The following is a 112908-nucleotide window of genomic DNA, read 5'->3' as shown; positions in this document are numbered from 1 at the left end:
ATGATTGCATAATAAAATTTTACTGTTTTTCTTAAAAGGACTAGTGACTGTGTTAAAAACAGGAAACTTCGGCCGGGCACAGGTGGTTCAAACCTGTAATCCCAGCACTTTGGGAGGCCAAAGTGGGCAGATCACGAGGTCGGAAGTTCAAGACCAGCCGGACCAACACGGTGAAACCCCGTCTCTACTAAAAATACAAAAATTAGCCAGGCGTGGCGGGCGCCTGTAATCGCAGCTACTCGGGAGGCTGAGGCAGGAGAATCGCTTGAACCTGGGAGGCAGAACTTGCAGGGAGCCGAGATCACGCCACTGCACTCCAGCCTGGGCAACAGAGCGAGACATCATCTAAAAAGAAAAAAAAAGGAAACTTGTGCAGTGTGAGCAACGATGGTGCCACCAGAACCCTTTGCACAGGGTCCTGTCTCCCCATGGTTGACACCTCTGCCTGCGTCGCACCAGCTGCCTGCTCAGAGGACTTCCGCCAGCAGCCTGGGCCCTCTCCGAATCCCTGACCAGGACGGCAAGACTGACCAATGGCTGTGGAGACAACAGCCACAGCAACCAAACGCCATTGTCTAGGAACAGTTTGATAAGCCAGGGCTGCGCCAACTTCAAAAACAAATACCAGGCACGCTCACGCTTGACCTCAGACAGGAGCAAGGCTCTCGAGGAGGGAGTCCGGGATGCTCTTAAGTCAGCTGCACGGGGCGCCCACGCCACAGTCCCACGTGGGGCCTTTCGGGGCGGGGCGGCGCTGCAGGGCTGAGCCTTTGTTTTGCTTGGGGCCCCGGCTCCTCTGTAAAGTGGGAAAGCTTGGAGGTGGGAGCGGGGCCAGCACGCCTGGCACCAAGGCAGTGCTCAGAGCAGGCACAGGGTTGCTGGGCGGCAAAGCTCATCACAATGTGGAATGACCCCATATCAGCTGGCCCTGACCCCCACCCAGCCCACGGCTACTCCCGTCGCTCACGTCCTAGACCTGAGTCCCACTCACATGAAGATCTGGACAGACTGCCAGGTCTAAAGGGGGAAGGGGAAGGGAGACCGTGAGCAGTTCTCAATGCATCACAAGAAACCAGTGACCCAGAAGTCTTCAAATGCTTATGCAAAAAAAAAAAAAAAAAAACCAAAAAGAAAACCTGATGATGCTGCTTAAGTCAGATTTGAAGTCAAGGATTTTGAAAAGTTAAGCCACAAACTCAGTGTGTGACTCATTCTTTAAGAGCACACGGCAATGACAACCTGTATTCTTGTTTTTCAAGTCTACAGCCCTTGGTATTCCCAGGCAGCCTCCAATCCAAGTCCTACCCAGGCCCTGCTTGTCTGCCCAGATCAGAGACTCGGGATGTGTTCAGGGTAGTGTGGCCGTAGATGATTACCTAAGTTTCTTGAATATGAAACTTTAAATAACTTCTTTCTAGAGTAAATTCCCAGCAAACTTTTTTTTGAGACATAGTCTTGCTCTGTCACCCAGGCTGGAGTGCAGTGCCATGATCTCGGCTCACTACAACTTCCGCTTTCCAGGCTCAAGCCACTTGGGAGGCTGATTCTCATGTCTCAGCCTCCCAAGAGGCTCGTTCTACAGGCGTGCATCACTGCACCTGGCTCATTTGCGCATTTTTAGTAGAGATGGGTTTCACTATGCTGGCTAGACTGGTCTGGAGCTCCCTGTCCTCAGTGATCCGCCCACCTCGGCCTCCCAAAGTGCATGAGCCACTGTGCCTGGTAGACTTTTCCCTTCTAGAATACCTGCTGTTTAAGTGGTTCTTACTTGGCCTTTTCCAGTCTTCTGCATTTGGGACAGACGTAGATTAGCAAAGTGAGGATGGCTCCTGGTTTGGCTGGTTGCTGGTGGGGGTCTCATTTCTGAATGCTGGACTCAGGGCAGGCATGGCTGGGGAGAAGGCAGGGAGGGGCAGGCAGGAGATGGGAGTGGAGGGAGCTGGCCCATGCCAGGGCGAACCCCAGGGACCTTCAGCGCACGAGTGTGCGTGTTGTGAACGCCCGCACGGAGGGAGCCGTGTGAGGGGGGCATTTGGACTGGGCCAGTTACAGGGGCCCAGTGACGTCAATTATGGAAACCGTCCCCTGGTTTGGGACAGGCTGAAGACAGACTGAAGACTTCTCACATGTTAGTAACGATACCCTCACTCTGGCCAAAGTGAAAACTGCACACAAGAAGCTCAGTGAGACTGGTGGGAATGGCATGCCACCAACTGGCAGCCAGCTGCCAGGGGCCATCATGCCAACGTTGATCCCAAAGCCTTTTCTTGAGACAGCTGAGGAAGGAGCATTGGCAGGGCAGTCTGCAGCTGGAGCAGTCACAGGGTTTCCAACCACGACAAGCAGACGCCCGCGCCCTGCATGCACAGCCCGGCCCCAACAAGGGTTCCGCCGTCAGCCCTTCCTGGGAAAGCCCTGCAGGCTTCTGGAAACATCCAGACGACTCTAGAGGACCCAGCTGTGGTCCCTGCCATGGCACCGCTGGCACGCCCATGGCTGGTATGCAGCACCATGGCTGCTTTTACCCCAGAAATGAGCAGCAGACTCCCCGGGCGCCTTCCTCACAGCTGCCACCACACTGAAGCAGGGCACTTTCCAACCGAAGCCACCACAGCAACTGTTAATGTCACCAAGGTTCCCACTGCCAAGAGCAAAGAGAAAATGTTTTTTTTTTTTTTTTTTTTTTTTTTTTGAGACGGAGTCTCGCTCTGCCGCCCAGGCTGGAGTGCAGTGGCCAGATCTCAGCTCACTGCAAGCTCCGCCTCCCGGGTTTATGCCATTCTCCTGCCTCAGCCTCCCGAGTAGCCGAGACTACAGGCGCCCACCACCTCGCCCGGCTAGTTTTTTGTATTTTAAGTAGAGACAGGGGTTTCACCGTGTTAGCCAGGATGGTCTCGATCTCCTGACCTCGTGATCCGCCCGTCTCGGCCTCCCAACGTGCTGGGATTACAGGCGTGAGCCACTGCGCCCGGCAAATCTGTGCTCCTTTAATGGATGCCAGAAAGTCTTTCACAACTGAGTTAGTCCAGAAAGGGGCCTAAAACCAGCAAGTGAATCTGAGGGCGCCCAGGCTGACAGCCGTGCCACCAAAACAGTGCTGTGTGCCCGGGCACAGGTGAGGGATCTTTCCAGAAGCTTAGAATTATTACCACGTGGTTTTGAAGTAATGCATTTCATTAAGTGTTTTGTGAAGGACATAAAGCCCCCTGGGACACACGAGAATGCCTTCGTTGGGTCTGGAATCGCCTCCAACAAACAAATGGAGAAACAGTCAAAGGCGGCCTAAGACCTGGGAAATCAGGAGCAGTGGTCTACATACAAAATCAGGGCCAAAACCTTTTACTTTCTATTTGAATTTACAACCATATACAGACAATATGGTAAGATTTTAGAGAAAACAGATCATCACTATGAATATCCATATTCTGATTTCTTTTGAGAACCAAGATGCCTTTTAAAATGCTGCTGCTTAGAAGAGCATGTGTTGTCTGTCTGGTGTCTAGGTCTTGTCTGCTACAAAACAAATGAAGATACCCTGTGTAACAAAATCAAATTTTAACATTTAAATCTTGATGCCAATATTCCTGACCTATCTCTTGTCATGTGAAAGAAATAAGCCTTTTTTTTAAACAAAGTTTCAATTCAGAATTTTTACAAACAAAAACAATCTTGCATCTACTTAATATCACTATATTCTCAAAAAGCAAGTTCAGGAAATTTAAAAATGATTTATAAAAGGCACTGACGTTAGCAAAAGCATTGGTGGGTTTTCATTTTGGATGAAACACTGGAAATGTTCACAGAGTAACAATTGTGTGAGCAGGTGCCCGTAACACCCAGGAAGAAACCAACCTCCAGTTACTACCTCCTGAGCACCTAGGCAGCTCCTCACACATTCTGACCACAGACCTTCATTCAAGCCAAGGTGAACGCTACAATCAACAAGACAAGGAACCCAAATGGGACTCAAACCTCTGAACGCAACACTCTTTATAAAGGAGATCCCAACTGAAATGAGTTCCAGAATAAAGGATAACTTTATCGTATAATCATTTATGCTCAAAAAAGCCTCAGAATAAACTTCAAAACAGAACAATTTACAGATTGTATTACTGCTACACTGGCACCTGAACGAAGTAGGCAGTGAAGGCTCGCGTGCTGAGGAAACAGGGAACACCTTGGCTCCGGTGCTGAGCTCTGTGTGGCTCCTGGCGTCGCTCCTACGGGCTGCAAGACTTCCCAAAGAGAAAAGCTACTTTTATCTCCCAGTCAGTAATTTAAATATTCCCAACAACCCAAATTATAATGGTTGCTGCGAGTCTGAGGCGCACTCCGGGCTCCCTGATCCCAGCTGTCCACCTCACTCTGTCTGAACCATGAGACCCACGGGCGAACCAACAGGGACTCTGCCAGCATCAGATGCCACCCCCTGCCCCGGCCCAGGAAAAGACAAGGCGGCAAACAGTTCATCTTGGTGAGCGCAGGCAGCGCGGGGACATCAGTGCTCACGCCTCCGCCAAGCCCCTCCTTGTCCACAGCGTTTGCTGGATGCTGTGGTGCGTACGTGGCTGCCTGCCTGCAACTGCCTCAGCACCCTTTCCTCTGCTACATTTCAGACCTAGAAATTGCCACCTAAAAAGTCTACCATTACCACATGGACATCTTCCAGAAAATTGGTATCTGAGTTTGCTTTCATTAACCTCTAACTTCCAAAATATCAGAAATCTAAGTTTTATATAAAACATTTAAATCTTCTAAAATTCTCACACCCTCAAAGTGAGGATTAATAATAATTTAATCAGAATATATTCCTTTGTGACACTTTAGAAGCAAACATATGACCCTTCCGTCTTTGAAGAACCAACCGAGAGCCCAGTGCTGAGCCTACAGGGCGGCAAGCTCAGGCAGGCGCGCCATCCTGCGGAGCTGGTTCCCGTGCGCGGGGCTGTAGCGCCCAGGACTGCCTGGGCCCGGCTTTCCGGGGTTGCTCCCAGCTGCACTGTTTCTCCCCAGACTGTAGCTGTGAGGGCCACTGAGATCTGGCAGCCGAGACTTGAACTTTCCTTTCACCGCAGGACTGGGCCAACTGCGGAAAGCAAGAAAGAACTGTTAGCAGACGGGCAGGCCTGGAGATGAACAGCGAAAGAGTCGGAAAATAATGGCCCAGGACTCAGGCACACGTGCCCGGGCAGAGGAGGGGCACTGCTGAACCCTGGCACCGTGGGCACGTGCCCGGGCGGAGAGGCACTGCTGAACCCTGGCACGGCAGGCACACACGCTCAGGGATGGGAGAGGCACTGCTGAACCCTGGCACCGTGGGCACATGCACCCAGGCGGAGAAGAGACACTGCTAAACCCTGGCACCGACTGGGAGAGTCAAGCTCATGGGGGTTTCCAGGAGAATCCTGTGTGGTCTGAGTAGAAACCCTGCTGCTTCCACCCCTCTAGCCCTCAGCTTGTCAGCAGCTGACCCATTCGGCTTTTCCACCCAACTGGAGATCTGTCCTGTGTGCAGAGAGCCACAACACCCAAACCCACAGCCTGGCTGACGGGCCTGCCCGCGTTAGGAAGAGTCCTGATACTTCCGCACGAACTGGAACTGGACCCTGCAGAAGCCAGCTTCCAACAGCTGCCCTGCGGATGACAGGCTGTCCGGGCCCCATGTACCTCTGTCTGTCCGAGGGTGAGTAGCACAGGACGGCAGTCTTCCATCTGTGCACGGCCGGGAACTGATGGGGGTTGACATCTGCACACTCAAGAGCGGCCAAAACATCCTGATCGAGTTTTGACGGCTCCTCTCTAGAAACCACAATACAAGAAGCAAAAACATCTTTGGTAAAAACATGAAGACTTCTAAAATAGCACTACCTTTTTTTAAATTTTGAGACGGAATCTCGCTCTGTTGCCCAGGCTGGAGTGCAGTGGCACCATCTCGGCTCACTGCAAGCTCCACTTCCCGGGTTTACACCATTCTCTGCCTCAGCCTCCCAAGTAGTTGTGATTACAGGCGCCCACCACCACACCCGGCTAATTTTTTGTATTTTTAGTAGAGATGGAGTTTCGCCATCTTGGCCAGGCTGGTCTTGAACTCCTGACCTCGTGATCCACCCACTTCGGCCTCCTAAAGTGCTGGGATTACAGGCTTCAGCCACCGCGCCCAGCCTCCACCCACTGTTAAAATGCAATTTTGCATATTTGCACCCTCAGAGAGTGCTCAGTACTAGAAGGTTAGGGACATTTATCCCGTTAGACTGAGACTGACCCCAAGATGGCTTTTCTTCCTAAAAGAATTTAATTCTTAGAAGAGATCATTCACACCAGTGGCAGGCACATCCCTAGCAAATAACAGCAAACACTAGGATCACCCACAGTCTAACCAGAAGACCCAGAAAGAACGTCTAGAAGCTAGACTCAGAGACAGGAACTGAAAGCACACGGCGAGTCCACACGAAAGCTTGTGTGGGGGTCGGCGCGGTGGCTCCCGCCTGTAATCCCAGCACTTTGGGAAGCCGAGGCAGGTGGATCGCGGGGTCAGGAGTTCGAGACCAGCCTGGCCAACGTGGCGAAACCCCGTCTCTACTAAAAATGGAAAAATCAGCCAGGCGCGGTGGCAGGCACCTGTAGTCCCAGCTACTCGGGAGGCTGAGGCAGGAGAATCACTTGAACCCGGGAGGTGGAGGTTACAGTGAACCGAGATCACGCCACTGCATTCCAGCCTGGGCGACACAGCGAGACTCCATCTCAAAAAAAGCAAGCAAGCAAGCGTGAGCGGGAAAGGAGCAGGTTCGGAAACAGCACCGCAGGCGTGCACAGGGCAACACAGGCCTACCCAAAAAGGAAAAGCCGCCTGGCCGGTTCCCTCGTGACCTCCAGCTGACCCTCATGCCCGGGACTGCTGGGACTGAAGGACATTTTAGCAATCCTGGCTGACATTTCACTTTCCGTCCTCCTGCGGCCAGTCCCGAGTTGGTCTGCAGGAGAAGGAGGCTCTAACAAGTCTCTTTCTACTGCATCGATTCTTGAAGTCAGGCTCTTATCTTTAGTTTTCATATTTTCATCTGGTGTCTTAGAAACGCTACTTCCTACATTTTGCAAATTCAGTTTATCAAACTCAACAGTCAAATCGGAGACAGGTGGCAGATGGGCTTCCTCCCCACAGGGGGCCTTTGGTCTTTTGCCCACCAGGGTCCTGCTGTGACTCAGAGGATGGCAGAGCCCATTGCTGCTGCTGTGTGGACCGCCTGGCTCAGCGGCTTCTATGAGGTCTGCCTCCTGCTCCAAGGGGAAGATGCTGCACCTCGCGTATCCAAAAGCACCAGCTGTGGGCGGGCTGTGATTTCGAGCTACATTTTGCCGATTTTTTATTTCTTCCAAGCTCATGTCATCTTCATCTAGAAACGCCCTCACGGAAATGGAATTGCTGCCTGTGAGGAGGACAAGGAGCACTTCAGTGATAGGAATGACAGGAAGCCATGGAGCTGCTCCGCTCCGTCCGTGACCAACCGCCACGACCCCAGCAACAGCAACTCTTACGTTCAAAACCTACTCATCAGATTTCAGAATGGAAAACCACCCACACGACTCCCTGGCAAAGGGCAAACAGGGCCCTGCAGATGCATCAGGCTGCTGGGGCCAGGCGTGGAAGCTCACACCTGCAACCCCAGGACTCTGGGAGGCCACGGCAGGGGGGTCGCTGGACCCCAGGAGTTCAAGACTGCCTGGGCAACAGAGCAAAACCCCACTCTCTATAGAAAAGTTAGCTGCCACGGTGGCACTCACCTGTAGTCTCAGCTATTTGGGAGGCTCAAGTGGGAGGATCGCTTGAGCCCAGGAGGTGGAGGCTGCAGTGAGCTGTGATCCCCCAGCCTGTGCCACAGTGTGAGACCCTACTTCAGGGAAGGAGGAAAGCAAAAAAGCTGCCAGGCTGACTTTTCTTTCAAAGGAAGGGAAATGAAAGGCCAAGAGCAGCCCAGGTGATGGGTGAGATGGCCGCCCTGCACCCCCAGCTGCCCTCCAGCCCTCACTCCAGCTCTGATCTACGGCGACCCCAGGGGCTCCGAGTGTCACTGTGCCCCACGGGATCCCGGAAGATCGTCCAGAACAACTCCATGAAGTAGCACTGCTGCGCTTTAGCTGTGAAGATAACACAGAAGAGCTCCTGGGTGCAGCCCTGTCCGACAGGCAACAGAAATGTCCCATTTGGTGTTCATGATGACGACCCTGGCCACAAGGGGGTCCAGAACACTTGAGCTGTGGCTCGTGCTACTTTGGAAATGAGTCAACTTTATGTAATAGTTATTAATTAAAATGTACATAGTCACAAGACAACACAGGAAGTGAGGCCACTTTACAGAAGTGAGTTCTGTGCCACCGTCAACTATAGCACAGCAAGGTCACATTTCAGTGTTTCCCGTATAACCACTGCACTGACTTCTCTAGTTCTATGGTTGAGACTCACAGGTGACTTTCTAAGATTCATTGTTTCTTAGTTTAATGTATGTCAGTCATTTTCATTTTCTTTCTATCATTCCAGGGAGTTTGTTTTATAAGTGAAGTGTCTTGTGGGCTAATGGCTCTATTTTGACCTTACACTCACACAGTTTAAATTGTATATCTGCTTTAATTTTTATTTTAGTAGATTCAAATCTCTAGTTATTAGCAAATTTCTTTATTTTAAAAAAATAAATAAATAGAGACGGAGTCTCACTCTGTTGCTCAGGCTGCTTTCGAACTCCTGGGCTTCAGCAATCCACCCCCCTCGGCCTCCCAAAGTGCTGGGATTACAGGCGTGAGCCGCCGCACCTGGCCATCATTGATGTTTTTATGAATCACTTTTAGATTTTGTGTAGATTAACCTCTTCCATCATGATCTTTCCATTCACTGCATCTGTGCTTTGGAAGCACTTTGCATCCCGGTGTCTGAAATGCACCGTGTGAAGCGCTTAGCGTCCCGGTGTCTGATATGCACCAGTATTCTGGTGTGCACTCCTCTTTGTCTTTTTCCTGAAAATATACCAAATCTAAAATATCATAGTCTCAGCCAGTGGAGTTCAGCTATTATGAGTTTTGAGAAAATGGCACAGAATGAAACATATTAGATTTTGGGTAATGAAAACACAAGCAGAAATAGCAATACTGCTCAAAGCGATGTCATTATTTTTCAAATATCCTCCCCAACACACACCCCATTTAACATTAACCTTCCCAGCACTCTGGGAGGCTGAGGTGGGTGGATCATGAGGTCAGGAGTTCGAGACCAGCCTGGTCAATATGGTGAAAGCCCGTCTCTACTAAAACATAATATGAAAATTAGCCGGGTGTGGTGGCAGGGGCCTATAGTCCCAGCTACTCAGGAGGCTGAAGCAGAAGAATCGCTTGAACCCAGGAGGTGGAGCTTGCAGTAAGCCAAGATTGTGCCACTGCACTCCAGCCTCGGTGACAAAACAAGATTCTGTCTCAAAAAACATTAACCTAAGGGAAAGTACCAGACAGACCTCTACATTAAAAACACTAACAGAAATGAGAAACAGATGTGTGTATCCTGTCAGACCCCGGCCACGGGGGGCCCGTCCCAGCTGCCACGGCCATGCCTGCACGTGTTTAGACCCCGACCACGTGGGGCCCGTCCCAGCTGCCACGGCCATGCCTGCACATGTTTAGACCCTGACCACGTGGGGCCCGTCCCAGCTCCCACGGCCACGCCTGCACGTGCTTAGACCCCAGCCACAGGGGGACACATCCCAGCTGCCACAGCCGCGCCTGCAGGTGCTTAGACCCCAACCACGTGGGGCCCGTCCCAGCTGCCATGGCCATGCCTGCACATGTTTAGACCCCGACCACGTGGGGCCCGTCCCAGCTCCCACGGCCGCGCCTGCACGTGCTTAGACCCCAGCCACAGGGGGACACATCCCAGCTGCCACAGCCGCGCCTGCAGGTGCTTAGACCCCGACCACGTGGGGCCCGTCCCAGCTGCCATGGCCATGCCTGCACATGTTTAGACCCCGACCACGTGGGGCCCGTCCCAGCTCCCACGGCCGCGCCTGCACGTGCTTAGACCCCAGCCACAGGGGGACACATCCCAGCTGCCACAGCCGCGCCTGCAGGTGCTTACCAGACATGGTGGCTTTATCTCGGCAGGAGGCTTCCCTTTCTCCTGTTTCTTGTTGAGCCTTTTTGCCTATTTCCTGCTGTGTGAGATATTCTTCTAGTCTTTGCAGGCCTTCCTGGGAAGACAGATCAACAAAACAGCCCAGAAATTCCCAGTATTCAACCCAGGGATACCCCAGCTCATGAGCTAGCTCTCTGTAAGAAATAAAACACAATTAACCAGTTACGACACCAGAAAAAATACTCAGAACTACACAGAAAAAGCCACTAAAGCTTCAAGTACCAGAGCAATGTCTGCAATCATGGCTATAATTTTACTTTATCCTTAATTGGCGGCTAAAATCACACTTTGCATTTTCTGAAACTGCACTCCTCCTCACAGAGTAAGCAGGACCTGGCATAGCTCTCATGAGCTGTGAACCAGCCGCGAGAAGGAAGGAGGCCTCAGCCCGACAGACCCTCACGCCAGCAACCCAGGTCACGCAGTTCAACTCCCACAGACAGACATGTTCATGATCATGGAACAGCCCTGTGAACTTGCCCATGGTTCTAGTCATGGCCAGGCACACAAAAGCCTAGAGGTCCTTTCTGGGTTCCACTTGTACGCCTGACAACGGGCACGTATTTTGCAAAAATATTCTAAACAATACCACAAAGCTTTATTTGATTACAACATAATTTAGCTTTGTGGCTCTGGACTTCTTTTCCCCAAGGAATCCATACCATTATGCGGTACCTTCTATAAAATATTAAGGCTCCTTAGAAACATGTCCCAGAATCAATAAAGAATTCCAAATAGAAAAGGAAAGAAGGCACTGCAGACATCCCCCAGGTGTGGGATGGAACTGGCTTAAGCTAGAATTCTGCAACAAAAACTGCAGCGTGTCCAACATCCACAAGGAATTAGACCTTCATGAAAAGAACCAAGTCTCCCAGTAAAGGCTTCCTGGGAATTGGTACTTAGAAGCTGTGATTTGATTTTCTGGCATTAATGAAAACATGACCAACTGCGTGCCCCACGGTGCCGCGGCCCAGCCTTTCAGTACCTTCCCACTCTCTCAAAGCCTCTTTCCGGGTCCGACTTCTTGACGTGGTGAAGGAAGCCTGCTTTCTCTCGAGGTGGAGTTTTCCAGAGTTTGCGAAAATCTTCTGCCTATGAAGAAAAAAAAATGTATTGAGCCGTGCCAGGCACCACGCCCCTCAGCCGCGGAAACCTGAAGAACCATTTGAGCCGTGCCAGGCACCGTGCCCCTCAGCTGGGGAAATCGCAGCAGCTGCCTGTCTCCTGACGCCCCTCCTCCTCTCCCCTTCACTAGCAGATCCCTGGGCCACACGCCCACCTGTGGCATGGCTGAGTGGCCGCATGGCTGCACTCTGACCTGGGGGAGGGGAGGCGATCTCCTTTCTTGCAGCCCAGTCTGGGCTGTGAGGTTCAGAACCAGGAGGGCCCGAGCATGAGGCCTCACCGTGAGAAGACGGCTAGACGGCTTGGAGCTGCCACACCAACATACATCTAACACTGCTCCCATCGCAGGAGAAGAAACCAGCGTTGATCTTTCTTAGTCATTCTTCCTAGGGCTTTATGCTTTATGGATCTGACCTAATCCTACCTGATACCACCTAATTTTGGAGCCATTTTCTTTTTTTTTCTTTTGAGACAGAGTCTCGCTCTGTCGCCCAGGCTGGAGGGCAGTGGCATGATCTTGGCTCACTGCAAGCTCTGCCTCCCAGGTTCATGCCATTCTCATGCCTCAGCCTCCGAGTAGCTGGGACTACAGGCGCCGCCACCACGCCCGGCTAATGTTTTGTATTTTTAGTAGAAATGGGGTTTCACCGTGTTAGCCAGGATGGTCTCCATCTCCTGACCTCGTGATGTGCCCACCTCAGCCTCCCAAAGTGCTGGGATTATAGGTGTGAGCCACCGCGCCCGGCCTGGAGCCATTTTCATCATAACTTATTTAGAAAGTTTTCAGCACAGGATTATATGTACAAGTCAGTATGTGAAATATTTCAATAGCAGAAAGAATTGTCAATTATAAATAAAAAAACGTGTACAACTTTTGGCCCACCAACACCATCATCAAGGATTTCTCTGAACATCGGGGATGAGTAGAACCCAGGGGCTGAGGCTTCCAGGGTTCTGAAAGGGACTGGCCTGCATTCCGTCTGAGAGGAAGCCAGTGGGGGCTGCAGCCGTGGGGAAACGTGGTCAGGTGGACGTGCAGATGGAGCTTTCCTAGTCACAATGGGCAGCCTCGCTACACCATCAAGGTGCCCTGAGATGGGCTGTCGACACAGAAAGAACAGGGTGACGCGCGCACAGGACGCGGCTGGCCCAGGGAAGGTCTGCTTTGTCGAGACGTGTGGCTCCCAGCACATCAGCCCTGGTGAGCAAGCCACAGAGCCAAGAACACACATTTCTCTGGCAAATGTTCTCATCACCAACTCACTGGTGGATGGTTTGAGATGAGGACAACCCTGGGGCTCCACAGGACATGGCCCCTGAGACTACGCACAAGGCAACAGGCTGGAACACTCAGAACTGCAGTATAGGGACAGCCAGGCACCACTTCCAGAAGCTTCTACAGCAGCTCACCTTGGCCGGACTCAGGGGCCCCGTGAAGGCCCTCAGGGTCAGCACCGGGTCTCTGGGGCTGCCTCCATAGCGGCTGACGTGAGAGGCCTCAGCCGTCTGGTCTGGGGACCACAGCTCCCCAATGACTGGAGAAGAAGTGTCTTCTGCTCTCAGGAGAGGCACGTAGTAGTGACCTGAGGGAAGAGACAAGCACTGGCTGCAGGCTTCCGCCCCCTCCGCAGGTCAGGTCTGGGTGATCAGCATGGGGATCACACAAGCCCTTGCCAAGGCCTCTGCAAATGGATCCAACGGACAGGGCAGAGGCTGGTTTGCGCCAGAGCTCCCTTCACTTAATGCAAATGGATGCAATGGAAACAAAGTCACACGAGGTCTCAGAGCTCACTTCACTTAACCAGCCTCACTTTCCTCCACTGCTACAAGAAAGAAAGGAAAAGGAAGCCCCTGGTAGTTAAAGGACCGAGGGGTCAGACCTGAGTGAATAAGATTAGCACACAGTAGGCATTTAATACATTTTAAAAATAAGTTGTATTTCATTCCAGCCAGGTGCGGTGGTTCACACCTGTAATCCCACCACTTTGGGAGGCTGAGGTGCACGGATCACTCGAGGTCAGGAGTTCAAGACCAGCCTGGCCAACATGATGAAACCCCATCTCTACTAAAAATACAAAAATTAGCTGGGTGTGGTGACACACGCCTGTAATCCCAGCTACTCAGGAGGCTGAGACAGGAGAATCACTTGAACTCAGGAGGTGGAAGTTGCAGTGAGCCGAGATCATGCCACTGCACGCCAGCCTGAGCGACAGAGTGAGAATCTGTTTCAAGAAACAAAAAAAAGTTTTATTTTATTCCTTCTCTTTTTTCCCCTCTTAGTTTCAGACAGTCTCACTCTGTCACCTGGGCAGGAGTACTGTGGTGCGGTCATGGCTCATGCAGCCTCCAACTCCCAGGCTCAAGTGATCCTCCCACCTCAGACTCGAGTGGCTGGGACCGCAGGCGCCACCACACCTGGCTAATTCTTTACTTTTTGTAGAGATGGGGTCTTGCTCTGTTGCCCAGGCTGGTCTCGAATGCCTGGATGCAAGAAATCATCCCACCTCCACCTCCAAAAGTTCTGGGATTACAGGTGTGGGCCGCCGTGCCCGGCCTCCTCGCCTCTCAGTCCTGCCTCTGTTCTAGTTTACAGTTTGCATCACTGAATACGCATCTCTCAACAGATCTGGCATCACATGGCACTTGGATGTGAAGTATGGAAAGCACAAGGAAAAGTAGTGTCCTCAGGTCCCATGGGACAGTGCAGTAAAGTCACACAGGATAGTGTCATGAGGTTCTGTAGGTTGCATGGAGGCCACACACCACCTCGTCCTGCTTTCAAACACAGCCCCTGGAGACCCAGACTCAAGAGGCTTCCTTTACAGTCAGTCACGCTGCTAAGGAACGCCTAGGAATTTCTTATGTTAAAGGCTTATTATAGTTTTTTTTTTTTTTTTTTTTTTTTTGGGAGATGGAGTCTCGCTTTGTCACCCAGGCTGGGGTGCAGTGGCATGATCTCGGCTCACTGCAAGCTCCGCCTCGCTGGTTCACGCCATTCTCCTGCCTCAGCCTCCCGAGCAGCTGGGACTACAGGCTCCCGCCACCTCGCCCGGGTAATTTTTTTGTATTTTTAGTAGAGACGGGGTTTCACCGTGTTAGCCAGGATGGTCTCGATCTCCTGACCTCGTGATCCACCCGCCTCAGCCTCTCAAAGTGCTGGGATTACAGGCATGAGCCACTGCGCCCGGCGCTTATCATAGTTTTTATGCTTTTAACTTTTTTCTAATTGTAAAAGTGCTGTATGCCCATCAATGGTCGACTGGATAAAGAAAATGTGGTACATATCGACCATGGGATATTAAGAACAAGATCATGTCCTCTGCAGCCACATGGATGGAGCTGGAGCCGTGACCCTAAGGGAACTGATACAGGCAACAAAACCAAACACAGTTCTCGCTTATGAGAGGAAGCCAAACGCTGAGCACACATGGACGCAAAGAAGGAACAGTCAGCAGGGCCTGCTTGAGGGTGGAGGGAGGGAGGAGGAGGGATAGGATCGAACCTACACTGATCACCTGGTGAAATAATCCGCCCCCTACACCCCGGTGACGTGCAAGCTTACCGCTATAACAAACCTGCATGTGTACCCCGAACCTAAAATGGAAGTTAAGAAAAAATACGGTAATTTCTATTCAAGAGTACTGAAGGTACTGAAGAATTTCCACTCAAGAGTACTAATTTTCCATACCGAAAATCAGGGTAACTCAAATACTCTATCTTACATTTTAATATCTTATATTTGGATGCATCAGATGTACGCTGGCATTTTACAGGTAATGGCAGTTTTTTCCCCCTTTTAGTGGTACATGAAAAGAAAACACAGTATATACAGTATACGGTGCATGGTAAGTATACGGTAGAATTTACCTATAATTTACTCATAAAATACTAATATTTACTTTTTTGGCATATTGATTTGAGTCCCTTTTAACAATTTCTATCTACAGATGGAACTCACGGTCTCTGGATGGTTTTGTGCCTGGCTTTCTGATCCTATTTGTCCCCCATAACACTTTAGAGCCCCTCCTCATCTTCACACAAGCGTGGGTCTCTCTGAGTGGCGGGAAGGGTGGGATGCAGGACGCAGCCAGCCCTGCAGCAGGCTCTGTGGCATGTGAGGCTAGTGACCGAGGCCCCAGCGTGACCACAGATGCTGACCATGCCTGGGCTTCTCACGATTCTGAGAAGGACCAGGAAGGAGGTACAGGCACTCTGGAGGTGCTGTGGAGCTCAACCCACAGGAACATGGATCTCACAGTGCTGCCTTCTCCTCAGCAAACAGCTGCTGGGGCAGATCTTAGAGGCAACAGTGTTTTACTGTCACACATAGGCAAGGACCTCTCGGACAGAAGTGCTTCCTCAATACCATCGTGAAGCAATGCCTAATGTCAGGGTTGCAAAGCATTTCTGACAGTGTGGTCTGAAAATCCAGAGCAGACTCTCAGTTCTTCAGGATGTTCTGGCAACACAGCCGTGTGTTCCAAGGGCCTCCAAAGGTTCCAGCTGGGCCTCTGGAGCGAGGCCTCAATGGCCCTGAGGAGGAACTCTCACCGCTAGCAGCATGCAGGATTCATCTCCTGTGCACAGATACACACACTGAAGAAGTATAATTAACAAATTGTACTTAGGATGGGAAGAGATCAGGGGACAAGCAGAGGCTCTTGATACCTTAGAGTGGGATGGGTAAACTTCCATACAAGGTCAGACAGTAAATAATGAGGCTCAGTAAGCCACAAGTCACTGTGTGCTGGGAAAGAACCTGGACAGTGTACAAACAGTGGTCATAGCTTTGTGCCAATAAAAATTTTTTTTTTTTTTTTTTTTTTTTTTGAGACGGAGTCTCGCTCTGTCGCCCAGGCTGGAGTGCAGTGGCTGGATCTCAGCTCACTGCAAGCTCCGCCTCCCGGGTTCACGCCATTCTCCTGCCTCAGCCTCCCGAGTAGCTGGGACTACAGGTGCCCGCCACCTCGCCCAGCTAGTTTTTTGTACTTTTTAGTAGAAACGGGGTTTCACCGTGTTAGCCAGGATGGTCTCGATCTCCTGACCTTATGATCCGCCCGCCTCGGTCTCCCAAAGTGCTGGGATTACAGGCTTGAGCCACCGCGCCCAGCCACCAATAAAATTTTATTTTTAAAAGCAGTCATTTGCGGACCCTGCTTTAAATGGAGACAGAGTTTTAGATAGGAATGGAATCCGAGACAGAGAAAAGCAGGCAGGAGGGCAAAAGGACCTCAGCGTCTGCTTCAATCTCACCAGCAAGCAGAAGCTCCAGACTTCGAGCTAAGACAGCAAAGAAGAGGTGCTTCTAGATGTGTCATCTTCCAAAATTCACGAAAATAGAGGAAGATGGCAGGGAAAAGCCATCTCTGAAACCAGCCATTTTCACACGCCTGGTACCTACAAACTGTGAGGCACAAGGGCCAACAACTGGAAGCTGCTGACTACAGGAGGGCGGTCCAGAAAGTAAAGCCTCTCTCCCAGAGGCGAGTGGGGAGGGAACATCCCAGAGCCAAGGCAGGAGCCGTGCTGGATGTGCACCAGGAGGTGCAGGAGGAGGAAAGCCGCGGCTTCGCAATCAAAGGAGTGACAGGGCAACCCCAGGGACAACCCCCACCCGAACGCAGGCAGAGGGTGACGGGGCGACCCCAGGGACGACCCCCACCCCAACACAGGCAGAGTGTGATGGGGCGACCCCAGGGACGACCCCCACCCCAACACAGGCAGAGACACACAAAAGCGAGGCCAGCCACCCATCCAAGGAGCTCTGGGCCCTGCCTCTTCCTGAGCTGTTCTTTGTCAACTGCAGGCTCTACCTGAAGAGAAGCCATCACAATGAAGCTGCTGTGGGAGAGACCTATGGATCCAGGGGTGAGGCCACGGGCAACAGGCAGTGACACACAACCTCAAAAAAGTTCTCTCACAGAAAGTTCTCTCACAGAAAGTTCTCTCACAGAAAGTTCTCTCACAGAAAGCTCAAAGAACAGATACAAGACTTCAGAGAAGGGATAATAGGAAAAGAGGGGGCAAGTGAGCTGGGAGAGCTCAGAAGAAAGGATGATCCCGAGAAGAGGCTTCCGAGGGGAGCTGGCACACGCGCAGGGAGCTCAGAAAAGCAAAGCTCTGCTCTGTTCCCCCAACACTCCAAGGCCCTTCCCACCACGGACCCCATGATCCAGGCACCAACTCCCCATCTTACCCTTTAAATACTCTCTGATCCGCTCCTTCAGTTCCACAGATTTATTTTTGCTTCTTTCACAAATCACCTATTGAATAAAAAGTGTGTCTAAATCTTATTTGATTGCAATATTTCCTTATCATTACAATTTTAGAAAAGTGAGTTTTAAAGTCAGTAAAGTAGAATAGTATCTTAGTGCTAAAGATTTAATAAAGCTCACACTCAAAAAATGTGTGAAGAGTGTGGTCTTTCTAAAAGTCTAAGGGGACAGCTAAGAGAACACCCTCTGGGATTATGGGTAAATTTACTTTTTCTTCGTGCTATTCTACATTTTCTAACTGTCTGCAAGGAGAGGAAAACATACAAGCACACCGTCAAGTAAAAGCAGGAGCACCTGAACATGTTTCTAACTTTCTCGGGTGTCTGAGTTTCACTCACAAGAAGCCTCGTCATACATAAGCTTTTTGTTGTGAGGCTGGGTCAAGGTGGAGCTCCTAACTAACACGGAACATGAATGTTCTATTTTTGCCACTACAGAAATCAAATTTCTCAGCCTTGGAGAACTGCAGCAAAATACAAACTTGTGCTAGAAACTACAGAAAAACCAACAACCTTCAAATAAAAGGAAGGAAAGGAGCCAGCCTGTGAGAGAAACTGACTAAAACTAGGAAAACAACCACATTTTTGAGTCTGTACCTGATTGTAAGCTTTAAAAAGTCAAATGCTTTTTAAAATGCCAGGAGTTAGGCCAGGCGTGGGGCCTCACGCCTGTAATCCCAGCACTTTGGGAGGCAGAGGCGGACGGATCACGAGGTCAGGAGATCAAGACCATCCTGGTCAACATGGTGAAACCCCGTCTCTACTAAAAATACAAAAAATTAGTCAGGCGTGTTGGCAGGCGCCTGTAGTCCCAGCTACTCGGGAGGCTGAGGCAGGATGTGTGAACCTGGGAGGCAGAGCTTGCAGTGAACCGAGATTGTGCTACTGCACTCCAGCCTGGGCGACAGAGTGAGACTCCGTCTCAAAAAATAAATAAAAAAATAAAAATAAAAAAGTAAAATAAAATGCCAGGAGTTTTTAGTTACCAAATGCCATTCTTATGCTGAATAAGTACAGATATTCACACACACACACACACACACTCACACAAATTGAATCATATATATGCAAAATAATGGCAATTTCTCAGTTGTAGAATTTTCTGGTGAATTTTATTCTTTTTGGTCAAGCAGTATTTTAAATTTTCTATGGCAAGTGGATGTACTGCTTATGCAATAACAGCAGTTATAGAGGGGGTATGGGAGAGGCCACTGCCACCAGAAGATTCTTACAGCTTTTATTTCTAAAGGGCTGCTAGACCGTGGACAGCTCAAACTCATCTTTCAGTTCTCAGAAGGTCCAGATACATCTTGCACTTTGCGGGCACAGAACATACTTCTGCCCTCTGTAAGGTACACTTTGCTCAGCTGCTCAGGGTCGTGATGAGCCCTGACTGACGAGGCTTTTCTGGGTCAGATGAGTACGTATGTGTGAGAAGCTTAGCACAGCGCCTGGTGCACACTGAGCTGAATACAATTTAGCTGCTTTCAGCATCGTCATCCTCACCACCGTCACCATCACCACCACCACCACCACTGCCAACACCACCATCATCACTTGCGATCTTCATCCTCACCAACATCCTCACCACCACATCATCACTATCACTATCTTCATCACCATCCTCACCACCATCATCATCCTCATCACAACCATCACCATCACCTCATCACCACCATCATCATCCTCACTGTCACTATTCCCACAATCCTCACCACTACCACCATCACCACCTTCAGCACCATCATCAGCATCACCATCACCACCACCATTCTCACTACCACCATCACCATAATCACCATCACACCATAATCATCATCATCATCATCAAAACCATCATCATCCTCACTACCATCACCACCATCATCCTCACCATCACCATTACCACAATCCTCACCACTACCATCATCACCACCATTACCATCTTCACCATCACCACCATCATTCTCAATACCACCATCATATCACCATGACCATCACCACCACCATCATTCTCACCAGCACCATCACCACCATAATCATCACCATCACATCCTCACTGCCATCCCCATCACCACCACCATCACCATCATTCTCACTAGCACCGTCATCACCATCACCACCATCACCACCACCATAATCACCATCCCCACCATCATTCTCATAATCACCATCATCACTATCACCATCACCACCACCATCATTACCTCTGTTCTCTCTGACTCTGGTCAACTGACGCGTTCAGAAAGGGAACTTGATAAAAGACTGTGAGCTGTTCAAAGCAACTGACTGCCAGTTTTAGGAAAATAAAATTAGCACAGCGGGTCAGTTCCTTCCCTCCTGGTTCTACAGATACATCATGTTCACAAAGTGCATCTTACCCAACAGCCAGGGTTCTAACATGTCCCATAAGGCAAACACACTCATACAGAGCTCCTTGTGGCTTCCCTGTGCCTGTGATAATAGACTGTCAATTTATGTATTTTCATTTCTAACTCCAGATAGTAACTGCATTTTAATAAGTACTTACATCTTCAGGTGTTTTATCATATTTATTCCTTGGGTTTTTTACAATCAAATGGTGTGACGAAAGCACGTTGACTACATCTGCATTTCCAAACTTACAAGCAAAATGCAACGGTGTGTCATAGCCCTGAAAAAAGGTGCAGAGGAAGCACAATTATTCACACGTGTCTCATAAGGTTGCTCTAAGATGAAAATAGATATTTATACATTTATTTATTTTATTTTATTTTATTTTATTTTATTTATTTATTTTTTTTTTGAGATGGAGTCTCGCTCTGCCACCCAGGCTGGAGTGCAGTGGCTGGATCTCAGCTCACTGCAAGCTCCGCCTCCCTGGTTCACGCCATTCTCCTGCCTCAGCCTCCCGAGTAGCTGGGACTACAGGCGCCCGCCACCTCGCCCGGCTAGTTTTTTGTATTTTTTAGTAGAGACGGGGTTTCACCGTGTTAGCCAGGATGGTCTCGATCTCCTGACCTCGTGATCCACCCGTCTTGGCCTCCCAAAGTGCTGGGATTACAGGCTTGAGCCACCGCACCCGGCCTTATTTTATTTTTTGAGACAGAGTCTCACTCTGTTGCCCAGGCTGGAGTGCAGTGGCGTGATCTCGGCTCACTGCAATCTCTGCCTCCCGGGTTTAAGCGATTCTCCTGCCTCAGGCTCCCCAGTAGCTGGGACTACAGGCAACCGCCACCACATCAATTTTTTTTATTTTTTTATTTTTAGTAGAGACAGGGTTTCACCATGTTGGTCAGACTGATCTCAAACTCATGACCTCAGGTGATCCACCTGCCTTGGCCTCCCAAAGTGCTGGGATTACAGGCGTGAGTCACCCCGCCCGGCTTCTACTTTTTTTAAAAAAAGACTCACAAACAAAAAGGCCATATAAGACGCTACTTTTATAACGGAAAAATAACTGGCATTCTAGCACATACCCACTTCATGCCAAGGCTTGAGCTCAGCACACTGACCTGGGTGCCCAGGCCCTGGAGGAGCTTCAATTCTCCATAAACAGTGAACAGTAGCTTTAACCAGTATAGGGCCCAGTACAATGTCATGCAAAACATGCCCAGAAATGAAATACGCAGATGAGGGCCACAGTCAGAATAAAGCAAAGCCCACGAATTTGGCCTGTACTCAAAGGAAAGTCTCTGTGGCATGTGACACTACAGTAAACAAAATTCTCTTCACTGCTGACGATGCTGCATCATGCCCTGACTGGGAACCCAGGTCTCTGTCCATGACACTGCATGATGCCCTCCCTCCCCCATGGGGTCGCAGGTCTCCACGCCATCTGCCTGGAGCTTCCACGGCTGCACCTCTGATTCTTCCTGATGCTCTGGGCAGTCTCAATGTCACCTTCAGCTGTGGCCTATAGACCAGCAGGCCTCATGGTCAACAGTGCCCCTGAGCCCAAGACCTGAAGGGCCAATTCCCTCCCAGGCACCTCACTTGGACATCCCACAGGCAGCTCCACTGCACCGTGTAGAAAACAGAATTCATTTACACTTAGCACAGCCAGAAACACCTCCTCACGTCACCTCTGATGACCAAGATTCTGGCTGTAAAGTGTCCGGTGGCATCGTATGCCATGGCAGCCACCCCTAAGCTTCTGCACAGGGAACAAAAACTCATCATGGACCCTGCGGCCTGCACTGACACCCCCGCCTCCACTCCTTGGCAACACAGCCTAGGTCACCCGCAAATGTCCTTCTCCAGCTCCCTCCCGCCATCACCCACTAGAGGTGATAACCCTTACGACTCTCCCACACGACCCCAAAAAGGTCTGGATGTTTGAATATACCACCACGCTGCCTGCACCCCATCCTTCTGTCCAGGGGCTGGTAAGCTTTCTTGGACAAGGACCAGACAGTAAGCATTATAGACTTTTGAGGCCATCCTGTCTCTGCCACAGCTACCCAACTCCACTCATGTAGCAGGAAAGCAGCCACAGACAAATCCACAAATGAGTATGGCTGTGTTCCAATAAAGCCTTATTTACACACACAGATGGTGGCGGAGCTGGCTCCTGGGCTGCAGTTTGCTGGCCCCTCCTCGAGTGCAATGATTGCTCTGTGTTCTCCAACCCTCAGGCCCTTTTTTTTTTTTTTTTTTTTGGAGATAAAGAAATCTTACTTTGTCGCCCAGGTTGGAGTGCAGGGGCACAATCTCGGCTCATTGCAACCTTCACCTCCCTGGTTCAAGTGATTCTCCTGCCTCAGCCTCCCTAGTAGCTGGGATTACAGGTGAGGATAATTTTAGTATTTTTTTTTTTTTTATTTTGAGACGGAGTCTAGCTCTGTTACCCAGGCTGGAGTGTGGTGGCACGATCTTGGCTCACTGCAAGCTCCGCCTCCCAGGTTCATGCCATTCTCCTGCCTCAGCCTAACCGTGTAGCTGGGACTACAGGCGCCCGCCACCACACCCGGCTAATTTTTTGTATTTTTAGTAGAGACGGGGTTTCACTGTGTTAGCCAGGATGGTCTCGATCCCCTGACCTCGTGATCCGCCCGTCTCGGCCTTCCAAAGTGCTGGGATTACAGGTGTGAGCCACCGTGCCCAGCCCCAATTTTAGTATTTTTAATAGAGACAGGGTTCTGCCATGTTGGCCAGGCTCGTCTCAAACTCTTGACCTCAGGTGATCCACCCACCTCGGCCTCCCAAAGTGCTGTGATTACAGACGTGAGAACATGTATTTTCTGCAGGGCACAGAGTGCTGTATTATCGCTACAAACCCTCGCTTGCTGACTGTCCTAGTCAAACCTCATTTCCTTACTCAGTTTGCTCACACTCGGCATAACTGACGTACTGTGATGTTACTCCCCCTTTCCTAGTTCATGTACACTATTGCTTTTTTGGTAACCACTGTTTTCACTTTCACCCCTTTCTATAATTTTGCTGGCTTGACAAAATGTCAACACTCCCCCTTTTCTCTCTTGTTGATTTAAAAATTATTCTTGCTTTTCAATTTTGCAGCTCAGCCCGGCGCAGTGGCTTACGCCTGTAATCCCAACACTTTGGGAGGCCAACGCGGACGGATCACTTGAGGTCAGGAGCTCAAGACCAGCTGGGCAAATATGGTGAAACCCTGTCTCTACAAAAAGTACGAAAATCAGCCGGCTGTGGTACTGCGTGCCAGTAGTCCCACTACTCAGGAGGCTGAGACAGGAGCATCGCTTGAGCCTGGGAGGCAGACGCTGCAGTGAGCTGAGATTGTGCCACTGCACTCCAGCCTGGGGCACAGAGCAAGATGCCGTCTCAAAAAAAAAATTTTTTTTTTGCAGCTCAATATATCATATTCACTGTGTTATCCAATTAACAAAATTATGCCTCCCCACAATATCCTTCTTTGACACTCTCTTCTACCCACCACAACACAATGTTCCAAACTCCTGGGTTTTACTAAGAGTTTATAATTCCTGGCTCTAAGCTGTCACTGGGCTTTCCCTTACAAAAATACATCAATTCTTTAAGAATTCTTACTTATGCATTGTTCAACCACTGAAAACCATGCCTCTTTCGGTGGTGGGGACAGGGTCTTGCTCTGTCATCCAGACTGCAGTACAGTAGTGCCATCTCGGCTCATTGCAGCCTCTGCGTCCTGGGCTCAGGTGATCCTCTCACCTCAGCCTCCTGAGTAGCTGGGGCTACAGGCATGTGCCACCACCCCTGGCTAATTTGTCTTTTAAAAAACAGGGTTTTGCCATGTTGCCCAGGCTGTTCTCAAACTCCTGGGCTCAAGCGATCTGCCCACCTCAGCCTCCCTAAGTGCTGGGAGGCCATTCACATGAATTTAAACAGTCGTGTACACAGTTTTACATTCAAGTTTGTAGTTGAAACAGATAACTGTGCTGTCCTTCCTAAGGGTACAGGAAGTGGACAGGGCGGAGAATTTGAAACACTGAGCCAAAGCCCAGGCTCCCTTTAAGAATCATGTTAGTGGCCGGGCGCAGTGGCTCATGCCTGTAATCCCAGCACTTTGGGAGCCCGAGGCGGGCGGATCATGAGGTCAGGAGATCGAGACCATCCTGGCTAACATGGTGAAACCCCATCTCTACTAAAAATACAAAACAAATTTGCCAGGCATGGTGGTGGCGCCTGTAGTCCCAACTACTCAGGAGGCTGAGGCAGAAGAATCAGTTGAACCCGGGAGGAGGAGCTTGCAGTGAGCCGAGATTGCGCCACTGCACTCCAGCCTGGGAGACAGAGCAAGACTCCATCTCAAGAAAAAAGAAAAAAGAAAATCAGGTTAGCCCGTCAGAATGTTGAAGGATTGAAGAGCCGCACGCGTAAGTGGCGTTTCTGACCTCCTCCTTCCCTAACTCGCAGAGGGAGTGCAATCACCAGAAAGCCCCCAGAAACAGATAAGAAACTGTTCCACAAGTTTCTTATCTTGAAATGTTGAACAAGAAAACTGTCCATTTTCTGAGACCCCCCCAGAAAGTAAACTGATTATCAACAACTGCTGAATTGTTGCACTAATCTAGCTTTTTTTTTTTTTTTTTTGAGATGGAGTCTCGCTCTGTCGCCCAGGCTGGAGTGCAGTGGCCGGATCTCAGCTCACTGCAACCTCCGCCTCCCGGGTTCACGCCATTCTCCTGCCTCAGCCTCCCGAGTAGCTGGGACTACAGGCGCCCGCCACCTCGCCCGGCTAGTTTTTTGTATTTTTTTTAGTAGAGACGGGGTTTCACCATGTTAGCCAGGATGGTCTCGATCTCCTGACCTCATGATCCGCCCGTCTTGGCCTCCCAAAGTGCTGGGATTACAGGCTTGAGCCACCACGCCTGGCCGCACTAATCTAGCTTTAACAAAAAGCAAATTCGTTATTTTTTTTAAGCAATGAACTTTTCAAAAATTGAAATTAGGCAAAGCAGCTTAAGCCTCCTAATGAGAGAATATTGTTTGTTCAGACTCAAGCTGAAATTCAAGCCTCACATTGCCTTATGCTTTGTTTATGATAAATATATAAATGAGGGTTGCTTAACAGCTGTGAGCACTGTGTGGGATTTTACACCTGGCCTGCGTGACCGCCTGTTCCAGTTGGGGTGTCGATTTGACTAATACGCTCCATCCCAGTGTATAAAACTTGCTTCTCTTCTCAAGCAGAGCAGCTCCCCTGGCTCCCTACTCTGCCCTGAAGGACTCTTGGGCTCCCGGGGGTGGGAGGGGCCAAGAGAAGGAAAAGCCTGTCTTTAGCACCCTTTAGAACAGCTGTGCCCGCTTCACAGTACTGCCTTGCATGGGCCTAGCCCGGCGGGGCACTTATCAGTGACTCCAACTCGCCTGCTTGCTGCACTTGGGATGAAACGATCCCACAGGTCAGGTGGAGGGTGGGGCGTGGGCATCGGCCAGGACTGCTGTCGCCTTTTCTCAAGAGCGAGGAAGATCGTTCCTATTTCTAAGCAGTCACACCCCAGCAGTCTCTTTCTCACACAGTCCTGCATGTCAGGCGGTGTGGTCTGCAGGGGCAGCTCTGTGCCTCAGTGGCTCTTGGCAGGACACTGAGGGCCTGCCTGTGGTGTGCCCAGCTCTGCCACTCCCAGGAGGAGAAGGGCTGCTCAGCTCAAAGTGTCCTGTTCAGCAGAGCAAATGTCCTCTGACAACCATGTCCCCAGACAGTTCAGACACCCTTGGGGACAGCACTGCACACACGACAAAGATGCAGGGGCCAGGGAACCCCACACTCGGTGCCCTTTGTCCAGTGGGATGTGGTAGAAGGCAGGTTGCAGGGGTGTAACTGATGTGTCTTTTCCCCAAAGTTATTATACCAATGAGTAACTTGTCAATAAAGCATTCTTCTGGGGAAAAAATTTTAAACAATTAAAGAAAGCGTAAGTGGAGGGTGGGCACGCACCATCTTGTCGGGGGTGTTCAGATACAGGTCAACCACGTAGCGGATGCGCTTCTGCAGCATGGCCTCATCGTCATCGGGGTACATCAGCCTCATGAAGTCGGGGTTCTCCAGGACGTCCAGAGTCAGCTGGCAGATGGAAGCCTGGTTCTCTTTGGCAGCAACATGCATCACGTTATACCTGCACCCTTCCTGAAAGAGAACCGCATGCTCTGAGCTTCCTGTGACGTGCGGACACGCCTGTCGCGAGTGCTGCGATGGAAACCAGCCAGGCCGCACACCTACCCGATGGAACCGGCGAGGCCGTGCACCTACCTGATACAACCGGCCAGGCCGTGCACCTACCCGATGGAACCGCACCTACCCGACGGAACCAGCGAGGCTGCACACCTACCTGCACAATAGTTGGGTTGTCCCCTGAGCCAATCAGATACCGGGGGTTGCTCCAGATAAGGTCAGAAAAGGTGTCTTCCTCTCCCTTCTCCACAGCTTTCCGAAGCTTGGCGGTGAGGTCCTGCGTGCGGGGATTTTTATAGCTGTTCGCTCGCTCTTTGTTGACTGTTTCTGATTCAGACAAGCACAAACCATCTGTCACTAAGAGACAGAATTTAAGAAAGATTAGTTTCACCAAGTCACTCATGCACCCTATGATGAGGGATGAGGAGGAGCTTTCCACACAGGCTTCTGGGCCAACTGGGAGGCACAGGTGAGAAATGACGAGATGGGCCTGCGGCCACCAGCCCAGCATGGAACGGCAGCCAGCGCGCCTGTCAGCAGAGCAAGTGGGCGAAAGCAGCCAGACCCTGCCGCAAGCTTGCTGGGAAAGGCTCTGTGAATGCGGCAAAGTTTGGTGAACTTTGTGTTTTTTCAGAGACGGGGTCTGGCTCTGTCACTCAGGCTGGAGTGCAGTGGCACGATCACAGCTCATTGCAGCCTCGACCTCCTGGGCTCAAGTGATCTCAGCCCCCCAAGTAGCTGGGACTACAGTTGTGTGCCACCACGCCTGGCTTATATCCGTATATATAAATGTATTTTTAAAGATGGGGTCTCACTATGTTGCCCAGGCTGGTCTCCAACTCCTGGCTTGAAGGGTTCCTTCTGCCTCAGCCCCCAAAAATGTTGGAATTACAAGCGTGAGTCACCACACCCGGCCAGTAAACTTGGAAAGCTTGGTCAGTAGGTGGAGGAGGAACAACGGCAGCTGTGGGCAAGGGAACAGTCCCAGCAATCACACAAGACCTTCGGCGTGCAGTGTGGCTGCGAAGGACCACAGGGTTAAGAAGCCACGGCGCCCTGCTGACGTTTTGTGGGGACGGAGTTTTGCTCTGTCGCCCAGGCTGGAGCACAGTGGTGTGATCGTGGCTCACGGCAACCTCCGCCTTCCGGTTTCAAGCAATTCTCCTGCCTCAGCGGCCCAAGTAGCTGGGATTACAGGCACCTGCCACCACGGCCAGCTAATTTTTGTATTTTTAGTAGAGACAGAGTTTCACCACGTTGGCCAGGCTAGTCTAAAACTCCTGACCCGAGATTATCCACCCACCTCAGCCTCCCCAAATGCTGGAATTACAGGTGTGAGTGGCTTCTAACCAGAGTGGCTTCTAACAGGTACAGATTGGCCAATTTTTTACATTTTTGGTAGAAGCAGGGTTTCACCATGTAGGCTACGCTGGTCTCCAACTCCTGACCTCAAGTGATCCACCCACCTCAGCCTCCCAAAGTGCTGGAATTACAGGCATGAGCCACCGTGCCCGGCATGATTTTTGTCTTAAAGTGATTTCCTTCTAAGGAATTCTCATAAATTGCAAAGAAGGAAATCTGTACCTGTTAGAAGCCACTCTGGTTTCCATCCAGGAAGCACCTGTATAAGGCTGACTGAGGACAGGCGGATGACTGGAGGGAGAGGGCGCCATTCCTCTGGAGTACCAACCCGCCAGGGAAGCCCAGACAACTGTGAGCTGGGAGAGGGAGCAGGAGCTGAGGCCAGACGAAAGGTAAAGGCAGAGGCTCTACCCCACACTGCCTGTGAAGAGCCTCTTCACACAAAACCCTGGTTCTGAGCTAGAAGGTGGATAGGAGGCAGACTTCGGGCTGGACAGCTCCTACAGATGAGCCCGACTTCTGCAGATGCCCTAGTCCTAGAAGTAGGTATAGCTTCAGGTGGGGAAGGAGACTGCTCTCAGGATCCAAAAAGACACAGTGGCTCACCTCTGTCAGCCCAGCACTTTGGGAGGCTCAGACGGGAGGATCACTTGATGCCAGCAATTTGACCAGCCTCGGCAACATGGCAAGACCCCATCTCCATAAAAAAATTTAAATTCCAGCCTGGCCAACGTGGTGACTAAAAATACAAACATTAGCCAGGCACGGTGGTGGGCACCTGTAATCCCAGCTACTCGGGAGGCTGAGGCAGGAGAATCACTTGAACCCAGGAGGCAGAGGTTGCAGTGAGCCGAGATGGCGCCACTGCACGCCAGCCTCGGCAACAGAGCGAGACTCCGTCTCAAAAAAAAAAAAAAAAAAGTTTAAATTAGCTGGGTGTGGTGCCGCCGCACGCCTACTTCTCTCCCTATTTGGGAGGGTAAAGCAGGTGGATTGCTCGAGCCCAGGAGTTTGAGGCTGCAGTGGGCCATGATAGCACCATACCGTACTCCAGGCTGGCATAAAGAACAAGACCCTGTCTCTTTACAAAAAGAGAAGAAAAAATCCAACAGGCAGCAGGGAGAGACGTGGGGACAGATGGAGGCAGCCACAGCGTTCTTTTCAGCTTCTCCAGTCAAGATGCTGATTACTGCCATGTCAGCATCAGAGCTAGCGTGGCTTCTGGGTCCACTGAGACGCCATTGACTCTACCCCCATGGAGAAAACAAGTTACCACATATGAGGAAGGAAGGCACAAAACAGGGTGGGATCTATGGGACAGGAAGGAACATCAAGATGTGAACTGCCGCATGATTTACCTTTCAACCCGTCATTGCTAAAGAGCGGCGCTGTTTTCACAGGAGAAAGTGGTAAGGACGTTCTGCTTGGAGAAGGGAAATAATCACAAATTCCTCTAGCAAATTTCTCAGCATCTTCTCTGGTAGAAAAAGCTTTAAATCGGGACCCTTTGATCATCTTGACAGCTTGCAATGCTTCCTTTTTATTTTCATAAACATGGATCCTATCTGGGTAGGAAAAGTAAAAAACGAAAATCAGAGATGAGTGACTGGAGCAGCTGTTACCTGGTCACACCCTGGGCTTCATCATCAGCTTCCACGTCTGCTACCCAGTCGCCCAGCTTAGTTCAGATCTTTAATCTTCAAGAAAAAGGGCCTTAGCTAGCCAAAATAACACAGTTAACAAGCTCAATTGTGTGCGTATATGCATGGGAGTAACATGATACATATTATGTTCATATATGTAATTCTATATGGCAAGATTCTATCCTAAAAACTAAATTTCATATAAAGATCTAAATAAAAATGATTAAAAGGCAAATTAAAAAAAACTATAATGATGTCAGCCAAGAACAAAAGAGTAATTAAACACAATTTTGAACAGGAAACGCCTATTTACTTTTTTTCTTATTTTATTTTATTTTTTTTTGAGACGGAGTCTTGTTCTGTTGCCCGGGCTGGAGTGCAGTGGCCGGATCTCAGCTCACTGCAAGCTCTGCCTCCCAGGTTTTACGCCATTCTCCCGCCTCAGCCTCCCGAGTAGCTGGCGCCTGCCACCTCGCCCGGGTAGTTTTTTGTATTTTTAGTAGAGACGGGGTTTCACCGTGTTAGCCAGGATGGTCTTGATCTCCTGACCTCGTGATCCGCCCGTCTCGGCCTCCCAAAGTGCCGGGATTACAGGCTTGAGCCACCGCGCCCAGCTTTTTCTTATATTTTTTTTGGAGACGGAGTCTCGCTCTGTTGCCCAAGCTCAAATGCAGTGGTGCGATCTTGGCTCTCTGCAACCTCCGCCTCCCGGGTTCAAGCGATTCTCCTGCCTCAGCCTCCCAAGTAGCTGGGATTACAATGCACCCGCCACCACGCCCGGCTAACTTTGTATTTTTAGTAGAGACGGGGTTTCTCCATGTTGGTCAGGCTGGTGTTGAACTCCCAACCTCAGGTGATCCGCCCACCTCAGCCTCCCAAAGTGCTGGGACTACCTTTACAATAATAAAGATTAAAAATAAGGCCGAGGCCGGGCGCGGTGGCTCAAGCCTGTAATCCCAGCAATTTGGGAGGCCGAGACGGGCGGATCACGAGGTCAAGAGATCGAGATCATCCTGGCTAACACGGTGAAACCCCGTCTCTACTAAAAAATACAAAAAACTAGCTGGGCGAGGTGGCGGGCGCCTGTAGTCCCAGCTACTCGGGAGGCTGAGGCAGGAGAATGGCGTAAACCCGGGAGGCGGAGCTTGCAGTGAGCTGAGATCCGGCCACTGCACTCCAGCCTGGGTGACAGAGCGAGACTCCGTCTCAAAAAAAAAAAAAAAAATAAGGCCGGACACGGTGGCTCACACCTGTAATCCCAGAACTTTGGGAGGCCGAGGCAAGTGAATCACGAGGTCAACAGATACAGACCATCCTGGCCAACATGGTAAAACCCCGTCTCTATTTTAAAAATACAAGAATTAGCCGGGCATGGTGGCACACACCTGTAGTCCCAGCAACTTGGGAGTCTGAGGCAGGAAAATCACTAGAACCCAAAAGGCAGAGGCTGGAGTGAGCCAAGATTGCACCACTGCACTCCAGCCTGGTGACAGACCAAGACTCTGTGCCAAAAAATAAGTAAACAAATAAATAAATAATAAATGACAAAAATAAAACCTGCACTATGACCATTTCCCAGTGTTACTATTCTTTTTTTTTGAGACGGAATCTAGCTCTGTCGCCCAGACTGGAATGCAGTGGGACAATCTCAGCTCATTGAAACCTCAGCCTCCCGAGAAGCTGGGACTACAGGCGCCGCCACCACGCCAGGCTAATTTTTTGTATTTTTAGTAGAGACGGGGTTTCGCCATGTTAGTCACGCTGGTCTCGAACCCCTGACCTTGTAATCTGACTGCCTCGGCCTCCCAAAGTGCTGGGATTACAGGTGTGAGCCACTGGCCTGGCCACTAAGTATTCTTTAAAAAGATCTTTTTTTTTTTTTTTTTTTTTTTTTTGAGACGGAGTCTCACTCTGTCGCCCAGGCTGGAGTGCAGTGGCCAGATCTCAGCTCACTGCAAGCTCCGCCTCCCGGGTTCACGCCATTCTCCTGCCTCAGCCTCCCGAGTAGCTGGGACTACAGGCGCCCGCCAGGTCGCCCGGCTAGTTTTTTGTATTTTTAGTAGAGACGGGGTTTTGTTAGCCAGGATGGTCTTGATCTCCTGACCTCGTGATCCGCCCGTCTCGGCCTCCCAAAGTGCTGGGATTACAGGCTTGAGCCACCGCGCCCGGCCTAAAAAGATCTTATGGAAGAATAATCTTCCATTCTATTCACGGTGTTTAACCAATTATCTACTCACAGGCATCACCACAAATGATATCACAGTAACAATACTAATGACAGTGTGCAATTTCTGGCATTCCAGTCAATATTGAGTTCTCTTTTTTTTTTTCTTCCAATGCTAAACCTTGTTTAAAATTACAATTCTTGGGCTGGGCACAGTGGCTCACACCTGTAATCTCAGCACTTTGGGAGGCTAAGGTGGGAGGATTGCTTGAAGCCAGGAGTTCAAGACCAGCCTGGGCAATAAAGCGAGACCCACTCTCTTAAAAAAAAAATTTTAATTACCTAGGTGTGGCCAGGCGAGGTGGCTCACGCCTGTAATCCCAGCACTTCAGGAGGCCAAGCCTGGTGGATCACTTGAGCCCAGGAGTTGGAGACCAGCCTGGGCAAAGTGGGGAAATCTCATCTCTACCAAAAATACAAAAAAACTGACTGCACACTGGCACATGCCCGTGATGTCAGCAATCCCAAGCTACTCAGGAGGCTGAGGTGGGAGGAGTGCTTGAGCCTGGTAGGCAGACATTGCAGTGAGTTGTTGAGATCACATCACTACACCCCAACCTGGGTGAGAGACAGAACCCAGTCTCAAAAAAAAAAAACCAAACAAACAAACATCAAAAAAAACCCAATTAGCTGGCGTGCTGGTGTGTGCCTGTAACCTCAGCACGCTGGGAGACCAAGGTGGGTGGATCGCTTGAGGGCAATTCGAGAGCAGCCTGGGCAACATGGCAAAAACCTCTCTCTATAAAAAATACAAAAATCGGCCGGGCATGATGGCTCACACCTGTAATCCCAGAACTTTGAGAGGCTGAGGCGGGCGGATCCCGAGGTCAGGGGTTTGAGACCAGCTTGGCCAAAATGGTGAAACCCTGTCTCTACCAAAAATACAAAAATTAGCTGGGTGTGATGGCAGGTGCCTGTAGTTCCCAGCCACTCAGGAGGCTGAGGGAGGAGAATCACTTGAACCCGGGATGCAGAGGTTACAGTTAGCTGTGATCGTGCTATTGCACTCCAGCCCAGGCAACAGCGCGAGACTCTGTCTCAAAAAATATACAAAAATAGCTGGGTGTGGTGGCTCATGCCTGGGTCCCAGCTACTCAAGTGGCTGAGGTAGGAGGATCACCTGAGCTAGAAAGGTTGAGGCTGCAGCGAGCTGTCACTGCACCACTGCAATGCAGCCTAGGGGGTGGAGTAAGACCCTGTCTCAGATGAATAAATTAAAACAATAAAATGGCCGGGGGCAGAGGCTCACGCCTGTAATCTCAGCACTTTGGGAGGACGAGGCAGGTGGATCACGAAGTCAGGAGTTCAAGACCAGCCTGGCCAAGATGGTGAAACCCCATCCCTACTAAAAACACAAAAAATTAGCCAGGCGCGGTGGCAGGTGCCTGTAATTCCAGTTACTCAGGAGGCTGAGGCAGGAGAATCACTTGAACTCAGAGGGCGGAGGTTGCAGTGAGCCGAGATTGCGCCACTGCACTCCAGCCTGGGCAACAGAGTAAGACTCTGTCTCAAACAATAAATAACTAAACAAATAATAAAATAAAATTACAAAACTTTGATGCTGAAAATTTATGCATTCATTGGCCATTTGCATTCATTAACATAAAAGGTGTGCAGGTTACAATGCATTTTAAAAAGGGGGGAGGCGACTAATCAACGAAGCTCCTAACCAACAGCAGCAGCCAGCTAATATTAATATCTCAGTCCAGCATATCTCATAGAATCCAATTTACCTAACCAATTTTAACAGTTCTCACGCAGACTCACAAATATTTCAGGAAAGTTCTACATAAGAATATTAACAATGGTTAACTGGGGTGATGAGATGGTGGTGACTGGATGTTTTCTTTTTTTATCTGTACTTTTCCTTTTTCAAATGTCATCCCGCCCTCTGCATATATGTTATCTGTGTGAGGAAATCCTACACACGTCCCCATTACCATTTCTCGCCGGGACGTCCTCATATACTGGGCACACCCCATAGTACAAGGGCGGTTCCTTAGACGCAGTCACTCCAGTTCTGTAGGTGTCGACGGCACTGGGGGGCACCGAGCAGGTCTTAGATGTCACAGCTTCCTCTTCTGGAGGATTCAGGCCCACACTGTAACCAAAATCTCTGTCTTCTGAAAAACCAGCCTGATCAATTGGGTTCCCTTCAGTTGACTTCAAAATCCTTTGTGTGTCTTGGCTGAGAGCTGTGGCACCTGCCTCATGGTGGTCGAAAGAAGGCAGCCTTCCTCCTTGCTCCAGTAAAGCCTGAGCCAATTTTTTCTCAAAAATGAACCTTGTCGTTGACGTAATGGGTCCACATTTCAATCCAGCTTTGACGATTTCTTCTCTAAGGTCATCTGGATTCAGAAGTTTCAATCGAGCCAACACAGCATCCATTGTCATCTCACCTAGGCCCAAGACAAAAAAATCAAATAGAGTCACAAAACACTAACACCTGCTGAAGCTGGGTGGCAGGTACCAGGGTTCATTACATAATGGCATCAGCTTATTTCATTAAAAACTTTTTTCTTGGCTGGGCACAGTGGCTCATGCCTATAATCCCAGCACTTTGGGAGGCCGAGGTGGGCGGATCACCTGAGGTCAGGAGTTCGAAACCAGCCTGGCCAACATGGTGGAACCCCATTTCTACTAAAAATACAAAAAATTAGCCGGGTGCAGTGGCAGACACCTGTAATCCCAGCTACTTGGGAGGTTGAGGCAGGAGAATGGCATGAACCCAGGAGGCGGAGGCTGCAGTGAGCCGAGATTGCACTCCAGCTTAGACAAGAGCGAGACTCCAGACCAAAAAAAAAAAAAAAGTCTTTATTTTTTCCCAGGCAGCAGGATTCCACTTTTCATACAAACTCTCTCCTTACTATAATGCCACCATTTTTTTTTTTTTTTTTTTTTTTGGAGGCAGAGTCTTGCTCTGTCACCCAGCCTGGAGTGCAGTGGCACGATCTCAGCTCACTGCAACTTCCGCCTCTTGGGTTCAAGCAATTCTCCTGCCCCAGCCTCCCAAATAGCTGGGATTACAGGCTCCCGGCATCACGCCGAGCTAATTTTTGTATTTTTAGTAGAGATGGGGTTTCACCATGTTGGCCAGGTTGGTCTTGCACTCCTGACCTCAGGTGATCTGCCTGCCTTGGCCTCCCAAAGTGTTGAGACTACAGGTGTGAGCCTTTTTTTTTTTTTTTTTTTGAGACAGAGTCTCACTATGTCTCCAGGCAGGCTAGAGTGCAATGGCGCAATCTCGGCTCACTGCAACCTCCACCTCCTGGGTTCAAGCGATTCTCCTGCCTCAGCCTCCTGAGTAGCTAGGATTACAGGCATGTGCCACCATGCCCAGTTAATTTTGTATTTTTAGCAGAGACAGGGTTTCTCCATGTTGGTCAGGCTGGTCTCGAACTCCCAACCTCAGGTGATCCGCCTGCCTCGGCCTCCCAAAGTGCTGGGATTACAGGCATGAGCCACCGTGCCCAGCCCATTATATTCTTAAAAAAAAAAAAAAAAAAAAAAAAAGTCCAGGCACGGGGGCTCATGCCTGTAATCCCAGCATTTTGGGAGGCCAAGGCGGGCCGATCACCTCAGGAATTCAAGACCAGCCTGGCCAACATAGTGAAACCCTGTCTCTACTAAAAACAAAAATTAGCCGGGCATGGTGGCACATGCCTGTAATCCCAGCTACTTGGGAGGCTGAGGTAAGAGAATTACTTGAACTCGGGAGGTAGAGGTTGCAGTGAGCCAAGATCGCACCACTGTACTCCAGCATAGGGGACAAGAGCGAGACCTCATCTCAAAAAAAAATTACCCAAGCATAGTGGTGCATGACTACGGCCCCAGCTACTCAGGGGGCTGAGGCAGGAGGATCCCTTGAGCCTGGGAGGTGGGGGCCACCGTGAGCCAAGATGGCACCCCTGCACTCCAGCCTGGGCGACAGGATCAGACCCTGTCTCAACGACAAATAAAAGGATGGGGGGGAGTAATATTTCTAAATTTAAGTTTCTATAGGGTTCTGACTTTTAAAAACATGTTCGTGATTGACATACCCAAGAAATAAGTAAAGCCGGGCAAGGTGGCTCACACCTGTAATCGCAGCACTTTGGGAGACCGAGATGGGTGGATCACGAGGTCAGCAGTTCGAGACTAGCCTGGCCAAGATGGTGAAACCCTGTCTCTACTAAAAAAAATACAAAAATTAGCCAGGCGCGGTGGGAGGCGCCTGTAATCCCAGCTACTTGGGAGCCTGAGGCAGGAGAATCGCTGGAATCCAGGAGGCAGAGGTTGCAGTGAGCAGAGATCACCCCACTGCACCCCAGCCTGGGCGACAGAGCAAGACTCCGTCTCAAAAAAAAAAAAAAAAAAAGAAAGAAACAAATAAGTAAATAAACAAAAAGATGAGGGACACTCAAATGGAATACCAGCCAGAAGAAACGAACCTAACTGGTTTACAAGTGAGTAACACACGGGAAGCTAACCCATGTAACTTTGGAAAACAGTGAGTGACTAAAGTGCTCTAAGGAGAAAGACAAAAAGAACTGTGGCCATTACAGTGTGAACAGCCTCTAAGCAGTAGGTGTTTTCACAATGCTGTAAGTTAGCACACCTACAGCTATTTTCTGTGGACTCTAGGGCAAAGCAAATAATTTGAACACATGGTGGCTGATGAGAGCCAGGACTCTCAATGACAGAAAGGAAAGTGGGAGTGAGAACAGGGTTTCATCAAATGATTCCTGTAAAGGGCAAGAGAGTAACCATCTCAGACTCTGAGCCAAAGGCCGTGTAAGTGCTCAAGAACAGCCACAGGCAGGGCGTGACAGCTCACACCTGTCATCCCAGCGCTTGGGGAGGCCGAGGCGGGAAGATCACTTGAGTCCAGGCATTCAAGACCAGCCCGGGCAACGCGGCGAGACCCTCTCTACAAAAACTTTAAAAATTAGCTGAGTGTAGTGATGTGCAGCTGTGCTTCCAACTACTTGGGGGACTGAGGCAGGAGGATAAATTAAGCCCAAGAGTTTGAGGATGCAGTGAGCCCTGTTTGTGACACTGCACTCCAACCTGGGCAACAGAGCAAGACCCTGTCTCTAAAAAAAAAAAAAGAATAGCCACAGATATACATAAAGAGTATGGTTGTATTCCAATAAAACTTTACTATACTTAGGAAAAGAGATGGGGGCCAGTTTGGATCACAGTTTGCTGACTCTTGCATTAGAATAAACCCAGGGGCCCGGGCATGGTGGCTCATGCCGGTAATCCCAGCACTTTGGGAGGCCAAGGTGGGTGGATCATTTGAGGTCAGGAGTTTGAGACCAGCCTGGCCAACATGGTGAAACCCCGTCTCTACTAAAAATACAAAAATTAGCTAGGTGTGGTAGCGTGCACCTGTCATCCCAGCTACTCAGAAGGCCAAGCAGGAGAATCGCTTGAACTGGGCAGGCAGAGGTTGCAGTGAGCCTTGGCCTGGACAACAGAGTGAGACTCCATCTTAAAAAAAAAAAAAAAAGAATAAACCCACAGACGTTGCATTGAAATTGGAAGTATCCGTATGATCACATGGTCTCTGACCTATCGATGGGTAAAGATGTGAGAAACAGCTAGGTCTGAAGACTGGGTAATGTTACATTAACAATTTTTTTTTTTTTTTTTTTTTTTGAGGTAGAGTCTTGCTCCATCACCCAGGCTGGAGTGCAATGGCATGATCTCTGCTCACTGCAACGTCCACCTCCTGGGTTCAAGCAATTCTCCTGCCTCAGCCTTCCAAGTAGCTGCGACTACAGGCACCTGCCACCACGCCCAGCTAATTTTTTGTATTTTTAGTAGAGACTGCCTCACCACATTGGCCAGGCTGATCTTGAACTCCTGACCTCGTGATCCACCTGCCTTGGCCTCCCAAAGTGCTGGGATTACAGGCGTGAGACATGGCACCCGGCCGAGTATGCAACTTTTGAGATTGGCTTTTCCTAGTCAGCATAATGCCCTTGAGATCCACCTACGTGGCAGAGTGGACCGCTGCGGAGTGGCACCCCGGGGTATCAATGTTTAACCATTCACCTCTAGAGGGACATTTGAGTTATTTCAGTTTCTGGCAATTACAAATAAAGTTGCTATGAACATCAAATACGGGTTTTTGTGTGAAAATCGTTTTCATTTCTCTAATAAAAGCTCAGGAATGCAGAGCAGATTTAACTTCCTAAAAACCTGCCAGGCTGATTCCTAGAGTAGCTGCACCACTTACCATCCCCACTCGCAATGCACGAGACCCAGTTTCTCTAAATCTCTGCTGACTTGTGGTAATATCAGTATTTTTTTTATTTCAGCCCCTCTCAAAACACCCGCCTCCCCCCAGCCACCTTGTCCATAGCTCTGCTTGGATGATGCTGGTGGTGACGCTAACAGAGCACTCAGAGGTGCTTAACACATACCAAGTGCTGCACTTACCCAACTCCCAAAAAATCTTAACTAGGTACTACTATAATCCCTATTCCTAAATGAGCAGGCTGAAAACAGACAGGTTAAGCCCACAGCAATAAGTGGTAGGGCCGGGCGCGATGGCTCACACCTGTAATCCCAGCTACTCGGGAGGTTGAGGCAGGAGAATGGTCTGAACCCGGGAGACGGAGCTTGCAGTGAGCCCAGATCACGCCACTGCACTCCAGCCTGGGTGACAGAGCGAGACTCCGTCTCAAAAAACAAACAACAACAACAACAACAACAAAAATAGAAAAATTAGCCGGGCTTGTTGACATTCGCGTTTAATCCCAGGTACTCGGGAGGCTGAGGCAGGAGAATCGCTTGAATCCGAGAGGCGGAGCTTCCAGTGAGCCGCGATTCTGCCACTGCACTCCAGCCTGGGCGACAGAGCGAGACTTCATTTCCAAAAAAAAAGAAAGTGGTAGGGCCAGGACACAAACTCACACAATCCGACAGGAATCCCCACTCAATCATTAGAAAGCACCGCTTCTCAGTGACTAACAGTCTGACAATTTAGAGTAAAAACAAACTCAGTTTCTCCCACTAGACTCTGGCAACATGCTTCAGACGCCAGATATGTGGGGGTTTTCTCCCCACGAATCACGCAGGCCATCCGTTCTGCAGTGGACACAGGCTGGGTGTCCTCTGTGCAGTTCCATCCTAATTCAGTCATCTATTCTGACAGCCTCTTCCTGGACATACCAGCAGACCGCACAGGTTAAGGGCTTAGCCCCACAAGACTGCCTCCCCACTTCCAGGGCCCAGGTTGTTTGCCCTGCGCTTCGGACCTACTGGGTGTAACGGGGTAACCTCCTCAGGTTGTGTTAATTTGCTAGAGTGGCCCCCGAACTCAGAGACGTGTTTTACTTACATTTACCAGCATAGGATAAAGATTACAAAGAATATAGGTGAAGAGATGCGTGAGGTCAAACCGTGGGGAAAGGCTTGGAAATTCAAGGCCTCTCTGAGCACCGCCTCCAGGAACCCCCACGTACTATCTGGAAGCTCCCTCAACCCAGCCCCTTTGGGTTTTTACAGAAACTTCATTTCACAGGCACTGGTGATCAGCTCAACCTTCAGCCCCTCTCCCCTCCCCGGAGGCTGCGGGTGGGGCTCAAAGTCCCCAGAACCTCTAACTCAGCCTTGGTCTTTCCTGCGACCAGTCCCATCCAGAAGCTCCCTAAGGGCTGCCGGCCACCAGTCCACTCAGCCTACAAGACATGACGTTGGAGGTTCCCGGAATTTCAGGAGTTGTATGCCATGAAAAGCGGATGGAGGTGAAACACAGTTCACAGTATCAGTTACCTCAAACTTGAAATGACCAAAACCCACCTCTGATCTCCACATCACCCAGACCCGACAGTCTACCCCAAAGCAATAAATGGACACCTTCTCCCCTTTCCTCCAGCCCCAAACTCCTAAGTCACATTTGCCTTTTCCGTCTCTGCCTTATGTTCCATGACCAGTAACCGCAGGGGTTTCACATTCCAAACACATCCGGGACCCAGGGCTTCCTACCCGCGCCGCCCTCCTTTGGGCCATCCCTCCCCAAGTCTCCATCGACCGCAGCAAGGTTCTCCGCTAACGCCTCGCCAGGCTCCCGCCGCCTTCCCCGGAGGCCGCTCCCGAGCCCAGAAAGCTCTCATCCCCGAACCCGGCGTGGCCCCTGCCGCCCCCGCCCCGGGAAGCCAGGTTCCCCGCAACTGCCCTTTCCGCGGCCGGAATGGCCTTTCTCGAGCGGCCCTGGTTCTCCCGCCGGCCTCGCCCAACTGCTGCCGGCACCGGGAGCTCGAGGGGCGCGGCCCGGGGAGAGCGTCGGGGCGGGGAAGGGACCGGGGTGCGGGGGCCCAGCGACCGCCTGGGCCTTACCTGGGGCGGGGGGGGCGGCCGCGGGGGGCGGAGGGACTGGGGTCCCACTGCGGCCCAGACGCCCAGGCCGCGGGCCCAGCCGCCGCACCAGCCACCGCACAGCGATCAGCAGCACCGAGGCGCCCAGCAGCTCCCAGGCCAGCGCCGCCCACTCGGCCGCCGCCAGCCGCGGCCACGGCATCGCCGCAGCCCTGGCCGCAGCCGCCGAGGAGCCCGCACCGTGCGCCGCGCCCGTTCCAGGACCCCGCGCCGGGCTGCCCGCGCCCTGCCTGACGGCGCCACGCTCGAGGCGGCCGGGGTGGCGCGGGGGACACGGGCGGCGGCCACGCTCACGAAGGTTCGGCGAGGTCGCCGCGGTGGCCCCGGCCCTGGACCCTAAGCGGGCGGGGACGGGCGAGCGGACGGGCGGGCGCGGCAGGCGGGGCGCGGACAGCCCGGCGCGGGGTCCTGGAACCTGCGCGGCGCGGAGAGCGTAATGCGGGGGCGGGGGCGGGGGCGGGGGCGGGGCGGGGGCGGGGAGCGTAATGTGGGGCCGGGGGCCGGGGGCCGGGCTTGTTCACTGCCTCCCGGGCCCGGGCCTGGCCTCCGCTGGGCGCTGCACCTCTTCGAGAACGAAGCGGGCTCCGCTGGGTTCGTGTGCTCTGGGCCCCAGGACCGTTTGCGGCCGCCGCCCCGTCCTGGAGCTGGAGTGAGGAGGAGCCTCTCACTTTCCTGCGAACCCGCAGAACGGGCGGCCGGCGCTGGGGAGGCCCCCGGAGCTTCCCGCTTCTTCACCAAGCGACCCTGACGCGCAGTCGAAAGCTTGGATTTTGCCGGGCGCGGCGGCTGCGTCCGGAGTCCTAGCGCCTTGGGAGGCGAGGCGGGAGGATCCCCTCGGCCCAGGAGTTCGAGACCAGCCTGGGCAAATATTTTGAAAGTCATGGTAAAAGCCGCAGTTACTTTTGCACCAACCTAATTGGGAGACCCTGTCCCGAAAAAGGGAGGAGGATTTTCCTGTATACAATTTAGATTTTTTTTTTGATGCGGAGTCTTGCTCTGTCGCCCAGGCTGGAGTGTAATGGCGCGATTTCTGCTCACTGCAACCTCCGCCTCCTGTGGCTCACGCCTATCATCCCAGCACCTTGGGAGGCCAAGGCAGGAGGATCGCTTGAGCCCAGGAGGTGGAGACCAGCCTGGGCAATATGGCGATACACTGTCTGTACTAAAACTTTTTTAAAATTAGCTGGATGTCGTGGCACATGCCTTGAGGAGGCAGGATCACTTAGGCCTGGGAGGTCAAGGCTGCAGTGAGCCAAGATTGTGCCATTGCACTCCAGCCTGGGAGAGAGAGACCCTGTCTCAAAAATAAACACATACATACATGCATAAAAAGGTAATTACGTAAGTCCTTGCTACGGAGGCTCCATACATGAAGGACTTTAGTAACAAGTTGTTATACACTTTTATAAACTATAAATTTAAGTTTGACGTATATGCATGCTTTATAGGGGTGGTTTATAGGGGTTCTCGCCCGTCACAGGGATCTTGTCATCTGAATCATAAACCCAAGCAGCTCTGGGAGAACTGAGAGCTCATTTGTTAAATGGTCAGCTGTAGTCAACTGTTGCCACCCAGCACGCACTCTCCAGCCTTAACAACAGAAGCTCCCAGTGGGCAGTGGAGACGCTCCCGTCTCCTAAACACATCCAGCGGCCATGTGACTAAGCAAAGGCAGCGGAGAGTGAATGGACGGTGACGGACACAGCCACGCAGCCGGCCTTCTGCGAGTGCCCACAATGCACATCCCTGTGCTTTCTCTCCCTACTCACCTCAGAGGGGGAAGGAAGGTGGGACTGGGAGAGCTGTTCTCAGGCTGGTGGACTCTGTGATCAGCGGAGACGGAAGGCACTTTTGTTCTCGGCACCGTGAAGCTGTCCTGGTCAGTCCTGTTTCCATGCTTGAGTGTCTGTGGTGCAGCAGCTCCACCATCCTTGACACCAGGACTTCTGTGGAATCCAGGTAAGCAGCTAGGGTCCTGGTAGGGCCATTTCCTCACCCCCATCTAATACATCCACTCCCAGTTAAATGAGAACGGAATAATCACAGGAAAACATGGAGAACAACTCCACGGTTCCGAAGCCAACCCTATATTAGCCACTGTTTAACTTTAGGTAGAAATGGAAAAATTTGAGATGTAAACTCCTGCAGGTAGAAGTGGATTTCTCGTGAGTTAACAAAATGAAACTTACTAGAATCAACGGCCTTTTCTGAGGGCCATTCTGATTTTATTCCTAGTTGTAGTTTAACGTCTACTGCGTTTCTGATCCCAGATCACAAAGGGGCCGTGTGAGCCCCAGGGACTCAGTGGAAGCTGCAGTCTCATAGCTCGAGGATTCACTCCCAACAGGCTGGGATAAGCCCTAGATGAGCAGGGAGTCGCTAATTTTTTCCTTCCCTTCTTTTTCAGTATTAATTGGATTTCCTTAAAGGCCGTGTCCATTAAGTTTGTTATCAATGGCTATTTAGCACTTGTGGAAACCTAGCCATATGTTACATACAGTAGGGTTTAGTCAGGAAAACAGTCCAGGCCAGGTGGTTCAGCAGAGGAAATGCAGGGGCAGGGACGGCAACTGCAGGACGCCAGAGGTCTTCAGGTGGAGATAATGGCCTATAGTGGAAATGCACAGACTCCAGAACCTGGTGGAACCTGGGCTGATGCCGGGGAATGAGGGCGGCAGGGGAGCTGCGACCGTGACCATCAGACGTCCAGCCGCAGGGACTGCCCGATGCAGGCAGGCAGCAGCAGTGGGGGGAAGGGGGGGCGTCTGTTTTCTGGGTGAAGATGGGGCATTTTGAAAGCATTGGGAAGATAAACCTGACGTGTCCATCCAGTCTCCAGAAATGCACATTTAACGCTCAGAAGGAAATCTTGCAACAATTGAAGTGCTGTTGGGAGGCTCTGTGAGCAGAGATAAGACTGTCCTGTGGGTTTCAGGACATTTAGACGTGACACTCAAAAATATTTCACTGTGGGCCAGGCGCGGTGGTTCACGCCTGTAATCCCAGCACTTTGGGAGGCAGAGGCAGGTGAATCACCTGAGGTCAGGGGTTCGAGACCAGTCTGACCAAAATGGTGAAACCCCATCTCTACCAAAAACACAAAAATTAGCCAGGCGTGGTGGCGGGCGCCTGTAATCCCAGCTACCCGGGAGTCTGAGGCAGGAGAGTTGCTTGAACCCAGGAGGTAGAGGATGCAGTGAGCTGAGATCGAGACACTGCACTCCAGCCTGGGCAACGAGTGAAACTCCATCTCAAAAATATAAATATTTCATATGAAGGTGGAATCCAACCCCGACAATGTGTAGAAAAGCCCAAAAATCTCCTACACAAATTCCTGAGCCGAGGGCTATGGAGAGGAGCATCCTGGTAATGCCAAGGACACGCTGCCTTCGAGGCTGGAGGTTCCCACCTCATCAGTAACGGAGGCATCGCCAGCCCTCAGCTGCCTCGGGAGCCCCCGATCGGCCTTCACGCCTCCCAGAGGCTCCACCATCTTCAGCCCTCACTTCAACTGGAGTCCAGACCTTAGAGACGTGGACACTGCGAAGGTCGCTGGCAGCAAGTGGTGGAGCCAGGGGAACGGCTGTAGGACGCCCCCACACACAGGTGAACAGAGGGCACTGCCGGGGGTAGGGCTGTAGGACGCCCCCACACACAGGCGAACAGAGGGCACTGCCGGGGGAGGACTGTGGGACGCCCCCACACACAGGTGAACAGAGGGCACTGCCGGGGGGAGGGCTGTAGGACCCCACATACAGGTGAACAGAGGGCACTGCCGGGGGAGGACTGTAGGACGCCCCCACACACAGGTGAACAGAGGGCACTGCCGGGGGGGAGGGCTGTAGGACCCCACATACAGGCGAACAGAGGGCACTGCCGGGGGAGGACTGTAGGACGCCCCCACACACAGGTGAACAGAGGGCACTGCCGGGGGGAGGGCTGTAGGACCCCACATACAGGCGAACAGAGGGCACTGCCGGGGGGAGGGCTGTAGGACCCCACACCACAGGCGAGCAGAGGGCACTGCCGGGGGGAGGGCTGTAGGACCCCCCACACACAGTGAACAGAGGTCACTTGCCGGGGGAGGACTGTAGGACGCCCCCACACACCAGGTGAACAGAGGGCACTGCCGGGGGGGAGGGCTGTAGGACGCCCCCAACACACAGGCGAACAGAAGGGCACTTGCCGGGGGAGGACTGTGGGACGCCCCACACACAGGTGAACAGAGGGCACTGCCGGGGGGAGGGCTGTAGGACCCCACATACAGGCGAACAGAGGGCACTGCCGGGGGAGGACTGTGGGACGCCCCCACACACAGGTGAACAGAGGGCACTGCCAGGGGGAGGGCTGTAGGACCCCACATACAGGCGAACAGAGGGCACTGCCGGGGGAGGACTGTAGGACGCCCCCACACACAGGTGAACAGAGGGCACTGCCGGGGGGAGGGCTGTAGGACCCCACATACAGGCGAACAGAGGGCACTGCCGGGGGGAGGGCTGTAGGACCCCACACACACAGGCGAGCAGAGGGCACTGCCGGGGGGAGGGCTGTAGGACGCCCCCACATACAGGCGAACAGAGGGCACTACCGGGGGAGGACTGTAGGACGCCCCCACACACAGGTGAACAGAGGGCACTGCCGGGGGGAGGGCTGTAGGACCCCACATACAGGCGAAAGAGGGCACTGCCGGGGGAGGACTGTAGGACGCCCCCACACACAGGTGAACAGAGGGCATTGCCGGGGGGAGGGCTGTAGGACCCCACATACAGGCGAACAGAGGGCACTGCCGGGGGGGGCTGTAGTACCCCACACACACAGGCGAGCAGAGGGCACTGCCGGGGGGAGGGCTGTAGGACCCCACATACAGACGAACAGAGGGCACTGCCGGGGGGAGGGCTGTAGGACCCCACACACAGGCGAGCAGAGGGCACTGCCGGGGGGAGGGCTGTAGGACCCCACATACAGGCGAACAGAGGGCACTGCCGGGGGAGGACTGTAGGACCCCACACACACAGGCGAGCAGAGGGCACTGCCGGGGGAGGGCTGTAGGACCCCACATACAGGCGAACAGAGGGCACTGCCGGGGGAGGACTGTAGGACCCCACACACAGGCGAGCAGAGGGCACTGCCGGGGGGAGGGCTGTAGGACGCCCCCACATACAGGCGAACAGAGGGCACTGCCGGGGGGAGGGCTGTAGGACGCCCCCACACACAGGTGAACAGAGGGCACTGCCGGGGGAGGACTGTAGGACGCCCCCACACACAGGTGAACAGAGGGCACTGCCGGGGGAGGACTGTAGGACGCCCCCACACACAGGTGAACAGAGGGCACTGCCGGGGGAGGGCTGTAGGACCCCACATACAGGCGAACAGAGGGCACTGCCGGGGGGAGGGCTGTAGGACGCCCCCACATACAGGCGAACAGAGGGCACTGCCGGGGGGAGGGCTGTAGGACCCCACACACACAGGTGAGCAGAGGGCACTGCCGGGGGGAGGGCTGTAGGACCCCACAATACACAGGTGAACAGAGGGCACTGCCGGGGGGAGGGCTGTAGGACGCCCCCACATACAGGCGAACAGAGGGCACTGCCGGGGGAGGACTGTAGGACGCCCACATACAGGCGAACAGAGGGCACTGCCGGGGGAGGACTGTAGGACGCCCCCACATACAGGCGAACAGAGGGCACTGCCGGGGGAGGACTGTAGGACGCCCCCACACAGGTGAACAGAGGGCACTGCCGGGGGGAGGGCTGTAGGACCCCACATACAGGCGAACAGAGGGCACTGCCGGGGGGAGGGCTGTAGGACGCCCCCACACACAGGTGAACAGAGGGCACTGCCGGGGGGAGGGCTGTAGGACCCCACATACAGGCGAACAGAGGGCACTGCCGGGGGGAGGGCTGTAGGACCCCACATACAGGCGAACAGAGGGCACTGCCGGGGGAGGACTGTAGGACCCCACACACACAGGCGAGCAGAGGGCACTGCCGGGGGGAGGGCTGTAGGACGCCCCCACATACAGGCGAACAGAGGGCACTGCCGGGGGAGGACTGTAGGACGCCCCCACATACAGGCGAACAGAGGGCACTGCCGGGGGAGGACTGTAGGACGCCCCCACATACAGGCGAACAGAGGGCACTGCCGGGGGAGGACTGTAGGACGCCCCCACACACAGGTGAACAGAGGGCACTGCCGGGGGGAGGGCTGTAGGACCCCACATACAGGCGAACAGAGGGCACTGCCGGGGGGAGGGCTGTAGGACCCCACATACAGGCGAACAGAGGGCACTGCCGGGGGGAGGGCTGTAGGACCCCACATACAGGCGAACAGAGGGCACTGCCGGGGGAGGACTGTAGGACCCCACACACACAGGCGAGCAGAGGGCGTTGCAAACATCGGCAGAGGCGGCCCAGCAGCAGTTTAACATCGCCCTGTGTCCAGGAGAAAGGCCACTGCCCAAGTACACTTTTTATTGTAACCTGCAACATTCACCCTCAGACGGAAGCATGTGTAGAGGCCACCAAGTTCCAACAAATGCTTCTGACTGTAGACGCCACCGAGGCTGGGAATTCTTCTCATCATCTAGGAAAGGCTTGGGGATGCTGCCAGCAACTGTCACGTTTATCCATCGAGCTAGGCAGCAGGATCGAGCTAGGCGGCAGGAGTGTAAATCACCAGCTTAGCTTCCCCTATCATCTGCTTCCTGCTTCCTTTTTTTTTTTTTTTCTGGAGTCTCCGTCACCCAGGCTGGAGGGCAGCGGCACGAACTTCACTCACTGCAACCTCCGCCTCCCAGGTTCAAGCGATTCTCCTGCCTCAGCCTCCTGAGTAGCTGGGGTTACAGGAACCCGCCACCATACCCGGCTAATTTTTGTATTTTTAGTAGAGATGGGGTTTCGCCATGTTGGTCAGGCTGGTTTCAAACTCCTGACCTTGAGTGATCCACCCGCCTCGGCCTCCCAAAGCGCTGGGATTACAGGCATGAGCCACCGCGCCCGGCCTGCTTCCTAATACTACCTGAAGTCTCAGATCTCCAAGTGACCTGGTGATTTTTAAATCCTCAGCCTCCCATCAGCGATAACCTAAATTCCTGACAATACCTGATGCCACACTAAGCCAGGAAGAAGTGACCCATCCGTGTCTGCCAAAACCGCTCCTGACACCCACTGCCGAGCTCTGTAGCAGGATGCAGCATGGAGCTTCAAGCTGCTGAGACAGACACAGCTGAAGATACACCTGTCAGCCAGTCAGTGCAGTGCCTGCAAACACGTAGCAACTCCATGGAGAAAAGGAAAAAGTTCAGATATAAACATGTCCCCTTAAGGGTTACTATAGACAAAAAAAGTTATATCCTTAATATTTCAGAAAGTTAAGGCCACAGAAGGTGGTCAGGGAATTTTTACTCTGATCTGTGTAGTAACTCCCTGGGTACAGAAGCGGGTAAAGCAGTCACAGGAAAAAGTGCATTAATCCCACAGGGCCAAGCCCGGTGACTACCACTTCCTGTCCCTTTTCTGTACTTTTTAAACCATGGTGGCCTCTACTAACGTCTGACTGAAAACTCTATACCTGGTTAACTCATTCTTTTTTTTTTTTTTGAGATAAGAGTCGCACTCTGTCATCCAGGCTGGAGTGCAGTGGCGCGATCTCGGCTCACTGCAACCTCCGCCCCCCAAGTTCAAGCAATTCTTCTGCCTCAGCCTCCTGACTAGTGGGGATTACAGGCACACACCACCACACCAGGCTAATTTTTAGGTTTAGTAGAGGTGAGGTTTCACCATGTTGGCAGGGCTGGTCTTGAACTACTGATCTTAGGTGACCCACCCCCGCTCAGCCTCCCAAAGTGCTGGCATTACAGGCGTGAGCAACCGCACGCAGTTTACGCCTGGTTAACTCCTAATGATCAAAATCAAAGTATGGATGGAAAAGACAGAATCTGGGAAGTCACATTGCTGAGGTCTGAGAGTCATGACCGCACCGTCACCAGGGAGGCCCAGCAGAGGGCAGCACCTGCATGATGAGGCCCAGCTGAGGCGCCGCTGCACAGAGCGGCCACCATCCTTCCCCTGGTCCACCGGGAAGCTCGCTCCCCCTCCTGAATTCCTGGCAAATGGCAACGGGCGAAGTGTGGGCCAAGCGCGGAGGAGGCGATGCCATGCGTCTGCTGTTGTCACAAGCCACAGAAGTTAGCTTCACTCCTGCCTGAAACTGGCAGGGCACTAGAATTCTCTTTTAAAGCATGTGTTGAACAGTGTGTGTAATAACATGAGATTAAAAAGTTACTCTCCAAACAACAAAATATAAATATTAAAATGAAGCTTCCAATGAATATGAAAATCTTTACCAAAAAATAGTTTATTGCACAAAATTTAAGGAATTCCCAAGCACACTTACATTTGTAAAAAATCAACGTGCTTTTTAAAGTTACATTTTGTCGGACAAGGTGACCCCTTTCCCCAGAACAGCCACAACTTGAGGGCTCTCTTTTGTGAGGAAATTTTTAATAAAATGAGTAACTCAAAAGCACTGAATTTTCCAGACCCTCTAACGCATTTCCCTCAGGATCCTGTGAGAGCCTGAGATCACCAGTATGATGAGATTCGCCTGGACCTTCCGGTCAGTGAGCTCAGAACGCCTCACACCACAGCATCACTCAAGTCCTCACGTCAGAGGGCTCCTCGAAGGGAGGCTCCAGGACGGTTCTCTCTCAGATTTGCTGGTCCCCTCCCCTCCGAGAATCTTCACATACAACATTCTGTTTTTGTTTTTAAAGACCTCAGGGAACTAGAACTCTATGTTGTGGGAACCCTACACCAAGGAGAGTTGAGGGCAAACTCCCTAGCACAGCACAGCGCAGCACGGACTGTGTTCTGCGGGGGCAGGGCCCTGCTGGACCCACCTGAGGTGAGTCCGTTTCACATCCTATCAAAATCACTGCCTGATCCATATTGCAGAGGTTGGGAACAGGGGTGTGAGTCCGTAAGACCCGTAGCATCAATCTCACACACACCATGGAAAAACACATGAAAACCAAGTTACATTGTTTTGGGAGCGTCAGAAAAACAAGCAGTGACGTCGTGAAGTGCCCAAGCCTGTTGTGACACACAGCGTGGGGACGAACACGCCGCATAATGCTCTGGGGGACCCTGTTTTCTAAGCAATACTCCCGACTTCACTGCCTTTTCCATGAGGATATTCCATCATTCCCACTTCTGCCCACAAGAACAAAATAATTCAAACTTTACGCACTGAAGTAACTCTGGGAGGTAGAAGTGCCGGGAGAGTCCCTTGGAGATAAGAAAAAAACCTCAACAATAAAAAAAAAAGCTGGCAATTTAAAACTTCAGTCGGGGGTGGTGGTTCACGCCTGTAAACCCAGCACTTTGGGAGGCTGAAGCGGGCAGATCACCTGAGGTCAGGAGTTCGAGACCAGCCTGGCCAAAATGGTGAAACTCCACCCCTATAAAAATACAAAAATTAGCCCGGTGTGGTGGCGGGCACTGTAGTCCCAGCTACTCGGGAGAATGAGGCAGGAGAATGGCTTGAACCCGGAAGGCGGAGCTTGCAGTGAGCCGAGATCGCGCTACTGCACTCCAGCCTGGGCGACAGAGCGAGACTGTCTCAAAAAACAAAAAACCCAACTTCCTCTTCTAGGCATCTTCTTAAGAGAGGAAGCCTGAAGGCCGTGTCCGCATGAACACAAGAGGTCTCAGATCCAGAAGCACAAGCTGTGCATGAAAACACCAAGACTCACCGCGGACAGCGAGGGCAGCCAGGCCCTGCCAACCAGAGGGGGCCCTGGCACCGGCGGCCACAGAGCGCCGGGGAGGTATCACGCCCGAGGGCACACACAGGAAAAGCGGGGTGAGCAACGCAGAGCTGCCTTGAGTATTTTCAGAATTAGTTTGTCCTAAGAGAAAAAAAAACACACGGTGAACATCGCTCACTCGAGGACTTTCCATGAGAAGTCGCTCCCCACCGAATGTGTGTGATTTCTTGATTTTAATTTTTAAAAATTTTCTTACTGATTTATTAGTATTTTTTTGAGACGGGAGTCTCGCTATGTTGCCCAGGGTGGAGTGCAGTGGCGCAATCTTGGCTCACTGCAAGCTCTACCTCCCGGGTTCAAGCAATTCTGCTGCCTCAGCCTCCTGAGTAGCTGGAATTATAGGCGTGCACCACCACACCCAGCTAAGTTTTATATTTTTAGTAAAGACAGGGTTTTGCCATGTTGGCCAGACTGGTCTGGAACTCTTGACCTCAGGTGATCCACCTGCCTCAGCCTCCCAAAGTACTGGGATTACAGGCATGAGTCACCACGCCCGGCCCGATTTCTTGATTTTAATATTAAAACAAAGGGGTAGTGCAGCCCAAATAAATAAGAATGTAAATTACTGTATTTTTCTTTTCTAATGGTACAAGAACAATTTAGTAAATAACACCTTCAACTTAAGATAAAAAGGATATATTTATAATGAAATTTTCAAGTATTATTTCAAAATTAACCCTGTACAAATGATATATGTATTTTGGAAGTTCTAATACTTGCTAGAGAATTTTTTTTAAATACCAAACATCTTTGTGGTTAATGCTACCTTAACCTTACCAATTAACCTTCTAAAAGTATATTACAACAGAACACAAATAGCATAAACATACCATACTCTTTTCTCCACAAAACAGACACAAGATATGGACATGAGCACATCTGGCCTGGCCAGTGACACTCAGAACCTCGTTTCAGACCCATACCTCTGCAAAGGAGGCCACGCAGACCCATTCTCTCTCTCTCCTCATACAATAAATATTATTTTAGATTTTCTTAACAAACTAGGGGACAACTTACAGACCCCAACTCTCCCAGTCAGTGTCTGCAATGTTTCAGGAGTTGGGGTGGGAAACGGAAGATCTCACACACGTAGTGCTGATTTTAAATAAGGCATCTGTTTCTGAGACACCTGGGGAGAGCACAGCCACCTTCCTCACGGTGCTGGCCTGTCTCTCCCAGAAATCGCCTCTGCTCTCCACATGATGCTGGTGTAAGCACAAAGGACCCAGGACTTCTCTTGGTGACTGCACGAGTACAGGCGCTCCCTCAGACACTGGTAAAGATTTTCACTTGGGCATAGAAGTGTGAGGCTTGTTACCACCTGCTATCTACACCTGGCTGTGGCTCCAGGAGAAACGGCAAGAGTCGCTGCAGGGAGCCCCTGGCCTGCTCTCCTCCTCCTCCTCCTCCACCTTCCTTCCTCTCCCTCTGGCCTTTCCCTGTGCCCCACAAAGGTCAGATCAGATACGGGGCCTCAGTGTCCTTGTGCCTCCTGATGGCCTACAGGCCTGACCAAGGGTCCAAGCTGCCCCTTCCCGGTGGCCAGCCATGGTGGAATCACACAGGACCAGTGGCCTGAGAGGAAGAGACCGGCAGGAAGGAAAGACCCTTAGCAACAAAGTAAAACCAGAACAACAGAGGACCTTTCTGTGTAAGAATATTTGGCTTTAGAAGGTAAATAAAATAATTATATTTCTTAGAACAGAATTTTCTGACATCCCTAAACCCTACAGGTAAATTATTCCCAACTAATTTTCAAAAGGCAATCAATAATAAGACAAATCTGTTCTTCTTAAATAATACGAGCATACGCTTGTTAAAGATTGGGCTACAGGCTGGGCGCGGTGGCTCACGCCTGTAATCCCAGCACTTTGGGAGGCTGAGGTGGGCGGCTCACTTGAGGTCAGGAGTTCGTAACCAGCCTGACCAACACGGTGAAACCCCATCTCTACTAAAAATACAAACATTAGCCTGGCATAGTGGCGAGCGTCTGTAGTCCCAGCTACTCGAGAGGCTGAGGCAGGAGGATGGCGTGAACCCGGGAGGCAGAGCTTGCAGTGAGCCAAGATGGTGCCACCGCACTCCAGCCTGGGTGACAGAGCGAGACTCCATCTCAAAAAAAAAAAAAAAAAAAGGTTGGGTTATGATCTTCATTGTCTACGTCCACATCCTATGGTGGGATGGCTATCCAAAAAAACAAGCAAAAAGCCAAAGGTGCAAATAAAATTTCATTTCTGCAGAAAAGTAAAGCTCTTACTGAACGGAACAGGGAATTGAGACTGCAGCCCGCCTGGCCAGGCGCTGGTGCCGCACACCCCGTCATGCAGCCTCTCCCCGTCACCTGCAGAGAGCAGCATCGGTGACCGCTCAGAAGACATGTCCTACAAATAACCCTTCAGACACGTGCGAAGCTCCTCGCCGAGAGCCTATTAGGCTTTTAAGATTTGGTCATTCCATGGGAAAAGCTAATTGTAATCTTCGAATGTTTTTCTATTCCTTGGCTCTCATTCTGTTATATATTTTACTCCTTGTTAAAGGCAAAACAAAATTTAAATTTCATGTCTTAGAAAAACATCGGCCACACAATCGAATAAGTAACAGGGATAAGACAGCGTTCCGGACAGCGGGACACGGAGGCGAGTCCGCAGCAGTCACTGTCCCGGCCCTTCTTTGGAAGCCCTGCTCTGACTGTGTCTCTGGGCATTACCACGTGGGTTGGCATGACCCCCAGGGGGCGCAGGGCTGGCAGTGGCTGGTTCCACCGGAGTCCACGAGGACAGAGACTCGTGCACTGTGAGGGTGTGCTCCTCCATCTGGCGCTGCAGGCTGTCCATCTCCTGCCTGGGACAGAAGGAGGAAGGCGGCTCAGATCACACACGTGCCAGGCAGAACACGCCACCCGTGGGCAGCCTCGGTCGCTAGCACCTGAGTGGAGCTGGGCAGCTTCGGGGACCCGCAAACCAACCGAGACCACAGAAGCTCAGCTATTCTCGGCACCGTTCTCTACACTGTGCAGAGGACAGCAGAGGGCGTACGCAAGAGGACACAGGCTCAAGGACCAGTCCTGACCAGGCGGCAGGGTGGAAGCTGTCACTGAGGCCTGGCACACGCGACTTCCATTCCGTTACCTTCCCTCAGGGTGCCGCCTGGCCCCACCCTACACATTTCACTCAGCCTCAGGCTGCCAGGTGCACTGCGTGTGGCCTTCCAGCTTCTCAGGGCCTATCACGGCAGTTTCCGCCTATGAGTTCAGAGGCTGTGTGTGAGTTCCCCAACCTTTATATAAACCTCAGAGGTTCTGTGAGTCCCCCCACCTTTATATAAACCTGCTCAAACTCTGCCGGGCACTCACTGAGTGCTGGCACCAGGAGTGTCCTTCCAGCTAAAGAGGGCATAATCTTTAACACTAGCTGAAGTGCAGCACAGAAGATGGTCGTACTTGAGCTGCTGGAGGCAGCTGTTCAGGTTCTTGAGGGGCTCCTTGCTCACAGCAGGTGGTGGCTTCAGCAGCTCCTCCAGCAGCGAGGCAGGAACCGGACAGTCGGGGATCTTGATGGGCGTGGCGGGGTTGGAAGAGCTGGCCTCGCCTTTTGGCTCCTTTCTCTGTTTTGAAAAGCACATGATCAGCTTTCCCACCATCCCCTCCCTCGGGTCAGTCTCACTAGCACAGCATGTGGCAGACGGGCCTCCCCAGCGGATGGACATGGGGCCTCTGGGAAGGGGACCGTCCCGGCTGCCGTGACAGCACAGCAGTCCCCAGAGCTCCAGAATAGCTGGCTGAGGAAACACCTTTATTCCTAAGGCACAAAACCACAGCAAAACAGAGACAACCTAAGTCCTGGGTCTGCAGGAGGATGGGGCTGAGCCACAGAGACAACCTAAGTCCTGGGTCCGCAGGAGGACGGGGCCGAGCCACAGACTTACAGCTCTCCCAGAGGCTTTTCCCATCAGAGACTCAAGGCCTTTACGTGGAATTACCCTAAGAAATTAAGTACGTTTTCCAACTTAGGCTCCCTTTTCTAGGACTTCAGACTTTTTCCACAGATAGGCAGACGACGCAAAACGGCCTCTGAATCCGAGCACTGCCCTCCCAACTGCCTCCTGGAAAGCATGGATGTGGACTGAGCACAGAAAACCGCCGGGCGCCTGGGCGCAGCTCCCGGGCCCCAGCCCTTCGCACACAGCAGGGACTGCCAAGTCACAGACCAGCTGCTCATCTGCTTTACAAAGCACATTGTAACAAAGTAGTATTTGCCTTTTTTTTTTTTTTTTTTTTTTTTGAAAAGGAGTCTCACTCTGTCGCCCAGGCTGGAGTGCAGTGGCCGGATCTCAGCTCACTGCAAGCTCCGCCTCCCGGGTTTACGCCATTCTCCTGCCTCAGCCTCCCGAGTAGCTGGGACTACAGGCGCCTGCCACCTCGCCCGGCTAGTTTTTGTATTTTTTTTTTAGTAGAGACGGGGTTTCACCGGGTTAGCCAGGATGGTCTCGATCTCCTGACCTTGTGATCTGCCCGTCTCAGCCTCCCAAAGTGCTGGGATTACAGGCTTGAGCCACTGCACCTGGCCAACAAAGTGGTATTTGAATTCAGAAATGAGGCAAACGCTGCTGGATGAGTGAAACCAGAATGAAATGATTTCATCTGTCACCTGAGCAGGACATCTCATTATCACTGACTTTATACAGCCGCTGCTCAGTGTGGGCTAAACAACATAAACGGACATCCGTTTATGTCTGAATGACTAACACGCCTGCCAGCCTCCTGTCCAAGAGCATCTACAGCACAGCTTGGCTACCCCGGGAGGGATGCGGGCCTGAGTACCGTCTTGGCCGCACCGCGGCGCAGGTCCAGCTTCAGCTGCTGGTTCTGCTGGAGCAGGGTCTTCATGTTGTTCTTCAGCTCCGACACTTTTGCCTGGAGCATGAATTTATCTTTCTGGGTCATGGACAGATCTTCCTGGGCCATCTCCAACTCAGACTTGACATTCTGTGGAAAATGAAGTCAGATTTTTAAGTTAACAGATCTTAAACATCCTGCCAAGATACGAGTTTGTATTTTCATAGGTTAAGCACATGTGTGTCCTCCTCGGCGCCGTCTCGATGGTCCCAGTCCAGGTCCAAAACGCTCAGGACCAGAAGTGTGTCAACTTTTGGAATTTTGAATATTTGCATCACACCTACCAGCTGAGTATCCATAATCCAGACATTTGAAATGTTCCAATGAGCATCTCCTTTGTCATGCTGACGCTCACAAAGTTTCAAATTGTGGGTTTTTGTTTTGTTTTGTGTTTTCCAGACAGAGTCTGTCTCTGACATTCAGGCTGGAGTGCAGCAGCCCAACCACAGCTCACTGCCCAAAGCGCTGGGCCTACGGGCATGAGCCCCTGTGCCTGGCCAGATTCTGGGTTTTCGGCTGATGGATGCTCCTCTGCCTGTATCTGTAAGTTCTCACTGTGACTCAAGCCCCTCATTTACGAGGGGGACTCGGCAATTACACTCCTTTCCCGAGCAGTCAAGACCGAACCCTGAGCTCTTTGTCGAGAAGTTTATTGCAGATTGGCAAATTTTTCCCATGCACCCTCCCATTTGCTGGACTCCATGAAATCACATTCTTGGTCAGTGTCACACAGAGCAGCCAAGGGATATGAGCCGGCCCAGGCTTTAGCCCTGCCTCCGTCCTGCCGTGTGACATGGACCAGGTGACTTTGCGAGCGCCCCACTGGACGAGGGTGCCAGCTCCCCGGGAGCACTGCCTGGCCACAGGCCACACGGCACGGGAACCAGGGGCCGCCCCGGGAAGTGCTGCTCCCGCCTGTGCCCAGCGTCTCACACACAGATACCTGCAGCAGCTGCTGTAGCCCTTCCAGTTCCTTTCTGCCCTGCTGCTCCGTCAAGTCCAGCTGCTGCTTCAAGGACTGGATTTCTCTTTCTTTCTGATCCACCTCCCATTTGAGATTTTCCATCTAAAGAGGGGAAAGTCACATGGCCAACAGAATGTTGAAGCGGCTTTACTGCCGTGGAAAACAGCTCTAGCTGTGTGTCGGTTCATTTGATTTATTTATTATTTTTTTTGAGACGGAGTTTTGCTCTGTCGCCCAGGCTGGAGTGCAGTGGCGTGATCTCGGCTCACTGCAAGCTCTGCCTCCCGGGTTCACCCCATTCTCCTGCCTCAGCCTTCCGAGTAGCTGGGACTACAGGTGCCCGCCACCATGCCCGGCTAATTTTTTGTGTTTTTAGTAGGGACGGGGTTTCACTGTGTTAGCCAGGATGCTTTCGATCTCCTGACCTCATGATTCGCCTGCCTCGGCCTCCCAAAGTGCTGGGATTACAGGCATGAGCCACCGCACCTGGCCTGGTTTATCTTTTAATACCATATTCAGAAAACCATCACTATTCCTCCCCGAGTAGGACGGAGTGAAGTCACCCAGGGTACCCGTGAGTCCAGCCCTGCGAATCCAGCCCCCGCGAACCATCACCTCTTGGTTTCCCACAGGCTGTTTGCTGAGCTGCTCGTCCAGCTGCTTCTGCAGGAGCTGGAGCTGCACCCGGGCCTCGGCCAGCTCCGCTTGGAACTGTGCTATCTCCTGGGAATGTTTCCCCTCCCGAATCCTAGCGTAAAAAAACAAGAAAGCAGGGAACTGCTGTGCTCCTTCAGCATGCCGTGCCCTCCTGCTGGGAAACGCTGCCTGGGGAAGGCATCCATCCCGGCAGGCCCTCTACTGTGCGCTGCGAGCTGCAGCCATGCTTGGTGCCCCAATGTGCACTCGGGCAGTCCTCACAAAGTATCTGAGACTCACCCTTCGCCAGCTCCCCTCACGGATCCCAGAGACCACAGCGCCTGGGGCCCACAGAGCCACAGCATCAGCCCTGCGCCGGGCCACCCCTTCCCGCCTCGGACCTGAAGCTAAGTACTCGTGCTGGGCGCTCTCTCTCGGGGGAGGACACGGGGCAGTGAGCGAGGCTCAGGCTTCTGGAGACAGACACTGGGTGCCCTCTACTCTCCTATGATTCACACTCAAGTCCTCGGCAATTTGCAAAAATAGATGACCCTCGCTGCGCTGAAGGTGATGAATTAGACCCCGCCCATTGCCAGGACAGCCGCGAGGCCTGGCATGGCCCAGGCCCCACTGTGCAGGGCCCGGGCACTCACTGAATGTCGTCGGCCTCAGCCTGCAGCTTCTGCACCAGGTGTTCCTTGGCCTGCAGCTCCTTCTTCACCTCACTCAGCTCCAAGGAGGCCGCCTTGAAGTGGCGGCGGTTGTGCCCAGCTTCCACCTTGGCAGCGGCCACCTAGGAGGAAGGAAATCACATTGTCCATACCCCCTGCATGGCACCTGCAGCTTTACAACACGCCGGACGCAGTAGGTGAATCCACTCCCAGCCCCGTGCACGTCTTGGCTGCTGGCGTGTGCTTCTCCACAGGCCTGTCAAGTTCCACCTGACCTGGAGCTCAGCACACTCATGTGGCTGCTGCTGTCTGTTGAATGAACACAAACATTCATTCGAGAACATTCATTCACAAACATTCATTCAAGATTTTTCGGTCAAAATAGTTTATATAGTCTTCTTCCAGTGTATTCACAGCCTGGACAACATAGCAAGACCATGTCTCCACAAAATATAAAAAACTTAGCAGGGCATAGTGGTCCCAGGTATTCAGGAGGCTGAGGTGGAAGGATCGCTTGAGCTCAGGAGTTCCAGGCTGCAGGGAGTGTGATCGCGCCACTACACTCCAGCCGGGGTGACAGAGTGAGGCCTGGTCTCAAAAATAAAATAAATAGGCCGGGCGCGCTGGCTCACGCCTGTAATCCCAGCACTTTGGGAGGCCAAGACAGACAGATCACGAAGTAAGGAGATCGAGACCATCCTGGCTAATACGGTGAAACCCCGTCTCTACTAAAAATACAAAAAATTAGCTGGGCGTGGTGGCGGGCGCCTGCAGTCCCAGCTGCTCGGGAGGCTGAGGCAGGAGAATGGCCTGAACCCGGGAGGCGGAGCTTGCAGTGAGCCAAGATCGTGCCACTGCACTCCAGCCTGGCAACAGAGTGAGACTCTGTCTTAAAAAACAAACAAACAAACAAAACAAACAAACAAAAAAACAACGAAAAGCATTAAATGAAACCTAAGCACAGAGCGAAAGCTGGAGAGCTGGGGCACCGTGTGAGCCCAGCCTGAACCACGGCCCAGAAGCAGGCCCCAGGCAAGGGTTAAACGGCTGGGCGGATGAGGGCTGGGAGGCCAAAAGAAAGCTGTTAACTGCTCCTATTAAAATATTCCTGCCACAATTTTTTTTGTTTTTTGAGACAGTTTCACTCTTGTTGCCCAGGCTGGAGTGCAATGGCGTGATCTCGGCTCACTGCAACCTCCGCCTCCTGGGTTCAAGCGATTCTCCCGCCTCAGCCTCCCAAGTAGCTGAGATTACAGGCATGTGCCACCACGCCAGTCTCATTTTGTATTTATAGTAGAGACAGGGTTTCTCCATGTTGGTCAGCCTGGTCTTGAACTCCCGACCTCAGGTGATCTGCCCACCTCAGCCTCCCAGAGTGCTGGGATTACAGGCGTGAGTCACCGTGCCCAGCCACCTGCTACATCTTAAAATTAATTCTATTTATAAGGAAACTTTATTGTTTCATCCCTTTAAAAAAAAAAATCAAGAAGCTTTTAATTTTTATATCAATTACATTATCATAGAAAAGTTCTTAAAGGCTGTGGCAAAGCCAGGTTATAGGCACGAAAGAAGCTTTACTGTTAGGCCAAAAAGTTTGAATTGTGAAGCAATTATAACTTGTAATTTTTTACAAGTTCAATTCAAACAGGATTTAAAGGAAAAGTGATGTGTTCTTTCCTGCCTTTCTCTAGAGAAAACCAGTTATTTCTGGTGTTCCTCCTAGAAATTTTCTACTATACAAGAGCATCGAATGCACGCACACCCCCCACGTGCACACACAGGGCAAGCGTGCTAGGAGGAGCTGCTCTGTGCCAGGCATGGCAGAGGTAGCCAGCAAGCAGCATTCTAACAGAGGAGCAGGGCCCAGACAGGGCACCTGGGGGTCAGGATGGGCCTCTGCTGGCAACTTGACCAATGTGTCAGTGAACACAGGTGAAGCAGGGCAGGGGCCAGCCACGAAAAGACAGCTCTCTGCACAGAGAAGGGTCCACAGAACCACCCCTCTTGTCTGCCGAACACAAATGGGATCCTATGCTATTCTCAAGTTTGCTTCTGCAATGCAACAAGACACACAGGACACCGTTCCTAGCACAATATAAATACACATGCACGTGGAGCTCACTGGCCCCAGGTCCTCACGGCTGCATCTAACACCACAGTCTAAGGACCAGACCAGGTGCTCTGCAGCCTCCATCACCAACAACTGCAACGCACCTTTGCTCTCTGTAACTCCTGGAAGGAGACTGGTGTGTGAAGGATTCTGTATAGATTTCTAGGCACTGGAGCATCCTCTGGAATGCCCTGTGAGCCAGAAAGTGGCACGCACCTGCTCCTTAAGGCTGTTCACCTTCTCCTTCTCCTTCTCTAGTGAGGCCTGCAGGGCCTGGACAAGCTGCTTCATCTGGCGATCCTCCTCCTCTTTGCGCTGCAAAACCGCCTGCACCTAGATCAGATTGCAGGAGGACAGATAAGGACGTCAAATTGCAAACACACAAGGCTGCACATGTCACATCACAGGCGCAGGCACACGCCAAGGAGGCAGAGGAAACTCCACCTCTGAAGAATCTGTGACAAAAACAGAATACTAGGTGGCGGGACGCACGACCACAGAGCCGCACTCAAGAACGTGGCACGCCTGTGGCCCCACGGCTCCAGAGGCTGGGGCAAGAGGATTGCTGAAGTCCAGTAGGTCGAGGCTGCAGTGAGCTATGATGGTGCCACTGCACTCCCCTCCACTCTGGGCAAAAGCCAGACCCTGTCTCAAAAAAAAAAAAAAAAAAAAAGAATGGGCCGGGCATGGTGGCTCATGCCTGTAATCCCAGCACTTTGGGAGGCTGAGGCAGGTGAATCACCAGGTCAGGAAATCGAGACCATCCTGGCTAACATGGTGAAACCTCGTCTCTACTAAAAATATAAAAAATTAGCTGGGCGTGGTGGCGCACGCCTGTAGTCCCAGCTATACTGGAGGCTGAGGCAGGAGAATCGCTTCAACCGGGAGGCGGGAAGCCGAGATCCTGCCACTGCACTCCAGCCTGAGAGACAGAGTGGCCCTCTGTATTACTAACAACAATGAAAAAAAAAAAGGAATGTGGTGGCTGGGAACCCAAAAAATACATATAAATCAGGGGTTGCGGCCAGGTACAAACAGAACGGAAGTGGTGGGAACTAGGGCAAAATACGGAACTAAGACAGGAGAGTCAACACCAGCAGCTTGATGTGGCCCCCAGGATTTCCCTGAAATGCCCCGCCTGGTCCTCAATCCAGAGAGACTGTGGAGCCTGAGCAGCTGAGTGAGACCCAGGTCAGTGTTCGAGTCCCAGTTCTGAACTGTGTGAACCTCTCATTAAGTGCCCCCTACATACAATGTCACCACCTGGGACTGGAACTCAGCCACACCCGCATGGGAGGTCTGCCCCTCAACTGAGCAGGTCTGTCCCTGAATTAACTAAACAGGCCTGCCCCTCAATTAAACACGTCTGCCCCTCAACTAAACAGGTGAACTGAGCACACACAGGGGCTCCAGCCTCACCTCAGAGAGCCCAGTCCTGCACCAACAGCCGGGGACCCAGGCCTGTGGGTCACCCCGACCCGAGCCTGTTCTCTCGGCTGCAGGCCGGGTGGGCTAGGAGTCAGCACAGGTGACTGAATCTGAGTGAGATTCTCGGAGTGCACGCAGCCTCAGCAACTCTTTCACGCCACTACTGGCCTGAGTTTGACGAGTTTGAATACCTGAAGGTTCAACTGGACTAGGTCTGCCTCCCTCTTGGCCAAAGCTGTTTCTAGGATGCTGTTGTGTTCCCGCAGAGCTGCGTTGGACTGTCCAAGGCCCGTAAGCTTCCCTTTCTCGTGCTCTAATTCGAGAGCCAACTTCTTGTTCGACTCCTCCAGGCGTTTTATCTTCTTCCTAAAGCCTCTGGATTCTTGAAGCTGAAACATACCACCGTCACTGTGAAATTACCCGCACTGGTGAGTGGAGTTCACACACCCCAGAAACAGGTGTTTTCAATATGAAAAAGCAGACACTCAGGCCAGGCTTGGCGGCTCAGCCTGGAATCCCAGCACTTGGGGAGGTTGAGGTGGGGGGGTCACATAAGGTCAGGGGTTTGAGACCAGCCTGGCCAACATGATAAAACCCTATCTCTACCAAAAATACAGAAATTATCCAGGTGTGGTGGCAGGTGCCTGTAGTTCCAGCTACTCGGGAGAATGAAGCTGGAGAACCACTTGAACCTGGGAAGCGGAGGCTGAGGTGAGCCAAGATCGTGCACTCCAGCCTGGGTGACAGAGCGAGACTGTCTCAAAACAACAAAAACAAAAACAGCAACGGACACTACAGGACCATGCTTGCTTCATGATATGAAGGCTGCTGTGGTCATGGTCAGTTGCTTCCCCAGGCCCCTCTCCTTCCTCCCCATGGCCAAGAGCCCAGCCTTCTCCTGGGGCCATTGGCAGGGTGGGCATGAGCAAAACCATTTCAGGACAGGACATAGTGAGTGAAACAGGCCGCCCTAGAGTGACGGAGCTCCACAGAGAGGGGTTGGGGAGGGAGAGGGGGCCGGGACACTGAGCTGCCACCCGCACCGCTGAAGTGAGAACTGTCTCTGAACCTGAGACAGATCTGAGTTCTTTTTTTTTGAAACGGAGTCTCACTCTGTTGCCCAGCCTGGATTGCAGTGGCACCATCTCGGCTCACTGCAATCTCTGCTCCTGGTTCAAGCAGTTCACCTGCCTCAGCCTCCTGAGTAGCTGGGACTACAGGCACCCGCCACCACACCCAGCTAATTTTTGTATTTTTAATAGAGCTGGGGTTTCACCATGTTGGCCAGGCTGATCTCGAACTCCTAACCTTGTGATCCGCCCACCTCAGCCTCCCAAAGTCCTGGGATTACAGGCATGAGCCACTCGCCCGGCCAAGTTGGGTTTCTTATATGAAACCAAAGCATTTGAACTGAGAAGGGTTGCACTATGAATTCTGTAACCATTCCACCAAAGAGACTGTAACACAGTGATCCTCCCCAGAGGGCTAGAGTCAGGGCCTGCCCCACCACAGAGCCAGAGGCTGACGGTCAGAAGGTGGCAACACCAAAAGCAGCAACGCTAGGCGCATGGTGAAGTTTTGTTTTTCGGGCCACACGCGTGGCAGCATGCCCAGGGATCACGTGACCTGCCCCACACTGCCGCCACTGCAGACAGCCAAGCCTCACCTCGTCCTCCAGCTCCAGCACCTTCTCCCGGGACTCCTCCAGCTCCTGGCTGGTCAGCGCAATGACCTCCTGCAGTTCCTTTTCCAGCAGAGTCTTGCTGTGACTGACAGCCTGCAGCTCCGCCTCCAGGGCCTGGATCCTTTCCTAAGGGCCAAGACAGAACGGGCACTTGGTCATGGGACAGGCCCTGACCCCCCCTCACTTCCCGTGGCACCTGCAGGCAGGAGGCTGTGTGGCTGCACACACGAGACACCAGCTGTGTGACACAGTCTCACAACCTTCCTTTATGTTAAAGAAGTTGAATTAACTGACCACAGCAGGCACACGATGACACACGGGGACAGCTGGGACAAACAAAATCATCTCTTCAGTTCAATGCTTCAAAAATACAGAAGAAAATCTGACCTGCAGATAATGGCTATAAATCACCACCTGTGGCAAGCAAGCAGCACCAGGTGTAATCACCACCACATATGTGCTCACGCACCACACATCACATACACACACATGTACCACACACACACATGCTCATGTACCACACGTGTTCACATCCCACATGCATACGTGCTCAACCCACACGCCTTCACACCCCACATGTTCGCACCCCATACCACATATGCGCACATGTGCTCACACCCCACACACCATGCACACACTCCATACGCCACGCACACATATGCTCACACCTCACACGTGAACGGATACATGCAGGCACCTGTGTGCTCTCACACCCCGCCCACTTGTTGCCGCTGATGGTGCCAGGCCCTTGCCAAGCACGTCCAGTACCACCTAACAACCCTCACAGTAGAGGTTCTCATTCACCTCAGTCTGACCTCATTTCACTGAGGATCAAAAAGGTGAGAAATTTGCCAAAAGCCATCACTTGCGAGGGGTGAAGCCCGTACGGACACAAGACATCGGCTTGCGGCCGTGCTATTCCTCAGCTGCAACGATGCGGCGAGGGGCTGGCTCTGCCCGGCCTTTGCGCCCTCCCCACCCCAGCCCTTAGTGAGCCCAAGGAAAATGGCAACTGAATCAATCTCCCCAACAGTTTACAAAGCAATCAGGTGAGAAGGAGCACTTGATTTATTCATTTAATTTTAGACACAGAGTCTCTCTCTGTCGCCTGGGCTGGAGTGCAGCAGCAAAATCACGGCTCACTGCAGTTTCAGCCTCCCCTCCTGGGCTGAGGTGATCCTCCCACCTCAGCGTCTCAAGCATCTGGGACCACAGGCACGTGCACAATGCCCGGGTAATATTTTTGTATTATTTGTAGACATAGGGTCTCATGTTGTCCAGGCTGGTCTCAAACTCCTGAGCTCAAGCGATCCTCCCGCCTCGGCCTCCCAAAGTGCTGGGATTACAGGTGAGAGCCACCATGCCTGGCCGAGTTTATTTAATTTGACAAGAAAACCCCATGTTATGATACAGTATCCTCTTACCCATAAATTCTTAAGTGGACGGGAAATAGAAACAAACCACATGTAAGAAGAAATACTAAGTTGTCAGTGCAAGGACACGAACTGGAGAATAATAAATACAATGCAGATGAACTTACTCAGGTAGAATGGTATGCCCACCACGTAAGGTAAGAGAGCACAGAGGACTGCGGCCTCCACGGAAGGCCCTGCTCAGAGCCCTCCAGCAAGGGCACCGGCTTGTTCTGGGCCACTGCCGCGTGGCTACCTCTAAACGCTCCCCGAACCCTGCCAAACGCTGACCCCACACCCCTACTCCTGCTTCTCAGCAAGTGCGGAGGCTGCTTTTCCTCCCAGCGCAGAGGCTGCTGGAACGCAAGTGGACCAGGGCAGGCCCTCCCTCTGCCCCAAGGGAGCAGCTGAACTCTGAGCCAAGGAGATTTCTTGAGGAAAATCAGGGAAGGCCGCAGGCCGCGCAGGGTTCACGAGGGTTGCGAGGCGATGCTCCGTCACTGCGGGCTCCTGGCAACCTCGACGCTGAGCGGAGTTTAGAGAGCTGCCACCTCCCACGTGAGCTCGGCCCCGCGAGGCTTTAGGGGACAACTGCTGATGGAGAGCCCTTCCCTGCACTGAGGGGCTGGCAACCCTCGCCGGGGATGGCACGGCGTTACCTACATGTAGAGCCAGGCTGCTGTCACCGCTGCCGCCCTGGGCTCGGAGTTGGCCCAGCTCCGCGTCCGCAGCCTCCTTGGCCGCAAGGGCCTCCTGCAGGCGGCGGCTGAGGATGCCCACGGCATTCTCGTAGGCCTTGTGTTTGGTCTTCATCTCCTTCTGGGCGCTGGTCAAGTCTGAGCCCAGCCGCCTCATCTTCTGCTTCTGTTCCGTGATGGCCCTGGGGTGTCACGAGGGAGACACAAGAGGAAGCTGAATTATCCTCTGACGCGACCGTCTGGCATTCTGGTTCGCAACAGCAGGCAACAGGAAGTGCGTCTCAGAAGCCCCTCCTGAAGGACGGGCTCGGTGGCCGAGACCCTGGGCCACGGGGAGGCTGCCTCCGCTCACACCCCATCCTCGCCCTCCCCAGAACCCAGCTGCCCTAGGAAAGCGGGGTAAGTGTGTGTCTGTCCTGTGGGGGCTGCACACAGCGAAGGATCAGTCCCTATCGGGTATTCCCGCAGAGCCAGGCCAGCGGGAGCACTCAGTGAATTTTCACCATTTCCACCACCAGCATCAGACCTGCCCTCCTCTTAGGGCAGCTTATGAACGACCCTGTGAATGCAGAGAAAGAGTCTGCTCCTACCACACAGAAATGTTCTTGAATATCAGTAAAAATTTCAACCATCAGATTCACGAGCAAATCACCAGCTGATTAAAGCAAAGCAGCACAGACGCTCACGCCTGGAATCCTGGGGGGCCGAGGCGGGAGCATCGCCTGAGTCCAGGAGCTTGAGACCAGCCTGGGCAACATACTGAGACCCCATCTCTACAAAAAAATTTAAAAATTAGCCAGGCGGCCGGCGCGGTGGCTCAAGCCTGTAATCCCAGCACTTTGGGAGGCCGAGACGGGCGGATCACGAGGTCAGGAGATCGAGACCATCCTGGCGAACACGGTGAAACCCCGTCTCTACTAAAAAAAAAAAAATACAAAAAAACTAGCCGGGCGAGGTGGCGGGCGCCTGTAATCCCAGCTACTCGGGAGGCTGAGGCAGGAGAATGGCGTGAACCCGGGAGGCGGAGCTTGCAGTGAGCTGAGATCCGGCCACTGCACTCCAGCCTGGGCGACAGAGCGACACTCCGTCTCAAAAAAAAAAAAAAAAAAAAAAATTAGCCAGGCGTGGTGGTGCACACCTGGGGTCCCAGTTACTCCAGGGGCTGAGCTGGGAGGATCGCTTGAGCCCAGGAGATTGAGGCTGCAGTGAGCTATGATGGCACCACTGCATTCCAGCCTGGGCGACAGAAAGAGACCATTTCGAAAACAAACAAAATATCCCAAAACTATGCATTTAGCTGGGCATGGTAGTTCACGTCTGTCATCTCAGCACTTTGGGAGGCTGAGACAGGAGGACTGCTTGGCCCTGGGGTTCGAGACCAGCCTGGGTAACATGGTGAGACCCCCATCTCTACAAAAATAACAAAGCAAAGCAGCACAGGGCACAATGCCAGAGGAAGAAGGCCCGACAGCATCTGCGTGTGCACACACATATTGACGGGCATGTGCCGGCAAGGTCTGTGCACCACTGGGGTAAGGCAGCCCCTAACGGCATCTGATTGTGCACACACGTATGCACGGGCGTGTGCCAGCGAGGTGTGTTCATGTTTATGTGAGTGTGAGGTGTGAGGACGAACATCGAAGCGTCTCCCAGCGTAGGAGCTGGGAGAGGGGATGATGCTGCACAAAAAGTCAAACATAAAAACACCTGGGAGCTTCTGTTACAGGAGCTTCAGCAAGTCCACGATCAACTCGGATCATTTCGCAGATGAGCAGCCACCAAACCACACGGACTCCAAACCTGGACCTTAATGTTCCAGGCCACCACAGCACCTCCCAGGGAGGGTGTCCCCGCATAACAGCAGCAGCCCACGGGGCTCTCCTGCCTCCCCGGGGCACACACACGGACTTACTTTCGGGCTTCTTGCTGCAACTCTTCAATTTGTTTCTTCAGCACCTCGTTGGCCTCTGTGACCGCAACCATCTGCTCCTTATCGAACTGCAACGACTTCGGAAGGGAAGGAGGGCATGAGGAGCGGCACTGAAACCCCCAGCCTGTCTCCCCTCCCGGGCTCCAGCCCGTCGTCCCCACCAATGGCACTGTACAGGCTCGCCCTGGAGGACTTGCGCCTTGAGAAAAATCCTGAGACACATCTACCTTCTTACAAATCACTCTTTTTTTTTCTTGAGATGGAGTCCCATTCTGTCGCCTAGGTTGGAGTGCAGGGGCGTGATCTCAGCTCAATGCAACCTCTCCGCCTCCCAGGTTCAAGTGATTCTCCTGCCTCAGCCTCCCGAGTGGCTGGGACTACAGATGCCCACCACCACACCCAGCTAATTTTTGTATTTTTAGTAGAGACGGGGTTTCACCACATTGGCCAGGCTAGTCTTGAACTCCTGACCTCGTGATCCACCCGCCTCGGCCTCCCAAAGTGCTGGGATTACAGGCGTGACCCACTGTGCTCGGCCACAAACCACTCATTATTGAGACCAACAACCGTTTCCAAACACTGTCCAGAGCATCAGAGGCACAACAGGACATGACTAGTTCACAGGAAAGCCTGTGGACTCAGGACCTCTCCTCCTAACCCCTAGGACCCAGGACCCCTCCTCAAGGATCCAGACCCCTCCTCAGAAACCCCAGGACCTCTCCCTGGAGACCCCTGGACCCGTCCCCAGAGTCCCCGGGAACCCTCCCCTCAAGCCCCTGGGTTCCCTCCCCGCAGCCCCTGGACCCCTCCCTGAGCCCCCGGAACCCCTCCCCAGAGGCCCCTGGGACTCGTCCCTGGAGACTCCAGGACCCCTCCCCAGAGCCCCCTGGATGCCCTCCTCAGCCTCCACTGTGAACACTGACAGCCACGTCCCCCACCTGCTCCTACCCTCGCAGCCTTTCCCCAGCTCCTGTGTGCTAGGCGAGTCCCCACAACCAGCCCAGGCCTGCAGCTGTGGGGTCTGAACGTGCTCTGCCCCCACTGCTGTGTCCTCTAAGCCTCCTGCAGCCCAAGGAGCCGGCGCTCCCCTCGGCCCACCTCCCCACCCCGGCACCAGCGTTAATCCATCAGCCTCCACTTTCTGACACTGACCGGCGCTCCTCCATCGGCCCCTACTTTCCGACACTGACCGGCGCCGGCCACACCGCCTACTCCCGGCCTCAGCCTGGCTCCTGATGAGCCAGACATGCTCGCTTGCTGACCAGTCCGCCTGCTGGGACCTTGCCTCAGTCCTCTCCGGCAACTTCAGAAACATCATAAGCAAAACGACCCTCCCCAAATTTACTGTTGCTCTCCCGATTTCTCGTCTCACCTCCCGGTTCCTCGGCCTGGATGTCTGGACAGGATCCTGGACTGTGGCCTCTGTCCCGCACCCCTCATCCCTCACCTCCCACTCACCTGCTCTGCCACCTGCAGCCGAGAGACTGTCACCAGCATCCCGGACACCCACTGCGTGCAGAAGCCAGCCCAGGCTCAGCTTCCACAGGAATATGACTGGCTCTGGCCGGTCCCAGCTCCGCACCCAGCCACAAGGGACTCCCAGGGTCCCCGGGCCCCAGTGCCCTGCCCTGACGTGGGGTCTCCACAAGACACTCACCCTTGCTTTATGCATGACAGCCGCCGTCCTCACACACTGGATCCTGGGAGCCCATGGCAATGGGGAGAAGCTGGGTGCCTCACGGGGCCTTCTCACTCCCTCCCTTCATGCAACATCGTCACCTGGACTTACCAGGCCTCACCTGACTGCCCCTCTGGGAACTATGCTCCAGGTGGGCCATATTCCCAGCTGTTCTTCCAAAAGCCTCTCCCACCTTTCCACCGCCCTGCCTCAGACACGGCCCCGCCCCAGACTCAGCCCCTGCCCCAGACACACGCGCCCCTAAGCACTTTGGCCGAATCCTCCTCATCAAGTGAGTCAGTCCGACACGGACAGACCTGCAAGTGTGTTTCCATCTCGTCTCGCTCCTTCTGCGCTGACTGGAGATGCCCTTCAAGGTAGGCCATCTGCTGACGGACCTGGGCCGCCTCTCTCTGCAGGCGCGAGAGCTCCGCCTCCGCGGCCCGCTTCTCCCCGTGCACTTGCATCAGCTCCTGCCGCAGCTCCTTCAGCTCCGAGTCTAGCCTCTTCCTGGTGGCTTTCAGCTCACTGATGAGCTGGTCTTTGGAGGTGGCGTCGCGCCGGTAGGCCTCCACCATCACCTGCCAAAGACAGAAGCTGTGAGCCGACACCGGGCGGTGAGCACGGGGACTTCTGGGGGTCAAGCTGGCTTCAACAAAAATGTTTACCACTTATCAGAGACATAACTTTTTTGAGGAAAAAATACATTTCATCAAATCTAAGCCTTCATCGACTGAGACACACCATTATTTACCCACAGGTGACATCACGGCCTGTTGAAACAAGAGTCTGTGTGTGGTGCACGAGGCAGTCACACCGGCCTCCTAGACGTCTCTTCAATTCCAAGGAGTCTGGCTCTCTCCTGCCTTCAACTGCACTGCTTTGCTTCCAACAGGTTACTCCCCTTGCTTGTGGCTCAGTAACAAAACAAAGCAGGACTCACCACACTGCTTCAGGGGCTTCCCTTGCTCAGAAATAAAATACAGCAGGCCGGGCACGGTGGCTCACGCCTGTAATCCCAGCACTCTGGGAGCCCGAGCTGGCTGATCGCCTGAGGTCAGGAGTTCAAAACCAGCCTGGCCAACAAGGTGAAACCCCCATCTCTACTAAAAATACAAAAAACCAGCCAGGTATGGTGGCACATGCTTGTAGTCCCAGCTGCTCAGGAAGCTGAGGCATGAGAATCACTTGAACCTGGCAGTCAGAGGCTGCAGTGAGCTGAGACAGCACTACTACACTCCAGGCTGGGCGACAGAGCCAGACTCTGTCTCAAAAAAAATAAAACACGGCACTCACAACGCTGCTTCAGGAGTTGTCCTCGCTCAGAAATAAAACACAGCACCACGGACAATACAGCTTCTGGGTCACCCTTGCTCAGACCCCATAAAATCCAACAGGAGGTACTGGCTTCAGTGACACAAAATTCATACTCCATGTCTTTTTGGGTAATCATAATTTGTTTCAATGCTGGAACTCCATGTGCATTTTTCAGACATTTTAAATGGCAAACCCAACCTGTGTGGTAACAACACTGCACAACACACAGCTCCCCAGAGTGAGCACAACAGGGTATGCTGACAGGCGCTCCAGTGACAGCCGCCCCTGGAGATCTGAGGGGCCAAGACCCCCACCCCGCTGTGGAAGTGCGTCTTGACTTTGCAGATTAAGTACCTTTAAAAAAAGTTAAAGAGGCCGGGTGCGGTGGCTCAAGCCTGTAATCCCAGCACTTTGGGAGGCCGAGACGGGTGGATCACGAGGTCAGGAGATGGAGAGCATCCTGGCTAACACGGTGAAACACCGTCTCTACTAAAAAAAATACAAAAAAACTAGCCAGGCGTGGTGGCAGGCGCCCGCAGTCCCAGCTGCTTGGGAGGCTGAGGCAGGAGAATGGCTTGAACCCAGGAGGCGGAGCTTGCAGTGAGCTGAGATCGTGCCACTACACTCCAGTCTGGGCGACAGAGTGAGAGACTGTCTCAAAAAAAAAAAAAAGAGTTAAAGAGAACTCAAGATGTTACCTGTTACCTTCCTCTCAACTCCTATGACACTGGAATTGCTAAGCAATTAAACCACACAAAACTCTGTTCATACGCTTGTTTCAAGTGAAGAAATCAACAACACATTTTTACCTTTTGTTGAAGAAACTGCTCCTTTATTTTTTGCGTTTGCTTTTTCAGAGTGGCAGTCTCCTGCTGCAGGTGCTCCACCTGTGGGGAACATGTGCACAGACATTACACTGTGGGCTCCAGGAGGGGAATGTGTCTGCACAGATGTTACACTGAAGGCTCCAGGAGGGGAACACATCTGCACAAATGTTACAGAGAGCTCCAGGAGAGGACACATCCTCACAGATACTACACTGAGGGCTCCAGGAAAGAACACGTTTGCAGAGATGTTACACTGAGGACTCCAGGAAAGGACACATCTGCAGAGTTGTTACACTGAGGGCTGTAAGAGGTGAATGTGTCTGCACAGATGTTACACTGAGGGCTCCAGGAGGGGGATGCATCTACACAGACATTACACTGATGGCTCCAGGAGGGCACACATCTGCACAGATGTTATAGGAAGAAGCATTTGTGTCCTGACGGGATAAGGCCTGGGCTCTCCCTCCTCACCACTGAGAGCATGAAGGCACAGTGAGGGGCAGGGAGGTGGGAGAGGGGATGAGGCCAGGGCGCACTCCATCCCAGGACTTGGCAAGCTTTTCTTAGAGATGCCTGATAGGAAATGACTACAGCTCACAGGCTGCATGTCAGTCACAGCTGTTCAGCAATGCTCCTGCAGCACAGATGCAGCTCCAATCTCTGCACAGGTGGAGCAGGGCTGTTCCAGTGACAGTTTACAGAACCCAGTGCTGGGCTGCGCCCACAGGCTGAGGGTGCCGACCCCAGGCTCTGGTCCTTGTCCTGCAAAGTCTGTTGGAGCCCAGTCCATTTAGTCCAGGAGCGTTTGAGAAATGCAGAGCCTCAGGTCCCATGCAGACCCACCCCACAGGACAGCACTCAGAGGGCCCCATGCAGACCCACCCCACAGGACTGCACTCAGAGGGCCCCACGCAGAACCACCCCACAGGACTGCATTTGGATCAGAGAGCCCCACACAGACCCACCCCACAGGACTGCACTCAGAGGGTCCACGCAGACCCTCTCCACAGGATCTGCACTCGGAGGGCCCTGGGGGACTCAGGAATACGTGTGTTTGTGGAAACACTTCTCTACCTCAGCAAACAGCTCTCAGCACACACACATGGGGCAGCCGACTCCAGAAATAGGGAAGAGCGTGTTGAGGGCCTAGGTTTTCTGTCTGAATATAGAATACGCTGCACGCAAATCCTAGTTATCACTAGAGCACAACTGAAGAATGAACCTTTTTCTCTACAATATGGAGGGCGGTCCCTCAGGAGCCCCCCTGCGAAGGATCAAAGTACCCGGCCAAAACTGGTTTTAAATAACATTCTCTTCTTGATGAACTCTGAAAACATCATGCCAAGTGAAAGAGCCAGTCACGGCCGGGGGCGGTGGCTCACACCTGTAATCCCAGCACTTTGGGAGGCCGAGACGGGCGGATCACGAGGTCAGGAGATCGAGACCATCCTGGCTAACACGGTGAAACCCCGTCTCTAATAAAAATACAAAAAAATTAGCCAGGCATGGTGGCAGGCACCTGTAGTCCCAGCTACTCGGGAGGCTGAAGCAGGAGAATGGCGTGAACCCAGGAGACGGAGCTTGCAGTGAGCTGAGGTCGCGCCACTGCACTTCAGCCTGGGCGACACAGCAGGAAAGAAAAGAAACAAGGGAAAGAAGAGAAAGCGAGAAAGAGAGAAAGGAAAGAAAGGAAGAAAGAAAAGAAGAAAAAAGAAAAGAAAAGAAAAGAAGAGAAAAGAAAAGGAAAGGTAAAAGAAAGAAAGAAAGACAGGAAGGAAGGACCAAATAAGCAGCATCACTCCTGCATGGAGGGTTCTGATTCAAAACAAAACACAGCAGAATGCATTACCTGGCCGGACTTGATGGTCAGTTCTTCTCTCAACTTCTCTAAAGTTTCCGACGTTTCCTCGGTACCTTCTTCCAAGCGTCTCGCTCCTCTGTCAAACTCCTCCTTGCCACTCTTGGCCGCCTGCAGAGCCGCCTCCAAGATGATCTTCTCGTTCTGCAGGAGGCAGATCGTGTCCTCCCTGGTGGCGGCCTCGCCCTGCAGCTCCCCCAGCCTGGCCTGCAGCTCATCGTAGTGTGTCTGCAGGGCATCGAGGGACTGCTCCCTGCTCTGCAGAGCCTCCTGAGTCAAGGTGAGCTGTTTCATCAGGTCCAGGTGCTCCTGCTGCAAAGCCTCAAGCTGCTGGTCTCGCTGGAGCAAAGTCAACTTCACCTGGAGAAGGAATGAAGCCCACGTGGCTGCGCCGACCCTACTCCGAGAACGTATGCCCTTTTCCTGTTCAGGTTTCAAGTAATTTTGATGGACACCATGGAAGGTCTTTTTTTCATGCACAATCCTGGTGCAGAAGAACCAGCAGGGCAAACACAGTCAGGTCTGCAGCAGCAGCAGCATCTGACCAACAGCCCAACTCTCACCTGAGCAGACACGGCCCCACAGCAGAGGACCACCCAGGTTCCTTGTGTGCAGTCCTGGCTGCTCGGGATCTCCTGGGGCCTGGGTCCAGCCTGAAGGGCTCCAGGGACCTACCTGCTCCAGCTGCTGCTCCAGGGATGCCGCCGAGTCTGCCATCCTCTGCAGCCGCTCCCTCTCGCCTTCAAACTCTTCCAGCCTCCTCTGGAGGTCCTCCTCCACCATTGTCTTTGCCTCCTGAATCTGCAGGAAGGCTGCTTCCTGATCCAACATGTCAGCCTGGGCCCAGCAAACAACACGTTTTTAAAAAGGCAGGAAACCGTAATAGTGAACAGCAGCCAGCAAGTCCCGTGCTCTGCGGAGAAACTTACCACCCTGGCATGGGCCCCATCCACGTCCCCATCCTCATGTCTACCAACTGCAGACTGAGGGCCCTGGGTGGGCAGCTGGGCCAGCACCAACCAGGAGACCGAAGCCAGGTCCAGCCCAGGCCAACAACCCTGTGTGAAGGACTGGGATCCACTGGTGAGCAGAACCTCCCCGGCTTTTCTCGTGTGGCAACAGGTGGGCGACAGGTGCCTCCTTTCAGGAGTGAGACCCAGACATGCTCTCACAAGAGCAGTGCTTGGTACCACCAGGTAAGAGAGCAGAGGCCCCTGCAGTGAACACAGCCTGCATTCTGGCTGTGGATGAGCCCTCAAATCGGGGTACACTTCTTAGGGAAGACACAAATTCCTAACTTGAAATTCTTTTCAGTTCTTCTCTACTAAGCCCTTGAAGAACTATGGCTGACGCAACACGATTCTTATCCGTCATCCCAGCCGGGTGGCCCAGCTGATGCCACAGAGAGGTAGGAGCAGTCGCAGGAGACGAGAAACCATGTGAGGCTGCAGAGAGCTCCCTGAACAATGGGAAAGGTCAGCAACGAGACCGGCCCAGCATCATCCAGCACAGAACCTCCCTCCATACACCACCTTGGGGTTTTACACCATTTCTTCTTTAATTTTTCCACAAGGCTATCGAGTAGGTGACACTATCCCCATTTTATAAAGATGAGGCTCAAGCCTGTAATCCCAGCACTTTGGGAGGCCGAGGTGGGCGGATCACCTGAAGTCGGGAGTTTGAGACCAGCCTGGCCAATATGGCGAGACCCCGTCTCTACTAACAATACAAAAAATTCGCAGAGTGTGGTGGCGGGTGCCTATAATACCAGCTACTTGGGAGGCTGAGGCAGGAGAATCGCTTGAACTTGGGAGGCGGAGGTTGCAGTGAGCTGAGATCACACCACTGCACTCCAGCTGGGCGGCAAGAGCGAAATTCCACCTCAAAAAAAAAAAAGATGAGGCTCAGAGAGCTAAGAAATTGTCCAGGGCCCCACAGCTAAAGAGCAGCTATCAAGCCTGCTGCATTTCTGTCCTCTGGAGATGGCTGGGCAGGCAGCGGCCATGACCTCAACAGCGTGTGGTTGCTAGAGGGTCAAATGGTAATGCAGGTTGAGTGCTTAGAAAGCAAAGAAAATCCTCTCATTGCTAGGCTTCGACAGGCTGTCAGGCACAAACTCACCGGACCCTTCCTCCTTACCCACTCTACCCACCGCCATCCCTGACCGGCAATGACTGACGGCCGGGGGCCCAGGCCGAGGTGGGGCTTGCAGGAAAAGAGCCACACTGCGCTAAGCCCCCACAGGTGAGGGATGAGTAGCAGGGGTCCCAAAGCCTTAACGAGCGGTCACTGCAGGCCATCCATGAGAATATTTAAGAGATACACACAGAGAGATAGAACGTGTAAGAAAAAACACACGGTATCTATGTCTGTGTATGTGTATGTTCTCCCAACCTTACACGGCCCTGGCCGCAGCCTCACCTCAATACCCTGCAGCTGTGCCGCGATACGTCCCTTTTCCTTCATGGACCTGTGCTGAGTTTCCGTCAGCTGCTGGGACAGGGACACATTCTCGAGTTTCAGGTGCTCCAGGAGACCTGCCTGGGTCATCTGTCCAACCTTCAAAAAAAACCCCACAAAGTAAAAAGTTGCCCAATTTCAAGCAAGAAATGCAGACCAGCCTGTCCCTGGAGGCCCCAGGGTGAGGGTCACTGGCTGCCCCTCAGTGTCCCCCACATAAGCCCCACCACCCATCTTCCCACGTCAAAATATGCGCTGTCTGGGCTCTGTGTGCCTGAGTGGGAGGGCGGGCAGGCCATCAGCAAGCGCTCATCATGCTGTTTGCAGCTCATCAGACTGCAGTTTGTAGCAGGACCTACCCAAAAGTCCCCACTGACGAGGCATCTCTGAGCCCCTGTGGGTGAGGAACCTTATCTTAACTGACCAAATCCAGCCAGACACACACCAGGGCCTGCCCGACAGGTGCCATTCCCGGGACGCAGCCTTTACAGCCCAGCTACGGCCTGGCCCAGACCCCCAGGTGCTCAGGCCCACCCTGGCCAAGCGTCTCGTGAAAAAGCCCAGTCCCATGGCCCTGAGGAGGACGGCGTCAGCCAAGGGAAGTAGCAATGAAAGGAGATGTGAGGACAGCCTGGGGCCTGTGGCTGGACCTGCCCACGTCGCCTGTTCCATGCTGCCTCCTGGAGTACGAAGTGCGAGACGTGACAGAAGCCACAGGCCCCAGGACCTCAGGAGAAGGTACACGGAGCCAGGGAAGATAGCCTTTGCTGGGAGTGTGTTTTGGGACCATGAAAGCAGAGTGCCTGCCTGGAATCCTCCCTTCTGAATGTTAATGGGAATGGAGGGATACATTTGGGTACCAAAAAAATGTATTAAAAACTCTGATTAAGGAATGCTGAACCTGGATTCCAAAGATATTTGGAAAAAGCAGTGAGGGCCCAGCATTGGCTCATCCTGTAATCCCAGCACGCTGGGAGGCTGAGGCAGGAGGATCGCTTGAGCCTAGGAGCTCAAAACCTGCTTAGGCAACGTAGCAAGACCCTGTCCTTACAGAAAATGTTTAAACAATTAGCCAGGTGTGATGGTGTTCAACTATGTCTCAGCTACTTGGGGGGCTGAGGCAGGAGGACTGTGTGAGCCCAAGAGGTCAAGGCCGCAGGGAGCTATGATCGTAACATTGAATTCCAGCAGCCTGGGTGACAGGGCAAGACCCTGTCTCCGAAAATAAAGCAGATAGGGCTCTGGAGCCACCATCGCTTTGAGGCCTCCTCTCTTTTTGTTGTCCAGGCTACACCACCACACTTCCTTGTTGTTGGTTTTTTATTTAAGACAAAGCCCAGGCTGGAGTGTGGAGTGCAGTGGCTCAATCTCGGCTCACTACAACCTCTGCCTCTTGGATTCAAGCACATCTCATGCCTCAGCCTCCCAAGTAGCTGGGACTACAGGCACTCGCCACCACACCTGACTAACTTATGCATTTTTAGTAGAGATGGGGTTTTGCCATGTTAGCCAGGCTGGTCTTGAACTCCTGGCCTCAAGTGTTTGGCCCACCTCGGCCTCCCAAAGTGCTGGGACTATAGGCATGAGCTACTGCACCTGGTCCAAACTATACTTCTAAAATACACTGGCTTGGCTTACTTCTTTAAAACCTACCTCATATAAACGCACTGCAGTTTTTAAAAAGTGTATTAATTTGTACACTGATTTGTTTCCAAGTTATGTTGTAAGTAGAACAAATGCTTTTCCATATGGTTCTTTGGCTTAAAAAATACGTAATAGGTTGAGTGTGATGTAATCCCAGCACTTTGGGAGGCTGAGGTGGGCGGATCACAAGGTCAGGAGTTCGAGACCAGCTTGGCCAATATGGTGAAACTCCGTCTCTACTAAAAATACAAAAATTAGCTGGGCATGGTGGCGGGCACCTGTAATCCCAGCTACTCAGGAGGCTAAGGCAGGAAAATCACTTGAACCTAGGAGACAGAGGTTGCAGTGAGCCGAGATCATACCACTGCACTCCAACCTGGGAGACAGAGCAAGACTCCATTTCAGAAGAAAAAAAAAAGTAACAAAAATTGAAGAAAACCTCCATTGTATATATTTGTAAATCTAGATACAAAAGGAACATTTGGTGGAATTAGTATTTCACATTCCCCTCTTGAGAAATAAAGTTTTAATAAATATGTAATATTTTATCTGGAAAAAAAAATTCCACAGCTAATTAAAAAATAACAGGCCAGCTGCGGTGGCTTGCGTCTGTAATCCCAGCACTTGGGGAGGCTGAGGCGGGCATCACTTGAGCCCAGGAGTTCGAGGCCAGCCTGGGCAACATGGCAAAACCCTGTCTCTACAAAAAATACAAAACTTAGCTGGGCATGGTGGTGCATGCCTGTGATCCCAGTTAGTTAGGAGGCTGAGGTAGGAGGATCGCTTGAGTCTGAGAGGTTGAGGCTGCAGTGAGCTGAGATCGCACCACTGCTCCAGCCTGGGTGATGGAGTGAGACAGTCTCAAAAACAAAAACAAAAACAAAAAGACTAAGGCTGACCAAAGGTGCTCTTCAGCATCTCTGACATCATCCTAATTAGTCTAGGCGCTGAGACTCAGATCGAGGTGCACTTGAACCATTTGTCTGTCGGTCCGGGTGTCTCCAGCATGTGGGCCAAGGGGCAGGCCTGGACAGACACACGCTCCCACGTACACGGGACCAAACTGGACATGGGCTGTGCCCACTACCAAGTGGACGGGAGAGGAAGTGTTTCCGACAGCAGCAGGAAATGCTGGACATGGGCTGTGCCCACTACCGAGTGGACATGAGAGGAAGTGTTTCCAACAGTAGCAGGAAATGCGAGGCACGCGGGAAAGATGTGGTCCGTGTGTGACACTCAGGGCTCACACAGCAGAGAAGGGAAAAGCTCCAACCAGGAAGAGAACCCCACTGGTGCCACACACCTGTGAGACATCACAGCAGAATGGGGAGGCCAGGGTGGGAGGGTCCTGAGACCCAGGCAGATGAGAATTTAAAGGCATGCACCACCGTGCCCAGCAAGACAGGCTTTGGAATTGAAAATGCTGGCAGAGGCTGCTGTGGGTCTCCCATGTCAGAAGGTCGTGGGGGGGCCCACGGGACACATCCTACATGGGACACAGGGTATGCTAGACAGCAGGTTAAAAATGGAAACATTGGCTGGGCGCAGTGGCTCAAGCCTGTAATCCCAGCACTTTGGGAGGCCGAGATGGGCGGATCACGAGGTCAGGAAATCGACACCATCCTGGATAACACGGTGAAACCCCGTCTCTACTAAAAAAAAATACAAAAAACTAGCCGGGCAAGGTGGCGGGTGCCTGTAGTCCCAGCTACTCAGGAGGCTGAGGCAGGAGAATGGCGTGAACCCGGGAGGCCGAGCTTGCAGTGAGCTGAGATCTGGCCGCTGCACTCCAGCCTGGGCGACAGAGCGAGACTCCGTCTCAAAAAAAAAAAAAAAACGAAAACATGTCTGTGAACTCTAAAAACAGAAAAATCTTTGGAAAAAGCACCGTTCTACACGAAGACAAGAAGCGTGACCTGCCCTGGAAGGTAGATGGGGGCCGTACCTGGATGTGAGCCATCTCACCCTGCAGCCTGACGCGGGCCTCCTGGGCCAGGGCGAGCTGCTGTTGGTACCACTGCCGGACACTCTGCAGGGACGAGATCTCTGCCTGTGACGCCTTCAGCTTGCTGGTCAGCGTCGCCCGCTCCAGCTGCACCTGCTGAAGCTGGCTCTGCAAAGCTGTCATCTGCTGCCGCAGGTCGTGCACTGAAATGGGGCAAGCACAGCGCTCAGGCCAGTAACAGCCAACAGGGGAGTCCGCAGCTCCCCTGCGGGACACAAGGCGGGACTCTCAGCGGAGACCAAGAGTCAGTTCCGGTTATTCCCCGTAGCTGACTCCATGAAGTCGCCGTGAACACAGCACTAGTGGACGCTGACAGATGCTGCTTCTGGGAGAAATGCAGGATGAGGTTCCTGCAGGCCTCTGCTCAAGCATCTTCACCAGTTCATCGATACATAACCTCTGTTCTGTGTTTCCATTTAAGACACCGATTCAATACACAGCGTCGATTCATTCACACTGAGCTCACAGCCAACAACTCGGCCAACAAGCCTGAGCAAAGCTTCTCTAGGAAATAATGATGGCCGGGCACGGGGGATCGGGGGCCTGGGGGTGCAGGGGGCACGGGGGATCGGGGGCCTGGGGGTGCAGGGGGCATGGGGGTGCATGCCCAGGAGATCGAGACCAGCCTGGGCAACACAGCAAGATCCCCCCCCCTCAAAAAAAAAATTAGCCAGGCGCGGTGACATGCACCTGCGGTCCCAGCTACTTGGGAGGCTGAGGCGGGCAGATCCTATGAGCCCATGAGTTCAAGGCTGCAGTGAGCCACAATTGCCCCACTGCACTCCAGCCTGGGCAACAGAGCAACCCATCTCAAAGACAAATGAATTTTTAAAAACAAAAATAAAATTTAAAAAAATAGAAACAGGATGAATTGAAAAAAATAAATCAAAAGAAAAAAATGAAGTACATCTTCTCCATAGAACACCTACACATCCTCTCTGTGTTTAAAAACACTAGACAGTGTTGTCCTGGCATGGTGGCTCACGCCTGTAATCCCAGCACTTTCGGAGGCCGAGGCAGGCGGATCACCTGAAGTTGGGAGTTCGGAGACCAGCCCGCCCAACATGGAGAAACCCTGTCTCTACTAAAAATACAAAATTAGCTGGGCGTGGTGGCACATGCCTGTAATACCAGCTACTAGGGAGGCTAAGGCAGGAGAACAGCTTAAACCTGGGAAGTGGAGGTTGCGGTGAGCCGAGATCGCACCACTGCACTCCAGCCTGGGCAACAAGAGTGAAACTCCGTCTCAAAAGCAAAACAAAACAACAACAACAACAACAAACACTAGACAGCGTTTGGGGCCATCGTGAACTGCAAAATTATCCCCAAAAGCACAGAAAGACAAACATGGCCCTGGAAAGAACTCCTCCGGCCCAGGCTGAGCACAAAGGCAGGCAGAGCATCCTCTCCTCCTCAGCGGGCGCCTCGGATGACTCACATACTCTGCTGCTCCACACGTGTCCATGAATACTGAGCTTGGGGTTCAAACAAATTTAATCAAGTCGGCAAATTCACACTTATGAAATTTGTGAAAACTGTCGTGGACGCCGAGGCTCTCGTCTTCGACCCAACGATGTCTACCAGCCATCAACAAACAGCAAGGGTATTCGTGTCGCCCCCCGGTCAGGACTGGGCAGCCTCACCACCGTTCAGGTTGGTTCTGCCGCCCCCCGATTACTGGTCAAGTGAAGTGTGGCAACCCACAGGGCCCCAACTACTTTAGTGTTGAGAACTTTTTGGGTTTCATAGTTTTTCTGAAGGGATTGGGTATCACGAAATGCTCGACTAAAATATTAAAGCGATTACAGAAGTACTACTGCCTCTCAGCTGGCTTTCTCTTTCCTAGTATTGGAACGCAGCCTCTGTGACGCCAGCTTGTCACCTTCCTCTGTGTCATCAGATCCAAGACCCAGTCTCACAGCCTCACGGGCGAAGTGGCTGACGTAGAGTCAGCCCTCCCGGTGGCTGCACCAGGGCCCCCTCGCTCAGGCGATCCCAAGTCCTGAGAGATGAGGCCACCAAGCAGTCTCCCTGGGAGGACTCTGGATCCAGGTCACTCCACACTCCCTCAGGCTTTGGTCTTCAACCTTCTGACCCTGCTTCGCCCTCTCCTTCTCGCTCCTGTTCACGCTTGCTCTGAGCAGGTCAAACCAGAGTCTTCTCCGTGCCTGCTGGGCACTGGAGTGTGGGCTCTGGGACTGGCCCAGACGGGGACTGAGGGGGCAGAAGGCGTGCTGCCAAGCCACATGGAAGCCGGCCGCAGTTCCCATGGTCCACCGTCCTACTTGTACTCGCTGGGTGAGCCCTACAGGGAGGCAGCTGGACCGACACGCTGCATCCAGGGAGAAAAGGTTGCCAGATGGACAGTCAAGGAACTGTTCTTGAATATTTTAAATGGAATCTGCAATTCTGTGGAATAAGTGGGCAGCTCTACACCCCCCAAATACCACTGGACTTTTGAGGCACGATGCGTGGAAATAATCACCGCAGACAGTCCAGGGTCCGAGGTCAATCTCCAAGACCTAATTCATTCCCCTGGATGTGCATGCAAAAATGTACACAATTCCACAAGTTCAACTAAAAATTGTATTTCCTTTAGAAAAGTGGCCTCCTTATGTGTAAATTATAAGCCAATGCAACCCCCACAAGCATAGTCACATGCCAACAGAGCTGTCGGCACCAGCCCCAGCTCGCTGGGCACCTGCCTGGATCGGGGGCTGGGGAGGGAGAAGGACATGGCAGCGTGGTAGGGACCAGTCAGGGGAGGAGGGCGCGGCGAGGGGAGGAGGAGGGTGTGCCGGGGACCAGTTGAGAAAGGAGGAGGGCGTGGGCGGGGAAGGAGAAGGACATGGCCAGGGACCAGTAGAGGAAGGAGGATGGCGCGGCAGGGACCAGTCAGGGAAGGAGGAGGCCGCGGCAGGGACCAGTCAGGGAAGGAGGAGGGCGTGGCCCGGGCCTGGCCTCACCTGTGTTGTCCTTGCTGAGCATGCTCTTCTGCATGTCCTCCACTTTGGCCACGAGCCTCTGGTACTGCTCCTCGGCCACCTGCAAGTCGTTGTTGGACGATGCCAGGCTGGCATTTTTTGCCTCCAGCATGTTCTGCAGGTCGGTCATGGCTCGCTCCAGGTCCCAGCACGACTGCTTCAAAGTGTCCACCTCCGAGCTGAGCGAATCCTGCCGCTGCTGGCTGCTGTGGCTGCACTCCACCTGTGCCTGCAGCTTCGTGCTGAGGGCGGCCAGCTGGGCCTGTAGCTCAGCCTTCTCTTTAAGTGCCTGAAAAGATCCCAACAACCACAATGACTTTCAGAAAACGAGTCACTTCCGTCCAGTGTATTAACAGGAACACAACTGGCGAGTCAGTCAGGGCCTGACGGGGGACCCTGAGACCCCCAGGCGCTCTCCCAGGGCCTGACAGGGGACTCTGCCCCGACACCCCCATGCACTCTCCCAGCACAGCCGCCCAGAAGAAGGTGACTTTCCAAACAGGCCCAGGACGCACACGGAGCTGCACTAGTTTTGGGCCCAACTGCACCTGCGCAGGGCAGCGCTCGGGCAGGGCTGGGGAAGCACCCTTCTCCTGCGAGGACACGGGAAACGTGTTCAAAACACCAAACATGCACATGGATATGCCAGATATGGCATGGATATGGCACGCACACACAGAATGCCAGACGTGCAGAGGGACCCCTGAGAGATTAACAGCGGATTCGGATCTGGGGGGAAATGGGCAAAAAACACAGGCAAGGAAAGGTGGCTGCTTCCTAAGTGTGGCTCTAGGGGCTCCAGCCAGGGCCACGGGACACAGCACAGTCCTGAGTGACCACGGCAATGCTGTGTGGCCCCAGGAACAGCAGAGAATCGCCAGAGGAAATCACCCCACCACCTGCCCCCACCAGCCCCCACCTGCCCCCACACTAAGGCCTACAGGGAGGGATCCAGTTCACACATCGCCAAGACAACAAACACCCAAAGCAACGGAGGAAACACAAACTCAAGGACACCCTAAAGCAAGGGGCCAGCAGCCACCACACCTGAAACAACCCCCACAATCGTGGTGTGGATGCAACCGAAGCACCAATCAGTGACCCCAGGAGGATAAGAAGATAAAGTGCAGTGAGAGCAAGCCACCGTTCGAGAGAGTGGCTACGCAGAGGAAGGGAAATGCGCCCGATGACGGGAGGCTCACGCTGTAACACTGGAGAAGTGACGACTGCACAACCAGAATTAGCCTCAGAACAGCCGAAATCACATTTTCCGTCGACACAGCTTTAGGTGGTTTCTGTCCAAGGACCATGTTGTACAAGAAAACCATCTTCAGCATGAGATGTGCATTTAGCAAGGCAAGCTTCCGGCGTGGTGAGCAGCTACGGCCCTGCTCTGCGGCCCCATTCGCTGCAGGAGGCCCCTCAGCCCCGTCACCTCAGGGCCTGGGTGCATTCTCATGCTTCCATGCCAGAAGCAGACAGCTGACCCCCACTGAACAGATTTACACAACTGTCGACAGAAGGTAAATACCTAGCTCTTTGCTATGGGTAAAGTGCATACAACAAAATGACAAAGGAGAGCTGAAAAAGGGATGGAAAATGATGTTTCTGGCACATGCTAACCAAAGCCAGCATGTGCGGCTTTTTCTGATATAGCAAAACAAGTATCAGAAAAAGCAGAAAGCGAGGCCGGGCACGGTGGCTCACGCCTGTAATCCCAGCACTTTGGGAGGCTGAGGCGGGCGGATCACAAGGTCAGGAGATCGAGACCACGGTGAAACTCCGTCTCTACTAAAAATACAAAAAATTAGCCGGGCGCGGTGGCAGGCGCCTGTAGTCCCAGCTACTCAGGAGGCTAAGGCAGGAGAATGGCATGAACCCAGGAGGCAGAGCTTGCAGTGAGCTGAGATTGCGCCACTGCACTCCAGCCTGGGGGATAGAGCGAGACTCTGTCTCAAAAAAAAAAAAAGAAAAAAAAAAAAGAAAAGCAGAAAGCACTACAAAGAAAAAAGGTTCACCATGCCAGAAAAAGGTGCAACTCACCAAGAGAATTTAACTTTTAAGGCCTGTGAAGACACCTAACATCCAGGAAATATTCTGGTGAGATGCAGGGAGAAATGGACCCATGCACGATGAGGCAGAAAACTCACACCTCTTTCTAAGGCTGACAATAGACAAAAAACGTAAAGATGCAGAACACTTGGCTGCCAGACACGCTGCGGCGGCTGATTCCCAACCACATCTGCGAAACCTCCTACCCAGCAGAGGAGCCACATGTGCTTTCCGACTTCGCCGCACGCTAAGGCGTCAAGAGTGTCCGTTACCTGACTCGCCTCCAGTGACAAGGCTTCCAGCTGTCCTTCGAGTCGCATTTTCTCTTTGAGCACCTGCAGCATCTCCTCCTGCGTTTCTGCTGCAGAGCTCTCCAAGGACACGCTGGGGACAAAAGCACGGGTCAGGCCTGTGAGAGCCACAGCCATCCTGATTTTCCTTCATACTCTTCCATGTTCTCCAAATTCCACGCACCCCTGCTGCTCTCTCTCAATCTTTTCAAATTAAGTAGAGAGCTAAGGCTTGCACGAATGCACAGATGAACATTCCTGCCTCACACAGTGGGAACTGTTACGGAAATGTGAGACATGCATCCTGCAGCTTAGTGACAAGTCTATGTAAACAGGAGAGTGAATATTTTAATAACACAGACGATTGCTGATTAGATCCAACTCTACTGCTTAAAAAGCAGCAGACTTGTTTATGAATGAAATGTTCATGTCAAGACTAAGGTCAGAATCAGGAAGAAAAGCTGTGTATCACCTGTTCCAGTGCAGAGCCCTGGGCGGGGGAAGCAACATCTAAGGTCAGGCCCTCTGCCTGCCCCGCCCACCTCTGCTATCGTCCCACCCACCTCTGCCTGGCCCCTCCCTTTGCCTGCCCCACCCACCTCTGCTATCACCCCACCCACCTCTGCTATCACCCCACCCACCTCCACCTGCCCCACCTACCCCTGCCCACCCCGCCCCCTCTGTGGCCCCTCCCACCTCTGCTGTGCCCCCACCTGCTGCAGATGCTGTCTCTCCGACTCCGCACCTCCCCGTTGACCTCCTTCCCCTGGTCTTGGTGCTCAGCGGCTGCAGCCTGGAGGACGTCCTTAATGGAGGGGAACTGGCCCAGCGTATCCGCAGGAATCTCCTGGCCGTTGACCATATAGGGGGTGTCCTGCGTGCCCACTGTCTTCGACAGAACACCATAGGTCCCTCGGGTAGAGGCGCTGCTGTATGATGAGCTGTCGCTGTCATTTCCATCCACCTCAGACACGCTGTCTCCAGCCAGGGAGGCGTTCTCCAGACGGTCGTCAGTGTCGGGGGACAGGCTGATCTCAGACACAACGGACGCTGCGCTGCTTCTGTTCTGCTTCAGGGAACCCTTGGTAGAATCGGGAACCGGAACGTTTCCCCTGGAATTCCCAGCATTTGAATCTTCGGTTCTGTAATCAGCCAGAGACCGGATTTTGCTTGATTTGGAACTTTTTTTCTCCTTAGGGTGTGCCGGAAGCCCCAGGCTGCCCACCTTAGGCCCCCGAGGGACACTGGTGCGCAGGAAGGAATATTCTTTTGTCATAGCCACGGTGCTGGCCCTTGGTAAGTTTTCTGGGTTTAACATGAGCTCAGGATCAAGCGTACTAAAAAGTCTCGTTTTGGTTGCAGGTTGACTGGACTGAGAAGAAAACAAAAGTACAAAAATTACATTTAAAATCCACAAGCAGCATTCTTAAAATTGCCATTCAGAACGGTGGCACCGATTACACTCCCTCCACTAACAATCAGAGAGCACCACCTCCCCAGGCCCTCACCACACAGGGTGCAGCCAGGCCTCCAATCCTCGTTGGTCTCACTGCTGCAAGGCCCCACTCGAGTGACCAGCATGACCACCCCTGGTCTAAAGCATACTCTTCAGTGAATGACTTCAACACTTTTAAAACAAAACAGCAAGAACCTCATCAGACTCCTCAACAAAACTTTCCCGGCTACTCTCTAGTTTATTTTTTTGAATAAACATAGAAGCTTTCTTCAAGGCCGGGCGCGGTGGCTCACACCTGTAATCCCAGCACTCTGGGAGGCTGAGGCGGGCAAATCATTTGAGGTCAGGAGTTCAAGACCAGGCTGGCCAACATGGTGAAACCCCCGTCTCTACTAAAAATACAAAAAAATGAGCCAGGCATGGTGGCGGGCACCTGTAATCTTGGCTACTCAGGAGGCTGAGACAGGAGAATCACTGGAACCCGGGAGGTGGAGGTTGCAGCGAACCAAGATAGCTCCAGCCTAGACAAGAGTGAGACTCCGTCTCTCAAAAAAAAAAAAAAAAAAAAAAAAAATTAGCTGGGTAGGGTGGCACATGTTTTTAATCCCAGCTACTCAGGAGGCTGAGGCAGGAGAATCGTTTGAACCCGGGAGGCAGAGGTTGCAGTGTACACCACTACACTCCTGCTTGGGTGACAAAGCGAGATTCTGTCTCGAAATACATATACATATTTTTTTCTTTTTTTTTTTTAACTGCTCATTGACAATGCACCTGGTCACCTAAACTCTGATGGGAGATGTACAAGGAGGTGAATGTTGCTTTCATGCCTGCGAACTCAACATCCATTGTGCGGCCCATGGATCAAGGACTAGTTTTGACTTTTTTTTTTTTTTTTTTTTGTTGAGACGGAGTCTCGCTCTGTCGCCCAGGCTGGAGTGCAGTGGCTGGATCTCAGCTCACTGCAAGCTCCGCCTCCCGGGTTTACGCCATTCTCCTGCCTCAGCCTCCCGAGTAGCTGGGACTACAGGCGCCCGCCACCTCGCCCGGCTAGTTTTTTTTTGTATTTTTAGTAGAGACGGGGTTTCACTGTGTTAGCCAGGATGGTCTCGATCTCCTGACCTCGTGATCCGCCCGTCTCGGCCTCCCAAAGTGCTGGGATTACAGGCTTGAGCCACCGCGCCCGGCCAGTTTTGACTTTCAAGTCTTATTACTTAAGAAATACCTTTGTAAGGGTACAACTGCCACAGTCATAGTAATTCCTCTCATGGAACTGGGCAAAGTAAACTGAAAACCTTCTGGAAAGGATTCACCACTCTAGATCCCATTAAGAACACTCATGATTCATGGGTGGAGGGGTCAAAATACCAACATTAACAGGAGTGTGGAAGAAGCTGATTTCTACCCTCACAGACGACTTGGAGGGGTTCCACACTTCTGTGGAGAACCTGACTGCAGATGTGGTGGAAATAGCAAGAGAACTAGAATTAGAAGTGGAGCCTGAAGATGTGATTGAATTGCTGCAATCTCATGATAAAACTTGAATGGGAGGGCCGGGCGCGGTGGCTCATGCCTGTAATCCCAGTACTTTGGGAAGCTAAGGGGGGTGGATCATGAGGTCAGGAGATCGAGACCATCCTGGCTAACACAGTGAAACCCCGTCTCTACTAAAAATACAAAAAAAATTAGCCAGGCGTCGTGGTGGGCGCCTGTAGTCCCAGCTACTTGGGAGGCTGAGGCAGGAGAATGGCGTGAACCTGGGAGGCGGAGCTTGCAGTGAGCCGAGATGGCGCCACTGCACTCCAGCCTGGGCGACAGAGCAAGACTCCATCTCAAAAAAAAAAAAAAAACAACTTGAATCGGTAAAATCCTATCAAACAGCACTGCATGTTACAGAGACATCTTTTGTAAGAGAGTGAATCACCATGGCAAACTTTAGTGCGGTTTGAAGAAATTACCGCAGCCCAACCTTCAGCAACCACCACACTGATCAGTCAGGAGCCATCAAACTTGACGCAAGATCCTCCAACAGCACAGAGATTACAACTTGCTGAAGGCTCAGATGATCGTTAGCATTTTTTAGTAATAAAGCATTTTCAAATTAATGTGGATACATCTGTTTTATTTAGACACAGTGCTACTGCACACTTAGTAAACTACAGTAGTGTATATACATAACTTCTTTATGCTCTAGGAAACCAAAACCATGTAGGACTTGCTCTATTGCAATGTTTACATTTTTGTGGTAGTCCGGAACTGAACCCACAGTGTCTCTGAGGTCACCTGTGTTTTCTTTCTTTGCTTTTCAATTGGCAGATTTAGAAATAAAATGTGCTTGTTGCAAAAGAAGCAGGACCAGGCGGGGGAACAAGCCAGGCTCCTGTGGAGTCCCCCAGAGGTGGGACCCACACGACAGGAGCAGAGTCAACCGCTGCAGAGGCCCCTGAGCCCATGGCAGCTCAGAGAAGCCAATGGCAGGTCCCAGGGTTATGTGGGACCAACAGCTGTCTCTAGGGCAGGAAGCTTTCCATGAGCTTGTTCGGGAGAGGGGACTCACCCTCTCCTGCTGGCGCTTCACCCTGTACTGTTTGAGCTGCTCTTCCAGCCACTTCCGAGCCTGAAGTCGGACCTGCTCCTCCTTCTCCAGCGGCAGGGAAGCATCTGTAGAGCCTGCAGTGGGAAAATGGCCATTTGGAAACTCATCAAATACCAGGATGCAGAACAATCAGGCACAAGAGCTTGGTCATTTTGTACTTAATTACCCATATATTTTACACCTGAACAATGCAGAGCCATCTTGTTTGGAAGAACAATTTCTAGATCAAGAGAGAACTGTGAGCCCCCTTCACTGACCACAGGCGGGAACTACCTCACAGGAGACACACTGGCCAGGCACTGGGTCTGTGATCCCATGACAAGTACACCCTGCCTGGGGGCATCCCCTGGTAAAACAGGAAACCGCAGCAAGTGACTTTTTTTTTTTTTTTTTTTTTGAGACACAGTCTCGCTCTGTCTCCCAGGCTGGAATGCAGTGGTGCGATCTCGGCTCACTGCAAGCTCTGCCTCCCGGGTTCAAGCAATTCGCCTGCCTCAGCCTCCCAAGAAGCTGGGATTATAGGCGCCCACCACCACGCCCAGCTAATTTTTTGTATTTTTAGTAGAGATGGGGTTTCACCGTGTTAGCCAGGATGGTCTTGATCTCCTGACCTCATGATCCGCCCACCTCAGCCTCCCAGAGTGCTGGGATTACAGGCGTGAGCCACTGCACACGGCCTTTTTTTTTTTTTTTTGAGACGGAGTTTTGCTCTTGTTGCCCAGGCTGGAGTGCAGTGGTGCGATCTTGGTTTACTGCAACCTCTGCCTCCTGGGTTCAAGCAATTCTCCTGCCTTAGCCTCCCGAGTAGACGGGATTACAGGCATGCAACACCACGCCTGACTAATTTTGTATTTTAGTAGAGATGGGGATTCTCCATGTTGGCCAGGCTGGTCTCGAACTCCTGACCTCAGATGATCCACCCGCCTCAGCCTCTCAAAGTGCTGGGATTACAGGCGTGAGCTGCCACACCTGGCAGCAAGTGCCTTTTAACAACAAAAAGAACTGGGTTCAAAGCTGGAGCCGTGCTGAGCACTCTGAGGCAGGCTTAGCTCTCACCAGCTGCAACTTCCCCGGCTTCACAGCAGCTTCTCCTGACCCCGCTGGGCACTGTGGAGTTACAGGCAGTACCCAGTCACAGGAGCTCAGCCGCCGCTGGGTCATGAGACCCCAGTGGCATTTCCTTGCACAGTTATATCTGCGGGTGAGTTACAGGCAGTACCCAGCCACAGGAGCTCAGCCGCCATGGGGTCACGAGACCCCGCGTGCATTTCCTTGCACAGTTACATTTGGGGTCCGCTTTGACGCACAGCTCATCTCAGCTCCTGCAGTCACAAGCCACGTTACGAAAAGGCTCTTGGTACTCAAACGGCTGAAGCCTGGGGCCAGGCGTCACTGCAGAGTAAATGCTCCGCCCTCCAGGGCTGGAAGCAGGTTACCTCAGTCTCCAGACAGACGAGATTCCAATCCGAGGTCATGCTCCGGGACAGGAGGGGAAAATTATAACGTTTTAGCCAAAACCAGAATTTAAAGTATCTAAAACCCAGACCTTTCATTTTGGTGATGAAAGGGTTGCATGGTGCGTGCCAACGTGTCACAGTTACAAACCCAGGACTCCACTTCCCAGGGCGGAGCGTGTGGCCCTCGTCCTTCCTAAGCCAACAGCAGACACGGCCCGATGGCCTGGGTGCCGACCAGAGGAGGGAAGCATAATCACGCAGCAACGCTTTACACACGGCACCCTCCTTATATGTGGATGCTGAGGAGATAAGCAGCTACTGTCCTAAATAATCCCTAAAATCGGGGCAGTCACCAAGAATTTCACTGTAAATGTACCATTATTAGTTTATACATTTTATCACTGAAAAGATCTCTAGTCCTTTTCACAAGGCAAAGTGGTCCAGATGGCTAGACTGTAAATGGCCAACGCAGGCCTATGGCCATCAGACAGATATTTATACAAGTCGGCAAAATGAGCAGGGTTTCAACCAAACACTGATGCAGGAGACAGGCTCAGAGCCAGGCGCCAGCAGGAACAGATGACCAGGGGCATCCCGCAAAGGCGTGCACACAGACCCAGCACTGCTGTCACAGAGGCACCTGGGCCAGAGCTCACACATCTGTAACTTCAGGACCCCAAAAGTAAATAAACTAAGTTGAAAAAAATCAGGAATCTAGATTTTTTACATGCTACTTCTCAACTTAAACGCTGGCAATGAGTTTTCAGAATTGTTTCAAATAAACACATGTGAAATGCAGTTTGATTTCAATAATTTGGGGGTTTTTGTTGTTTTTATTTAGTTTTAAGAAATTTTTAAAAATATACTGCAGGCCAGGCACAGTGGCTCACGCCTATAATCCTAGCATTTTGGGAGGCCAAGGTATGACGATCACTTGAGCCCAGGAGTTCAAGACCAGCCTGGGCAACATGGTGAGACCCTGTTTCTATAAAAAAAATAAAAAATAAAAAATAATTAAAATTACCCAGGTGTGGTGGCGTGCACCTGTTGTCCCAGCTACTTGACGGCAGAGGCAGGAAGATACCTCGAGCCTGGGAGGCAGAGGCTACAGTGAGCTCTGACTGTGCCACTGGACTCCAGCCTGGGCGACAGAGCAAGATCCTGACTCTAATTAAAAAAACAAAACAGGCTGGATGCCCACGGTCTGCTTACCAAGCACCTGGGTGACACAGGACATGCAGGCCGGCCTTTAACACAAGAGCGTCAGCACCGCTGCCAGTCAGACCGTAGCAGAGCCTGTACTCCAACTGCATCTTCACTCTCTAATGTGAAGCTCTCTTTGCTAAACGCACAGCCCTGCATGGGACTTGGATGGCACACGGCAGGCACAGGCACACAACGGCTCAGAGAGCAAGTGCGCAGGGCACCTGCTCCCAAGGGGCTGAGTGACACGAACGTGGAGGGTGGGAAAAGCGGCGGGAACGGATGCTTACACAGTTGCGTTTCTTGCATAGGAAGACTGAGTCTGAGAGACTGCAAAGCTTCTTTTCTAACACTGCCCTCAGCACTAGTTCCCTGAGCCTTCCTTAGGTTGTCATGGAAACCAGCCACACCTGGAGAGGCATCAGGGCCCACTGGGCTTGTGGTGGGGTCGAGAGATGATGGAGGGTCTGGTGAGGGTGGCATTGGCCCGTTCTGACAGAGGCCTCCCTGGCCAGGTCCATCCGGGCTTTCTCCTTCCGTGGAAGCTCTGTTTACCTCAGCACCTGGAAAGACAGAGTACGCTGGACCACCGTGGATTTAACAAGTGATGTCGCTTTTGAGACACGCAGCTGGAGTAGGAAAGAAGAGGATCCAGACTCATGAGCACGGTACCTTCTCACCCCACAAAGGCGTTCACTCTGAGAAGAGCAGCCCATGGGCCCCGTCCCACAGGCGGGGTGGCCAGGATAAGGCCCACAGCCTGGCTGCTGTCATGTCCTCCCTGTAAAGTGAACTCGCCCTCCACGCCTCCACTCTGGCTATAGAATTTATGTAGTAACGACAGTAACATTTCCTCTTTTTACTTTTTTTTTTGAGATGGAGTCTCGCTCTAGTGCCCAGGCTGGAGTGCAGTGGCACAATCTCAGCTCACTGCAAGCTCCACCCACCAGATTCAAGCGATTCTCCTGCCTCAGCCTCCCGAGGAGCTGGGATTACAGGCTCCCACCACCACATCCGGCTAATTTTTGGTCTTTTTAGTAGAGACGGGGTTTCACCATGTTGGCCAGGCTGGTCTCAAACTCCTGGCCTCAAGTGACCCGCTCACCCGCCTTGGCCTCGCGGAGTGCTGGGATTACAGGCGTGAGCCACTGCACCCAGCCAATGTTTCCTTTCCATTTAAGTAAAACCAATAAGAAATCTTATGAAAGTCAACTATTTAAAACAAGCAAAAATCACAAACGCTTAAAACACAGCTGACAATCTTTCTAGCAGGCACTGGGAACAGCAGTGTTAATCAGAGTCACAGCCTCACATTTACAAACGCTGATTCTGGAGTCATTTCAAAGCCTAAGCTTATCCTCCAAGGCGAGGACCCTACAGCAAAGAGGTGGATTATGTCATCAGAACAGCACCCGCGAAGCAGAGACAGAACCCAGAACTGCGCTTCTGCTCGAAGACTGCCTGCTGGGTAATGGCCTGGGTTGAACCAGTGATAATTCTATAGCCACCTGTTACCTCAGTTCACCCGCTAACAAGATTATATATAAATTACCCACAAGACAAACTAAAACATAGTTCCTCATCAAATGGAATAAAGAAAGACTTCTTTCAGTGAAGTGATTTTCAGTCTTTTCCCTGCCCCCTAACTGCTGATTGGCAGGTGGGTCAGTTCAGTCAAAGAACCAAGACATGTGAGGGGAAGGGAGGGTCCTCAGGGGGTTCTGGCCCTGGTTCCAGTGGCTCTCAAGGCCTGGCAACACCCCACCTCTCACAGCGGTCAGCATTCCTCGGATCCCATGTGCATGTAGTACAGTAAATTCGCTTTTTGCTCAAGCAAATTAAAAATGGGTTTCTTTCACTTACAAATGTGAGTCCAAACTAACACAGCTACTTACTGTCATGCCTCCTGAAAGAAAAACCAGAGTAAAAGCAGGGGTGCCACAGATAGGAAGCCAGAGCAAGGGGACCCCGCCAACACACTGAGACGCCGGTCATGCAAAGGACCGGGGAGCTCCACTGCTAGGAGAGGGAAACCTTGCATTTCAGATAAAAGTTAATGGGTTAGGCCAGGCGCGGTGGCTCACGCCTGTAATCCCAACACTTTGGAGGCCGATGCAGGTGGATCACTTGAGGTCAGGAGTTCAAGACCAGCCTGGCCAACATGGTGAAACCCCATCTCGACTAAAAAGACAAAAATTAGCCAGGCACGGTGGCATGCGTCTGTAATCCCAGCTACTTGGGAGGCTAAAGCAGGAGAATCACTTGAACTCGGGAGGTGGAGGTTGCAGTGAGCCAAGACCGTGACACTGCACTCCAGCCTTGGCAACAGAGCAAGACTCTGTCTCAAAAAAACAAAAAACAACAAAATAAGAGGTTGGCCACATGCAGTGGCTCTCGCCTGTAATCCCAGCACTTTGGGAGGTGGAGGTGGGAGGATAACTTAAGGCCAGGAATTCAAGACCAGCCTGGGCAACGGCAAGACTGTCTCTATAAAAAGTTTTTAAAATGAGCCAGGCAACTGGGCACGGGGGCTCACACCTGCAATCCCAGCACTTTGGGAGGCCAAAGCGGGTGGATCACCAGAGATCGGGAGTTCGAGACCAGCCTGATCAACATGGAAACTCCATCTCTATTAAAAATACAAAATTAGCCCGGCATGGTAGCACATGCCTGTAATCCCAACTACTCAGGAGGCTGAGACAGAAGAATCGCTTGAACCCGGGAGGCAGAGGTTGCGATGAGCCGAGGTCGCACCATTGCACTAAGCCTGGGGGACAAGAACAAAACTCTGTCTCAAAAAAAAAGAAAAATCAGCCAGGCGTGCTGACACGCGTCTGTAGTCACAGCTACCCCAGACACCAAGGCAGGAGGATCGCTTACACCCAGGAGACCAAGGCAGGAAGATCGCTTACGCCCAGGAGCTCATGGCTGCAGTGAGCTATGATTATACCACTGCACTTCAGCCTGCTCAATGCAGCAACACCCTGACTCTAAAAACAGTAATAAAATTTTTAAAACAGAAAAATAAAGAGGTAGAGGCTGCGATTAATCAAGCATCTTGCTCGAGGGCACAATGCTCCCGAGTGGTAGATCTAAGAGCCGGTTCCATGGCTGTGGGTCTCAGAACCCCTGACCTTGGGCCTCCAAGCTGTTATCTGCCTCACCTGATGCTTCTGTAGCAAGGACCAGCGAAGCTATCCTAAGTGCCTGAGTATCATTTTACAGGAATTAGACTGTGATTTCTGATAGTAAATTAGCACATCCACAGTCTGCCGTTTTAAAGCACTGAACCTCCTGGCCAGAAAGAGGCAGGAGAACTGAGTGAATAACTAACTCACCCTTTCCCTCTGACACGTGCATAGCCCCGGGGGGCTAACATAAAATTGTGCTCAGTAATCCTTAGATCTCTACTGAAATAGTTCTGAATTCTAGCTATTAAACATTTGGCCACTGACCAAACAGGCAGAATTTGGCCAGGCACAGTGGCTCACTCCTGTAATCCCAGCACTTTGGGAGGCTCAAGTGGGTGGATCACTTAAGATCAGGAGTTCGAGACCAGCCTGACCAACATGGTGAAACCCCATCTCTACTAAAAATACAAAAAACAGCTGGGCGTGGTGGTGGGCGCCTATAGTCCCAGCTACTTCAGGAGGCTGAAGCAGGAGAATTGCTTGAACCCGGGAGGTGGAGGTTGCAGTGAGCTGAGATTATGCCACTGCACTCCAGCCTTGGCAACAGGACACTGTGTCACACACACACAAAAAAGGGGCTGGGTGCGGTGGCTCACGCCTGTAATCCCAGCACTCTGGGAGGCTGAGGTGGATGGATCACCTGAGGTTGGGAGTTCACGACCAGCCTGACCAACATGGAAAAACCCTATCTCTACTAAAAATACAAAAAACAGCCAGGGGTGGTGGCGCACGCCTGTAATCCCAGCTACTCAGGAGGCTGAGGCAGAAGAATCGCTTGAACCCAGGAGGTGGAGGTTGCAGTGAGCCGAGATCTCGCCACTGCACTCTAGCCTCGGCAACAAGAGCGAAACTCCATCTAAAAAAAAAAAAAAAAAAAAAAGGTAGAATTCTGGGCAGGGAACACGACAAAGACCCATAGATCCCTTCAGGGAAACACTGCTGCTGCCCCACAGGTGTCAAATGGCGTTCTGTTTACCAGGAATGTGCTTGATCTAAAGGTGGCATCATTCGGTGACTACTTTGAATGAAGTGAAAAGTTCACGGTGGTCTCAACACCACGTCCTCCCTCAACACCACGTCCTCCTGTGACCAGCACACAGAGGAACCTGACGACTTACGCTGGGCTTTGTCCTGCTGGTCAGGTGGCACCACTGGGCCCGGGGGCTTCAGGGGGCCCTCGGGGAGAGCCAAGGGGCCACCGTGGGATCTGTCCTCCTGGAGGCCATCCTGCTCAGCCGACACGCCGTCCATGGTCAGGACGACACCAGCTGCACTGACGCTGTGGGGCTACAAGTGAACCTTGGACAAGCTTGGTTTCTGCCATCAGCAACAGCCAAGAGCTCCTGGGAGGGGCCCCAGTGTGTCTCCCATTTTCAGGAGATCTAATGACTCAAATGGCTTGAGGTCAAACCAGCTAATATCATGATACCTGACAGGAGAGAAAGAAAAAAAATGTATTATGAAACTTTTACTCGTCAGATTTCAAGTATCGATTACAAAATTAACATATGGTTCCCAATTTGCACACGTACAAGAAACAAATAGACTTTTTCATTCAGCAAATAATCCTGGAGCACCTACAATGTTCTAGGTTTTGCGGCTAAAATGTTGACCCAGCCACACTGGGCCCTTTCCTGAGGGAGCTTAATGTCTGTGTCGGTGCCAACTAAAGAACATTCTGCCAGGTCACTGCGGCTTTGTATTGTGGAGTAGCTGTCACACAGGGCAACTGAGGAACTGAGTTTTAAATTTAAAATTAGTTAATCTGGGCCGGGCGCGGTGGCTCCAGCCTGTAATCCCAGCACTTTGGGGGGCCGAGACAGGTGGATCACCAGGTCAAGAGATCGAGACCATCCTGGCTAACACGGTGAAACCCCGTCTCTACTAAAAAATACAAAAAACTAGCTGGGCAACGTGGTGGGCGCCTGTAGTCCCAGCTACTCCGGAGGCTGAGGCAGGAGAATGGCGTGAACCTGGGAGGCGGAGCTTGCGGTGAGCTGAGATCCGGCCACTGCACTCCAGCCGGGGTGATAGTGAGACTCCGTCTCAAAAAAAAAAAAAAAAATTAATTAATTTGGGCCAGGTGCGGTGGCTCACCCATGTAATCCCAGCAATTTGGGAGGCCGAGGCAGGCAGATCACATGAGATCAGGAGCTCAAGACCAGCCTGGCCAACATGGTGAAACCCCATCTCTACCAAAAATACAAAAACTAGCTGGGCGTGGTGGTGCACACCTGTAATCCCAGCTACTCGGGAGGCTGAGGCAGGAAAGTTGCTTGAACCTGGGAGGTGGAGTTTGCAGTGAGCTGAGATCATGCCACTGCACTCCAGTCTGGGCAACAGAGTGAGACTCCATCTCAAAAAAAAAATTAGGCCAGATGCAGTGGCTCACGCCTACTATCCCAGCACTTTGGAAGGCTGAAGTGGGTGATCACCTGAGGTCAGGAATGCAGACCAGTCTGGCCAACATGGTGAAGCCCTGTCTCTGCTAAAAATACAAAAAATAGCTAGGTGTGGTGGCGGGCACCTGTAATCCCAGCTAGTTGGGAGGCTGAGGCAGGAGAGTCACTTGAACCTGGGAGGCGGAGGTTGCGGTGAGCCGAGATCGCACCACTGCACTCCAGCCTGGGCGACAGAGGGAGACCCCATCTCAAAAAAAATTTAAAAATTAAAATATCAGACTCGCAGGCCTAGGTGTGCTAGGGCACACTCCCCTCTCAGCCAGTGGAGTGACTCCCCAAGGCCAAGGCTCCTGCTGGCAGTCCCACCCCTTCAGGTTGGACAGCTCAAATCTGGAGAAACAAAACTTTAAAAAGCAGGTGCCATGGATGTGGTAACTGTATACAGGGGGTACAAGGACACCAGAAAGGTAGCTGCCTTGGAGTGGGGGCACAGAGAGGGCATCTCACAGCAGGGCCTGTTCCCGTCTTTACCTGTAGCTGGGTTAGAGCTCGCTCTCTCTCTCTCAGCCCTGCTGGGCTACATTCAGGTGAGCAAAACTTTACCCAACATTTGACAAGTGATTTTCCACCTTGAAATGTGCTGGTGATATTATTAACTCGTTTCCTTATCAACAGGTAAGACACTAGCACGAGCTTCCATTCATTCTGCAGAAATGCTGGCATTTATTTCTTTAAAATCAGTTTCATATTAACCTACATTATGTTCTGTGTTTAACATTTTTCATGATAAATATTACACAACCTTCGCCTCTAGCTTACGAATCCCACACAGAAGGTATAGACAAGAAGCCCATGTGGGGCTCCGCGTGGTGGTTCACGCCTGTAATCCCAGCACTTTGGGAGGCCAAGGCGGGCAGATCACCTGAGGTCAGGAGTTTGAGACCAGCCTGGCCAACATGGTGAAACCCCATCTCTACTAAAAATACAAATAACTAGCCAGGTGTGGTGACAGGTGCCCATAATCCCAGCTACTTGGGAGCCTGAGGCAGAAGAATCACTTGAACCTGGGAGGCAGAGGTTGCAGTGAACCAAGACCACACCATTGCACTCCAGCCTGGGCAACAAGAGTGGAAACCCCATCTCAAAAAAAAAAAAAAGGGCCAGGCGCAGTGACTCACGCCCATAATCCCATAACTTTGAGGCCAAGGTGGGTGGGTCACTGGAGGTCAGAATTTCAAGACCAGCCTAACATGGTGAAACCTCATCTTTACTAAAAATACAAAAATTAGCCAGGCGTAGCGGCACGTGCCTGTAATCCCAACTACTCAGGAGGCTAAGGCAGGAAAATTGCTTGAACCTGGGAGACAAAGGTTGCAGTGAGTCAAAATTGTGCCATTGCACTCCAGCATGGGAGACAAGTGCAAAACTCCATCTCAGAAAAAAAAAGCAGCCCACGTGGCTGGTCCTTGGGAGCACGTGTGCCGCTGGCCCCACAGCAGGATGTGCCTGTCTTTCTAGGAGTTTTTACTCTCACTCTATCTGCCATCTAGACTGGTCACCCATGAAAGAGGAAACCCACTGGTGGTGGGTGTAACTCAGTCCACTGACGCAGTCAGTAACTCACGGAAGGACGTGCAGACCTGTGTCTGCTCCTAACTATAATAATCCGCCATTCCTCTCTGCCGTCTTGCACCCTACAGGCCAGAGACAGTTATGAGTTCATAAGAGTGTTGTTCAGAGCATTAAAAGGTTATGTACGCTATCAGCGTGAAACTAGCAGTAAGGGTTTGTAACCAGAAAGCACTGTGAATAGAAATGTGTCACACCATTAGTAACTATAAATCCAGCACAGCTAATCAAGAAACTCCTGTAAACAAAGGATCCTAGGAGTCTTGACTCAGGGTGCCTGGCACCTATAAATATTTAAAGATTAAAGCAATGTCTGAATCACAGAAGTGAAGGAAGTTACTGAGACTGGTCAACAGCTAATCCTGTGTGCAACGAATTCTCAATCTCACTTTTGTGTCTACGACCATCTAGTAACATCTTCCATCCCCGGATTTTCCAGGTGGGTGGGTGATAAAGGGGCCCTAGAGCCTGGGCAGGGATCTGAGCCACACACCTGTCCTTACACACAGCACAGAACTCTCTGAAAATCACTTTCCAGGAAAAACACTGCGACGATCTCCACCAAGCCTGCCCCTCGGCTACAATCCCAGACGCGCCCCAGGAGAGCTGGGGGTCAGTCGGCCACGACCCCCCGGGAGTGGAGAAGACACCCCAAAACAAGGGGAGGAGCATTAGCAAAATGACAGCCGCTCACCACAGGCTTCCCCTTCGACCACAGACGAATTACAAACCGGCACAGAGGGATCCACGGGTGGAATGTGGACTCTGCTGTGCCACTGAATATTGGTACGTGTACATCTGGTCCTCCTGAGAATTTCCTAGCAAAAGAAAACTTGTGGGCCGGGCGCGGTGGCTCAAGCCTATAATCCCAGCACTTTGGGAGGCCGAGACAGGCGGATCACGAGGTCAGGAGATCGAGACCATCCTGGCTAACACGGTGAAACCCCGTCTCTACTAAAAAAAATACAAAAAACTAGCCGGGCGACGTGGCGGGTGCCTGTAGTCCCAGCTACTTGGGAGGCTGAGGCAGGAGAATGGCGTAAACCCAGGAGGCGGGGCTTGCAGTGAGCTGAGATCCAGCCACTGCACTCCAGCCTGGGCGGCAGAGCGAGACTCCGTCTCAAAAAAAAAAAAAAAGAAAACTTGTGTTTTGCTTTGTGAAGTCTTTGCTTCTGCCTTGCAGGGGTGGGGTGATGATATGGAAACGACCATGTGTGGCTACGCATGCAGTCCTCCTGGCCCCTCAGGTAAAGCGTCTTGTCCATCCCCTCTGCCATCACCGTACCTCACGTGGCCTCCCCCACAGCACGTCACGTCTGCCACTGTGTGTGTGCCCATTATATGGCGAGAGCCTTGAAGGCAAAGACTCACTTCCCATCTGCCTCCTACTACCTTGAATACTCCCAACTCCTAAAGTGCTAATGCGGATTTAATTTGCCGAATTAAATACCTAGTTCTGCTGAGTACACTCCTCAGCCACAAAGCTAATGGTTCCAAAACAAAGTGATCAAGTATTTGAATCCTTGAGCATCAATACTCCCTTTTAAAATACAGAAAACTCTAAACGATTCCAGCTGAAACATCTGAAAGCTTCAGTTCCAATGAGGGAGTCCAGGGAGTTAGAAACGGGAAGAGCAGCATCACGACCATAGCCCAGGCACCACCACCTGAACAGAAAGGATGGGACGACCAGCAGGACCCGACTCAGTCATTACAGGCAGAACATGCAGAAGAGAACTGCTGCAGAGGCCCACAGTGACGACACCAGGGCCTTACACTGACCAAGGAGGAGGAACATAGCCAAAGATGCTCAGGTTCCACCGAGAGGGCATGCCAACATGGTGACAGCCAACTGCACCAAGCTCTCTGAGTCCAGTGCAATCACAGATTCTGCTCACTTAATTCCCCTGCTGGCGTCCAAGCAGCCCACCTCTCCAGAACGGAGACCCCGAGATGGTGACTGTAAGTCACAAAGACGACCCCTGTTTGTAGGCAGCCCCTCCTGAAGCCGGACCAGAGGAGAATTCACTAACAGCCTGGAGTTTGCTGACAGCGATACTTCTCCCTGTAGGGCAATAAGCTGGCAGTCTCGGTCGATCCTCAGTCTTGCTTGCTTTTTAGTTAAAATTTGGAATGACTCAGTCATCAGGGCCTCATTACTTCAGAAGACTGACAAAAGCCAATCTCTGGGCAGCAAGGAGGAGGAGCAGCCAGTTGCCAGTGCATCACAGAAAGCTGCTATTAGGAACATGACTCCATTTTGATTTTATTTTTTAAATAAAGAGGCCAGTCTAATCAGTCTCACTTATGATCACTTGCACTCCTACATCTCTAGAGGGAAGAGATGGAACAAAGCTGTCACCTAGAACTCGGAAAGGTCCACACAACCCTAGGTTCACAGCTGGGTAACATCAAAGGACTTCACACTGCAAAGCCACCACCTCAGGCACCTACAGGACTTTCTGCTTCCCCCACACCTGAATTCTGTATACAGACATTCCCGGCTCCATCTACTCCACCTCATTTCAGCTGTCCTATCGGGCATGAGAAACAACAGAGCACAGCCAAAGACCAAACACGATTTCCCCAGGAAGACAGTACCTGGTGGAGGCCACACTAGTATCCAAAAGTAAACAGAGATGTATACACAAAGTGAAAACCAAAAGCAAGCCTCATGTCACTGCAGAGACATAAAGGGCAGGCTTGGAAGTCGGGACTCCGGCCTCAGCTCCCAACCCTCCACCACTTAGCTGTGAGATCCTGGGCTAGAGATTTAACCACTTTTAGCCTGTCTCCTCCCGTAAAAACAACGAGAAAATGAATGCAAAATTTTGCCAGGATTAAATACAACAAGGCACAGAGTCTGTCCCATGTCCTCAATAAAATGGCAGTAATTATGATTTTCCCTTTAGTTTTGTTGCTTGTCAAAATCGCTAAGTAAAAGCCAGCCTAAGGCATTCTCACTTGGGAAAGTATGCTATTATTATTATTATTTTTTTTTTTTTTTTGAGACTGAGTCTTGCTCTGTCACCTAGGTTGGAGAGCAGTGGCGCGATCTTGGCTCACTGCAAGCTCCGCCGTCTGGGTTCACCCCATTCTCCTGCCTCAGCCTCCTGAGTAGCTGGGACTACAGGCACCCGCCACCACGGCCGGGTAATTTATTGTATTTTTAGTAGAGACGGGGTTTCACCGTGTTAGCCAGGATGGTCTCGATCTCCTGACCTCGGGATCCGCCCGCCTCGGCCTCCCAAAGTGCTGGGATTACAGGCGTGAGCCACCACGCCCGGCGATGCTACTATTTCTTAAGGCAATGGGGGGGGGGATGGGGGGGAAGCTCCTCTTCAATCTGAGTAAAGTCAGATGATTTATTTCCTTCTACACTGCCCGGAAAGCTATTAAAGGATTATAAAGGGCTATGTTCATGTCATTTAAAAGGCAATTCAAAATAATCCACGACGGGTGTGGCTGCTCACACCTGTAACCCCAGCACTTAGGGAGGTTGGGGTGGGAGAATCGCTTGAGGCCAGGAGTTCCACACCAGCCTAGGCAATACAGCAACACACCCAGTCTCTTAAAAAAAAAATCCATGAGTCACCTGTAAACGGCTTACACTGTCCCAGTGATAACAAACTCCAACCTCTTACCAATCCAGCACCTGCCTACACCAACATCCTTACCTCCATCGCTTTCCCCTGTGCCATCACACTCCAGCCACATTCTCCGCCCTCAGAATCTTCAAACTTTCTGCCTGAGACGTGTTTTTCTCACAATTTTGCCTGGCTTGCTTCTCGTCATAGAGGCCTTAGCACAGAAGTCGCCCGGCCCCCAGGCTCCCACACACCACCACTGCCCGGTACCCTCTCGGTGGCGACCCTGGGTGTCCCTGTGCTAGGTGAGCTCGGCGGGGGCAGAGACCCAGGCCCACAATGACCAGGACCCGCCACATGACTGACATTCGTCGAGTTCATACCCGTGACAACGCCCGGCCCCACTCGCTCTGGGCACCTGGAATGGAGACAAGTCCGCCAGCGACAAAGGCAAACAAGGAAGTACTCGGACTCCTGAAACCCCGGCTTCCCACGAACCACCCGACACCAAGTCACGCTTGTCAGCTGCACAGGGCCAGACTAAAGGCACAAGCACTGCCCGAGTGGTGGCAGTGGACAGCTTCAGGACATGTCGCGCTCGTCAGGCGCAGACAAGCATTCAGGAGGGCCCGCGGGCACCGGCATTTACAGAGTCCGCTCCGCTGCAGCTGAAGGGGGGCGCCCAGGCCCGAGGCCACTGCAGCGAGGAGGGGGCGACTGGAACGGGGCCGTCCCGCAACGCTGCAGGGACGGGCTCAGGCCCCGCCGCCCCACGCCCGGCCTCCGCCGCCGCCCCTCGGGCCTCCCCGGTCCATGCACGGCGGGAACCAGAGCCCCGAGGCGCCGCGGCCCCCACGCCTCTCACCCTGCTGCTGCGGCAGCCAAGGAGACCGCCCGGCCCGGATGCTCCGGCGGAGACGTGGCCGTGCGAGGGGCGGGGCGAGCGGTGCAGAGGCCTTGGGTTCCCCGGAAACAGCCTGCACGCGCTGCCTTCGTTCCGGAACAGAGACTGTCCTCCTCTTCTGCCAGCGGCCACCCCAGAGCCAGGGACGCTCTGGCCGCAGGGTCCGGATCGATCTCACCTCCGAATGTCCGGAGGCCGGCTTCAGAAAGTGACCTTAGGAGTTTGCGGACCTTTCCCTAGTAGAAACGCAACTTCCGGACTTGCAGGCCCAACTCCTTCAGGAAGCTGAACTGAGCTTCCGGCGGAAGTGGCGTGGCCGGGGCTCGGCGGGGGCGCGGCCGTCCTCGGCGGGGGCGTGACTTCCCCGCCCGCCCCAACCCCGCACCTCCACCCGGCCGGCGCCCTTCGTGCTTCAGGTGTCAGTTCAAAAGCGACGCTGCTTTCGACCCTATTTGCTTCCCCTTTAAAAGGCAAAGCTGGGCCGGGCGCGGTGGCTCAAGCCTGTAATCCCAGCACTTTGGGAGGCCGAGACGGGCGGATCACGAGGTCAGGAGATCGAGACCATCCTGGCTAACACGGTGAAACCCCGTCTCTACTAAAAACTACAAAAAACTAGCCGGGCGAGGTGGCGGCGCCTGTAGTCCCAGCTACCCGGGAGGCTGAGGCAGGAGAATGGCGTGAAACCGGGAGGCGGAGCTTGCAGTGAGCTGAGATCCGGCCACTGCACTCCAGCCCGGGTGACAGAGCGAGACTCCGTCTCAAAAAAAAAAAAAAAAAAAAAAGGGCAAAGCTGGACGGCGCGGGGCGCTGGGGAACGGCTTTCCACCTTCCCTCGTCCGCCAGGCCGCTCTTCCAGCTGTGAGGAAGGAGGTGGCCTGGAGGCCGCCTCGGGGCCCTCTGTGATGTTGCGCTCATCTCTGTGGATTTTGGAATACGCTTCTGTCTACGAACCTTTCTGGGATTTTGATGGGAACTGCTGCAGATCATTTGGGGAGCACGGGCATCGCTGACTCAGTCTTTCATCTGCGTCCATGGTGGCTTCTCCATTTATTTAGGTCTTTCGATTTCTTCCACCAGCATTTCCTAATTTCAGCATACACATTCTGCACCTTTGAAGTGTATAGTATTTCACGTCAAGCTACTGTGACACTGCGTTTTTGACGTCGTTTTCCACGTGTTCACTGTTGGTCTACACAAACGTGATGAATTCTATCTTGATTTTGTTATCCTGAGACCCCGCTGAACTCATTAGTTTGAGGGTTTATTTGACGTTTTGCGGTTGTCTGTTGTAAAATCCTTGTATTTTTTACATGGGCCATGATACTATCTGCAAATGCAAATTCTAACTCAAAATGATCACAGACTGAGGCGTAAAATGTATGAATGAAACTATACAACTTTTAGAAGAAATCAGAATTTCTGACATCTAGAGCTTGGGGAAGAGTTCCTAAAGATCTGACAAGAAAGCACAATTCACAAAAGAAGTTGATAGTGTAAACTTCATGAAAAAATTAGAAACTTTTCACCAGACGCGGTGGCTCACGCCTGTAATCCCAACACTTTGGGAGACCGAGGTGGGCGGATCACCTGAGGTCAGGAGTTCAAGACCAGCCAAGCCAAATGGTAAAACCCATCTCTACTAAAAATAATTAGCTGGGCTTGGTGGCGAGTACCTGTAATCCCAGCTACTTGGGAGGCTGAGGCAGAAGAATGGCGTGAACCCCAGGGGTGGAGCTTGCAGTGAGCCAAGATCGTGCCACAACACTCCAGCCTGGGCGACAGAGCAAGCCTCCGTCTCAAAAAAAAAAAAAAAGGCCAGGAGCGCTGCCTCACGCCTTGTAATCCCAGCACTTTGAGAGACTGAGGCAGGTGGATCACAAGGTCAACAAATGGAGACTATCCTGGCCAACATGGTGAAACCCCAGCTCTACGAAAAATACATAAAAATTAGCTGGGTGTGGTGGTGCGTGCCTGTAGTCCCAGCTACTTGGGAGGCCGAGGCAGGAGGATCACTTGAACCCAGGAGGCAGAAGTTGCAGTGAGCTGAGATCGTGCCACTGCACTCCAGCCTGGGTAACAGAGCAAGACTCTGTCTCAAAACAAACAAACAAACCTTATGAGAAAGACCACATTAAGAGGATGAAAAGATGAGTTACAGACTGTGAGAAAATATTTTCAAACCACGTTTGTTGAAGGACTAGTAGCTAGAATATATAAAGAACTCTCAAAACTTGACAGTAAAAATAAATAAATAAATAAATAAACAATTATTCTGGGCACAATGGCTCATGCCTGTAATCTCAGCACTTGGGGAGGCCGAGGCGGGCAAATCACTTGAGGCCAGGAGTTTGAGACCAGCCTGGCCAACTTGGAGAAACCCTGTCTCTACTAAAAATATAAAAATTAGCCAGGTGTGGTGGTGTACGCCTGTAATGCCAGCTACTTGGGTGGCTGAGGCACAAAAATTGCTTGAACCTGGGAGGTGGAGGTTTCAGTGAGCTGAGATCATCAAATCATGTCACTGCACTCCAGCCTGGGTGACAGAAAGAGACTCCATCTCCAAAACACACATACACACACACACACCAGAAGACAAGCAAAAAACATGAAAAGACATTTCACTAAAAGGATATATGAGTGGTAAATAAGCTTGTGACCAGGTTCAGTGTCACTAGCCATTACAGAAATGCACATTAATATTATGTTGAGGTCAGGTGCGGAATCTCACGCCTGTAATTCCAGCACTTTGGGAGGCCAAGGCAGATGGATCACCTGAGGTTAGGAGTTTGAGACCAGCCTGACTAATATGTTGAAATCCCATTTCTACTAAAAATACAAAAATTAGCTGGGCATGGTGGCAGGTACCTGTAATACCAACTACGTGGGAGGCTGAGGCAGGAGAATCGCTTGAACCCGGGAGATGGAGGCTGCAGTGAGCTAGGATCATACCACTGCACTCCAGCCTGGGTAACAGCAAGACTCTGTCTCAAAAAAAAAAAAAGACTGCCTTGGGACATTAGTATACACCTATTAGAACAGCTGAAATAATATACAGCAGTGGCAATATGGAATGCTGGGAGTAATGTAGTTCAGAGTAATCTCTCAAATAATACACAGCAGTGGCAATATGAAATGCTGGGAATAATCTAGTTTAGGGTAACTAATCTCTCCTACATTGCTGATAGGAACAGCAATAGTGCACCCACTCTGGAATACAGTTGGGCAGTTTCTTTAAAAAGTAAACAGTTTTATGACCCAGCAACTGCGTTCCTAGACATTCAGAGAAATAAACTTATGTCCACACAGAGGCCTGTACGTTACTGACCCCAAACTGGAAACAACCAAAATGTCCTCTGACGTGGTTAAACCAACCATGGCTACCCATGCCACAGACACCACTCAGCAAGAAAAAGGAGCTGACCACTGATGTGCGTAGTAACTCAGATGAAGCTCAAAGGCGTTACACCCAGGGAGGAAAGCATCTCCAAAGGTCTACACTGCACGAACTGTGCGACATGTCCACTTACATCACAAAATGACAGAATCACAGAGTGGTTGTGGGGGTCAGATGACTATAAAGGGTTAGACGGAGATTTTTGTGTTGACGGAACCATTCTGTATTTTGTGACCGTGGTTACCTGAGTGTCCTCGTGTGATAAAACGACAGAATGAAGAAAACACTCCACCAAGCTTAGTTTCCTGGTTTTTGTATTACACTATCCTAAGGTGTAGCCGATGGGAGAAATCGGGAAAATAATTAGCCTAAGATCTAGTATTTGATAGCACAATAGGGTGAATATAGTTAATAATAGTGTATTGTATATTTTTAAATAACAAAAAGAATGGAACTGGAATGTTCCTAACAAAGAAATGATACAGGCTTGAGGTGATGGATACCCTAGTTACTGGGAGTTGATTGTTATACATTGTACGTCTGTACTAAAACATCCATGTACCCCATAAATATATACACCTTTTATGTACCCACAATAATTTAAAATTTTAAACATTTAATTAGCAAGCAAAATGGGACAAATGCTCAATTTAAATACAGGCAGAAACAATGAATCTAATTATATATTAAATTGATGGCACAGTGTGGGAAAAATGCTAATCTAAGTAAAATTCTTAACAGCTTTATTAAGGTACAATTTATATGCAATAAAATATACCCGTGTTGTGTATGCAGTTCAGCAACTGTAGTAAATGTGCAGAGCTGTGCACCCATCACTCCAACCCAGTTTCCGGATACTTCCATTACCTCAGAAGGATCCTTCTTGCATTCACTCCCCATCCCCTCCACCTAGTCCAACAACCACTCAGCCACCTTCTGTCTTTATGAATGTGCCTCTTCTGGACATTTCATATAAATGGGATCATATCGTATGTGGCTTTCTGGGACACCTTTCCACTTAGCGTGGTGTGTTTAAGGTCCGTCCGCACTGAGCACGTTTCCTTGCTGCATGATACTTCAGCATCCGGATACACCCATTTGTCTGTCCATGCATCAGCCGATGGACCCACTGAGGTGCCTTACGCGAGCCCAGCACTATTCTGCGTGCGGGGGGTCCCTGCTTTGGTCCAGCTTCATGTTTGTGTGGAGACCTTCAGAGGGCGTTAACTGATGAAAAGAAAATAAAGCTGGGTGGAGTGTTTGAGCCGGAGGGGCTGCCATCTACATGGGGCCGTGGTTCCTGTTTATTGTGGCCTACTGTGTGCAGGTACTATTCTAGGCGCTGTCCCAAGTCCCTGCTCTCACAGAACGTATATTCTAGTGGGGACCAGACAACAAGCGCAGAAGGTGACAGGAAGAGTCAAGAAGAGACAGAGGCAACCCTGGGGAGGCTCGCTGCTATTTCAGGCCGATGGTTGAGGGAGAACCTCTCAGGAGAATGTGAGCCAACAAAGTAAGAAGCAGAGTTGCTGGGTGCGGCGGTTCACACCTGGAATCCCAGCACTGTGGGCTGTGGAGGCGGGCAGATCGCTTGAACTGAGGAGTTCAAGACCAGCCTGGCCAACATGGTGAAACCCCGTCTCTACTAAAAATGGGAAAATTAGCTGGGCGTGGTGGTGTGCATCTGTAGTCCCAGCTACTCAGGAGGCTGAGGTGGGAGGATCATCTGAGCCCAGGAGGCAGAGGCTGCAGTGAGCTGAGATTGCGCTACTGCCCTCCAGCCTGGACAACAGAGCAAGACCCTGTCTCAAAAAAATAAAAAATAGCCGGGCACGGTGGCTCAAGCCTGTAATCCCAGCACTTTGGGAGGCCGAGACGGGTGGATCACGAGGTCAGGAGATCGAGACCATCCTGGCTAACATGGTGAAACCCCATCTCTACTAAAAAATACAAAAAACTAGCCGGGCGAGGTGGCGGGCGCCTGTAGTCCCAGCTACTCCGGAGGCTGAGGCAGGAGAATGGCGTAAACCCGGGAGGCGGAGCTTGCAGTGAGCTGAGGTCCGGCCACTGCACTCCAGCCTGGGCGACAGAGTGAGACTCCGTCTCAAAAAAAATAAAATAAAATAAAATAAAATAAAATAAAATAAAATAAAATAAAATAAAAATAAAAAAATAAAAATAAAAAATAAAAAAAAAGGTAAAAGAAAGAAAAGGAATCATGCAGGTACTGGTGGGAACAGTGTCCCAGGAGAGGGAAAGGCAAGGAGAGCGAGTCCTCAAAAGCATCTCTGAGGAAGTAATATTTGAGCTGAACTTGCGTGACAAGGAGGACCCAGGCACGCACAGATCTGGGAGAAGAGCAGCGAGGTGAGGGGGCAACAATCAGAGCCACAAGAAGCCCCTGAAGAGAAGCCTGGGGCACTGAGGAGCCAGCAGGGACGACTCCTAGGGGTTGGCCTGAGCCACAGTGAGGCCATGCCACCTTCTGACAGTGGAGAGGGCAGGTCTGTGGGGTGCACGTGGTGGGCCTGGGGTCCCCGCTGGAAACCGCTCTCTTTGACACCATGAATCTGGGATGTTTGTACACCAAGTGGAGACGTCAAGTCAGCAGTTAGAGCCAAGTGTCTGCCACAGAGACCTAGAGCTACAGGGTGAAGGAACATGCTGGGGAGCAGGGAAGAGGGTGTTGGGTGCTCAGCCATGCCCCACACGCCACCTCCAACCACAGCACCTCTGAGAACAGATTGGACCCTTCCTGAAAACAAAAACCAAAAGGGAAGAATGTGGGGGGTGGTGAGCTTCCTGTGGCTGCTCCAAGAAGTTACCACCAACTTTGCTGCTTAAACTAGACTTACTCTCTTGCAGTTCTGGAGCTCGGAAGTCCAAAATGAAGGGGCAGGCAGGGCTGGTTCCTTCTGGAGGCCCTTGCAGGGAGATCTGTTTTCTCTTCTGTCTCGACATCCTGCCCTCCTCTCTTGGCTGAAGGCCCTTGCTCCCCCTGCAAAGCGCATCCCTCCCGTCTCTTCTCTGTCGCCAAGCCCCTGGCCTCTGCTGTCACCAAGCCTCCTCTCCCTGCCTCCTGCCTTTGATTTCTTGCTTCCTTTTTTTTTTTTTTTTTGAGATGGAGTCTCGCTCTGTCTCCCAGGCTGGAGTGCAGTCAGTGGGGCGATCTCGGCTCACTGCAAGCTCCACCTCCCAGGTTCACGCCGTTCTCCTGCCTCAGCCTCCCGAGTAGCTGGGACTACAGGCACCTGCCACCATGCCCAGTTAATTTTTTTGTTTTTTTTTAGTAGAGATGAGGTTTCACCGTGTTAGCCAGGATGGTCTCGAACTCCTGACCTCGTGATCTGGCCGCCTCAGCCTCCCAAAGTGCTGAGATTCCAGGCGTGAGCAGCCGCGCCCGGCCTCTTGCTTCCTCCTTACGACGACTCCTGCAATTGCACACGGGGCCCACAGGATAATCCAGGATCCTCCGCTCATCTCAAGGTCCTTGATTCCACCATATCTGCAAAGCCCCTTTTACTGTGCAAGACTCAAGTGATCAGATACAGACATCCGTGGTGGCGGGACAGGCGGACATAGCTCAGCCCACCATGCGGTGTCAACAGTATCCAGCATGTGGGGTTTGCCAAACAACAACAAACCAAACCACCCAATTTTTACAAAACCCCGTGGCGTGCGAGGTTTCATGGCAGAGTGTTACAATATGTTCAAGTCCTAAATCCCAGGACCTCAGAAGCGACTGTATCTGCAGACATGGAACACGTCATGAATTTGCGTGTCATGCCTGCACACGGGCCACGCGAATCTTCTCTGTATCCAGTTTTAGTATGTGTGGTCTTTAAAGGGATGATTAAGATAAAATGAGGCCACTGGGGCGGGCCCTAATCCAATAGGACTGGTGTCCTCGCAGGAAGAGATTAGGGCACAGACATGCATGAAGAGAAGACGATGTGAGGACTCAAGGAGAATATACTGTCCACAAGCCAAGGAGACAGACCAAAGAGGAACCGGCCCCTCTGACACCCAGATCTCAGAGTTCCAGGCCCCAGAACTGTGAGAAAATACTTTCTGTTGTTTAAGCCGCCTGTTCTGCAGCGTTTTGATACAGCAGCCTGAGTGGACCCACATTCAAGACCACCACTGGGCAAGGCGTGGCTCACAAATGCAGGCTCCCAGCACAGCACACGGCCCTCACAATGCCAGGCTCCCAGCACAGCAAACGGCCCTCACAATGCCAGGCTCCCAGCACAGCACACGGCACTCACAATGCCAGGCTCCCAGCACAGTGCACAGCCCTCACTCCTGGTCTAATGGCCTTCAACATTCTCTCCTGTGTCCATCCCTTCCACAGACATGCACAACCAAGTGTCTGCTCTGTGTGAGGAACACAGATAAAAGACCCCACCATCTAGACTCACCGCCTCAGGAGACAACCACAAAAAGTGAGTGACAGAGGAAGGAGCGACTGTTTGTGCCGCGGGAAAGATTTCAAGCCCAGGGGATGGCTCATCAAGACCTTCACCGTTTGGCAGCCAACTGGTCACCCAGGGATCAGGAGATGCCGCCCTGGGGCCGAACATTTCAGAAAAATAAACAACAGCGGGCAGACAGGCAAGATCCCTGCTCTATTTTTCCGAGGGGGGAGACAAACGGTAAACAGATGTTTCCTTTTTTTTTTTTTTTCAGACGGAGTCCCGCTCTGTCGCCCAGGCTGGAGTGCAGTGGCCGGATCTCAGCTCACTGCAAGCTCCGCCTCCCGGGTTCACGCCATTCTCGTTTCCTTTCTGATAGTGACAGGTGCTGGGGGGAAACTAGACTGGCTGGCGGGGTCGGGGGCAGCCCTGCAAGAGTCGGGCTGAGCTGGAACCTGAATGAGGAGAGGCTGCAGGAGGGGGAGGGGCCGGCACCTGGGGCTGGTTGTGGGAAGTAGCCGGCTGGATGGAGAAGCAGAGGAACACCCCAGGGGCTCCAGGAGGAGCAGGTAGGGAGAAGAGGTTTTTCTGAGGGGTGGAGTCGGCGGTTATATGTGCTGGGCCTTCAAGGACCATGAGATGGTTATTCATTACACTATGTAACAAACCACTCCAAACGCAGTGGTTTAAACTACTTGTCTCTCATGATTATATGCTGGCTGCCTGGTGCAGCACTGTGCTGGTGTCTAACAACCTTCCCTCCAGAAGAAAACAAAAGCAATTAAAAACCACCCTGATTTGAAGCATTTACCAATTTCCACAGTGCAAACACTCCTCCCAGGGCCCATTCCCACCAGGCCAAGTGGGTAAGGCTGGAAGGGACGCCCTTCCACACCGGCCCAGAAGCACACACCCTTGGGCGTGCAGTAACAGGCAGGTGCAGTGAACTAACTAGAAAGTGGTGCATTGGTCAGGCGTGGTGGCTCAAGCTTGTAATCCCAGCACTTTGGGAGGCCGAGACGGGCGGATCACGAGGTCAGGAGATCGAGACCATCCTGGCTAACCCGGTGAAACCCCATCTCTACTAAAAAATACAAAAAATTAGCCGGGCAAGGTGGCGGGCGCCTGTAGTCCCAATTTGGGAGGCTGAGGCAGGAGAATGGCGTAAACCCAGGAGGCGGAGCTTGCAGTGAGCTGAGATCCGGCCACTGCACTCCAGCCTAGGTGACAGAGTGAGACTCCGTCTCAAAAAAAAAAAAGTGGTGCATCCTGAGCACTCATTGCCTTTGTTTTCAATGTAACTTAATTCTAAGTGTAGAGGATGCTTGAATAACGGTGTCTACCAGTTACCAGCACTAGGCACTCCTGGAGGTGGCTCCCCCGAAGATCACCTGGCTCCGTCCTGCTGCCGGTCAGCGCGCACGTCTGCAGGTCTAGGCTGCACTCTGCATGTGGCCGTCCGTCCTCAGGGAGGCAAGACGCGGCCTCTCTACACAGCTGCAGCTGCGTCAGAAGGCGCAGGAGCTAGCGTGCATGCCCAAAGGGAGCCCACGTGGAGGCAGAGGGCAGGGACCGCCCCGGGGACAGCCTTCTGGTTTCCGCATCAAGCCAGGCTGGAGGGAAGATCTACTCCCAGCTTCCTAAATCCACTCGTTCTCATGCTTTCCTTCCCTTCCCAGTGCAGGGCTCCCGGGGACCTAGTGGCCCTGGCAGTGACACTGGGGCCTCTTCAGGGAGGCGGCTGCAGCTGCCTCAGGGCCAGCATTGCTCCGCGCTCTCCAGGCTGCCAACCTGAAGCTGGGGGGGGCTGTCACCAGGAACCCCTGGCTGGCAGAAGCCCCTTCCAAACTCAGCTGCCTCTCTGCTTTGGCCACATACCTGGGGTGAATGCTGCGCTGTGCTGGGAGCAGCCCCTGGACCCCTGGCTCTCTCACACCTGGGCCCAATCTCTCCCATCCTGCTGGCCCTGAGATCATTAAGATGACTTAAAGCAGATTTAAAACAGCCTTTGTAGCTGGCCTAGGGAGGAGGGTTGGCCTGAATCCCCCAGTCTGTTTTAAGCCAATCTGCCCAGACTTCCTGGCTGCAGTCGAGCCCCCTCACAAAGGCCATCCCAGGGAGGTCTCACTGGGGCGGATGGGCTCACCTAGAACCTGAGGCCCCCTTCCCTGGCTTGGAGCCTGGGCAGCACACGGAGGGGTGGGCAGGGCTGACCCCTGCTTCTGAGGGGCACCAGGGAGCACAGAGGGAGCCGCAGGTGAGGAGCACGAGGGGAGATGGTCCGTGGGGCCAGCGGGCAGCTGCAGCCCTGCCCTGGGTTTGTTCCAAGGCTGGGCCAAGGAGCCAGGCAGAAGCAGTGGGATCTGCAGCGGCTGCCAGGCTGTCCTCCAGAAAGCCTGTGGATGACCCAAGCAGCCACCCCACGAGGACAGCAGGGCTCCAAAACCACCACAGTGCGTCAGTCTTGCTGGGTGGGATGGCTGGGTCTTGAGGACAAGGAAGTACAGAAGCTCATGAAAACACGGGATGAGTTCACGGCCACCTGCCTCCATAAAACACGACTCCTTACCACACCGGGGGGGGACAACTGCCCCGGTCCCAAGGCCTCCTCCCTCACATCAGAGCCAAACCCAAGCTCTGTTCCGACTGCTCCAGGAAGAAACGCCCTTCACAGTGGGCCAGGAAATGGACTTCTCTGAAGGACTGAGGAAGCAGGAGTGAGTCCCTAGGACACCTGGAGCCCTGAGGCTCTCTGAGCTGCCCTGCCCTTCCTGAGGAAAGCTCCGCATCCTCTACAGGGCGAGCGTTTTTGTTTCTACTTTTTGGAGATGGGAAGGGGTAGAGTGAATACCATCTGATCTAAGACAGACACAGGGCAGCCCCAGCCGACTTCGTGGGTGTATGACGACCTCCCCTCTCAGCCTCAGCCCTGCACAAACTCGCAACCACTCCCCTCTCGGCCTCACCCCTGCACTAACTAGGTACCTCCCCACTCAGCCTTGCCCCTGCACAAACTCGGGACCTCCCCTCTCGGCCCCGCAGCTGCACAAACTCGGGGCCTCCCCTCTCGGCCCTGCCCCTGCACAAACTCGGGACCTCCCCTCTCGGCCTTGCCCCTGCACAAACTTGGGGTTCTCTGCATGGCGGCTTTATGTGGTGCTCAGCTGAAGACAAAGCCTCTACACTGGATGAACAGGTTGTGGTTTCCCAGCACTGGCCAAATGAAGAGACCTGAGCAGGTTTCACAGGATGCTCGGACTTCAGGCCCCAACCTCAGGTCAGGCGTGACTCCATGGAGACACTGAGGGACAGCAGGCGACAGAGTAACCATCACTAGCAGTGAGGTGCTCGGAGCTCACTCTGCATAGGGCCTGCCTCCCTCACATGGAGAAGTGAGGCAGCCCCACACACGAGCCCAACGCGAGAGGGGAGGAGCAAAGGCGGCTCATTTATTAGAATATGCAAAAGAGAGGTCTTTCCTCCACAAACGCAGAGATACAGAGTGCTGCTTCTCAGTTCCTATCAAGAGCAAGTCAACAGTTGAAAACTG

The 112908-nt window shown here is 52.3% G+C and overlaps 2 protein-coding genes across 10 annotated transcripts; both read right to left on the bottom strand.

Annotated features, from left to right (window-relative positions):
- Positions 1-3322: 3322 nt before the first annotated feature.
- ANKLE2 (ankyrin repeat and LEM domain containing 2) lies at positions 3323-39982 on the bottom strand. Of its 5 annotated transcripts, XM_030939811.1 has the most exons (14): positions 39718-39982; positions 33327-33785; positions 28878-29084; positions 26315-26514; positions 25924-26112; positions 20077-20199; positions 17490-17556; positions 12704-12876; positions 11154-11260; positions 10112-10302; positions 6830-7424; positions 5668-5799; positions 4866-5086; positions 3323-4235 (listed from the first exon to the last, which is right to left on the bottom strand). In XM_030939811.1, the coding sequence occupies exons 1-13, from the start codon at positions 39896-39898 to the stop codon at positions 4885-4887; spliced, it is 2826 nt and encodes a 941-aa protein (XP_030795671.1). In that variant the 5' UTR covers positions 39899-39982; the 3' UTR covers positions 3323-4235; positions 4866-4884. The 5 variants fall into 5 exon arrangements, 4 of the variants coding, with proteins under 4 accessions (XP_030795671.1, XP_030795670.1, XP_030795672.1 ...); XR_004059749.1 differs by lacking the exon at positions 6830-7424; XM_030939810.1 differs by having other exon boundaries at positions 3324-5086.
- A 10153-nt stretch (positions 39983-50135) lies between these two features.
- On the bottom strand, positions 50136-101809 carry GOLGA3 (golgin A3). Of its 5 annotated transcripts, none has more exons than XM_010378581.2 (24): positions 101511-101809; positions 94146-94456; positions 90127-90399; positions 87138-87250; positions 83841-84499; positions 83110-83221; positions 80768-81074; positions 77742-77944; positions 74114-74251; positions 72368-72529; positions 71684-72052; positions 69817-69894; positions 68008-68271; positions 65995-66089; positions 64048-64264; positions 61955-62098; positions 60480-60677; positions 59077-59193; positions 56733-56872; positions 56059-56191; positions 55423-55545; positions 54405-54569; positions 53025-53188; positions 50136-52426 (listed from the first exon to the last, which is right to left on the bottom strand). In XM_010378581.2, exons 2-24 carry the CDS (start codon positions 94276-94278, stop codon positions 52237-52239), a joined length of 4497 nt encoding a protein of 1498 aa, XP_010376883.2. In that variant the 5' UTR covers positions 94279-94456; positions 101511-101809; the 3' UTR covers positions 50136-52236. The 5 variants fall into 5 exon arrangements, with proteins under 5 accessions (XP_010376883.2, XP_010376885.2, XP_010376884.2 ...); XM_010378583.2 differs by having other exon boundaries at positions 90247-90399; XM_010378582.2 differs by lacking the exon at positions 101511-101809 and adding an exon at positions 101029-101480.
- Positions 101810-112908: the final 11099 nt, after the last annotated feature.

The sequence above is a fragment of the Rhinopithecus roxellana genome, chromosome 10 (genome assembly GCF_007565055.1).
Source record: "Rhinopithecus roxellana isolate Shanxi Qingling chromosome 10, ASM756505v1, whole genome shotgun sequence".
NCBI classification, from domain to species: Eukaryota; Metazoa; Chordata; class Mammalia; order Primates; family Cercopithecidae; genus Rhinopithecus; species Rhinopithecus roxellana.
This window is presented reverse-complemented; position numbering and strand designations above follow the sequence as displayed.

Excerpts from the sequence above, each read along its gene's own strand:
- ANKLE2 (XM_030939811.1), bottom strand. The coding sequence starts at position 39,898 with ATGCCGTGGCCGCGGCTGGCGGCGGCCGAGTGGGCGGCGCTGGCCTGG. Across the intron at positions 7,425-10,111 it reads AGATAAAGCCACCATGTCTG|GCAGCAATTCCATTTCCGTG; the intron begins GTAAGCACCTGC and ends TCCTCCTCACAG. Across the intron at positions 5,800-6,829 it reads AGGCGGCTTTTCCTTTTTGG|AGAGGAGCCGTCAAAACTCG; the intron begins GTAGGCCTGTGT and ends TGTGGTTTCTAG.
- GOLGA3 (XM_010378581.2), bottom strand. The coding sequence starts at position 94,278 with ATGGACGGCGTGTCGGCTGAGCAGGATGGCCTCCAGGAGGACAGATCC. Across the intron at positions 77,945-80,767 it reads GCTCAGCAAGGACAACACAG|TGCACGACCTGCGGCAGCAG; the intron begins GTGAGGCCAGGC and ends GCCCCATTTCAG. Across the intron at positions 62,099-64,047 it reads ACAGCAGCCTGGCTCTACAT|GAAAGGATCCAGGCCCTGGA; the intron begins GTAGGTAACGCC and ends CTTGGCCCTTAG.